The 123,798-nt window shown below is 42.8% G+C and overlaps 9 protein-coding genes across 11 annotated transcripts; all 9 read right to left on the bottom strand.

Moving 5' to 3' along the window:
* Positions 1 to 32,078: 32,078 nt before the first annotated feature.
* On the bottom strand, positions 32,079 to 36,779 carry hoxc1a (homeobox C1a). The gene is made up of 2 exons (XM_040151597.1): positions 36,200 to 36,779; positions 32,079 to 32,503 (listed from the first exon to the last, which is right to left on the bottom strand). The coding sequence occupies exons 1-2, from the start codon at positions 36,777 to 36,779 to the stop codon at positions 32,079 to 32,081; spliced, it is 1,005 nt and encodes a 334-aa protein (XP_040007531.1).
* A 9,594-nt stretch (positions 36,780 to 46,373) lies between these two features.
* LOC120803274 (homeobox protein Hox-A3-like) lies at positions 46,374 to 47,738 on the bottom strand. The gene is made up of 2 exons (XM_040151595.1): positions 47,694 to 47,738; positions 46,374 to 47,607 (listed from the first exon to the last, which is right to left on the bottom strand). The coding sequence occupies exons 1-2, from the start codon at positions 47,736 to 47,738 to the stop codon at positions 46,990 to 46,992; spliced, it is 663 nt and encodes a 220-aa protein (XP_040007529.1). The 3' UTR covers positions 46,374 to 46,989.
* Positions 47,739 to 48,922: 1,184 nt separating this feature from the next.
* On the bottom strand, positions 48,923 to 68,463 carry hoxc4a (homeobox C4a). 2 transcript variants are annotated; one of them, XM_040152044.1, is made up of 5 exons: positions 68,117 to 68,463; positions 64,931 to 64,972; positions 58,822 to 59,176; positions 49,383 to 49,530; positions 48,923 to 49,036 (listed from the first exon to the last, which is right to left on the bottom strand). In XM_040152044.1, exons 1-5 carry the CDS (start codon positions 68,364 to 68,366, stop codon positions 49,016 to 49,018), a joined length of 816 nt encoding a protein of 271 aa, XP_040007978.1. In that variant the 5' UTR covers positions 68,367 to 68,463; the 3' UTR covers positions 48,923 to 49,015. The 2 variants fall into 2 exon arrangements, with proteins under 2 accessions (XP_040007978.1, XP_040007977.1); XM_040152043.1 differs by lacking the exons at positions 64,931 to 64,972; positions 68,117 to 68,463 and adding an exon at positions 59,697 to 61,615.
* A 774-nt stretch (positions 68,464 to 69,237) lies between these two features.
* Positions 69,238 to 72,113, bottom strand: hoxc5a (homeobox C5a). The gene is made up of 2 exons (XM_040152049.1): positions 71,503 to 72,113; positions 69,238 to 70,271 (listed from the first exon to the last, which is right to left on the bottom strand). Exons 1-2 carry the CDS (start codon positions 71,978 to 71,980, stop codon positions 70,063 to 70,065), a joined length of 687 nt encoding a protein of 228 aa, XP_040007983.1. The 5' UTR covers positions 71,981 to 72,113; the 3' UTR covers positions 69,238 to 70,062.
* Positions 72,114 to 73,043: 930 nt separating this feature from the next.
* LOC120803529 (homeobox protein Hox-C6a) lies at positions 73,044 to 75,450 on the bottom strand. Of its 2 annotated transcripts, none has more exons than XM_040152046.1 (2): positions 74,548 to 75,450; positions 73,044 to 74,081 (listed from the first exon to the last, which is right to left on the bottom strand). In XM_040152046.1, exons 1-2 carry the CDS (start codon positions 74,942 to 74,944, stop codon positions 73,771 to 73,773), a joined length of 708 nt encoding a protein of 235 aa, XP_040007980.1. In that variant the 5' UTR covers positions 74,945 to 75,450; the 3' UTR covers positions 73,044 to 73,770. The 2 variants fall into 2 exon arrangements, with proteins under 2 accessions (XP_040007980.1, XP_040007981.1); XM_040152047.1 differs by having other exon boundaries at positions 73,045 to 74,078; positions 74,548 to 75,448.
* A 9,985-nt stretch (positions 75,451 to 85,435) lies between these two features.
* On the bottom strand, positions 85,436 to 88,115 carry hoxc8a (homeobox C8a). The gene is made up of 2 exons (XM_040152045.1): positions 87,553 to 88,115; positions 85,436 to 86,039 (listed from the first exon to the last, which is right to left on the bottom strand). The coding sequence occupies exons 1-2, from the start codon at positions 87,986 to 87,988 to the stop codon at positions 85,723 to 85,725; spliced, it is 753 nt and encodes a 250-aa protein (XP_040007979.1). The 5' UTR covers positions 87,989 to 88,115; the 3' UTR covers positions 85,436 to 85,722.
* Positions 88,116 to 91,998: 3,883 nt separating this feature from the next.
* hoxc9a (homeobox C9a) lies at positions 91,999 to 94,344 on the bottom strand. Its single transcript, XM_040152976.1, has 2 exons — positions 93,795 to 94,344; positions 91,999 to 92,708 (listed from the first exon to the last, which is right to left on the bottom strand). The coding sequence occupies exons 1-2, from the start codon at positions 94,336 to 94,338 to the stop codon at positions 92,464 to 92,466; spliced, it is 789 nt and encodes a 262-aa protein (XP_040008910.1). The 5' UTR covers positions 94,339 to 94,344; the 3' UTR covers positions 91,999 to 92,463.
* Positions 94,345 to 102,940: 8,596 nt separating this feature from the next.
* On the bottom strand, positions 102,941 to 106,118 carry hoxc10a (homeobox C10a). The gene is made up of 2 exons (XM_040152175.1): positions 105,434 to 106,118; positions 102,941 to 103,218 (listed from the first exon to the last, which is right to left on the bottom strand). Exons 1-2 carry the CDS (start codon positions 106,116 to 106,118, stop codon positions 102,941 to 102,943), a joined length of 963 nt encoding a protein of 320 aa, XP_040008109.1.
* Positions 106,119 to 114,917: 8,799 nt separating this feature from the next.
* hoxc11a (homeobox C11a) lies at positions 114,918 to 117,325 on the bottom strand. Its single transcript, XM_040152174.1, has 2 exons — positions 116,587 to 117,325; positions 114,918 to 115,150 (listed from the first exon to the last, which is right to left on the bottom strand). Exons 1-2 carry the CDS (start codon positions 117,323 to 117,325, stop codon positions 114,918 to 114,920), a joined length of 972 nt encoding a protein of 323 aa, XP_040008108.1.
* Positions 117,326 to 123,798: the final 6,473 nt, after the last annotated feature.

The raw sequence follows: 123,798 nt of genomic DNA, 5'->3' as shown, positions 1-123,798 counted from the left end.
AGCCCTGACAGTCTTTGACCCACCGCTGACCACAACATTCTCCGGCCTCTGCTCCCAGCCATAGCCAGCATCGACATGATACAGTGCCATAAACTATCTTATGTTACACTGTGTATGAATGTGAAGTATTATACGCTTGAGGTCCAGTATGCAAGGCTTATAACCGAGTGAGAAAAGTCCAGCTGTGACAGCCTCCTTTTGGCAGAGAAGGGAAAGATCACATCTGTCTACCGTAGAACTCTACACATCTTACATTTTAATCGTAGGATGTTAAATGAACATAAAGTTTCAGTCTTTTCTATTTCCATCAAGGATTAGAGTTCAGAGAGGCCATGAAATCGCTAGGATTTTCTGTCATGGTATTTATTTCAGCGGGAGATGTTGAAGTTCATATTAACTGATCCACAAGGAATAGTTCTGGCAGACCTTAAAATGCTGAGAGGCTTGCCCAGGCCTCAGAATGGAGAGCTTTCAACAACATGGGCTGCGTTGCTGCTGGAGGTGGCTCCTGGACTGATTATAATTTTAGTGGCTTATAAAGCCTTGATAAATACTTTACGAAACCATGTTGCGTAACAAATCTAACACATAAAAGAAGGCATAGATGTTACTCCACACTGGATAAAGGGGCTCTTGACAGGTTCTTGAATAGGTTTTATAATTCAATATTACAACCACCATCCTTGTAAGGGCCCCGTCATCTCCCGAGGCCCACAGGATATATACGTTAAATACACATTCAAGTGCTCACAGTCTAGTCCATTACACTGATTAGCAGTAAACAGATTTGTAATAAAACTTAGTGAAATAGAGGAGGATGGTCTGCACGCTGATTCATGGTCGAATCTTGGTGAAATATAATGTGTCTTAGGTGTCATACTTCTGAGGGCTCAGAAGTAATACAGCGCTTTACTGAAAGGATCTGTAACACATACGAGTCAGTTTATCCAAACAGCACATGTCTAAACACTGAGTTCTTCATCTCAACTGTTGGCCAGAAATAAACCCAGGCAAAGCAGTGTGGCAGGGGTCCAGTAAACGTGAGAGAATCTGGGAAACAAAGCAGTCCAAACAGATGTCTTTCCACCACATAGACACCTCCCACTTCCCTCCCTATACCTCTGCTGTCTATCCCCCACGTTACCTGACTGTCCATTTTTCTGATTCTCTCTCGCTCTCTTTCTCTCCGTCAGTCAATGGAAGGCATCAGCATACCTGTGCTTTCATTTATAAGTGCAAGCTACCACGATATTTACCATCCTTAGCTGAGTTTAGCGCCACCAATCATGACACCAGATCAAAGGAATTATTTACTTTAAAAGATCCACATACCAAGTCTGAACTGGTTTGAAGACTGGTTTCCGGTACTATGCACTTTGGAATGAACCACAGCACAGCTTGAAGTTGCTGTAGAGGCCTTAATTCCTCTGAGAGACTTTAAAGCTCTCCCAGCCTATATTTATAATAATATTTGTGTTTGTTTTAATTAATGTAGCAATGTGTGTGTGTGTGTGTGTGTGTGTGTGTGTGTGTGTGTGTGTGTGTGTGTGTGTTTGAGAAAAAGAGAGAGAAAGAGAGATGGTTGTTTTGCGTGAATTAAATGTCTTGTTGTGATGTTGTGTTTATGTAATGTGTTCTCAGGTCTCTCTTGCAAAGAGACTAACTAACATTCTCCCCTTTAATTTCACTGCACTTGTGTTGCCCTGGTTTGAAATCTGTTCTCCATGAACCGAGCTACACATTACATAAGCATTACTAGACGGTTTAATGGGCCATTTTAGCGCAGCGCATTTTTTTTTTTTTTAGGCAGCAGTTATTAGAGGAAGAAGAGCAGGAGGAAGAAGAAGAAAGAGTGGATCATGTGTTTCCACTTTTGACCTCTCCACTGTGGCATGTACACACCTGGTTCAGTTTAGAATGCTGTTTCTGTGGAATAGCTGACGGCAAGCCGGCTAGTGGTTTCATCTGGGGAGAGGAGGTCTTTACACCACAGACTCTCTCTCAAAGGATATTCTGTGTGTGTTCTTAAATTTGTTGTCATGTCTGAGATGTGGGCTTAAAATCAGAGTCACTGCCAATGGTAAGCCAGGTTACCATTGCTTAAGTATCCAAGTTGAAACCTGAAGAGAATGCTTCCACCTTTAGGCAACATCAGCAATCTGAAAGCTTCATGGAGATGTTAACAGGCCAAGAAAATAACCTTTGATAATTTTTTGTTAGCAAGGCTGCATTGCAACATCATTAAAAGGCATTTTTAGCCCCGACTACGTGAAAATGTGTGTCAGATGTGTTGCCTTGATGATGGGAAGGGCAAAGCACGGCCACCTCAGACTCGGATCTACTCATCTGTTTCCTATTGGAGGAAGTGATTCTGGCAGGAAGGCAGGCTGGGATAGAAGAACGGTAAAAAGAGAGTAAAAGGGTAGAGTAACAGGAAATGACAGTGTGACCCACTGGGCCCACTTACTACTTTGCCAGAACCCCCAGGCCACAGCCAACCTACTGGGCCAGCAGTTTCCATCACCTGCTGCTTCTGGTTCCTCCACATAAATCCAGGTGCTCCTGAATAAAGCTCTCTTTCTCCAGGAGCCACGGGGAGCCGGAGGGGAGGCTGCACGCTGGAGGGGCTGTACTGCTACAGCAGTGAAAGTCTGCCTCCTTGTGAGAACATGTCTTGGAAAGTACTACTCCATATAAAGCCAAGCTAAAAGCGGCAGAGAGCTGGGGGAATTCCATCCACCCCCTCTTAGTTCGAGGCTCTGTTCCTTCATTTTATTAATTCTCCCTTCTAATTAAAAGAAGCTCGACCATTCAATATAAAGTTCCTACATCTTTTTTATCACTGTGTCCTACCTGCCTGACGTTAACATAAACCTAGTCCACTGGGAGGGAGAATCTCAGCCCTTCCCAGCTCCTCACCGCCCCCTGGCATGCCGAAAGGGCGCTGCAGCCTCTGAGCTGATAAACCCAAGAAATCATTCCCGACTCCAGCCAGAGCTCTTTACAGTACCTTCAGCGCTCCCTGGTGATGGATTAATGCACTGTTGTTGTCATTTTATTGCCATTTTATTGCCCTAGTGCAATTTACCAGGCTTTATGTGCCTCCGCTGTCCGGTGGAAAAACGCGCAAGCGCATGAGGCCAACATTCCTAGACAAAGGCCACCGTTCCCCCGATCACTGCGCATGTGCACCACATGGGCTCCACTCAGCAAGGCAAACACACACACACACCCACACACACACACTCTTTCTCTCTCTCTCTCTTTCGCTCTCTCTCTCACAAACACAGTCTAAATCAAAAACACGATTCATTCAAACACAAATGGGGTACTATACAAGTGAGCAGATGAAAGCATCAGTAGTGAATCTTTCAGCTGGATGGACTTCACATTCACCGCTGCTGTTTTACACTCTCACCACCTGAGGGCAACATCACTCAGCTGGCCCGCAGCCGCAGACTGATGCAACAGCACCAGGTCTTCAAATAATACTGTGTTAGAATATTTATTTACTGTGTTCTGTGCTTGGGGATTACAACATTTGAACTGGTGAGAGTTTACTCTCTTTGCATTTGCATGCAAATATAAGGGTTACTGCAATTGCCTTACTTTGCCATAAATCCTAGTTAAAGCATTTTTGCAGAAGCCTCAGATCTGAGCAAGGTCTGCTTTGTTTTCATGACAGAATAGTATATTTTATATTAAGGATTTTGACATTTTGAATATTCTGTGAGGATATTAAAGCTATAAATCTTTTTAAAAATCCTCATTTTAACACAAACATAGCAAAACGCATTTCACGTGTTATTGTTACACAGTTTTAAAGTAAACACACCCACTCACTCACACCCACACACACACACCCACACACTCACACACACACACACAAACACACCGCAGCTGCTGATCTCAGGACGTTGTTGCAACATGTGGAGTTTTGTAACATCTCTTGCCAAACTATTATCTTTCTAGTGCTGTGGGAAAATCAGCCTTATACCCACAGCTAAAACCTTTGGCTAAATTAAAAAAAAAAACAACTCTTTATTTGCATTCTGTTTGCCTGTCTTTATAGCGATAAAATGCCTGTGATCTATAATCTTCATTCTATATAAATTACAATACAAACAAATGAAAGCTTTCTCAGGTTACTTTTAATGCGATGTAACATGTATGACTGACACAGAAAGTGGCGTCTTTGTAAATTTGAGAGTATTATTGTTTAAGACCTTATGAACACAGTCACTGTGCAGTATGTCGAACTCTCGAGTCCAAGTATCCAGTGATCATGGCAGGAAGCAGCCACCAGAGGGAGCACAGATGCTGTCAAATCCAAGGGAAGTACCTGACAATTAAAAACCATTAGGCTGCAACTAAAAAGATAAAAGAGATACACCATTATTCTTACACATTCTAGAAATAAGGAGCATTGCAGATGCATATCTACTGTTATGGAATTATTTCAACATCAAACAAGCTCCAATTTTTCCCCCCCCTTTTTGTCTATCCCTGCCTTGAAATTTATTTTATCTGATGTTGTCTGTTTGGTGTGGGGGCGTTTGTGGATGTATGCCTGTGTATATGTTTCTTCAACATTCGCAGTGTAAAGTACAATCTTTGCAAGGACCTGTAACCTCAGAGTCTGTTACGCCCTGAGAGCTGCTGATCCATCACTCTTAATGGAAGAGGATAAGTTTCAGCCGGTGAAAGAGAGAACAGACAAAGGCAGGACGATTTATGGCTGACGTAGAAGTGGAACTCCTGGCTGTGGGCCTTGATCTGAGCTGAGCTGTGGCTAGGCTAAGCTACGCCCCAGGCCAGGGTCATTCACATGCACTCTCCCACACACACAAAACACACACACACACACATACATTACTCCAGGCCCAGAGAGCTTCAATCCCCACAGCACATCCTAAAATCCAAACCTCACTATTAAGCTTTTGAAGTTCCCCTGCCCCCTTCTTCTGGACTAACTTTTGCTCGTCTATCTTTTCCAGCGAATGGTGAGCTATGGGTGGTGAAATATGGAGTGGAGCCCTGTTACATGTTAGCTTTCGAGATAGCCAAAGTGTAAATTATGAGCGAGTCTCTGGCCAGCCTTATTTATGAGAGGCCTGTCAGGTGTTTAGGTGTTGGAGTGAGATGTGCGACTCAAACCGTTTACTTCATTGTAAATCAGGTCATGCAGGCCACGTCTGTTTGGAAGGTGTATGTTTACGTGTGTGTGCCTGTGTTTGAGGCCTTGTTTTTGCTGGTAGACTATGTGAGGCCAGGTTGTGATACTGTCAAGGCATAGGTGTTGATGATTTGCTGTGAATGTGAGTGCGCATGCATGTATTTGTAGGTTTAGTCTGGAGGCCATCACGGCTGGTACAGATGGGTTGAAACACTAGCTGTAGTTATAGTTATGTGCTGTCTGACTGACGAAGATGATTTTTATAGATCCCCTCAAAACCCACACCTGCCGTCACCATTCTACATTATGAGTAAACAAGACTTTTCTCATTTTTTTCGTTTCTTTTGTGATGACCCTGTCTTTCTTTATCCCAGACATATCATGTAGATGTGGATGGCTTTGAATGTAGCACATCTGAGGACATCAGGTATCACCCAGCAGGTAGTTAGATCTGTCACTGGATGATGGATACTGGCTCTCAGACAGAGGATCTGCAGCAAACAGGTTCCATAGACCCTGTATTTGTTACCATTATGCCTCCACAAGGTGCCGCCTTTAGTGCAAGCTGTTTCTCCCTTTCTGTCTGCCCTATTGTCCGTCCTCTGGCTCGTCCTTGTCTCGGCACAACAATGGCATGGGACTCGTCTGGAGCATTTTGTTCCCCCTAAGTGGGAGAGCGTCGGTCCTTAAAGTGAGACCAAAGGGAAAAAGGGAGTGCAGAGTGGAGGGGAGAGGAGCTGAGTTAAGGTTGAAAGGGGTTAAGAACATGAGACAGAAAACTCTGGAGAAAGATCGAGAGGATAAAATGATGGGTCAGAGAGGAGGAGAATGAGGGGAGAAGAAGAGGGACAGAGGATGATGTGCTGGAGGCAGGTACATCTGCATTCTCTCCAAACACAGCACAGGCCTGTCTTTGGTGTCTCTATCCCAGCAGCACTCACTGGCAGATTTATGGCCTTTCTTTGTGCATGTGTGTCTATACATGTGTGTGTAGGAGAAGGAAGGATAAATTGAGGGAGAGACGCACAAGGTACGGGAGATAGAGTGTATGTGAACAGAGGCAAAGGGCAGCAAGCAAATAGCAGCCATGTTGCATTCCATTGATATCACAGCCGCCCTGCCAACTCCCAATCTCCGCCATATTTCATGCTTCCTCTTTCCTTTTATCCTTCCCTTCTTTCCTCTTCTCTCTGTCTCTGTCTCATCACCCAGCTCTTCACTTGGCGCTCTTGGCCCTTCCATTGCTCTGCTGGGTCCCAGGCTGTAAAGCCCTCTCAGGGGGAAGGGTGTAAATCTGTCTCCCTGTCTCAGGAGATTTCCTGGAGCTCAGCAGACTCAACAAAGCCTAGCCAGTGTGGAGAACCAAATGTTTCACAATCTCACACACACACACACACACACACACACACACACACACACACACACACACACACACACACACACACACACACACACACACACACAGAGAGAGAAAGATAGAACTTATACAGCACATTGTACATACAGAAAAAGCCAGCATGCGTTCATCACGCTTAGCCTTGTTTGGAAGCTCCTGTGACAACAAACAGGTATGCCTCTTCCTTGTCTAGCCGAGTGCCTGGGAAACCAGTGTTTGTGTTTGTGTGTGTGTCCACAGGAGACCCTACCCCCAAGCCTTTTGTCCAAAGGGGCTTGCCAGACGAGCTTGTTGTCTTTATTTTCTCTCTTCCCCCCTTCTTTATTCTCCACTTCCCTCTCTGTTTTATTGCACTTGATTCTAAGCGCGTCCATTCCTGAGATGGCTCAGATAGCAGCTGAAGCTAAATTGCCCGTCATAAAGCATCTGCAATAGCAATGGAGCTCTCAGGGTGGGACTGCTGCAAGGCGGTGCGAGGCGGTTAGGGCTCACTATGAAAATACAAGGTCCTCTTTTTAATCTTTAAATGTGGAATATGAACTCTGTTTCAACATCTAACAAATCATAAGGCCCTTCCTTAAACATTAAATGATTCTGTTGCATGATCGATTTCCTGAGTGCCTCCTAAATCAGTTTTATGCATATAATTTTCAGGAACATTTGGCTATTTGAGTGTGTGGGTTTTGGAGGAAAGTGACTGAAAATCAAAAGTAAAATGATCTAATGGTATTTTGGGACATTGAAATGGTCCTGCATGATACTACTAATTACTCACACAAGACAGGCTAGTTAGAGTGAGATGCTGTGATTTATGGGGGAGTCGTATATTTGGCTGTGCTATGTTCCTGTCAAATGGCTGACAGATAGATGACTGCTGGGCTGTAATTGGCCTTCCTGTTTGTATCCTTTCTCATGTAACAACAAAGGCACTTCCCGGCCTTGACTGTAGAGGGTGCACATGTGAAAATGCAGCCTTGTGCCAGTGTGACTACAACAGATTCTTTACAGGAAGAAGGAACAAAGGAGAGGGGAAGGATGAGGAAGTAATGGCTAGGTGGGAAAGACACGAGAAAGGTTATTGGAGTGCAAGATGGGTGAGGCAAACTTGCAGGGAGAGAGAGAGAAAGCAGGTCAGATCACTTATGTTCCTGCAGGGCTCTGTATTGACTCATCGCTGAAACAGAGCATCTGTGTGTGGCATTTGTAGCAAGAGATGTCTCATCATCCAGCCACAATAATCCCCCGAGCTACTAAATTAATCTCAACAAAGATTTGGTGCAGTCAATACAGCACTGTGGCCAAAAGATAGAGAGATAGAGACACAAAGCTTTAGTGTATACTAGTGGGAAAATCCCTCTCTGCTTCATACTGTCTACAGTGTGTTTTATCAAAGCTGTAATATTATTACTCTGGAACTGACTGTGAAGTAGAGGAATTCCAAGGGACCACAGGAGCAAGACAGGGCCAGCAGCAGGCTTGGCAGGAGCACCAGTGTGATCATCATCTATGGGAGGAATGACGCCTCTCACTCTTGCCTCCTCCTGCCTCCCAGCTAGCTTTGCCCTGTGAAAGATGAGCCCAATGACAGCAGGACGCAACAACCTGCAATTGAACATTCCCCTGCGATCTGTCAATGCCCGTGGTGTTGTTTCACTCTCAGGAAAACACATGCACCTTCACAAACACCCTCACATTAAGTCATTCCCCAAATATTAGAAGAATCACGGCCCGATACACCTTCTCATACTTTTGAAATACCTCAGATACCTGTTGCAGGTGTCTTTTTAGGTTTGTGGGTTGGGGTGTGTGCCTTGCTCTTGTTCTGCATAGGTCTCATTCTCTCAGTTCAAAATTGCTGATAATTGCAGGCTGGTTGTAGGTCGCATCATAGAGTACTGCATGTCAGCTGGTCCTCCTTTTGTGCTTGTTTAATTTCAGCTGGTGTTCTCTGCTTTGACCACAAGGTGTCAGCTTGTTCACAAAGAGCACATGGTTTCAAACCTGATAGGGGCTTTATTTTCCGCTTTGGTGGCAGTGCTGTGGTGTATCACGACAAAATGAAATAGGAAAAATGAAAATAGGGCATAAATGTGTTTGCTGCATACAGGGCTTAATGAAGTCAGCCTTGCCAGTACATTAGGAACAAAGGCAGCAGAGAGAAAGGCATTGAAGGACAACTCACAAACAGTTCCAAAATAAAAAAGGGAGATAAAGTATGAATGGTGAGCTTTCTCAATGAAAAGCAGTTCACCGGTTGTCAACGTGGAGATTTATTTTCCAAGCAACTGGCTTTTTATGGTCAAGCTCCTCCACACTGGCGAACAGCAGTGCTTTGTAATATGGCATGTAAAGAATGGGATTCAATAGAAGCAGTCCTCCATTTGTCATATTTAAGGGGATAGAATAATGACCATTGGCTGTCTTGTACTTGAATCACTCAAGTTGGCTTATTTTTGTGTGCAAAATGGTGGATGAAGATGAATGGACTCCATACATGACTTTGCACAGTCCAAGCTATCATATCTTGTCATATAACTTAAACCAATAGTTGGTAGCATATCATTATCATAAGCCTGGAGCAGTAGCTAGTCCTTTGCTATGTTTCAGTGGAAATTATAAAACAATCCAGCTGTCTTCGCTTGCTTGTTGCAAACTAATGATTGCTTGGCTTCTCTGCCATAAAGCATGGTGCAAAATTAATTGTTTCAATCAATCAATTGGTCAATTTCATAGCCATCAAGCTATACCCAAGATCATGTGCATTCTCTATCCTTCTCCTTCAGGATGGGCTTGGAGAATGCCAGATGATTTATGGCCCCTGTGTGTGCTGCATACATATACAAATACTATACACACATTCTGACAAGCATACACACTTAGTAGGCAGTCACACACACACACACACACATACACACACATACTATATATGCACATAGACATGCATGTTAGCACATATATGCACACATTCCAAGTGGATGACACACAGCAGGGGGCGGATCACGTGAGGAAGTAGAATGAGCACAGAGGGAACTCTTCAGTATATGCTAAGCATGCTGGTGACACATGCAGCTAAACATAGCACATGAAACACAAGCAGCAGTGATAGACTGTATTAGAGCACTCTGTTCAACTCAACATTATTTTATGTGGCTCACATGTGGGAAGGGACATACTAACAAACACACTGGTACACCACCACCTCCTCTGTCTACAAACATGCATTAAGTTTGTACATGTATGTACATTTTTGCATGTATACAAACACATGCTTATGCACATACACATGCATGCTCATGCATACATGCATGCATATATATATATATATATATATATATATATATATATATATATATATATATATATATATATATATATATATGTATATATGTATATATGTATATATGTATGTAGATACGTGTGTACATACACACACACACATACACACACACATATATAATTATATATATATTTTATAGCATCATATCATTATATATATGTATGTATACTGAGAGCCAAGTGCAGAGGCTTGTTGTTAGCGTGTTGTTCCTGTGCTGTGGCTTGTGGGCCTGTCTGCATGGCTGATCGATGGTCTTTTACTGCTTCCCCAGGATTATCGGTCGAGTTCACCGGGAGGGGAAGGCAATTCATCAGAGCACAGCGTAGAGAGAGAGAGGAGAAGGGACAGAGAGAAAGGGAGAGAGGGATGGAGGGAGAGAGAGGTGTGGGGGGCATCAGTATGAAAATGGAAGGAAAGATAGGAGAAGGCAGAGGTAAAGGTGGGAGGAAAGACAGTGGGAGAGGAGAGAGGGAGACTAAGAGAATAAGGAGAGCAAGATGAAGACAGAGGGGGGAAGGAGGAGATGTACCGATGTGCGTGTGATACCACATCACCTGGAAATGTATGGAAAAGATAGAAGAGCGGACATAGATGAATATCACAAGATAAAACAATGGATAAAACCTCAGCTTGAACCCTGCTAATACTGTAAATTCAACATCAAACACATATATGATTGTACACTGTCTGTAGCTCTAAGAAGCAATAACACATGTAGAAATGGTAGGAGCAGTTCTGTATTTGTTGCAGTCAGATATGGTGTTTTTGTATTTTGATTTATTTATTTGACAACTGAAGAAAAACATGTCTTTCATTTGAAACCACACCCTTACAGATGACACAGAAGCATGTCAAGAATGATTGTTCTCATGATGCTTGGTATTAAAGACTTGTGGAAAACGTTAATAGTAAATAATCATGTATAATATCATACCTTTGATTAAGTCATCAACACATAAGAAACATGGTCAAAGTTGTAATAAATAGCTCACATGAAAAACACAGTTGGAACCACAAGGCAAATATCACACAGATCAGCTCATCATTCTGTGCAGAATCTGGCTTTGCTTGATTAACATGGTCTTCAACAGGGAATAATCTCGCCAGGCTGGAACACCCGCAGCTAAAAATGCGTAGGGCGAAGTGTTAGCTCAGCTCCCAGAGGTTTCGACAGTCTGTGCCCACATTATAACACATTTTACAGGGGCCATAACACACGTGTTCCAGCTCATTCAGTTCACAGAATGGAAGGAGGAAAAGTGTGGTTGTGAATGTGTGTGTGTCTGTGTGTGTGTGTGTGTGTGTGTGTGTGTGTGTGTGTGTGTGTGTGTGTGTGTGTGTGTGTGTGTGTGTGTGTATGGGGGGCTTCAGCATCAGCAGCTAAACCTTCACTGGAGAGACACACGATGGGGGACAGAGACGCACAGATGAAGTCTGTAGCTGTCTTTCACTTTTTAGAGAAGAGTGTGCACACCTTTTGTTGGCAACAAACATCTGCCAGCCAGTCCACATCTCCATAGAACTACATTATCACTAATCACAGTACTGACCAATGACAGTGATAAGGAACATGTATCCAAACATCTTTAGCATTGCATAGATTGCTACTTACTCCCATATGAACTTGATCATAAGCTTTGGCAGTGTGCACACACATGTTGTGTAAGAAAGCATCTTAATATGTTTCTGTTTATGTATGTCTTTTAATCATTTTTCTTTGGTGTGTGAGGTTTATGCTTGTAAATTGCACTCCATCCCATTTTTTCTCCTTCTTCTTCTCTATCTCACTTCTCACAGATAGACTACCATTTCTCTCTCTGTCTCTCGCTCTCCCTCTCCCCATTGATGGATGGACAGATCATGTATATCCAATCTAGCTGTGCTCCTGATGCGGTTAGGGGCTGTGACAAGTCTCCGGGCGGGGGGAACCGAGCGGAGCGGAGCAAAGGAACGGGGTGACGAAGAGGACACGACATCTGGAGAACACGCAGAAGAAAAAGAATGCAGCGGAGAGAGGGACTGCGTAAAGTGTCTGCACAGCACCCTGAGTATGTATCTGTGTGTTTGTGTGAGGAAACCAAACATACACCCTCTGCTCTGCCCTCTGGGCTACTGTGTGGCTTTCGGGTTGACAATGCTAACTTGCTGGCTCCTGCACTCCACACCAGCCAATGATGATAATTAAAATGTTTTCGTTTGTCTGATAGTGCTGACATATTTTCGTGTATCAGACGGAATAGGCAGATTGTTAGAGCCTCTCTTCTATAGCTTCTGTATGGACCACAGAGTGTCACGGATGGAGATTGATCGTATGGGTGGCTGTTGACATTCACTCGTACATGAGCTTCAGGGTACAGTTGCAAACATTAGCCACTTGGGGGTAATGTTATCCTCACAGTATTCAAAGGAGCCACAGTGCCCTCCAAAGAAACTGTGGTGCTCATCCCAGGCAGTAGTGGGTGATTTCCTGCACCATATTGGCAGCAGGGTTGATGATAATGTATTATCACAGGTTGTAACATTGCAGGCGGTGGTGGTTGTATCTGTGGGGGAGGTGGGCATCTCCTCTACCCTTCCTTCCTGGCTCCACAATCCCTATAGATCCTTTCTCTTTGTGATCACTCACATTTTACCAACCTGTTTGTGTATGCACGCTGAATTTCAATAATATTTGAAAATAATTCTTCCAGATGTACATTCAGGTAAACTCAATTAAATTAAAGCTACATTTCATTGTTAGATGTCAGCAAATCTTTGCTTTGGGAAATTGCGACTGACAGACACTAATGAACAGCTGCATATTTTTTAAGGGCCCTAGGTATGAAAGCACACAAATCTTCAAGGTGAGCAAGTCGTGGTCAGACCTAACCTAAGCTTGTCTGACCTCTCAGAGGCAGAGAGGTCAGGGTTCAACTCACTTGACCCCTTTGACTACATACTAAACACACAACTTCACACATACCTTTACTCTCCCCAGACGGGTTGTACACAATCAAGTAGAAAAACACTTTCTCTTCTGCCTCATGCAACACACACACAGGCACAGAATCAATAAACAAAAAAGTGGAAGTGATTGACAATACTCCAGCCCTCCCCACTCCCCCCATCTCAAACAGCCTGTTTCTTTTCCTTGTCCCTTGCCCCTTAAATCCCCTCAGCTCAGCATATACGTATACACACAAATGAGAAAAGACACAATAAACAAACACTAAAAATATAGAAGAAAAGAAGTCAACAGAATCTGCATTCCACCTCCATTTTAAAGTCACCGGGCAAAACAGCAGCCATTTTCTAAAATGCGGAATTGCCACCCTCACCCCCACCTCTTGATAGTAATCAAATTTGGTCTCATCTTTTCATTTTCTCATCTCTCCTCCCCATCTGTGTGGTGTAACTCCTCTCTTTCTCATTCTCTCCCTCATCATCCCTCACTGTCACTCGTCAGCTCTGAGCCATTGACCTCCGACCCCCAGGCTGGTTCACCAGCGGGTCAGGGGCCTGGCGGGGGGGGCAGGGAGAGAGGAGGGGTGGGAGGTCTGTTATTGGGGGATGCCAGCTTCCTCCTTTGGCCATGGATACAGCCTTCACTACTGCTGCCATAGCAACTGGACGAGACGACAGAGAGAGCAGACTGCAGAGAGCTGCCGGGATGCAGCTCTCTCGCCTCTGTGATCTGGCTGTAACCTCCATGTGCACTCGCACATGTTCACGCATACACACGCACACGGTCACAATCACATGCACAGATAATGACAAATTGGCACACACACACACACACACACAGACACACACGCACACACACACTCACACAATCCCATAGCCTATGTGCCTGCAAAATCTAATCAAATTTCTTATTTGTACTGCCAGGCTGTGCTGGAAAAGACTTTTCAAGTTACAAGATTGATGGGCATTCCTTGTTGGCTGCAATTAATTGCTGCATAATTAGACTTACAAGTTATTTATTGAAGCAATTTGGAGAATACAAGAGCCTGGGGATATATAAAAACCATTTGATCATGAGCCGCGTAAACTTTAAAGATGTCCTCTTACAAGCATTATTTGGGTAAAAATTAGCAATACACCCCCCCCCCCAATGTTTCCCATGTTAATAAAATGATACATGATAATAAATCTGCACTGAAGTGAGTGATGTGCTGAAAGTCTTATGAGGTCAAACAAAGGTGAGAGTCAGGGAGCGAGAGCTTTCTGTGCACGTTTTTTTTTTTTTTTTTAAAAACAAAAAACTTTTTATGGTGCATGCAGGTGTGTGAAGCTCTGAACCAGCATGCTTTGCTTGGAGAGCCTCAGGGGTTAGGGCTCAGTCCAGGTGGCGTCCCACTACGAACAGAGGCGTTGAAAAACTGTTGCCGCTTGCTAATAATTGTCTCTCATTTGGCACTATACCTTTATATGTTCTCATCCTTTCCATATCTTTCTTCTGTTTTTTTTTGTCTTTTCTGTCTATCTCTCTGCTGTACCATGTATTCCACTCTGTTTAATTGCTCTAATTTCGCTCCTATAAACTTTAGTTTCCTTTACTTTTCCTGACTTTTACTCTCTGCGCTCTCTTTGGTCTCTTCCTCTCTCTGTCTCGCCTTGCCTCACTCTGTCTCTCATTGCTCAAACAAATATGATAAATGAGGCTATTGGTGTCTCGCTCAAGAATGAGCTGTGATCAGAGACCCTTTGATGTTTGACAGCTTCAATGATGTATCTTGATGAATCGATGTACAGTAATTTTCACTTCATGTGACACACCGTCTTGCCAATGAGCACATTCTTGTTCAGCGCTGTGAATGTAACTGCTATTGAAGTGCGTGTACGTTTGTGTGTGTGTGTATGTGTGTGTGTGTGTGTGTGTGTGTTTGTATGTGTGTGTTTTGCCGATTTCTTTTGACCTGCATTCCTACACTTTGCATGTTTGGTGACAATGTCAATGCACTTAAGTCAGCGATCTTATCTCAAGTGTTTCAAGAGGCTCTTATCAGTTCTCTTTGTAATAACGGGATTAACTACTTTTAGTGGCACGTGCACACTTGCTAACACACAAGCTGGTTGCAGACACACACACACACACACACACACACACACACACACACACACACACACACACACACACACACACACACACACACACACACACACACACACACATTTGCTCACCCACACACCCATATCTGCATGCAAATCATTGTATGTGCATGTGTACATGCTCTCTCTCTCTCTCTCTCTCTCTCTCTCTCTCTCTCACACACACACACACACACAAACACACATTTAGATGTATCTAAAGAAGCATGAGAAAGAAGAAATATCAAGACATAGAAAAAAATATATCTAGTTTGATAATGCAGCACATGAAAAAAAAGAAATGCATTTAAATAATTTACACATTTATTATGTAGCCTTGCTCCTGCAGAGATGATCCTGTATCATTAATTGGTTTAGGTGTGCGGTTCAGCCGTGGCTTGGCTCGTTAAATATTCTTGGATTTGGCCCAGTGGCTTAATTCCAAACACAATGTGAGTCAGGGACCTCGGGTTTATTCTGCTCGATGTGCTGTTCCCTGGCTTCACCAATAGGTGGAGCTATGTACATGAAACAGGCGGTGAGGTTGCTGTGGTCAAATGCCCCCCGAGCAGCGGGAAGACCTAATCAAATTGCCAGTGTGTCTGTGTCAATTACAGGGGGGTCAACTTCATAAGAGGGATAGGCCCAAATCATATTTGCACCTGTATTCTCCCAGCAGTTCCTGAACCAGGAGCAGAATAGATACAGAGACACCAGAGAGGCCTCGTAGCATGGCAGGCAGATATTCAGGTTGATAATGATATGGAAATAATGGTTTTCATAAGCACACATTCTTATGAGATATTAGCCCGTTTTTAAATTCCATAGATAAAGGCTCAGTGCAGCTGCCTTGAGTGATGAGCTTTGCCATTTGTAGATCTTGGTGAGATGAATAGGAGAGTAAGGCTGATACTCATACAGTGCAGAGCTACTATCTTATCACCTCCTTTTAATCGGAATGATAAAGTAAATGACTTTGGTATAGCTGTGCAACTCTTCAAATTCATTATGAGCCTGTTCAGACTGGCGACTATCGACATGGCTGGGAGTGTGTGATGAATGCAGGGCTGTTTGCTGAAATGTGTGTGTGTAGTCCATGGTCATGACACACCCCAATGGGAGACTGATAGGAGATAGAGATGTTTTTGGAGGTGTGAAGTGGAATAGAGACTGGTGGCTAGAGGATCCTTGAGCCTTCTCAGATCGATTGAAAATGCAGATTTTAGAGGCTTCTTTAGGTCAATATAATGCTCAGGAAAGCTGAGATCGTTTTTAATCAAGGAACTTGGAGGGAAACGGGCATAAATGAGCAACAGGACTTATTTGTGTAGCATCTCATGAGGGAGATGCTGCACACTTGTATTTTAAAGTTAGAGGAAGACAAGATTGATTGCAGTCTTTCTAATTCTGTACCGGCTGTTAGCAGTGCCCATTAGGGGGTTTTACCAGTTCCAAGGGATTGGGAACTGTGGTCACTTTTTCGCACAAAAACGCACACACCAAAACACTGATGCCCCCCTCACACACACTCACCTCAGCACTGTGTTCAAAGGTAGTTAGATCAGCAAAACAAATGAGTCAATGAAGGAGGTTTGGAATTGTCCCAGGAGGAGCATCCATCTTTGTGGTGAGTGGCAGCACGGTCAATGAGCGCCAGGGCAGTAATGCACTGGTATTTGGAGGGCAGACAGTGTGTGTAAGTGTGTGTGCGCAATGTCCGGTATCCAGACATTTGGCTCTCTGAACGGAGGGATGCTGTTATGGAGGATGCTGTTAAGTATAGCTGAGTGGGACTGTGTTGCACCCCAATCAGAACTCTGTCTCCTGTATTAACATTATATGGAGCCTGGTCGCAATCCTCTTTCCTGCCCCTCCACTTTGCCTGCTCTGCATCTGGTAGAGAAGGTATCTCTGTCTCTGTCTCCTCTTTTATCATAACGGTCCATAATCCCTACCCAGCCGACCTGGTGGTATTGCGGAATTTACAGTAATAATGAGGACTAATAGAGGCAATATCCATCCATTTGACCATTAAATCAGAAATTTAGCTGAATTAGGTGATGGATGTAGTGTTCCCTCCCAATTTTCTGAATCATAAATGGTGGAATAAGTCTCTTAGATCCAGATTAAGCTCTGCTGTGAGCTCAAAATGCATGTCCACGTGGAATCCCTTTTGAAATACAGTCTTGAGTCATTAAGTTTGCCTCACAGTTTTGGCATTTTGCTAATGCTGCCAAGTACTGCAACTTTTAAGCACTTAGAGCAGAATAAGCCAATATCCTGCTCCCTGTTGTCACTGACATTAAAGAAGGATCAATGATAATAAAAATATGTAAATTTTTAAGTCATATCTTAAATTTGTCATTTCACAGGCAGGGCAGAGCACACTGTCACATTGTAGCATCCCTAGAGATTATTTTCTCAGTAAATCAATTAATTGTTTGGTCTATAAAATGTTGGAAAAGGGTAAAAAAAAAGATGTCCATCACAATTTCCTAAAGTCTAAGGTGATGTCTTCAAATTGCTTGTTTTGTTGAACCAAAAATCCAAAACCTAAAGATATTACATTCTCAATTACTGGCATATAAACCAGAGAAAAGAAGAAAATGCTCACAACTGAGAAGCTGGAACAAGGAAATGCTTGGCAGTTTGGCTTGAAGAAGTAAACAATTAATTGATTATCAAAATAGCTGCCAATTATTCTTCTGACGACGTACATCATTTCGGCTCTGCTCTTCTTGCACAATTTTGAGGTCTTTATACTTTGCTAACCTTTTTATGCTACTTTAAATTGTATTGCACTACATTTATCTGACAGCTGTGAGTACTTGTAACTTTGCAGATTCAGACTTTGCATAAAAACCTATGAAAGTATTGTAAAATATGATACCATATTATAGAATAAACTCCCCCTAATTATATGAAACTATTAATATTAGATCCTCCGTGAACTACAACATCTAAATTCTACTTATATGTTCATCCATCATGAGTAATAATTCAGTAATAAAATACACAGAAATATAAAGAAATATAGCCCTATAAGGACACGTGTGTACTTTTACTTGGAGAATTTTGAATGCAGGTAATTCACTTCTACTAGAACATTTCTTACATTTGGGTATGTATGTGTACTTGTACATACCACTGCTTTGCTCTTGGTACTCATTATGCCATCTCGCTGCCCAAGATAACTACCAACAAGTCCTGATTTAGACAAAACCTGTTCTTGGAAGAACATCCCATAATGGATGAATGGGAGACTTTTGTAAAACTCTGCAGGAAAGTCTCTCTTGCTGATTATTGTCTTGGCCAGCACTCAGACAGCAGAAGCCCCATGCCTGCAGCAGAATGTGCCCTGCAGAGTGGAAGTCCTAGCCAGCCTCCTGCATTAGTGATGCCCCTCTGCCCTGTGGCTCCACTCAGGAAGAGGAAGGAGACATACATGGCCGTAGCTTCTGCTAGGCTGTCTGCAGGCCGCAGCCACATGGTCGCACTGTAGACGCTGATGCTTCCCAATGAGTGAGTGAGCAGGAGACATTAGTGTACAGGCAGACACATAAATGGCACCGAGATGACATCAATTAGACTGGGAGGAAGGTCGTTAGGCCCCTGTATGGCCAGTGGTGAAAGTGCGATGCTTGTACACTGTGTCCTGTCAGCTGTCAGTGTGAGTGCTTGTGTGTCTGTCTCTGTGTCTTTTTGTCCATGTGCTAAAATTAATGTTAATGTGGCTCTATGAGTGTGTGCACATTTGAACACCGCTGAGGTACAGTCAAGCAGCATTTCCTGAGGTGAGTGTAAGCTCGGCAGGGTCAAACCTGCTACAATACCTTGGTGTTTTTGAGTCCCCGGGGCTGCAATGCGGGGTGGTGAGTAATCGTGCTGTGTCTGTGCATGCGTTGCCATTGATTTTGTCTCGGCTCCTAGCTCCCCCAATTACCTCCTACTCCAGGCTGCCAGTCCCTTTGCTGTCAGGGGGGAAGCTGGAGACTGGGGCCTCAGCGAGCTGTTTGTTTACACTGCTAATTGCTCCTGTTGTTTCCTTTCATTAGCCCAGACTGAGCTATTGGGCTGCCTCACACAACTAAGTGCTCTTAGCCTTCTGGTCCCCTAGCCTATAGTAAATATTGGCGATTTATACAGCGCCTGCTAACATATGGCTGCAGACTGGAAATGATAGGTTCTGCTGGTGCAGAAGAGTGTTTTATACAGAGCACCGTGGAGCACTGTGCCGCTCTGGTTGTGTCTGAGTTACAGTGTGGTCTAACTGGAGTAACACACAGAGCTGTCCTTACTGAAACAAAGAGGAAGGGAAATCCTGCTCAGCTGCATATGTGCATGTGTGTCTGGTTGTATAATGGTGTGCTTTCAAGTTTGCTTGGCCTCTTTGAATTATGAATCCAAGGGTTGCATGCCAGAGTGAGTCCCTGTGTCTGCAGTGCCCCCTCCCTACACCTTCCCACCCCTCTATCCGCTCAACACTTCACACACACACACACACACACACACACACACACACACACACACACACACACACACACACACAGGAACACACGCACACACACGCAAACTCCCATGCAGAAGCCCACAGCATCTCAGTACACACAGCCGTGGCTCCTTAATGACTGCCATCCCTCTCTGTGCCACATTATTAATTAGCTCAATGATCCTTGCTGATGGGACCTGCACTGCAGATTAGAGCCCTCAGCACCCACACCTCTGGCTGCTGCTGCCTGGCCAGGAGAGGTGAAACAAGGCGGATGTGGGGGTGGGGAGGTGTGTGTAAATATGTGTGTGTTTGAGGGCACAGTATGTGTTTCACAGTCAATATGAAATGCTTTTGCTTACTTCTTCGTTATCTTCATGTGTGCCCCACAGGGCCTCTTGCTTGTCCCTCTGTTATGCTTGAGTGTCTGTGTTTGTGAGTAGAAGGGGTCAGGAAAGGGAATGTACAAGAGCCCCGGGATAAATCATGTGACCATGGAGGAGGAAGAAAGGCGGGTGCCACCTGGCCCAACGCAGTATGCAGCATGTTCAACTCCCCAGTGTACCACAACTCCCAGCACCACCATACTCAGCAGCATCACAAGATTCATGGATTAGTGCAGGTTCCCAGTGTCACTGATCTTGGCTATGTTCTCAGTTACCACTCACACTGTAATCTATCTAAAAACAGTAGACTCCATTGCACTCCTCAGTCTTCTTGCCATGTATAATTACAGAGGTGTTTTTCCTCTCTGTGTTCCCAAAAATCCCACTGTTCATCAAGGGCTTAGTCACTGTGGCATGCAAATCTGCATTAATATTATTGTCATGAGAGAAAAAAATGAAAGAGGTGAGGAGGGAGAAAAAAAATGGGAAACAGCCTCTCCAGATGCCTCACAATTGCACAGAGCAAATGAACATAAATGTCACTGTCAAGCTGAAATGAAGAAAAAATGTGTTACAGCAGCAAACTGTGCTGGAGTCAGAGGACAGCAGGACATGTTTTGCATATGAAGAGGTGAGTGCCCAAGGAGAGAGAGGGAGAGGCTGTACCTGTAACAAATGACTGTAACCCCCCCCCCCCATGCCTTCCCCTTCAAAACACAAGTGGTGAGAGCAAAGTGGAACTATGATGTTGTGTATGACAGACTTACTCTTACTGAGTTTAAATAATGCATACTTTGGGGGTCATGTGGTAAATCTTTTTGACATTGCGGAACTGGAATAATCCAACTCAGTTTAATGGACCAGTGTCCTCTGAGTCCACATTCACATATTTGGATCACCAGTGGGGTAACATCAACACTTCCTCTGCTCTGCATGTTCCTGCGGTGCTTCTCTAACTCTGCCCATAGCGTCTGAGACCGTAACAAATGTGCACGGTGCTGGGTACTAAACAGTAAAGTCAATGAGGAGCTTGGGCATGCGTTAGGATAGATATGCAGGGCATGCAGTCGCTCCAAGGTGACAGTGAGGTGTGTTGTGATTATTGACTGTGTGACCTCGCACTGACCCCAGCTGTGAGCGAGTAAAGGGCAGGGAGTTAGTGTGTGCCGCACCGCCTGTCATGCCCGTCAATACACTGATGAATGGAGCTGCCGGTTATTAAAGCAGAATTAGAGCGGGGAGGGGGGGAGCGGGATAAATGATGGCGCAAATGGTTGTGCAGTGGAGACTGTGGAGCCGGATGGCACAGCATCAGTGTCATCAGTCTTTATTACCCTCCAGGGAACAGAGGGGGAGAGACAGGGAGCGGTCAGCGCCACGTACCCCTCCACCCACAGCCTCCAACAACACCTAGGTTGCATCTCCACATCCCCCTGCTGGCCAGACATCCAACTAATCCTGACACATTATTACTGGATACAGTCTGTGCATGCCCTGAGTCGGCACACACAGACTGTAGTTTATCTTCATTCCTACCAACATGAACACATTGTACATGAGCATACTCTATTGTATGCATACCAACAGATGGAGACACATACATGCACATACACAAATACTCCCTCTATTTCATTTTACCCATCATAGGCTCTCTCTCCAGGCTTCTGTGCTTTTCCCATTCCCCTCTCTCCCTCTCTCCTGTTTTCCCTCCTCCATTTTCTCTCTCACAGAGGGAGTGGAGGACCCACACCACAATCAATCATGGTGAAGTCACAGAGCACAGCGGCACACTCAGGGCACTGTGCAGATAAGGTAGTTGGAGAAGAGAAGAGAAGAGAAGAGAAGAGAAGAGAAGGTGGAGAAACTGGCGGCTGCACTTGGAGGGAGGCTTGGAGGGAGGGGGAGAATGTGCTGGGTTGCACAGTCAAAGAGTGGGAACACTCTCCACCAGGGCGGGTTGGGAATGGATCGGTGAGCCAGTGCCATTGGTGAAGCCCCCATGAGGCCCAGCCCCTCACCAGAGAGCTGAGCCTGCATACAGATGTGAGCCTGCCATTGATATTCTCCCCCTGTGCTGCTGCCCCTGCTCTGCTCCGCTTCTTTTTTCCTAATTAGAGGTTTATTTATTGATACCCCAGTTAATGTCTCTCCTAATTTTGCATTAGGTCTGTCTCCATTACCCAAGAGATTCATTTGCTGCAGTGTGCAGAGCAGTGCCTCCACCAGTTTGTGGGAACCTCCTCGCTCAGCTCCCTCCTAAATCTGGCCCCTGCGCCACCTCACACTTGGATCCACCTCCTATGTCAGTAAAGCACCTGCCAGGGATGAAATCTGTGGGCTGAGGTTGTGAGGAAATCGTAATTGCAAGGAGCACAAGTCATTAGGTTGCAGCTTACTCTGCAGTGTTTTTTAAACCCAATCTTTTAAATCTAAATTTGAAAATTTGAGGTAAAATAGTAGTATAGATATTTGAATGTGTAGTTTGAATTCTGCTTTGCCTTCTTGCACCTGAAAGGTTTCTGTGGCTTTAGTCAGAGTTTGCATGTCCAAACATGTCCTCAGGGAGCTCGAAATTAAATCACTACTTACTCAATCACTCAAATCAGAACCTTTATTTAGCAATACACTGCACAAATTGTACAGAATCCACAAATCACAAGAAACTTAAGCAGTAGTGACGCTTGCACAACGTTGCACAAACACATTCAGTGTTTTGGTATAGCTTTTCATAATCTTCCAGTGCACAGAAGCAAATATTGATAAATGAAGTCCAGTATGAGCAGTAGATGACAGTGATGCTTTTGTAGACAAGCTGGGAATAATGTGTTTAAGTACACCAAACATTTTATAAAATAATTTATTGTATTACTTACCCAGTGTCAGACAAACTCATCTTTAATAATCCTGTCTCTTTGCATTCTGTTGAAAAATAGCTGTTGCACTGCTGCTAACTCTCTAGCATATTAAGAAGGTAGCTACGCTAAGAGCAACTAGCATCTCTATAGGGAGCAAATAGTTCTTCCAGCAACTTCAAGGTTGGGTAGTCAGTCATTAATTTGTATTACATGGCCTTACATGTTATGAATAAATTATGAATTCATTATTTTTTCCTGCATAGTGATTCCTAGAGTGTACTGCGGTCTTGTTGTTTTTGTTGTCTGGCTTTGTTGTGTATTTGGTTATGAAGGACAGCTTTCCAATGAATTAAAGATATCTTTCAGCATATGTTAATTTCTAAAATAAAATATGCAGTGTGATATCTTTTCGTCTTGTTCTCATAAGAAACTTGTAAGAGTTCATATGTTAACACCGTATATTGACCTGCATCATCTGCCACACCCTTGCTTAAAAATGACAGTCCTACTATCTGACTCTTCTTTGTTGTGCTTTGGAATTGATCTCAGAGGCTTTTATGGCCCACATGCTTTGTTTTGTGGTAAACTTTCTCACAAATGTGGGAGAAATGCTCACTTGCCAACATCATGTTCTGTGAATACAGTTCTGTCTCTTTTTCTGCAAACATCAGAACAATGTTAAAGTGTGGCAGTAAGAGTGAAAGTGAAATGTCTCAGGAGAGTCACTTTAAATGTATTCTGTTTATTTTTTAGTCTAGACTTCTTTGTAGTTGACACGTGCCTTGCATGACATCTTTGAATTTAGCTGAATGTTAATGTGCCTCGAAGTCACAGTTGAGCTGAGAGCAAACATCAGTCATAGTGGTTTTGGCAAGTTTAGCCATAATAAAGTCAAACAAAGGTCACTTTCAATGGCTTCATTATGTTTATTTGGTGATAATGAAAGCTCAAGCCAAAGAGGAAAAATATCCCCTAGTTGATCCCAAAACTATTCCACATTCAGTTGACTTCAGGATTTCACAATTTGAAAAAACAAATAATTTAGCGGGGTTTTCTGTGCTGTTTCGTGAATTGCCCAATCTTGCGGCTGAGCCTGTTCTGACTAAATGTTTGTAGAGTAAACGTTCATTTAACAACCAAACCACCAACTGCACCCTACCAAGTATGTCAATATGAGCTGATTGGATCATCCCTCTTATTATGAACCCACTCTGTGTCACCCTGCCCCTCGCTCCCAGCTGCTACTCCCAGCCCAGGTGCTGCTGCACTGACGAACTCATGGATCACAATCAGCCCCCTCGTTCAACCCGGCAACATCCCTGTCAGTCTCTTCTGTCTCCCCAGGGCTCAGTCTGATCCCATTCCAGCCATCACACTGACTACAGCTGCCCCTGGCGCCACACTGAAATTGGATGGTCTGATGACAAGTGCGAATGGTCGATAACTGTCCCGGCAATGTGCCCAAAACAATAAAACTTACATCCCTGGATATAATTCTGTGGCAGCAGTGTATGGTTGTTCTTGCATATGTGTAGATAGATTAAGAAAAGATGCTTATCAAGAACAACTTATAAAAGCAGTTCATTGGGGAGTCTCTTTATCATAATGCTCTAATGCCCTTCAAATAGGGAGGATGAGCTTTTGTGTACCAGGCATCGACACCAATGGGTTAACTAATGATGGCATTAGTGTGTGTGTGTGGGTGTGTGAATGAGTGTGACTACGTGCTTATGTACCTTTGTGCGTTAGTGTCTGTGCGCTATCATTTGTGTGTATATGTGTGTGTTTGCCTTTCACAGGTGATCAGTCAAGGCTATCCACTCAGCCCTTCTCTTGCAGCCCCCTCATTACAGCCCACTATCTCCTCTAAACACCTGCAGCCCCACAGCCTACCTTCAGCTCCTGAGCCCACATGCTGCCTTTTTTTGTCCCAGTGTAGAAACAGCCTGCCCATCACATCAATCTACTGCACTGTTTATATTTATGTACAGGAGAGAGGCTAAAAAAGGCCCCTCTTACTGTGGGCTTTATTGACTAAGCATTAAGCGGACATTATCAGGCGATAGCCTAGTTATTTATGAGCCGGTGATAAAGGCTCCAGGACTGAGTTATGTGAGAACTAGGAGCAGGATGAAAGCTGCTCATACAGCAGCACTGATACCCGACACTGGCCTCTCTCTGTCTGGGTAGAGAGGCACGGCAAATGTGCCAAACGGAGCTGAAACACTCAAGGATTTATGGGCAGTAAATTTATGCTCTCCATAGGTCAAATGAGGGGCTGTTTATCTGGGTTTCATTGTCACTGTCCTCGTGGCACTGCGCCGCAGGTACTGAAATTTTCATATTTGCCTTAGGGATGTAGCCAAAGAAGGAGGGGGAGGGGGGATCTCTTCCATTGACCTTCTGAACTTAGTTTTGAATTTTCAGAGCAACACAGTGCAGAGTGGCTTTTGAAATGTTGACATAAATTATGCACAACAGAACTAACCCCTCCATAACTGTGCATGCTGAATACTTGCGTATTTTCAGTGGTATGAAGCAATCTTGCACAAGAAGACTGTGGCTTTCTCTGACCTTATGTGGGAGGGTTGCATGTCTCGCTTCCCGACTGACATCTTGTAGCCGCATACCCTGTCTACATATCTACTTTCATTTGGTTTTAAGATATGCATACGCAATATACTATAATTTGATGTACCTTTCTCTCTTGTGTCACTTGTATATGCACACAAAGCTAACACACAGAACTTCTCACTCACATTTTTGTGGCTTACACTGATCTCAAACACACACTGTCACCCAAATTTTTAACATACATACATCCTCACCTCTGTATATTGTACATAGCACCATCTTCCCCAGCCAAAGCCATCTTTCTCCTCAATAAACCAGGTCAACAAACAAAAAGCAATTATGTTGGGCAGCTGCCGCCTGGGAGTGGGTAATTACAGTGCGGTGTGGACAGCTTCATTCTAAACAGGTACTAAAAGCGTCATTAATCATCCTCCGTCAGATGCCTCACCCTGGTCATGTGACACAGGCTGCTGATGAGCTGGGGAGGGGGGATCCGCCTTAGGGGGGAAGGAGCAAGACCTGATTGGCTTCTTCCGGATGTCCTTTTAGAGGTCAACCAGTCAGCAGAGATGACCTGCCAATGACCTTGTATCACTTGACCCCTGAGGGCCTGCCGGGTCACTCTCTCATATCAGTTGGAGAGCAGGCAGCGGAGAGGCAGGAGGGAAGACAAATGACGTGGAGAGAGGGAAGAGGAGGAGAAGAATGGTGTGAAGGTAGAGGGAAAGCACACAGAAGGTTTGTGCGGAGAAGCACTGGGAGGGGTGAAGATGAAAAATAAAACAGTAGGCGTGAGGTTTGATTGAGCACCTGGGCTTCCCCTTTTGCATAAAATGGCTGATGAAAAAATGTGTTTTTATAGCAGCAAGGCCAGTCTTGGTCGCTGATTCATCCCTCACCCCCCTCCTCTCGCTCTCTCACCCATTCCCTCTCTCCCTTTCTCCCTGTCCATTGTCAAGCTGTCCTCAGGTTGGCTGAAAGGTTGATTACATCATCTGAATCTAATTAGTGAGGAGCAAAAACATCTGTATGCTTGTTTTTCTCATTTTGATTGGTCATTAGTGTAAACAGCTAAATGGCCTGAGATTGCAAAATATGAACGCAGCTTTCCAAATGAATTTACATTTCCACTGAATTATTTGCCGATGGTGCCTCTGCACATACCATGTTTTGTGGGCTGTGAAGCCAGCAGGAGAATCAATCCTTTCCCTCATGAAATACAGCCAAGATGGCACCTGACAGAGACTTGATTGAGAAAAGTTCATGAACTGTTCCCTCACTGAGCAGAGACTGACACGGATGGCTGATTGACAGATGAAACACAAAGACAAATTTGAAAGACAGAGCGCCAACGTCCTCAAACCTCTACCCATCCCCTTTTCCTTTGCCCCCCCCCCCCCCCCCCCTGCAGCCCCACCCCTTCATCCAGCTCCCCTTCTCCTTTCCCTCCATATGGCTATGAATCTGTCACTATGGCAACCTCACCCCAAGGGGAGAGGAGGAGGGGGCAACCTTCGTTCAGACAAATAAGCATCGGAGGGCTCATTTATGATGGTTTGTTTGGGAAATATAAAACACCGATGAGAGGTCAAAATGCACGTTCTTGCACAAATTTTTGGACATAAAAGTGTATGTGTACGTTTTAGCCTATTTACAAAAGACTGTGCAGCATCTTGCCAACCGTATGAGGTAAAGCTGCACTGCAAACATTTTGGAAGGGAGAAAGGACCAAAAACATGTATTTATTTATGTCTTTAGAATATTAAAAATAATAATAATAATATGAATTATTATTAATTTCATGAGATGTCTTGTCAGCTAGACAAGGACATTGCCATTGATAATTTTATTAAAGGTAATATTACAGTTTTTCTTTATGATGCAGAGAGCATTGGCAGCATACCATTACAGGACCAGTGTCATTAAACCAGTAGATTATATCAATGGCATCATTAGCATAGCTGGTCCTAGGTTATAGCTGATGTCTCAGATGCAGTAACTCTGTAAAGGCTCATTGGATTGTTTTCTCTTTTTTCCCCTTCACTTGTGCTTGTCTGCAACTTTATAAAGGGCAATCCAAACTAGTGAGTAGACAGAACTGTACAGAAAAGGTCATGGAGAATCAGATATGATGTGGGGCCACCTTGGGTGATTTTACTGATGCTGCATGATGCCACAGGGTGATACTGTATATCGTAGCGGTTCTGCACTGCTCTGGCACACAACACCTGATGTCTCAGTAAAAGGGAGGATTTTCCTAAGCAACAGCCTCACAACCTTGACACAGTTTCACCTCTGAGTGCACCCCTTCTGAATCTTTTTCACTCTCTTCCCATCCTCATGACACCTTGTATTGACTCAAAGCCCCCCCCCCCCCCAGAGCAAATTTCCCTTTGCAGCCAGAAGTGCTGAGTGCTGCTGTTTGCTTTGTACACACAAATTTGCTGAGGCTGTAAGCTGTCCCCAAACATCTGCTCCCTGGAGTGGAGCAGGAGAGGAAAGGCAAGGACTGGATCGGTGTGCATGTTTTTCAGTGTAGCTCTGTCAGAATGTGTAATGTATGGATCTGTGTGTGTGTGTGTGTGTGTGTGTGTGTGTGTGTGTGTGTGTGTGTGTGTGTGTGTGTGTGTGGGTGTGCATGTGTGTGTGTGTGTGTGTGTGTGTGTGTGTGTGTGTGCATGCGTGCATGCGTGAGTGAGTGAACAATTATTCAAATAGGTGCTTTGTATCTATTTGAGTGCTTGATTAGTAGCACCTCGGAAACAAAACACATATTTGTGTAATTGTACACAGACCATCCAAATATGCATCGGCACACTCACTCACACACAAACAGGTGCACTTCATTTCAACTTTCTTGATGTAAAAATTGTTTGGTAGTCAAAAGCGTGAATGACACCAATCAAAAGGACTAACAGTGCATGAAAGTCCTCACAAAATAAGAAAAACAGTAAAATCAGACAAGCAGAAAAACTAAAAGGGAGGAGAACATTCAAATGATTAGTAATTACAACAACAACTGAGCTATCTATAAGAGCTTCACATGGAGTTAGAAAGAGCTTAACTTGATCAATTGATTTCATTCCCCTGAGCACTGGTGAGGATATTACATGCATATTATGCATTAAGTTAATTTTAGGTCAACTTAGCATTAATTACAATGAGCTCAGAAGGAACCCACTTATATCTGTTAATTTAAAATGTAATGCAAGATATTCTGTAAGCTGCATATGATATCTCATTGCTCATGCCAATCAGCGCTCCTCTGGAGAATTGTAGCAGCTGCAAACATCAGTTAACTCGCAATAAAAGACAATACAGAAGAAAATAGAGACTGTCAATAGCCTTATTCAGTGTGAGCTAATACATCAGTGGTTTCACTTTAACATCTCAATTGGGGTGTTTTATCAAAAAAATGCAGCAAGTAAATTCTCTTTTACAAATAATGTTAGAGCTATTGTACTTCATTATAAAGATGTTTATTATTGATTTAAATTAAATTAAACTAGATCTGGAATCAATTTCATCACAATAAATTATTGCTTTAGAGGAGAAAAATAGAGGCGAAGAAAACTCTAATTTCTTCAGTGTCAACATTGCTACTACCTGTGGCAGTAATACATTTTTGAGCTGAGTTATTTTGGTCTTATTTTCCTCACATTCACCAAACACATGGTGAATGTGAGGAAAATAAGACCAAAATAACTCAGCTCAAAAATGTACATGCGCTCCACAGCTGTCAGTCTTGGGAACCAACCGTACATCTTCAGGAAGGGATTACAGAAGAGCACAGATTCATCAGAGTAGAGTCACACTCAAATGCTTTCAAACTAAATGTCAGATCTGAACAAACAATGAGGTTTGCCTTTCATCAATTGAGAGGCAAATGCTGAAGCTGCCACGGAACGAAATTAAAGTGATAGTTCACCCAAAATAAATCCCTTCTTCTTTTCACCTTCACCTCACCCTTATAATTCACATTAAGTTTTTCTCAACATACATTTTCTTGTTGCTATTTTTAAATTGTTGCGTATTTCTAAGCAAATGTATTATTCAGAAGAAACTGTGATGACGTAAATTTAGATTAAAAAGAAAAATAAGTCTGGTTGCACGCCTGCTGCAAGGATCATCTGTGCACATTACAACCTGTAGCTTGAAGCCCTTTGGCAAGGGAATATATTTGCACAGGATGATAAGATGTTTCTAATGAGGTCAACCTAACACACTTCACAGCAGGAACACTGGACATGAGAGAACATGTTTGGTTTTATCATCACATTGTTTAGGCATCATCATCCTCATAACCTTCACAAGAGCACACTTACTGTATCTGCATTAAAAAAAGATGGACGCATTTGATAGTTTCTTTAAACATTCCACTTTTTGTCATTTCTTATAGAAAAGGTGACATTAATGGTGTGTATTTTATTTAAATGTAAATTTAAAATAAATTTGGTTCGACACTTGCATGTAAAATCATTCTTATCAATTACAAATTAAATTTTTAAATGTTTGTGCTGTCAGAAGCTGGCAGCGGACAGTTTGAGCTTGTATTCCTCTCTGGTTTTTAGTTAATATTAATGAGATGAACATTATAAAATATATTGTTTGGAAAGGATTCATGTCTGAATTTTAAAAAAAAAATTATTTCAGCAGATATGCATGGAATATGTAAGCAGCAAGCATTTAATGAATAGGTGTTCTAAATTTTGTTTATACTGGTTCTGAGATTGAATCATATTAAATGTGAAGTATGCTCGAGTAATTTTAATTTTCCAACTTTGCTGTTAAAAATAGGTCTGTAGTTTATATCCCAAAACCTATTGGGCAAAAAAGACGCTCTCATCCAGTTTATGAAGTGAGCCAGTAGCATACTTTTTAGCTTATTAAAATAAGAGATAGGGCAAAAATTAGGTCAGCTCTAGGTGTAGGGGGAAAAAAAGCATTATCTGGCCTGGAATTGAATTATAATATGAACAATTATCATATGGCCTGGTCGCCCTTCTATTCAGCTCGATGAAATATTATTGTGTGGACACAGAGACCCACCACCAGAACAAAAGCGCTCTGAGTTGCTTGTTGGGGAAAAAAAAAAAAAAAAAAAAAAAAGAAGAAGAAGAAGAAAACGAGAGAAAGAGAAAAAGCTCAGACTTCGAGGTCACCTAAATTAATGGTCTATCTTTCTCTCTCGGAGCCGCTGACCGGGTCATCGTTGTCCCGAGGCAAGACAAAGGTCAAGAGGTGAGAGGTGAACTCTGGTGTAACTGCATATATTAGCTTGGCCTTGCAGCCTTCACGTCCACTGCTGCGCCCTGCAGAAGTGCAGCTGTCGACTAACTATGATTATTGTTAGTTGTATTTTATTTAGACACCTGTTGAAAAATTTCACTGACCTAATTGGTCCATTTTGATTCAATCTTTTTTATTTATTTATTTCGGACTAACAACAGCCCAGCTGCTTTAAGTTGAATGCCTTGTTATCATTTATATGAGGTAACCTTCGTATCCAGTGCAAACACCGCTAATTAAAAGCTAAACAAAAATATCCCCTAACATAAAATTAAAGTGGCTGATGAATCATAACTTGATATTAAAAATGACATTAACATGATAGCAACGCATCGTGGCGGTGGGAATATTTAAGGGCCGGGTTTATAATCATTTACTTTCCGTGAGATGGGATGCGAATCTGGAAGGAATATTTAGCTGCTCGAACTGCTGGGGCCAGACAATTTATCGGCCGATCTGCAAAACAGCACACCGAGCGTTTTACTCTCTGCTCTCCCGCATGAGTGTTCAGGCTAAATGATCATTTTTCCGACGCATGTATAAGGGCAATAAAAGGCGCAACAACTCCCGATCGTGATATTTTTCTACATTCCATTAACATGCAGCTACAGATTTATGCAAACGCTCCCGGATTTGTGCCTCAAATAGATGGATCAGCACGGATCAATACTGTCAATTCGATCGGTCAATAAATCCATCAGTCAATTATGGCAATTTAATCTTTCCGCGGACTGAGGATAATGGGAACCTCAGAACCGGACAAAACATAGGCTACAGCATTAAAGCAGCGTTAAAGCTCTGCTAAATTAGCCTGAGAATCATCTGCTTACACATCATGTCAAAGGCGAGCTTCGTCTACAACAGGTGCATCTGAGCTCTCCCTCAATTGCAGGGTGTAGGCGACAAAGTGCTTTTTTAAAAAAAAAAAAAAAACAAGAAAAGAAACGTGCACAGTGCTGAGCTGGAACTGAGTGCGAAAACAGCAGTGGCATTTGGTGGAATAATTTGTAACAACTTGCCAAAAATGTGTTGTCTTTCTGTGTCGGTAAATTAAATTTTGTCATAAAGGGAGCTTGAATAAATAGAAACAATTCGTTTGTGTCATTTTAAACAAAACACGGAAGCGCGTGTCCCGTTGAGTAAATATATCCAAATAAAGTCTGTTCCCGAATAAATTGTACAAAATAAATACACAAATACTCTGCCGCCATTTCTATAGACGATTAGTACAACTTTGTATCTACGTTGACATTGTGTAGAAAGGAGCGCAACGGAATGACTTGAATTTTAATATTCAAATCAGAGCGCCAGTCTGAAGCCGGGGAGGGTGAAAAATTGCTTTGACCCGCTCTTGCATGAAGAAACTTGCCATTGCGCTTCTCGCAATAAGCATCCATCGTGGTAAGCAAATACAGGTGCAGCCTGATTGAACCCGATGCAAACGCGAATCAAAACATCTGCAGGCTGGCGCCCTCGCTGTGGAACGCACGACGCGGCTCCCGCGGCTCAGGACTTCATGGGCAGGTGTTTTGGCGAGGTCGGTCCAGCAGAGGGGCAGGTGTCCCAAGTGTCGGCGAGTGAGTGCGGAGCCGCGGGCCCCGGGTCGGAGAGCAGCCAGTCTCTCTGTAATTTCTTCTGCTTCATGCGTCTGTTCTGAAACCAAACTTTCACCTGCGTCTCGCTGAGCTGCAGGGCGCTGGCGACCTCCACCCGCCTGGCCCGCGTCAGGTACTTGTTGAAGTGGAACTCCTTCTCCAGCTCGGTCAGCTGCTTGGTGCTGAAGCTGGTCCTCGGGGCCCCGTTCGCCGTGGGATGGCCATCCGCGCAGATGCTCCTGCTGCTGCTGCTGCTGCTGCTGCTGCTGCTTCCAGCCTCCACAGCACCGATTCCCGAGCCAACGATACCGAACCCACAGGTCGTGTGCATCCTGGCTGGGAACAGAGGACATGAAAACAGTCGTCAGCAAGCTCAGCGAGGCTACTCACAAAAGAGGCACAAAACCCTTCTGAATGTTAGTTAGTTAGTTATCCACGCCCATATCCAGGAAATAAGATGAAAAATTATGATTGAGTCGAAACAGGAACAATTCTTATAGAATATACTTTGATCACCATTTAAAGGTAGTTATGACTTTTGTATGAATCCTCAGAAATGAAACAAAATATTTATTACAGATGTATATGATACTGATTTTGAGGAATATAAAGTGAATGAATAAACACAGGTTTGTTTGGTACTAAGGGAAATGAGTTAATCAAATATTCAAGTATTTAATAGACCTAAAATTATTTTTAAGAAACTTAAAATGATTTGTAGGACTTGGTCCCGAGCCAGTTTGTTGATTAAAAGTCTTCACCCTGGAGCCATTTTTCTGTCTGTATAACAAAGATTTTTAACTGAGGCATCGACTATGGCCGTAGCCTATTGGCACACTGCAAAATCTTTTGGTGCTGTTAAACAGGTGGACGGGGAATTGTGTGTTATCCAAAGGCGTGGACATAATAACAGAAACACCTTTGCAATATCATGCAATCCAAAGCAACGACATCCCAAAACTACAGCCTGAAAAATGGCCGGAGATTTGATTCAAAACCATCTGACTCTGGGGGATCTGAACATTTCGTATTTACTGCAGGGCTGTTGTACTGGATTGGACTACACTCTTAAGGTTTGTGTGTGGCCTGGAGCAGCTGACCAAATCACAGGAAAAGAAAAACAAAGAGATGTTGCTGTATATTATAGATATGTATGAAAGTATTCAAGGAAATGTTTGGCGATTCAAAACAATTTTGTAGTGTTTACAGTCCATTAACTGTATTCACCAGAATCATTAATAATTTGCCTTTAGGCCTTTCTGTGTCAATGACAGTTTAACAGTTTACAAATCCTTTCAAACACCGCATTAATGACAAATGTCTCCGTTTTTTTTCCTCTGAGGTTTCTGGGTTACACATTAAAGTATCGTCTGTGCTACTTATGTGCAATGAATGACAGGATCTCGGTTATATCTTGATTTTTCATTGCCGACATTGCGGGTAGTTGTCAGTGTATCTTTGCCTCTGAGAAAATGTGCTGCTGCTACTGCATAATGGAGTCATTGTGCCAGGTGTACTCCAAAGTCTCCCACCACAATTCATAGAGAGGAAGGTTAACAGGCCTCTAGCCAGTTGGAAAAGCATAGCAGATGAAAAGGTCAGTGATGGGATAAATGTCGACATTTGTGTTTTAAGAAAATGAATGTCAAGGTAACCGAACCTCAGAATTAGAGGACAGAGAACATAAAGAACCAATACGGAGGAACTGTATGTAATTAAGAACTTCAGCTTTCAGGAGTGCAAATCCCATGCACATTCTGATTAATGGCTCCAAAGATAATAGAATTGATGCCAGCCAGAAGGTATAAAAGAATCAAACTAAATATTTGAGGAATGACTTGCACGTTTAAAAATAGCCAGCCAGCGAAAGGGAATGGAAGGGCCTTCCAAGCCAAGGAGAGGGGAAGAAGAAAAGGGATAGATCGATACACATTGCCTCAGTCATCTGGGCATTCAGCCCACAGTAATTCAGGTGCTGTCAAAGCATAATTGAAGAATGACGCACTGGGAGTATATACACTGAGCCAGGAGATCAAGTTACAGCAGGTCTGTGGAGGCCTTTCAACATGGAAGAAAATGCAAGACTTTGTTTTCTGCCAAAACCAATACAACCTCCTGAGGAAAGCATACTTTCACTAATGACTCTTTTACAAGTTACACAGTAGAGATAATGAGTTACTCCTACTGATGATCCCCTTCAGAGAGATACAGAACGAGGTCACAAAGATTCTAGCAGTAGTGCGAGGAGATGTCTTTGTGTGCGTGGGCGGCTGTGAGCAAATGGCTTTCCCAAGTACACGGATTTGGACCAGATGAGTAGCTAATGTGTTTTATGAATAAAATGACTATGCGTCCAGTCAGAGGTCGTTGTTGTCACCCTTTGCCTCCCTCACAGTGCCATCATCAGAGAAATGTTTACCCACTAATCTGCATTTTGAACGTGCGAGTAGGTAATCACCAGCTGGAAATCGTTGGTTTCTTTTCGTCGCATCTCGCAACATTGCAATATTTATACAAAATCAAAGGTACTGATGTCGCCTTTTGCTTCTCTCACAGTGGCATCATCAGCAAAGTGTTTATCAGGGAGTGTGAATGCACATCATCACCCACTAATCTGAATTTTGAAGGTTTTTTGTTTTGTTTGTAATGTTTTACAGTCTGTCAAATGCACATCACGCAAGTTAGGTAATCCAAAGCCATAGACTGTAGTTTTGTGTTTGTTGAATCACACATATCCTCACCACTGCGGTCAAATTAAAGGTGCTGATGTGACCTTTCATGCACACTGACTCCATAGCCATACTGCAACGTCACCAGAAATAATGTGCCCACATTACTTTCCCCACTGAACTGAATTTTGGAGCGGCTTTGTGTTTGTTGCATCCTTTGCAGAGGAACTCAGGCCTTTTATCACAAACAAACAGTCTGTGGTAGTGACCAACCTGCATCTTTGGTCACTGAACATTTGGGCCAGCAGCACACTTACAGCAAACAGAGGTTGTTCTGGGGAGAAAAAAAAAAAAATAAACAAACAAAAGACTGGACCAGTGTTGTTGTAAATCGCCCCTCCGTGTAAAATGTATGAAACTTAACCCAAGTATAGGGCCAGAAAGTCAACTGACATTATTGATCAAATGAAGGATCTATATAAGATACTCTAAGTCATATAAAATTGAAGATTGATAGGCATTTCTCACATTAGTAGACTATTGGTATTTCTTTTAAGCCTGGGATATGTATTCTTCTGTGGGCTCTCTGCCCAGGACTCATCAGTCAGGGAAATGATGATCTGTGACAGCAATTATGTTAAAAAGGTGGACACATGTAAAGGTGCTGCAAACTGAAATCAATACACCAGGGCTTTCATCACAAACAGACAACTAATCAATACTCAGGGAGCACGCTAGCTTACAACAGTAAGTTTTACTCAACTTCCTGAGAGTCTCGACAGGCAGTGGTCTGTTGCATTATTCAAGGGCTACTGGTAAGTAAGGGCAAGGGTAAATAATTGATCGTTCTCGGGGTTGCATATACACTGAGGCTGAGCAGGCCTTTCACTGTACTTCACCCTCCTTTTGTGTACAGTCTAGATCCTGCTTGTAACAGGAGGTGGAGCAAAACATGTTAACTAGCCTGACAGATTTACATTAACATGGAACCGTTAAGGAAATGGTAACCGAGTCCCCGTGTGCATATTCAGATTTGGCGTCGAGTGAACAGTCGGATTTGCCTTTCTCACGTCTCGGTCTGCTTGAAAAAGTGGGGAATTTTTTTTTTTTTTTTTTTTTTAATTCAGCTTTCGTGCACCGTGACGCACAAAACACGTCAGCTTTTTTTTTCCTCTCTCTCTCTCTCTCTCTTTTTTTCCAGCTCATGGAGAAAACTTCGACCAAACTTTGCCGGCAATGAATGAAAGTTATCCCGGGCTAAAAATCAAACAAACTCACTGAGCCTGGATAAATGTAGGCTATGTCTCAAGGTTACTTTATCCCTCCTCTCGTGCTCAGTCTCCCTTGACAAAAAAAAACTTACCCGCCCTGTGCTGACTCCTCTTCACTCTCATCCACTCAAAAGTTTTACTCCTTTCATCCATATCCGCCGCGGTACAGTCCGAGCCGGCTGAACGTCCCACGGCGACGTGAATCTCGGGGCCATTGCGAGGGTAGATTTGGTGTTGCTCTGTAAGTGACCCAGAATCGGAGAGTAGCGTCTCGCTGCTATTTGACGCACGGTATCCGCGTCCTGGAGAGCCCTGCCCCTGCGCCCTGCACCGCCAGGGGACACGGGACGAGTGGGGGCAGGCCGGTGTCGAGAAGCCCTCGAGAGTCTCACACGGTGGAGGAGGAGGAGGAGGAGGAGGAGGAGGATGAGGAGGAGGGCTGTCCGAAGAGGTGCACAGAGTCAAACTGTTGGAGAGAGTGAAGTACCGGGGAAGCGGAGAATGAAATCCTGGGGCAACTTCCACCTCCAGTTTTCCCTCCTCATCACGACTGCCGAGTTCAGGATGAGTCCTGCCGCCCAGGTCCCGGTTTATGACCTCTTTTACTCGGCAGCAGCCCGTGAACAGAGGGCTACTCTCCCCTTCGGCCGTTAACTCTTGATAGGAAGTCATTATCACCTCTCCCCTGCATAATCATTGGACGGGCTTGCACTTCATGCCCGGCCTCTCATGCGTCCAGTAACGCGTGGTCAGGCGGCTGGACGGCCGAGGGGACATTCCTCGGTGGAGAAGCGGCGGTCCCTGATTGATGGAGATGACGTGCCCTCCTGGTCTCGGCCAATGGCTGGACATCTCTGTCATCAGGGAGGACAACACTGATTAAGCCCAGCAAGCAAAGTGTGACACCGGCTTCAGGTCAACATTGTAATGGTGTCCGAGCGCAACGAGCAGCGCCATGCAGGCCACAAGTAAACAAATAAATAATAATTTTCATTTAAAAAAAAATCTACCAACAACTTTAAAAGCAGCAAGGAAGTTCGTCAACATCATGCCAGACTCTGGGGGCCTTCACGGGCCTCTCACCTATTCAGACAGGTAGGCTACGACGCCAGACGTGTTTTATTTTTTATTTTTTATCCCACACAGAGAAGGTATGTTTTGGGTCCGATTCTTGTATAATGGTTATTTTTCAAGACAACAATGGAACCCCCCCCCCCCCAAAGCGAAATTAGCATAATATAGGCCTACATTGACGCAGCTAATGGATCATGCAAATTCGTGAAGGCTTCTTGAAAAACGCGAGGCCCTCTTTAGCAAAGGGCTTAGGTCATGTGAAAGGCACACGTAATGGGTTCAGAGGTCGTGACAGCTGGTATTTAGAAGTTCAGTGGCAGCAGATTTGTAATTAGCCTCGAACAAATACAAAAACAAAAAAAAAATTAGAAAATAGCTCCGAGCGGAGATCAAGAAAGTTGTAACCGATGGAAGAGACATGTCCATCCCAGGTGAAACCAGCTCCTCGGCCGGATTAGCCTGAGCGTGTCCATGTATCCTCTTTTCAAACACAGCCCCAAAGTCTCTTTTTGGGGCTGGGCTCTTTTTCCAAACATCTGTGTTTACTCTGCAGTGAATCGCCGCGCCATACTTTTCATACGCGTGCAAATGACGCTAAACGCCGCTGTCTGAACTCTGAGGAGCTACAAAAACAAAGCAAAGAAAAAAAAAAAATCCCTCCCGATATACGTGCACGGGTGAGCTGGACATGCCACCTACACTGCCCCATGAAAAGCATTCAAACAGCTCAATTTGCATGTGTTTTGGCTCCGCAGCAGATCTGCAGGAACAGAGCGAGTGAAAATGTCATGCGGCTCCACAGTGCGAGCAGAAGTTTGGCGACCTACTTTCACATACGCGCGTCACTGTGTCGCTCATTTTAAAGAATGGGAATTAGTAGAGCTCAGAATATCCCGATGGGCCAGTGCTAATGTCTAATCTCCAAACCGTTTGATGGTTTTAGCTTTGATCAGAAATTGTGGAATACCAAAGAAACACGAAATTTAAACAGGGCTTTGTTTTGTTTTTGTTTTTTTACACTATGGGTTTGAGTCATGTTTCGTGTGAATTGGTTTAGATGGTAATAATCTGTCACCGAAAACCAACAATGATATTACCACATTTGATTTTTTTTTTTTTAAATATTGACATTATATTGTTATTATGTTTTCCCTGTCCCTCTGTGCTTCGAGAAATCAGTGAAAAAGAATGAATGTAATACAATTAATATAATTAATGAATATAATAATTAATAAATCAAATATATTATTCAAAGGTTATTATTATTATTATTATTGATAATAATAACAATGATAATAATGATGATATTATTATTATTATTATTATTATTATTATTATTATTATTATTATTATGCCTCAGATAACAGTACGAAACAACAGCCACCCATAGCATTTCATTAAAAAACTTAATTTTAAATTGGTGTGTTTCTGCTCTAAGCGTTTTATTTTACCAACGTTTCCTATGTCTTTTAAGTCCGCAGTAATTACAATATAATTCAGCCTAATGAACAACTTCTAACTGCGTTCTTACAGCATAGAAATATGGTCCCAGCTGTGGGAGTTAATGGGATTCTACAGGCAGCGATGTGCTGAATGACTGAGTGCAATATATCCCTTCTCTCCATGCATTTGCATGGTGCACTGATCCATCTTCATGTCAGCTCGGAGGTTACTCAGGGTTCACGCGCTAGCTTGTTTCTCTCCTCCACACTCAATAAATAAATCTCTGCAGCTTTCTGTTTACCGCCTGAATATAAATTTGTTTGCAGTCGATCGAAGACCTGTGCGGAGGTATTAGAAATTGTATTTCTGTAATGGCTTTCAGCAGAGAGAGAGAGAGAGAGAGAGAGAGAGAGAGAAGGGGGGGGGGGGTAGAAAAAAACAGGTGTGAGCAATCTCTTGCTTTCTCGTATGCAAACGAATTAAAAAAAAAATGAAGCAGCCTCAGCCTATTGCAGCTCTCGGACGTATTCAAATTACGTTTTAAAACCCAGTAACCTTTTTTATCTCGTAGGACGAGGACAACAATAAGGTGTTTGTTTCTAGAAGTGCCATATGTTTGATTAGCACGTTTGAAGTGTTGTTCCACATCGCTGCCCGGCACCTTTATGTAGCAGAAGTTATATGATCACATTTAGCTCAAAAAACAGGGGATCTTTAGCTGAGGCTCCTTCCTCTGGGCAGCTGGTATTCCCTAAACCACGAATTGTCCTTGAGGTGGCTTCAGAAATAAGAAAGAGAATACTCTCAGAATTTAGGCGAAATGGATGCCACAAATATAATTCTGAATTTTATATCCCTCAAACCAAATTCCGCACCCCATTTACACACCGACCAGAAATTTGAGTATCTGCCTCCAAAGCCCAAAAAAAGATCCTCTTGAAACCCTGTGCAGGTTATTTCCATCACGCTCACTATTGTCTCTGTTGTTTTGACTGGAGGGGAGGTAAACATGGCAGCACTTGGGTGGCTATGTCAGGAGGCAGGAAGAGGGAGATAATATTGACTGATGCTAATTTGTTTTGTGCCCACGCTCTGATGTGTGTCAATAGGCACTCGAGGCCCCGGGATCAGCTCGGCCGTGCTCGGATTACCTCCGTGGTTTGAACTGAACCCTCATCCTGCTGCTGCTGACATGATGCTAGGGCCGCTGTTGACACCAGACCCTTGTCTAGCCCTCCAACACTGTCAAGCCTCATTATATGTCAGCCCCTGACCCTCACAAGACTGGGAATTAACCAGCGCTGACAGACGACTGTCACCACCAGCCAGAGAGGTCACTGCCTTTAATGCAGTTCCAGGAGGGGAAGATGACAACCATCTAGGCCATGTTTATGGAGCTCAGGCTCATCGACGCAGCATCACGATAGAGCTGTAATATGGCCGAGGGACAAAGACCAGTAAAGCAAGAGAAAAATAGCGAAATAAAGAGGAAGGGTCAGAGCCAAGCTGAAGAAGAAGCAGAAACACATATTCAAGTGTGGCACATTGACCTGTTGAAAGATGGCTATCTATATGATTGATAGAGCATGTCAGTGTTTTTCAAATATTGGCATTTTTGAAAAATAGTGATGTCAGAAGTAAGATTTAGCTCAGCCTATACCCAGCCCACACACAATCCAGGGAATACCACATGAAAACAGAAAAATCCATCCACTCACAGTGTGAAATTCTGATAATTGTCCTTGCTTTATTGTTGAATGGTATGAAATATGTCACAGTACATGAACCGTAATAATAAATCCGATGCAACTACTGTGCAAATGGCCAGGGACATTACAGATAACCGCATTCTGCACAGGCTCAACAGTGTGACAATGAAGCAATACCTTGCTAATACGAGGACTTCTCAACAATAGCCTGTAGTATGTACTGCAGCGCTTCACAGCTTCGGTGAGCCAAGAGGCTTCGCGTCGGCAGAATCCCAAACATCATGACAACAAGCCATCAGTCATCTTCCCCCCAAGCTGCTGTGCACACTTGTGTGTTTCCGGAGTTCTTACTGTGGGAAATGAGCAGGGTTAAACATGAAACAGGAGGAAATGTTCATCATTGCAGCACACTCTGTAATACTCTCCCTCATACAGCATTGTTTTCGCTGCAGGGAAAGAGAGGGTGTGGTTTTTTCCTTTTTTTTTTTTCTTTTTTCGCTTAAACACTCCATGCTTGTTCACAATGCAGATCAGTAATCTACTGTGCATGCTAATCATGGTTAATGGCAAATTGCTGATAGAAAAACGGCACTGTATTAATAAAGCACTAATCTTCCTTTGAGGTTCAGGGAGGTTTATTCTTGCAGTTAAAAAAGGTAAACTGAAAATGAAAGGTGAAAGTTTTACAGTATCCGATACCTTATCACTGTCTGCATTGATGCTATATGATGAGTGAAATATTCAAACCCACGATTTTTGTAGCTGCACATTTCATCAAAAGAAAATATGCAAGATGCCTCTGTGCGTTGTTTATACAAATCTCCTCAAAAATCCGAAACTCTAGACTGTCCAGCAGAATTTAAAATAAAGTTATCTGCCTTAGAAAAAGGTTTGGCTTCACAGAATGAGTTTGTAATGAGTGAACCACTGCTGAATACCAACAGAAGAATGACACTGGCGTAATATTCCTTTTTCAGAAATACTTAGTTTTAGCAACTGAGGTTCAACAAGGATTAAAAGTAATAAACGAAAGGGGTCAGTCTGGTTTCGAGCCATTGGTTATGTTGAAATTTTCTTTACTTCCTCATCATTTGGGGTCCCACTGCTGCACATGTAAAAATAATAACAATATTTGAAAAACTAATCTTTTTCTTTCTTTTTCAAGACTGGGTTTATTTTCATGTTTTTTGTGCATTACAATTTATGCTTGAACAAAAATACAGTCAGTTGCCAGTTTATTAGGTACACCTAGATAAAAATGATGCAGTCTAACACAACAGTCCTGCAATAAATCCTCCCTTCATGAAGGAGATACTGTTCAGTTTTTGTTGAAAGTGTTTCAAAGAGGTGTTGATTCAACTTCATGGTTATTTTGGAGGCCGTAGCTTGTGATGCTGTTGAACTGTAATGTAAAGGTGTTTCTAATTCTTAGTCCATCCGCTTTGATAGAAATGGGATGGAAAATGAATCCGCATTTCTATAAAGCAGACAACAAATACTCAGTATTATAACCGTCATGATTTCTTGCAGGACTGTCATCTTAGACCTTATTAATCTAGGTGTACCTAATGAACTGGCAACTTAGTGTATATCTATTCCTTTTGTTTGCCAAAAGGTCTTTCTCAGACAAAGACATATGCTGTGTGTTATTCTACATAGTGACAAATCTTATGTTCGGGGTCTAACTCTCCGTTAGATGTCTTATATGCTGGTAAAGCTGCAAAAACAGAAATTCAAATACACTCATTTGGGAGGGTTATTGCATCATAAGAAGTATTGTCAACACCAATGATAGAGACAGAGTATGTGAAAATCAATTGCATTTAACCATCTTTTACAACTGTGGTCTCTGAGAACCTAAACAGAATTCATTTCTGTCGTGGACGTCTGAAACATGTCATGTTTATAAGCAGTAAAGTAATAAAGTATCAAGGAGATAAAACAATGTTAGGTATATTTGCTGGGTTGTTAAAGAGGGCCCAAGGTCTCAAGGGACCCCAAACAGAGCAATAGGGTTTGAAGTTTACACACACTGAATGCTTGCTATATGCAAACATCAGTATTCTGATATATATATGCAAAATATTAACATGTTGCCTGTCTCATTATCTTTTGGTTCTTTGTTGTCATACAGTTTTTTTTCCACACAGATTCTTATGCCAGAACAGCCAAAAGAAAGTGCGCATTGATGAGATCCTGTGTGATGAAGCCATTGGGTGTTAAATAATTCTTGAGTGATCGATAATGGCCAACACGTGGCATTTAGCAGGGTGACTGTTGTGATTACAAGTTCATTCATTTAACCGGTGCTCTTCAGAGGGAAACGTGAGCTCCAGCAGGTGACTCCCTCGCTGTGCACAGTGCCGCTCACCACAGCTGAGACACTTTCATCACCAACCTACCTTTTTTATTGTCACCGATCATCCTTAACTGGGAAGCATTTAAAATGTCATTGATCTTGATAATGCCGTGCCGTAATATGACAGTAACAGTTGTATGAGATTCAGGAAGTCAAATTTCCAAGACTGATGAGTCGTAGCAGTTGAGTTATAATCCATCTACCTGAGTGATGCTCAGGCTCTGTTCCACATGGAGGAGCAGACAAATAAATAAAACCCATAAAGGTGACACAGGAAATTGATACTTAACAATCATCTTGAGCAACAAGCACCTGGAGAGACTGGTGGGCAGCAGTTACTACTGTGGAGGGAAAAGGCTGAGAAGGTTAATAGGTCATAAAAAGAACAAAACCTCCTCAAGGCCGGGCATAAAAGTTCAGGGTTTTACTCAACAATGGACCAGAGTATTGCTTGTACCAGTCACTTCTGGGAAGGTTTTACCTCTATGGTTTCCACCACCGAATCAGTCATTCTCAACCATAATAATTTAAGAGTAAAATTGAAAATTAGCCCCAGGTCGGTCATAATCTGTAATATTACGTTTATATATTATATTCACCATACATTTCCAGCTAACTTTATATTGACACCAATTGTCATGTGGTTTTTTTAATCACCATGCACTAAAAATATGAAACATTACCACCATATTTTTAAAGTACTTTTTTTTTTCAAACAAAATATTATATTTTCTCTAAGGGGATACAGGAATGTACAAGATAAATATAAATGACTATAAATACAAAACCTACAATATTACCAAAAGCCACTGCAAATATTCTTTGGCAAATACAATCTTTCATTTTAACCCATAAATTCTCTAGAATTTGCTAATTTGCTCCTTTGTATTGAAAAGTGGAGAGTCAAGCTTTTAACCCCTTTTAACCCTGGAGAAGGGTTGTGTGATCTTTTTTGACTTTGATCAATGTCATGCAAAACCTCTGGATTGTGTTTCTATGCTGTGTGTACATTTTGTATTTTGTCTATGTACATACATCAGTGTATTCTGTCAAATGCATCTCTTTACATTCCGTATCATTTTTGCATGTATGTTATGTCTATGCTGTTTGGTGACAGAATAAAATCAAATGTAACCTGGACCGTGACGATGTTGTGAAGTTTGCATCCAGAATCTCGCAAACAGTTTTGCCTCATTTGTTTTTTTCTTTCGACGGGCTCCTCCAAGTTCAAACTGTGATCTCAGTTTATAAGTGAACTTGACTCCATAAGATGCTATGTTATAGTCTCAGAGTGGGATTTGATGTCGTGATGGAAACTTTTTCCTTTAATGTCTCTTGTGTAGAATTGTTACCTCTCTCGTAATGACTACAAAATGAGAAGGACACCACTCTTCTCGATGTTTTTGTGCACCCAGTTTATAAAAGTTTTGCAGCCCATCAGTCATTGCCATTAATTAGTGGTATAAATGAGTGCATCTATGGATTGTGGTGTAGATGAAGACCAAAGCCAAACAAAACCCCCACATTAATATATCATCCGTGATTGATCTCAGAGGATTTGTGGCAACCCTGATTATTTATTTCCTCTGATAGTGATCCCCATATAACGAAAGGAATTACCACTACACAACAGAAGACTCCAGGAGACACTAGCAGCTTACTGTGATGGTAATATGATGAGCTTCAGGCTTTATGTTTGTTGAATTCAGTAAATGCTTAGGAAGATACTTAAAGCAGCGCGTCTTTGTTGGGCACGCAGCACTTTTGTTTTCAAGGAAGCTTAAGAAAAGTCTTGATGCACAGAGCATTTTTCAAATCTAACCCCAAGATCTGTAACACAACAGCTGCATATGGGATGGTGGAACATCAGTCACTGTAAAGGACATAAGGCAAAAATTTAGAAATTAATGATGGACCGTAACCAAAGCTGGTTTCATGGCACCATGGCTGGCATCATCTATCACTTCAAAGACCCACTTAATGCTTCACTCAGGTCTGATCAAAGCCCAGAATTTTAAAAAACGAAAAAAAAAAAAAACGTAATAAATATTTGGCTTTGCAGACTCCCCCTCCGAAGAACAGCTGTCATCAAGTGAGTAAGAGGGAAATTACTTTAGTTGCTAACTAGGAGCGACCCAGTGTGAGAACAACTGACTAACTTAATGTTGAAATGGAGGTAGACAGTTCCCCCTTGCAGTGGGGCCCTTGGGGGGCTTTCCTTGACCCCTGGGGATCCCCCCTTGACCCCATCCACAGAATTACTGCACTCCAGTGTGTGGATCCTCCTGGCTTTTAGTGTCTGGAAGGAGAATGTGGTGAGGAACCAGAGGTAAATGTCCTATTGAGCCTCGGCACCATTAACACCATAAATCACTCGGCATATGCAAGAATCTCAGGAATCCAACACTGTCTGCTTCTTTTTCCTCACAATCCCCCCTCTTCTGGTTTCTTTGTGAGCAAACATGTTTGTAGGAAAGAACTTTTTCTAGCTTCGTCTCATTCTCTCTCTTGCCCTTTATTACTTTTCTCTTAAATTACTCAGCTGTCACCACCTCTCTGATACAGACGTGGTGTAGACCGTACTTTATTTTATTTAACATTTCCACAGACTTACAGCAGCTATACAGCTCCCCTAACACTTATTGAGACCTGCTACAAATGGTGTCAAATATTTACCAATTGACAGCTGATCCAGAGACTGATTAGGTAATGAATTAGGAGCAGGAAGTCATTCTATCCAGGACCACTAGGGGATCAGCTTCCTCCTGTACCGCCCTCATTTCGAAGCTGTCAGTAGTCTTCTGTGACAACTCATTTACAGTAAGGCCACTGATATAAAACTGTCAGCATGCCCAAAACGTTGTTTGGAATATCGATACCGTGGCTCACATTATCAAGTGTAAGACGTTTTCTCCTTCATCACGAAAGCTGCTGTCTATCTTTAAATGCAAAACCGAAGAGACCCATGAGAATCTGTGACCCACTTCTGTCAGATAAATGCATAATGTCCCGTGTGTGTAATTTAGCTCAGTGAGGCGAAATTTTGAAATCAAAAACAGGAAAAGGGAAATAATAACATTTCCATGACACCGGTTACATTTGAAAATCAACAAGTCACAATGGCACAGAGTATGCCGGTAAAAAAAACACAAAGTCTCCTCGTTGTTCTTTAAGATAATATGTTGTCATTAGTGACTGAACCTCATTGGTCTGTTGTGGCCTATGGGCTGCTGAAAGGGCCTCCAAGCTACACAAGTAACATGCCCCCTGAGAGTGAGGCCGGCTCCAACTTGCAGCACTACAATTTGGCTATTGAAAAGGCAAGGGTTGGGAAGGAGGAGGCAAGAGATCTTGTCATGGTGCCCAGTGGGTTCAGAGCTTGTGGTTGGAGTGCTGGAAAGACTGCCTTGTCTCAGTGATTAATGGTGGGGAACTCGGAGGCAGCAGCGAAGGAGAGGCTTATGTGGCAAGACTGTGCAACTTGAATGGACAATACTGGAGAGTTTTCAATGAATCTATAGCATGCCTTAATTTGATGACAGAGTCTAATTTTTTCCTTTAGGTATCTAATCCAGGAATTTCTTAATCATGAAATACCGCTGGAAAAAATAAATTAATTCTAATTGGCGATGAATAGGGTAAACACTGCACAAGAGCTACAGTTTCCCCAAATGCATTTATTAAGCATGTACAGTATGACATCTAAATTAATCCAGAACAGTATGAAAGACTTGCCGTATCCTTTAATGGCTTTAACAAAAATATAACATCATTCAGTATGAATATTATTCTGCCCATTTCACAGTTAAAACCTTTTACACAAATGACCTGCTTTTTACTGTACATAATGAAAAAGAGGCCTGATGTGACACTTACAAAATATGACAACCACTTAGCTATTATGTGCCCACAGAGGGAAATAGAAAACTCACTCACTGTATGATTCCCGCATGCATTAAACATGCAACAGCAATACAAATGTAACAGTCACAAAGTAACAGCACAAAAGATATAATTATTAATTGCTCAAAGGTCTTGTGCATGCCATGTACGTACAATATGAGCAGCAAGTCGTCCCCATGCCTGAGAAACAAAAATGATATCACTGTAGCTCTCCTTTAATTAAGATATGTTCATATACTTTAATTAAAATGCTTCATGACCGGTGAAAGGGTGTGTTATGCGGATGTCAGCCCTGGGAGGCCAATCAGACATCCTGCAGTCTTTCATAAGTAAGTGAGAGTGGATGTATCATTGAGATTTTGATGAGCACAGGAGGGATGGCCATTATGGGGCCCTAGGGCCAGTTTGAAATGCCAGCATGGTGATGAGTATCTATGCCCATACAGGGGGGCGGTGGACCATTTCCAACAGATGGAAGGATGCAACTCAGATGTGGCGGGTCTGCAGGGTGTATACGCTGACCACTGCTGCCATCACTGTGAGAGCCAAAGAGAGAGGAGGACGCGGGAGCATAATCCATGAAGTGCAGGTCTGAGGAGGAGGAAGTTCTAGCAACGCACGCACCCGGGAACCTAAGGTGGTCTGCACACGTGTTTGAGCTGGAGGAGGGGTTGCGGGGAGACCACTGGGACACACCTACCACCTTTCCATACTTGCGCCCCCTCTTGTACCTCGTCCTGCGGTTCAGGAACCAGATCTTGACCTGGCGATCGGTGAACTGAAGCCCGGTGGCCATCTCCAGCCTCCGGGGACGACGCACGTAAGGGCGGAAGTGGAGCTCCTTCTCCAGCTCCAGCAGCTGGCTGCTGGTGAAGGCCGTTCTCTCCCTCCTCACACCAGGCTTTCCTCTGCCTGGTAGACAAGCCGCCAGACCAGCCGCCAGACCACAGCTGATTAATGCGGGAGGAAGCACATAAAGAAGAGAGGGTGATAAATGCAAATGCCACGTATGCTAGCAAGTCTATCCTGAAATGTACAACCTCCGCATGGAGGACTTCAAGTGCCAGTAAGGCACATGTAAATCCTCAGCAAATCAACCTGGGACCAAGCAGGGCCCTCAGCTCTTCCTGTGCATTCAGTCATGCTTGAGACACTACACAAGACTGGCTGTCTACTGTGTCACGTGTTCAGGAGAAGTTACCTCCCAAAGAAACAGTCTGGGGGAAACATCTGACGCCACTACGGCTGCTTAACAGGCCACATTAATCACAGCTACACACGGAAGCAGACCTGTCAAATCCCCATCTCAGTCACTTAAAAGGTACCCTGGGACTACCACTGAAAATAACCACCATTAGAGATTCCATTTGACATGTATATCAGCGATACCAGGGCCCTGTTGATAACAATATAACATACAGGGGTTAATGGATACTTAATAAGGCCTACAGTGACCTTAGAGAGTAAACTGCGCTCCTTAACAATACTCCACCAGACTGGGAGAATCTGGCTTCCTTGTTACAGGCTTGTTTGTAGCATCTAAACAGTGATGTTTTTATATTACAGTGAAAAATAGAAAGAATCATTAGTGAACATGAAAAAATGCATTTTTGTTTTATGTATTTCATTATTATTTCCCATTTATGCATTTTTCTTCTTTCTTTTTTTGTAAAGTTTAATTTGACACTATGTGATTATACCCTCAAAATAAACTTAACTTAGGAGACACAATGTAATCGATTGATTGATTGAAATTTATGTAATGACTGTGTTCAGAAACAACAGAAGCTAGTGTGATGATATTTTCTGATTAAGATATATTCACTCAGTTGCAAAAGTGCAGTGTACGAGAAGTTTTGGTGCAGCCTGCTCACTGAACCGTTTCGCTTTCGAATATTACTTTGCCTGCAGGAGTGGAAAAGCAAACAGCTATGAGCATGACATGGACATTTGTTTAACTCTGTTGCAACATTAACACTCATCCATGCACTTAACAGAGGAGAAAGAGCCTTCACATCGGATGATTGTACTTTAGTGCGTTAAAAATGATGCAGGTGACACATTAAACATATTATTAACCAGTTAGACTTTTGGTCTGTTTGTAAATGTTGTTATTAAGTATGAAACATTTTTTTATTGTGTGTCTTTTTTGTAACGAAAGTTATTTAATTTCTATATATACTTAAGGTCAGATATCAGTGTTAGAGTTACTCAGTTATAGCTTTATAAAGTAAAAGATTAGTCTGTAATAAATAAAACCAGAGTTACCAGTTTGTTCAGGGTCACTTTTCTGTGGATTCATCCGGAGGAAACTTAGTCCAGAGTGGCAGATGGTGACTAGACTGCAGCTCCTGCTCTTGATGTCCACCTTGCCCTTGGCATGGCAGTGAACCAGAGGCTCCAGTGGGCTCTGAAACTGTTCAGCTGGGTTCAGCCTGGAACTGACATGAGCAGAAGAGGTCGTGTTTGGCTGATTAAATTCTGCTTCTTGGCCTCCTCCACCTCCTCCACCTCCTCCCTCATTGTATCCCCCGCTTAGTTTTGGCACTTGTCCAGAATTCATAGTCAAACTGTTGCCATGCAGCTGCAGCTGGGGGGGGGGCAGACTGTTGGGGGTCCATGGTCCCAGCTCATCAAACTGTCTCAGATAAAACCAGGAATCCCTCAACAGTAGTAAAGTCTGGGACTCCTGTCTTTCTAATATCCGATCACAATTAACCGGACTGTATAAAGGCATGTAGTGATGAGCAGCTGGAGTAACCATGTGAATATTTGAATAATATTTACCAGAAGGGTGCCGTAGTCACGTGCGGCCGTCCTCCAATGACCGAGCTCTGGAGTTGCCGAGAGATCCACCTGCAACTTGGGGCGCCCGAAGCAGCTTCTGCGATATTTCCTCAGACAACATTTCGATGAGCAGCCTGCGTTTCTTGACCTAGGGATTTAAAGAGAAATGTCATATAACGGAACATGAATAGACGCTAACGACTGTGTAATCGGTGTGGGAGAAAAGAGGGAGATGTTTTTAAGGGGGGGGGGGGGGATTACAGAGATTACATGTGTGGTGAGGAACGTCTCATTTGAAATTGAGGTTATTTCTTGTAAAATTGTAAATCTCTTGACAGGACGCGTTCTTTAGAGGCTTGCGGCTGCACGTCCAGTCCTTCCTGGTGGTAGGTTCTTATCAAATGCAACGCGACGAGGTGGTCCTACAATAAAATGCGCCTCTGAGCTGGAACAATGTTCTGGACAAAAACGGATTATCGACCACAAATCCTTATTTATGCTGAAGCTTTCGCGATCTAAAATGCCAACAAATAAATAAATACATAAATGAAGAAGTTTCCTTCCTGGGTATGTTTACCCAATTTAACACAGTTGTAAATAACAGTAGTTATTGCCGTATTCCTGCTGCTAGCTATCTATTGACATTCTGCTGTAAGGCTGCTTTTTGCCTGTAAAAGAAAAAAAAAATACGATTGTCATAACTTTGTTTGCAACTAATTTAAGTGTCCGTTATAAATCGGCGGGTTTTCCTTTAAATAACAGCGTACGCTCCTAACTGTCGGAGTGGAAGTGCAGCTTTGGCTCAATAGGATTCAGAGGGAGTGGTCAAACAAAGGCTTGACAGTCATTGCCACACACAGACAAAGGAGGCAATCATTAGAGATTTGTTTTTTCGTTTTTTTTTCTATAGGAAGATTCACCGCATTTGCATTCATCAGGCATCACTGTACAGTATCAAGTGTCCCCCGTCTGTGCCTCCGTGGACATTTTTGAGGGTAAACATCCCGCTTGCTGCTCGGCTTAATGGCCAAAGCAGGGGGAGATGTTCAGCTCGTATGTGCGCCTGTGGGCATTTACAACGTAGAGCACACACGACACCAGGAACTTGGAACTATAGCAGTGAAGGTGCAAAGTATTTTAATAAAATATACATTTTCAGACTTCATTTAAAACCCCCATAATATTTTTGGGGCATCAAAGTGTGGCCCCATTCAATTACACTTTGGGGGGAAAAAATCTCATTAAACACGACTACTTAAATTCAACAAAACACAAATGACTGCAAAGTGGATAAATAACTAGAACAACGAATCTATCACAACATTTTAACCAGGGCAGCCAAAAACATCTTCCAAAATGACAAGGTTCTGCGGGCTGTAATGTAAGCATATTCGGTGGCAGTATCAATCATAGTTGAACCAGGCTTATAAGTTCCTTCTGGTGTTTCACTACAACAAAGCTGTCGAGAAAACCCTCTTTAAATGTCTCTCAGAGGTGATGGATTATGCACTCAGGGTTGCATAGCTTTTGAAGAAGAGGAGCCTTCCCTCTTTTCCGTTTCACCCCTGCTACTGCCAACATCACTGAGGTTTACCTGAGCCTCCCGAGAGGAGTCAGGTCCTATGATTTAAAAAAAAAAAAAAAAAAAAAAAATTATATATATATATGTGTGTGTGTGTGTGTGTTTGTGTGTATGTATGTGTATACACATACACACAAATATATATAAACACATACCTATAGCTATAACTATATATCTACATCTATATATACACATATATGTATATATACATATATGTGTGTGTATATACATACATATATTTATATATATATATATACATACATATATATACACACATATATATACATATATATATATATATACATACATACATATATATACACACACATATATATACATATATATACACACACATTATATATATAAATATATATATAATATATAATGTGTGTATATATATATATGTGTGTGTGTGTTTGTGTGTGTATGTATATGTATATATATGTACATACATACATATACATTAATTATTTTAGTTTTGAACAGTTCCTGGATTAGAACTGGACATAATACAATTACAATCAGAGTATGTGTTCTTGGTAAAACCACAATCAGCATTAAAATGTCCTGATTTTATTGTAATTATTGATTAAAATTTAATTTTGATCGGAGAGTGAAAACGAGGTAATGACTGTGGCCACGTTTAATCCTTTCACCTTGTCCATTAAAAATGATAGTTGAGTGCTAAATATCTCTACAGTCAGTCTCAGTATATGGAGACAGTACACAGAGCAAAAATAAGTAGGAATTGAAAGATAGTGACATCTGCTTGTACAGCAAAATCTATCAATTATTATTATTGCTGTTGGTATTATTACTATAAACAGGTGAATTGGTCAGTACACATCAGGGCAGGACTGAAATGGGGCAAAGTAATTAAATTCGTTTTGTTTTCCCTACCTCACACCCTTGAACACACTCTCTGGATTGGAGATAGAATCTATGATATACTAGCTCAGCAAGACCATAATTTAGCTCCTCTGCGCCTCCACCACAATTCTCCGTGAACTCTGTTTGAACCGCCTCGGTGGCAATAAATCATTTTTCTCTCTCACACAAAAGCGCGCCGGTCGCTCTGGGTGTCAACCCTTTTACAATTCCTCCTTACCTTCTGCGCTCTCTCGCCTGCTGACACAAACAGCCAAGGAAATTGTCGATAAACTTTTATTTTTCATACCATAAACGTACAGGGAAAGCGGTACTGGGGAGTGGGAAATAGCCGCAACTGCGCACTGGCGGGCAAAGCTGGAGAAGGCAGCACAATTCTTACATTTTTCTTTTTCGTTTTCTATGAATTATATATTCCTTTCGCTTAAAAAACATAATTGGTTTTCAGGGCTCAACAAAAGCACGGATCAGTTAATGTATTTCCAGGGGACAGAGCTGAGCAGATAAGAGGAGACTGAGAGAGAGCTGGGGAGAAGACGTTAATGGGCAGAGGATGCTGTCGGTTAAAACGGTGCATACAAATGGCGCTGTCTTGGCAGAGCAGGGGGAAGATTTATGGGCCCGGTGCCCTATATTGCTGTAAACAATGCAGAGTGAAATGAAAGGACTAGACTTTGCAGACTGCACTTCATAAGTGAGGAAAAGACACACATTGTCAATTCCCCAAACAAGCCCTGACTTTTGCATAAGCATGTGCATTAACATAGTGTATTAATTTGGGCCGGCTGTGTGCCACAGCCCACTGTAAATCCTGGCCTGTCTGTGGAGAGCGCATGCAAGCCTGCATCCCACAGCTCTGGGCCAAGGACGCAACATCTCAAAGTCTAAAACTTGAGCATACGTTTTGTTTTTTCTACACAGGAGAAATATGTTTTTCGGGATGTCTGCAGACTTAGAACAAAATAATGCTGCAGCAGAAAACCAGATACATTTTTTTTCTTTTCCACTGCGAAATCTGCTCTACAGGGTGTAGAATAAGTGTTGACAGCTTGTATGCATGCTAACTATTTAAAAACCAATTCTGTTTGTTTCTCAGATAACACGAATGAAAATACAGACCTGTTTTACTACAAACATTCCTGATGTAAACAAACCTGCAACAGAGTCAGAAAATATTAACGTCTTAGCTTCATGGCTGTAAATATTCAATTTGGGGGAGACAGCAGGTTTCAGTTCAGTGTTTTATATTTTGGAAGTGGGGTGAGCCTTTCGTTTTTACATTTTGATGATATGTGACATTCAATCAGCTTTTGAACCTTCTCTAACACTATGCAAGGACGTGTCTACACGTAACTCCCGGCGCTGCAGCAGCTGCTCTCACAGTGCGCAAAGTCCACGGTGACTGCGCTGCAAATGCAACTGGTGGCCACACACATACACCGGAGAATCGTTTTCAGAGAACAAATCAAGTGAAAGGCGCGTTTCACTTAACCTATACATAATTGTGGATCTATAGTCTCAGCATCCCGTATTCGGATCATTTCTGCCGATGAAGAGTGAATAACATAATCATAACTCAATCCAGTGACTGTCTGGGCCCCCGGTGACACCTTGAACGGAGGAAAATGACTGTAATTTCGAAGGTCCTCAACGATGCAGCAAATAGGCTAATGAAATATTCCTCACCGAGGCGTTATGATGACATAAAGTATTACTGGCAAGTTTACCCAGGCCATCATTTCCTGTGCGCTGGGATGCTGAAGTCTACAGTGGGGTATCAGAGTGTTGCTCCGAGCCGCTTTGTCGGGCCCTGCTTGAAATGTTTGCCAGCTCCGACAGTAAATCATTTTATCATGTCTGATGGAGTTTTAAAATCTAGTTTTATGTAAATTCGTTTAGCTCTCCCTTTACCACACACACACACACACACACACACACACAGAGAGAGAGAGAGAAAGAAAAGACATGGTGCATCTGCTCCCCAGAGTGAACGGATGGGAGAGAGATTTACGGATTTATGACACACCCACTGCTGGTCAATGCGAGAGAGCCTCTCTGTCCCTGGAAAATAGCAGCGTGACCCCTGTTTCAACTCTCAGCCTTTATGCAGCTGCCATGGCTGCCGGTTAAACACACTACACCGTAACAATACACTGGCCCCGGACCTTTCGTTACAAAACCAGAGTGGGTGAAGAAGACACTCACCTGAGACGAGTGGAAAAAAAACCAAACAAAACAAAACATGTGCAGGTACTTTAACCCAGTGTAGACCATAACAGCAGGTAATAAACCAGGCCACAGTCAGAACAGCTGATCATTTCTGTTTCGTATTTGTTCAAACATTTCGATGGCTGTTTGTGTAAAGTCTTTCTACCTTCCAAGAGAGAGAGAGGGAGAGAGAGGGCCCTTCGCCCGAGGTGCTCGTAAATCACAGGGAGCCCGCAGCGGTGCGGCGTGAGCTGAAAATCATGTGTGATTCAACAGTGTCAAGTCAGAGAAGAAACCAGTTAGAGCTGAGTAAGTGCTGAGGAATTTAAACACTGAACTGCAAACACATAAAATACACGGTATTCCTGCAAGGTTGCGGGGTTAACAATAACTACCGCCGTGCTACAGGTTCAGCTGGAAGCAAAAGGCCCGCATAAAGCTACACGGCTGCACGACAATTTAAATAAAAAGAGTTTATTTTACACTTTTCGAATTGTACTCATTCATAAAAAAGACAAAAATAGTCACGGATATTATTTTTTTTTTTTTCATCCATGTTGATCTTCTGACAGGTAAGATTACGGAACTTTGAAGTTTATACATTTAATGAATTATTTGCTTGCTTAGATCGGACGAGAACAGAAAAGTAAACGTATAAAGTATACAATGTGCGCTTCCATCCTTAAATGTTATGATGATAAATATCTCTTTAAATATTTACAAAAGTTTCCGCTGTGTAGAGAAGGAGTCTGCGCGCATTGGAGCAAAGTTTAATAACACAAGGCGAGATTAGACTGATTTATGGCTGACAAACGACGTGAGCTTTTGTTTAAATGATATTTTTAAACCACACATTTTGTTTATTCCCACAATAAATCCAACAAGGCCTTATATGGGCCCATCAGTTCAACCCTTGGCAAAGTGAAGGCGACGAAAACACCGAGAAATGAAAATCTACTTCACGTACTCGATTTCTACTTTACACAAATCGTCCATTACACGAGATCAAACAAAAGGGGCATTCTAGGGTGTAACGTGAGCTACACCTGTAACCTGGGACACACGCGGAGGAGGAGGAGGAGGAGATCATCGCATACACACGACAGACACTGGGATTAGCTGTTTGGCTCTCAGTGCCAACTGTTTACCTTGGAGGACCGGCTGTCTAATATTTTTTTTTCCATCAGTGCTGAATATTTGCTCCTGGCCACACACGAGAGACCAACCCTGTGGCTAAGCGCATCGAAATAAGAGTATTATAATAAATTCAAGGCTGCTGGCGACGAGAACACTGAGTAATTTTTTTCCAAATGAACAGAAAAACAATCACAAGCTAGGCAACATCTCGTTTTTTTTTTTGTCAACATCGCTCACATTCTGTGTTTTTGTTATAATCATGAAGTTCTTGGAGCATTTTGCAGTAAATATTCATTTCTCAGCAGAAAAGCTACTTAGGTTACATCTGTGTCCTCTGAGGGGAAATTTGCACCTGGATGGAAACAAACGTTTCAGGAAGGAGTGGAGTCTCTGTGGAAGGTCTGCGAGGTTTTCGTGACTACAAACCTGAAGGTTTCTGTCCATAAACTGATGCCAGTGACCAGCTGTCCCAGTCCTGTCAGAAACACCTAGCTATAATTGGCAGCTTACTTTTGAATGGAAGTGCCAACCTGAGACCAGTCATTCTCTGAAGTCCCACAGAAGTCATGTGACCGCACAGACTCTCTGGGGAACGCAACTGGTGCCTGGTAACCCCCCCCCCCCACCACCACCACCACCACCACCAACCCCCCCAGACAGGTTCGGAAAAGCTTAAAACACGCAGAACCAGATTCACGCACGCCTGGCATAACCATTGGGAATACTGTAACCATGTCAACTTTCAGCTGTCGGTGCTTGAATTCCGGTAAAAGTTCCCACGAATCTTGGACAGCTCGGTTTGGAAACGCAAGATGCTCCGGTTAAAGAGGGCGCATGTTTGGAAGTCCTGCGGTTCTGCTCGATGCAAAGACGAGGACTGCCCGAGAGTTCAGCACTGTCCCGGGTCACTCTGGTAACAAAGGGAGCAACACATTCGGTGATGTCCCACGAAAAAAAAAAAAAAAATCCACAAAGAAAGCTATGGAGGGTAAGGCCGGGCGGGGTGGGGGGTGGCGAGAGGGCGCACACAGAGAGTACACGTATAGAGCGTGAGTCGGGTCACAGGGTTGGGGAGGTCGGCCATCCAGACTGAAATGAGCCTAATGGGACAGAAAATGTGTCCCCGAGGTGAACTCGGCCTTCTCCCACTTCGCCCCCAAACTTCAATAAAGTACCCTTTCAGCCTCGCGACATGGAGGCGACAGGGCCTCGAAAGGGACCAGAGGGATGCTGCGACTCTGGCGAGCACATTAATTTCTCTAATCTGTCCAGCAACATAAAGGCCTCTGGATTCATTTTTCAGCGCCCTCTCACCGCTATTCTAGTGCCTTTCCAAAGCCACGTCCAAAAAGCAGGTTTTAACCGCTTTGGTCCAGTTAAAATGGCTCATTTTAAAGTCCGGTTTAACTATCACTGTTAAGAATGATGGTGGAGGCTACGGCCTGGTACATAATATTTGGTCGGATCAAAACTGGCTGTTGTCGGAGTTGTTTTGCAGAACATAACACAAAGCTCCGTATCGAAAGATTGATGATGGAGAATACCTCTTCCCTTTGTGCTCCTTCGCCCCCCACTACGCAGGGAATTTTATAAGGCCTATTCATGTCACAATTTCAATAATCTATCAAATTCTTGCGCGTCTTTGGGTTTGAGGTTTGATGTTTAAACTGAAATCCTTCTGCAAAGATCTGTCAAAAAAAAAAAAAGAAAAAGAAAAAGAGGAAAAAAAAACCTTAAAAATGAATGGGTCTGCGTGAGAGAAAAAAAAAAAATCTTAAGGCACTTCAGCTGAGGGGAGCTGTTTGGATAATGTTTTGTCGAACTGTTGTATCAGTCCAGCTGGTCTACAGTCGTAAACAGTCCTGTAGTGTGCTGGTCCTGCTGCCAGATGAAGGGCGCACGATGACGTCGCCGAGAGATGCGTTTAGCGCCGTTTTTTGAAACTGTAGGTTTTTTTTTTTGCATTTCTCGCCAGCTGCTGCACACTCCGGCGGCAGACTGCCCACCGGGGACACGGCATGTAAATGTGGCAAAAGTGTGTATACGAGCAGAAAGTGGGAGAGTGAACACAGAAGAAAAACACCAGCATTGCTCCCCATATGGTCAGGGCACCGCTACAGAGCCTGATAACAAAGGTCAACTCCGCCATCCTGACTGCGATATTTAACGAAGACCACACGACTCATTATATTGAATCTACCTGCAACTCACGACGTTATTTTATTTTCTTTATTTTCATTTTTTACATTTGAAAACTCAGTCGCATGGCGCAGTGTATTATAGAAAAAGCAGGGCAACTACTCATAGGTTACAAAATGAATAAGAATATTTTCACAACAATCTATAACCTCTAACACATTGCAAATGTCCTCTAAATTAATGGCATGCAGCTTTGTGTTCAAGTCAGGACGAAGGAAGCGGAGGGCTTCCACTCGTGGCTCGGGAAGAGGCAGTGCAGTGTGGCGTGGAGGGGAGAGGAGAGGAGGAGAGGAGAGGAGAGGAGAGGAGGAGAGGAGAGGAGACGAGGGCCTCGGTGGCTTGTCCTCAGCCTTAGCTCGACGCCCTACAGGCTGACGAGGTTGCACGTAATGCAGAGCGCAAACGATTTCCTTTTCAGATTTTTAGAAATAACTTCAGTCCATAATGAGTGAGGCCTTAACACACACAGACAGACAGACAGACACACACACACGCACACGCACACGCACACACACACACACACACACACACACACACACACACACACACACACATACGTACATACGTGCGCGCACACAGGCAAACAGTACACACTGTCTGTACACGTCGCTAATTCAAAGACGCAAAAATGAGCTGCAGGCTTGATAAACACAGTTTGAGAACACAGTGACTCTTGTTTCCCCCGTGACAATGTTAAAATATTCACAGAACTGTACAATTTTAAGGAGACTCCTCCAAACGGCCAAATCCAGAGATAAAGACCTCATCTCGCCTAATATGACGTTCGACCAAACGTATATAAAACTAGTAGACACTCACTGTTTTATTGACCAATATGATTAGCACAAGAACACTAAACTCCGTTTATTGCATTTCACAATAATCTGCTTTTTAACGGTCTAAACACAACATCAACACCACAAAACTAAATTGTAAATCAAAATCCTGTTTCTGAAATACACGAGGTAATTCACACATTGCTATTATCCTAAACATACAAGTTCAAGATCAATGGTGTGTTCCAGCTTTTTTTATACCAAAAATAACTATTATTATATTGATTTCCTTCCAGTGTTGCTTGAAATAAATAGATTGTGCATTTCACCTTGGGCAGCAGGGCAAAAGAACGGCCCACAATAACATTTTGATAAAATGTATATTTTTTTTCTACTTTTTTTTTCCTTCATTCAAAACATTTTTAATAAAAAACATCATTTTAATTGAGCTTCAAATAAATTAAACCCTGTGTCACGTAAAAATAATTCATCGGTATTCGCAGTAATCCATGCTATATAACATGCATTTTATATAACTTTGGACTTAAAGGAAACCGCACAAGATAGCTACGAAAACAAAATATATAATTGTTCTATAAATAACCAGTTCTTTTTCTACCCACAATCCCACGATTCGTGGTTTTATAACCTGGTAATATCCTCGCCATGCTGTGCTCCGGTGAGTTCGTCGGGGGCCCCAGTGTTAGTGGCTGAGGCAGCGGCAACAGCGCCGGCTGCTGAGCTTGTGCTGGACCCGGAGGAGGAGGAGGAGGACCTCACTTTGGTGTTCGGGAGCCTGTGATCCTTTTTCCATTTCATCCTGCGATTCTGAAACCAGATTTTAATCTGTCGCTCGGAGAGAACCAGGGTGTGGGCGATCTCGATGCGCCTCCGCCGAGTTAAATATCGGTTATAGTGGAATTCCTTCTCCAATTCTAAGACCTGCTGCCGGGTGTATGCTGTCCTAGACCGCTTGGGCTCCGTCCCATTGTAACCCGAGTTCACTGGAAAAAGGAGAAGTGGGGAGAAAAGGGAGACAGAGAAGGGAGGAAAGGAGGGGTAAACAAGAATGGCCTCAACTGAGATATGGCTAGAAAGATTTATTGGGTAGGAATGTTTGGCTGTTTGAGAAATTTAAATGGGAAGTTAAGAACTTCTCATCGTAATGAGAGGACACTCACATCCAGCTATGAGCTAAATTATTAATGCAAGATTACAAAGCTCAATTTTTTTTTTTTTTTTTCCTTATTCATTTCTCCCCCTCTCTCAATCGCGCAATACATAACAGCAGAAGCCACATGGTGATACGGCTGCCCTGAGTATACCTCGGCTATAAAATTTATGGTGGGTGTAATTACCAATGCCGAGTCGTAAATCCGCCTCAATTGTGCCATTTCAAAGGCTTCCCTGCTATCGGAGCAGGGGCTGGCAACGAGATGGGAGTCAGAGGGACTGATAAAGGGAGGGAAAGGGAGAGAGGAGCTCGAGGAGTTCAGGGGAACCATAAACACACAAGTTGCCTACCAGTGCTGACGTGAATTTTCTTCATCCATGGGTACACCACGGGCTGCTTGGAGGAGGCTGTGCTGTTTGGATGCTCCGGGGTAGCTTGGTTGCAGGCGGAGGTAGCGGCCGGTGGGGTGGCGGGGGACATGGATAACTGTGGGGTTTCACATGAAGCAGGTTGCCCTTTCCCTGTCAGCAGGTGCGCGGAATGGGGTATTCCATGTCCCCGTGGCGTGTCAGGTTCGGGGATGCTTGCACAGTTATACTGGCGCTCTTGGTAGCTCGCCCGCGGAGGATATAACTCCTGGTGGTGATGCTGGTAGCCAGTGTCCCTTGCGCGGCTGTAATACTCTGGACTGTGCTCGGGGATGTAGTTATTTTGCGAATATTCCTCGCATGGAGGAAATTTCGGATCAATGTAGTTAGACTCCATCAAATACGAGCTCATGATCATTAATTTCTGGAGTGGAAAATAATTTTTCTAGCTTTGTCGTTTTTCTGCTCCATAAAGCCCTCCTACTTGCGAGCAGCCCTGTAAAGTTACTTTTACCACGTGACCCACTGGCCCAATAGCAGAGTAAGAGGTAGTTCCCGGATAAGGAACCAGAGGTATTTAGCATACCTACAGTCGCCATTGTGGGCACAAATCGCTCCCTCTCTCTCTCTCTCTATCTCTATCTCATTCTCTCTCCCTCCCTCTCTCTCGCTCTCTGGTCGTGTTACTAAGGCAATTGATCTTGGGGACAAAACTAGTAGCTAGTTGCTGATGAAGGAAAAAAATAAAACAGGCAAAATCCACTGGTCTCAATTATTCAAGGGGACAATAGGTGGTTTGCCAAGGATGAGGCACAACAATAGCAAACCAATCATTTTCTTAGCCTGCACCACTTACATAAAGGTTATCTGCTAATTAATGAAGGCACAGTCTTTACTAACAGCGCTTCAGATGTGAAGCAGGTTATCGTCCATCAATTCACTTGAGAGAATTAGAGCTGCATCACTTCTGTGAGGTGATATTCCTGAAACCATCTCAGCACTAATATTTAAAAAGGTTCACCGTGACTCTAAATGTCAGGGAGGTGAGAGGTGGTGAGGTGCTCTGGAGGTCTGTTTGATTTCAGAAAACAGGCCTGGCAATTTATGAAGGTGGAGAAAGGGTGGACAGGAAGAGTCAGACTGCCTAAACAAAAGCCTTCATTCAATTACGAGACATTTGACTGGTTGTTCCAGTCTGTTCTTTAAACACCTGGGCCTTCACATTTTAATTGACTATTGATAACTGTAAGAAAAAGAATGGGACTAATTTAGGTAGGAATTCTTAATCTGACAAGCATATGCTTTTTGAAGCCGTCTTGAATGTCACAGCAAGAACAACAACAACAAGAGCAGAATAAGATGATAAGAATTAAAAAAAATCATGATGGTCTTAGTCTATGGTCCAAAACTGTGTAGCCTGTGAAGAGTGTGACACATGCCTTAAACCTTAAACAATAACTTCTAATTCCAAAAGAAACAGCAGTTAGAAAACAGAGGCCTTCTATGTATATGATTCAATGTCATTATGACCATTTTGATGTCACCAGCAAAACAGTGGAGAATAAGGTGAGAAAATGTCATAGATACAACACCGAGTGGTGAAACACCAAAACCGATGTCACAGACTAAACAACGGAGGAGGGGGGGGCCCGGCCAACAGACCAGACTAACAACATGCTACCAATGTGACATCAAATGACAGCCAACGCTGAACAGTGCCACTGTGGTGCCACTTATCTGACGACTGCGCAGAGCAGCACCATCATGGTGTTACAGACCAGAGAGAAGCGGAAAAATTATGATCTGCTGACTTAACTGCAGTGGACTAGTACTGTGTCACAATCAAGTTAAGTTCAGTCTGGTTGCAGACCAGAGAGTGGCATTTCGGAGCAGCAGTACACTCTCACATCTTAGTAACTGAACAGTTTTCCTACAAGCAGCGCAGGGATGCCTTGCTTGTAGATACCAAAAAAAAAAAAAGAAGATAATTTAATAAAGGCAACTGAAAACAAATCAGCGTTTAAGTTCTGCTCCTGGCTGCATTCTTTCCGTCTCCTCCTCGCTCTCTGTCTCTACAACACTCGAAAGTCCTTATCTTTTACTTGCAAGACATGTTGTGAGCTTTGTAACAGCCCAAATAAAAGCACACAAAGAATAAGCAAATGAAATCTTAAGAAAGAAAATGCTGAGAGGAAGAGTCTGAAGAATCCGACGTATATGTACAGAAATAAATGCAGCTGATTTGTATACAGTCATGTTTGCAGTATCCTGTACATCTATGTTTTAAACTACAGTCCGACTTATTTAAAAAAAGGAAAAAAGAAGAAAAAAAACAGTAATATTTCAGTCCAGCAGCCATTTGGAAATCCAGCTTCCAAGTGTTACATGCTAATCCAAGCTGAGGCACTGACCATCGGCCCCATTACTGGGGGTATGTTGTTATATTGTAAACTGATACTGCCTGGTTGTATAAACTTGTCATGTGCTGCAGGCTCCTCATTCTTATCTCAGAGTCAGCTGTGGTCAAAGAGAGGGAGAGGTTAACTCCCTATGTAACAGCTCAGCAGCCTCCAAAAACACCCAGATGGATTTTTTTTCGCTTTTTCCTTCGTCTTCAGTCGTGCACAGAACAGAAGCAAGGCCTAGTGCACAAGTCGACCTATTGGCCAACAGCATCACACATTGGAAGTTAACGAATGTAGCTATTTCCACAGCCATAATTACATAATGTGGTTAAAAAACGACGTGAAATAGCAGATTTCTGGCCGCCCTGTTTGTACAGAATGCGCATGACATTTCTATTACCTCTAGCGAGGATGTTAGGGCGTTTTATAGAGCAATAAAAACCGTAAATCAGTCACTTTTAAACAACCCCTGGTTCCTAACGTGTTTTACAGGATCTGACACAGTAGTAGCCGCGGACTGCACACATGGGTTTACTCTCTGATGGCCTGCCGATTCAATCTATGGCTGTCTGGACTATGAATACATTTTGGGGCGATGTTATTGCGCTGCCATAGGGTCTGGGTGTAGGTTCTATGTGCGGCAGGAAAAGCCAGAGAGACGCGCAGAGGAGCAGGAGCAGAAGAATCCATTTGCTGGCGTGGTATTTCAGTTGCCCATGTATTCCTGTAGAGACGTATTTGCGATTGGTTGTACTTCACACAAATTCGGTTCTACAGGGTACATATAGACAACTAATGTGTTTCAGGTTACAGACTGCAGGGGCGATCTCTCAGGCGAGCCTCTGTGCAAGCAGGCCCTCATGTCTGTAACTGGACTGGCATGCATTTGAGAGTGGTGTCATAACAAATATCCAGGCTGCAATAGAGGAGAAATACTGCACAAAACGTGCGCCAAAGCGGATGCTGTTTGTCAGGGTTACTCAAACACAAATCAACTCTGCTCTGCTCTTAATACATTCACAAATGACAGAAACTACTACTTTGGCATCTTTCCCCCTAAAAAAAAAACAACAAAAAAAAAAACATCCGTGCGTACACAAAGAGTCTGTGCACACACACGTACACACGTCGTGTGCAGAGGACACGAGGGTCTCTTCTCTCAACATTCAACCTCCGCCTTTGAGGTGGCTCCTATATGAATATTCGGGCGCAAACACGGCGGATACAAAGGGACGGCGTGACAGCACAGATGAAAAATAAGTTTCTATTGTTCCCAACCATTTCTTCTGCTTGCTATTACCATACTGACCGCTCGGTAACCTTTCATCCTGCCACTCTGGAAGCTAATGAGAAAAGCCTCGGATGAAAAATGCAACATCAGACATGTGACCTGTTTTTTTTGGGGGGGGGGGGTTATTAAAAACAGCAAACATGCTCAGATTGTGAATCAATGGAATTGATTACAGTGGAAATGCACAGGGGGACTTCAAACACTGTCGAACCACATCTCAATCCAGGTTACGTATTTACCCACGTGCACTCCGTGTGTCAGTTTAATAGATTGTTTATTTATTTATTTTAGAACAAAAACATCCTAAGCAAACAAACAGTGAACGGACGAGGAAAAAAAAAATCTAGCTCTTGTTCATCTGGCTTTGTGCTTCATGTGTTCATCTAAACACATGCTGTTCGTTGCGCACCCAACCAATGCGAAAGAGCCGCACGCACACCACACACTCCCTCTCGCCCCATGCGCACCGGCGGACGCATTTTAATATTAGTTAGACAGCCTGACCCGCGTTTCACCCCTCGCGTTTGACTGGTTCCAATAGTTCACTGCCAAGGATTATTGATGGAGAGACAGCAATGAATTCTTTCTCCCTACAAATGGCTTTCAGATCGTGCACCTAGTTCAATAACTAGTTATAATGTAGAAGTACAAAAAATGAGGCCCGCAGGCGCACTAATTTGATGTTTCATTTGTTCATATGAGAAATTGGTAAGCTCTCCCCTTTCCCTGCAAAATAACAGCAGTACAAGCGTGTACACACATGTACATATGTAAACAAAATAAATCTGTGCGAAACTATTTGGAGGTGGTTTGTTCTGTCCACGTGTGGCTGTTTTTAATTTGGTGGCCCAGCAGCATCTGACCTGGATGCAGACGGTGCAGCAATATTCCGCTCCCTGATGAAAATGGTTATGATTGCGCTTTTAATCAAACCCTTAACCTAATAGCCTCTACACGTTTTACTCTCCCCAGGTGTAATAACGTTAGGCTAGATCGTCCAGTTAAGATTAAAAAAAAAAGTTTTAATGAAGTGCAGACAGACTGGAGACTAGTTGGGTATGAATACCCTCTAAAAAGCAGCAGCCAGGGGAGCAGAGGTGGGTTTAGATACTAGGTGCCCCACAGAAACCATTGGTTGGTTTGCAGTTCATTACAGCAATGTTGGGGTTCATTAGAGCCATACCGCAGTGTTAAAATCCACTTCACCTGAGCAACAAGAGTGCGACTGACTGTTAACGAGACCCAAATAGATTGTAGAAAGACAGTAATGGGAGCTGGACCTGTAGTTTTCGTTAAAGCATCTCATGTCTGAAATGGAACAACAACTTTATTCAACACCGCGATAGTTAAACCGCGGTCCTTCCCGATATAAACACCAGAATCCCTAAACACATTCGTTAAGAGTGCAGGCATCAGTATCGGTGATGTCAGTGGGGCCAGCTGTTTGCCTAAAGCCAAATAACAAACTCCACCATGACTAAAGCCAGGTGGAGAGGCGTGGGGCGATGGATAACACTTACTGATCAATCCACGGTCCCACTCATTGTGACCCGACGCACTGTCTGAAAAAATAGAGAGAAGAAACGAAAATTAGATAAAGAAAGGTCCAAAAATAGTCCTCCTTTTTTTTTTAGATTGTATTTATTTATTTATTTTGCACTGGGAACTGGAAAATTGAAATTCTTGAAAAAGATGGTACAATTTGCTGAGTTATTTTCTTTAGGATTATCCACATAATTAACTGAGCAAGTACTTGTACAGTCACATATATCAGGCGAATCACGCTGAAATTATTTTTAACCATTGTGTGTAACATATTTCGTTTTTGTGCCATTAAAATATTGCTACCATACCATAAAAGCGATACTAATAAATAGAAAGAATCAAATGAAAAAACATTAGCAACAAATGATATAAATAATGATCGAACTGGAATTCATATTTGTTATACTCAGAATTATTTTTGTCAAGTTTACTGCAGTTAACCTCAGGGCTTTCACGCTCGCAATACGAACAGTTTTGATGTGTTGCGTTATTATTTCACCGTAATGATCCCTCAGCCTGTCCCTTTGCCTCTGATCTCCTCTGCTGTCTAGTCTCATTGAGGGGAGGCTGCCCTAGAAAAGCTCCGACACATGTGAGCTCCTGCAGAACTGGGCCCGGGGACTGGCGTGTAGGACGGGTCATTTCCAGGCAGTAAAACTAAATTTAAAAGCATTTTGGTTTTTCCTCGGGCAAGAGTTCTATGAATAGAAATCCCTGGACTTCAACGCGGCTGAATTATGGCGAACAGTCAATAAAATTAAATATATATATATATATATCTTTTTAAATCACGACTTTCTCCTCACATTGTAAATAAATTCGGGCTGCGTTGGAAAACGATGTCATGGCACTTTATGGTTCGTATTCGGGCTCAGACAAAGGGAAGTCTGTGCTCACCCGGAAATGACCTCTGCGGGTTGAATGATGGCAGTGTCAGCTCCACAGGTCAAAGAAAGGGACACAAGAGCACAGAACATGGCAGTGAAAGCGGATGTTTAGACTGTTTCACTTTTGCTGCCGTAACATTGGATCGTTTTGAGCAGGAGTGTCTTCATTTAAGTGTGATTAAACAGCGTCTTTGATTCAAGGCGCAGGTGACTGAGAATGAGAAAGTCGTGAGAATAAAATAATTTCGATTACAATAAGGGTTCTGCTACCTGTATGGAGATGTAATATCACACATCAAGTCTGTGTATAGTTTATCTGGAAAGAGAAAATATTTTATATCTTTTTTTTGGCGGGGGGGGGGGGTCTCTCCGTTTTGGATTCTTTTATTTTTATTTGGGAGTTTATGATGATGATTTTCTGCACCTGGCAACAGTAAACGCGAAAAAACTGGGGAAAATAACATAAAATCTGGGGAAGAAAAGAGCACTAATCGATGCCATGGCTTGGACACATTGCCGCCACTGTGTTGTCGCCCGCACAGGAGCATGTTACACAGTGCCCCCTATTGGAAGTGTATAATTGATCATCCTGCACACCTGAGAGCAAACCTGTACAGGCCGAAAGTGTAATTCCTGTCAAAATGTTACAAATACGCACAGGCTATTACAACAGAGTGTGTGGCTTCACACGGTGAGACAGACGTGAAGGTGAAGTAACTGAGTTGCTGTTCAGCCCCCAGTGCCTTTGTACACTGAACCTGAAGCCTGGAAAGTCATAATTAAAAATAAGAGTTGAACTCGAAACCTGTTTCAATTTCTGTCACGTTTAATGCTTACACGAGGATCTGATACTGCATCTCCGGTGCACCTTCCTCTGTCAGCTGAGCTAAACTCAGCCGAACAACACTTAATATTAAAATTAGCCATTTGCAATTCCACACATTGACCAAGAAGAGAATTTTATTTCGCGGCTGAACTGCTTTCTAAGACATATGGGCAATTACACGTTGTGCCCTATAGAGCGACAGAATATTATCAAGCCTATAAGATCACATTGCCTCATCAGTCTCCAAACTGATCAATTCACTAATATCTGCCTCTGCAAAGTAAGAAAGGGGCATGAAGGGGGGTTGTTGACTCAGTGCACAAAAATAAACAAACTAAAAACACAGCAAATATTATTGTATTGTAGAAGTAAAATATGCATTTTCTGCAGCAGCCCTGTCCCCAGACCCTGTTCATCAGAGGGTTTGAGTTTGGACGATGCCACAATCACATTGGAAAGTACCCTTGAATCAAACCTGCCCCTTGGCCCAGATATGACCCCAAAACAACAGGAACTCATGGACGCAAACACCAACCTCATGTTGAGGTGAAACAATGAGCTGAAGCCTTTTAATCAGGAGGTTTTGATATTTTGAAGCCCTTTTGATGGATGCACACGTTATTTTAACCCATAAGACACCATTTGCAGGTTATAAGTCACCTTCTTTCTCCAACAAATTTTTTCAGTTACACACTCTCTTAAACCAAAGCCACTGTACCAAACTATAAGACTTGACTGAGAATAACAATACTTATTACTATTATCGGTTTTTTTTGTTTGTTTTTTTTTTACATACAGGTAGGTGTGCAAGAGAGAGAGAGAGAGAGAGTTAGTTCGTGTGTGTTTCCGAGAGACAGGGAGAGAGAGGGTGGGGTGAATGGTGAAGCTGGACGCCAGATGATTTTTGATTGCCCTCACTGACTTTATTTTCCTCGCCTGCCTTTTCTTTCATATATTTTTCTTCTTCTTCTTTTCTCCTACTGACAGGATGCATAGCAAACTCTTGGCTGCCACTGCGTCTCCAAATCTGTTGCGAGGCACCACTAAGAGCATTCCGTTTTTTGATTTTATTTCTTAAGATTAAAATCTGGTACAAACACGAGGGTGTTGATGCGCAAAAATAAAAGCCTCATGACAACCCAATAATCATGATCGGGTATTAGCACGTATTATCCCGTTTCTGCGGACTAAATATGCAACACCGAATGTCTTATAGAATATCCCGAAATGAACATTTTATTCTAAAAACATATTTTTTCTATGGTTAAATAAAAAAAATAAAATAAAAAAAATGCACAGTCCCTATCAATTACTAGGCTTAAATTTGAAGTGAATCAGTTTAACAACCATGCAGTCAAAGTCCCACTAACATAAATTGAAACAATATATTTTCACGGCGAAATAACTGCACAGTGGCAGGCCCGTAGGCGAAGTTAAAAGCAACTTACTGCAGCAGCTCTCGATCCTCCGCACCACCCGACTACGCAGTCCGGAGAAAGGTACTGCATCCTCACTGCCACAAAGCCCTTTCTTCCTCAGATAAGGGGAAGCCGGCAGCTGCGATTCCGGACAGTTAAGATTATATATGATGTGTATATATCGAAGGTTTGTCAGCTCTTCCAGGCCATAAAACCCACTTAAATGACACCACGTGCTTCCCATGCACCATTCACAGGCCCTGCTCGGGGCAATTGGCATATGTAACCTTGTAAACTTTAAAATACCCTAAAAGAAAGACATACAAAAAGGGATTCAATACATTGTCCACGTATAGGTTAGGCCTAACAGAGCGCAGAGAAAGTGGACGCTGCACTGACCGGTTCTCATAACCGTCAAGGAAGTTGAATAGGAAGCTATAAGTTTGAGAGGTGAGTTGATTTTTATTTTCTTTAAGCAGAGCTAGGTAGAAATTAGCTCCTAACCTTGGGCTATACTGCGTCATGCTCTTCCTTTCTACCAAAGCTGTTGCTGAGCACAGGCACCCAGCAACCGGTATCATTTCGTGTCCTCGGTGCTGCCAGATAGTGTTGTTTCAACCACAGTGTAACGATGCCGGGGTTAAAGAGCGAGGCGGTATCAGAAAGTGGCCATATGGCCTCGACCGTGAGGGCGCGTAAGTCCGCGGCCACAGGAAACCGAAGTTTTGCATCCATGTTGTGCTGTGGGCGAGTGTTGTCACAGGCTAGCGTGTCTCTTCCTTCCCTGACAAAACAGGAAACGGAGTCTGCCTGTGGTTGGGTGGTGGAAAAGGGGCAATAAAGTTTTATGGGGGCCTTAAACTTCAGAGCGCGGTTGTCGGTGAATGAAATTCTGTGGATTCTGAGTCAGACTAAACAAACGTGACCAGCAGGACAAAACGAAAGAAAATGTAATCTTTAAAAAAAAAAAATCTAACAATTTTTCAAATAGCACAAGTCAGTGGACTTGCAGCACAAAAGTATTTAAATACACGCCAGCTGTGAATTCTGCCATGAAACTCGAACATCAGGATTCAAAAATAAAAAATAAAAGATAGAACGGTGCATATTGACAATAGGAAATGTTCTCACTTTTAATAATGAGACTTTATTGGTTACAGTCAACAAATGAGCCATCTATCAGTTATTCTAGGCCTCGTGTAAACCAGGCACCCTAAGTTTACAAAGAAGAAGTGGCTTCGTTTCACATCACGATATTATCACACACAGTCGCTGAGTTATACATAATGATTTAGATTCACAAGGATATGACAGACAACATGGATGGTGCCCTCGTGGAAATCCACCCACTAACAGACATAACACATCCAACCACTTCCTAACTTTGCACTGCAACATATTAGAGAGTACATTTAAAGGAAAGGGGGAAGAGGTGGAAAAGTAGCTTTACCGGTGGGGAAGTTTTTAACTGTTGCTTGAGGCACAACTCGTGATCCTTATGATTTTCCAAAGCAGTCCGAATTATTGTGGCCTTTATCTGATTCCTTGACCTTAAAGTTTTCTCACAGGACGAAATGATGCGTGCTGTCACCCAGCCTCCACTACTCTTATCCTAATTAAAAACATAGATTATTAGTAGCGTTGTGCAGCCTCTCAGTGCACCGCAGGCCAAAGCCTCGCAGCGTGAAGGACCCTGCTCCCCTCAACCTCTTGTCCCCTTCGTGCAGTAAAGTGAGGTTATCATCGCATGGGCAGCAAATTAATTTAGAAATGTAAACCGATTGATCAAAGTGAGTGATATTCAATACATTAGGTCCCAAACTGCAGCAAGTGACACATAATTGGTGATGAAGCACACAGAGCGGTGTCATGATGTCATTGCTCCTAGCAGTTCATCCGGAGGTCAGGCGGCACTCCAGCACTGTGCAGTGTGGGGCTGAAAACGTGCTGCTTGCACCCCGGTCACCGGAGCACTTTTACTCCTTCACTTTGATCTTTGAGTCCTTCTTCCACTTCATTCGCCTGTTCTGGAACCAGATTTTGATCTGCCTCTCGTTTAGACACAGGGTGTGGGCGATCTCTATGCGCCTGCGGCGGCTCAGGTACCGGTTGAAGTGAAACTCTTTCTCCAGCTCCAGAGTCTGGTAGCGGGTGTAACTGGTCCTGGACCGCTTACCCTCCGATTCTGAAGTGGTATTAAAATACGTTAGCTTTCAGCAGCATTAAAGTTGTAAATAAATAGAATAATAGAATAATAATAGTAGAACTACGTTGGGGGGAGGAAAAAAGCTTGGTTATCCATAAAAATAAGCATTACAAGCAAAAATCTGTAAATTGATGTCCTCTTCCACCTTCTTTTAGTAGATGACATATCTTTATATAACCTAATTTAACCTGATATTACTTACTGTGGATTCGTGCAATAAAAATTTATGTCAGGCTGATAAGGATGGTTAACTAGATCCAATAAATATTTAAAGGAGGGCCCCTTTACATCCTTTCACAATAAAACATAAAAAAAAATACACTAGGCTGTTACTTAAGGAATCGTATCTCATTGTAATATGTAAAATGAGATATCTAATAGTGTGTTGGCCTCCTCGTAAACACTGGCCTCGGCCTTATACCGCTGCACAGGAGTATCATAACGTGGGAGGAAAAACAGATGTGTAAAATCAGAAGAAGTGGGATTAGAAAATGGAAACTGATGTTTTCCAGATATATTTTCCTATTTATAGACTTGCTCGCGAACAGGCGTGCCAAGTAAAGCAAAGGGCCTGCGCTATTGCACTTAAATATATTTTTAACATCCCTGCTGTATGCTCCAGGATGTTTGCACAAGGACACAAAAACACCAAACAGAAGTAGCTTCTTTTTGCAGCAACTGTGCTCACTGTCCATCTGCAGCCTAACTAGTCGACCAGTGGTTTCGAGGCATGGGGAAGGAGCACCCCTATTCAGATCTTTTAGAGGTGAAAAGTTCACGATTGGGTCAGTGCATTGGTGTTTCCCAGAGTTCAATTTAAGGCTAAAGCTGCTCACACACACACAGAGAGAGAGTCTGATAATGTCACACAAGTAGTTTAACTAAGACCATAAACAAAGCAAGGCAGAAAACTAATACTTTGAGCTGAATTTGCAATATTATTTGATAGTTCTATGATAGTTTTGTTCTCTTATCCAATTATACCACCATAAATCAACCCACAGATCACCTCTTCACCGTAACAGAGCAGGTTTACGAGCAATGGATGCCTTTGTCATAAAATTTATGACCGCGAGTTTTTATTATTTCCTGCGTTTGGCCTATAAAACTCAAAGAGGGAAACTGGAACGGGCGAAAAGAAGTGTAGCAGCGTAAAGAGTGAATAGGGGAAAGCATCTTAGTCGCACTTTAGAAAATAGGCAAACTTTACCGTGGCTCATGTGCAGTTTTGTCATCCATGGATAAATCTGTGGCCGCTGCTCACTGTCCTGCCGCTGGATCACGTTTGTGTTTCGTTTCACCGACTGCGTGTTCTCCGCGTTCCTGTCGCTCTCCTGGCTCTTGTTGCCGCCGGATTTCGCGCTCCTCTCGGGGTCTCTGTCTGCCCCTCGTCCCAGCAGCGTGCCGCTGCCGTAGCCGAGCCCGCTCGTGTCCACGGACGAGCTACTGGAGACCATGGTTATCTGTGGTCCTGACGGGAGAGGAGTATCCGTGTTGCCACGCAGGCTAGTTTTCATCTCCTCCCGCTCAACAGAGGTCGTGGGGACGGGACAAGTGAATATCCCGTTCACATTAACATCCTGATAGATGCTGGACCTGCGCCCAGATAGATCGAAACTAAACATAGTGTTAGGAGAAGTTGTCTCGCTTGTTTGCCTCAGATTGGAGCTGTCAACATAAGAGCTCATTTTTTAACTATCACCGTTACTTTCTTTTTAAACTAGAGAGGGCTGCGGGATGTGTGCTGCGGTTGTTTCCTTGTTTTTGTTGATCATTGCGTTTCTTTGTAGCCGCTTTTGGAAAATTCAGAGCTGTCTGCCCTAAAAAAATAATCCAGGATTTATAGGTGGAGTAGGCTTTGGTATCTTTTTTTTTAATTCTTGATCCGACGCGCGCTGCCCAAATATGGGGTATTTGTATGGGATCACGTGCACATGTTGGCCAGTCATAAATTGGCTTTGATACTCAATGGGGATATTGATGAATAGGAGAAACGTGTCCGGTAAACTTTGAGCTGTTGGTTGTCGAGGACCAGGCAGGGATCTTTAGCGCAAAAAAGGGCAGGACAGTAAGACAAGAGCGTCATCTGGTGTCTGGTATGGGGCAGGACGGTCAGGACCGGCCAGAGCTCTCTGCCCCTGAAACACTGCGGGTCCACCATCAGTCCCTGAGACTACTACTACTGCTAATAATAATAATAGTAGTTAGAAGAAGAAGAAGAAGAAGAAGAAGAAGAACGTCATGTGCTCAGATGCTTAAAATATATTTACGCATGTGGACGTGAAACGTGAATGTCGCTGAAAGTTAAGTTATGTGATAGTAACTCAGCGACGGGAATGTCATAGTGTTTAACTGGAAATTAAACAATCGCTCATTCCCGCGTCCGGTATTTAATATTTATTTGCTTTTTAAAAAAAAAAACAAAATCACTTCGTCGTGTTATTTTGTTCCCCGCTTGCCCCGTGATGGAATTAAAATGTGACATCAAGCCTCCGCAATCACGGACGGAGTTCGGCGCCTGTTCTGAAGCGGCCCCTCTTAATGCCGTCAACTGACTCATGTTAGGAAGTGCAGTCCTTTCAAAAAACACATAAACGATGATGAAAGTTTTACAAATATTTTATTCCATGATACACAATTATGACAAAACATGAATTTGTAACTCCCAAACAAAAGTGAAGAATTACTAGTGTACAAATCTATCTCACGAGGGAATCCTATTGAGTCAAATGATCAAAAAAAAAAAAAAAAGGGGGACTAAGCGCAATTTTATGTTATGCGGCGTCTATCAAAGCAGCTAAATGCACATAAGTCCTCACAGGATTTACATAATATACTGTTACTTGGATTATATACAAGCATTTCAGTTGTGTGTGTGTGTGTGTGTGTGTGTGGGTGTGTGTGTGTGGATTGTTGACTGTCCGTGCAACTTTCAGGTTTAGCCAGGACCCTTTTTTTGCGGAGGATTCAAGTACTAGATTATACTGTGATGAAATCGAGTGTCCGCCCCGTCCTTTCCCTTCGTGGAATGTGCATGTACAATACTGAGTTATGTCTGTGACCAACACTGTATTTATTTTGCGAGGTGATCAAAGAGTTCACAGTGATGGATGGGGCGTTGGGGATAGATACACGGATTTTTACTGGCATGGGTAATCACACAGAAATTAATACTTCTTTTTATTTTTCACAATACAAGTGTGACATTGAAATAAAAAATAAAATAAAATAAAAAAAACCCCAAAAAACCCCTCAGCGCTCCAAATGTCACAGGGGCCATACTGTGGCTGAAATGATTTGGATTTCTAAGGCTCAACAGTCTCCTGTGGTCAACATGAAATGGAAGAGGGAGAGCTGCGGGTTGCCATCATGCAGTGAGGTCGCTTTCAAGTCCATATAGATTTTTTTTAGGTAGTTATGTTGGGTTTTGAATGGTCGTCAGCGTCAGGTGTTTATTTTTCCCCCACTTCTTTTTCAACTATTCTTTTTTCTTGTCCTCCTCCTTCCCTTCTTCCATTGCGCCACTGCGTTCCTCCTCCTGAGAGGCTCCTGTCTGTTCACTTCCAGTCACCGTGGAGGTCAGGTTGCTCTCCTTCTTCCATTTCATGCGTCGGTTCTGAAACCAGATTTTGATCTGCCGCTCTGTCAAACAAAGCGCGTTTGCGATCTCGATGCGTCTGCGCCTGGTCAGGTAGCGGTTGAAATGAAACTCCTTCTCCAGCTCGAGTGTTTGGTAACGAGAGTATATCTGACGTCCTCTGCGCCTGTCTGTCCCGTAGCCCACTCCTGCTGGGATACAAAGTCAAGTCAATCATTTAATCTCTCACCTTTGCACATTAAAAAAAAAAAAAAAGCAAAAAAAAAAAAAACATGCCTCTGTCTGTGGTCTGGTAACACTTGAGCCATTGGGCACAAGTTTTGGCTCATTGTTGGAATCGTACGTCTACTTTAAATCCACAAAGAGAAACAGGCGCATTTTAACTGTGAGGCAAACCCTATCTCAAAGGGTATCGTCGCCTTATTATCTAAAATAAAGAAAGCTTCCTAATGTATTCTCCCCGTCTCACGCTACTGATTATGGCTACTATATCTTCCTTAAAATGAGAGCTGTTTGTTTGCACATGTAGAGGCCCATCTACAAGTCGAGGGGATACAGTAATGTTTTATGGGGTCATAAAAAGTAACTTACTCTCTTGGTAAGACATATCGTAAAACTGGCCCATTTCCTTAATTTATTTGTCGTAGTAAAACTCACCGCTGTGTGAGTTCATTCGCTGCATCCACGGGTAGATCGGGATGTTGCTTTTCTGCTCCTGCGCTCCTGCTCTTCCTTGATCCAAACTGTACTCTTGAGCAATGTGGCTTTGTGTATTGAGTCCCATGTTTGTTTGCCTGCAGCTGGGGAGCACGTCCTTGTCCTGAAGAAACACGTTTGATCCGTACTCATACTGTGCCCTGCCAGACCCAAAAACGACATTATCTTGAGGAGAGTAGAAAGGTGAATATATCCGATTCTGGGTCACGGCAGCACCGTACGACGAAAAATGTCTGACTGTGTCATAGGTGGTGGAGTTTAGGGGCACGTTAGGCAAAACATCTTGACCACCGGATAAATGGCAGGAGAGCGACGGGTTTGCGAAATAAGAATTCATGCCTTGCTTGTAACCTCTCTCTCCAACTCTCCCCACTTCTTTATCGGTCTCTTTTCAATCTCCTTCTCAGTAAATCTCCCTCCCGTCTGTGTCAACCAACCACACCTTTCTCCAGGGTCTTCTTTTTTTTTCCTCGACTTTCTGCCTCTCTAACTGGACGTGGGCTACTTTGAGGATTCAATATTATTAATTTCCAATCTCCGGTTAAGACGCACAAACCCGAGTGTTATAGCCGAGGCTTGGCTCGGAGAGAGACAATATGACAACGTCAGCTGACCGTTCTCCACCAATTGAGAGGCAGGAGTTGAGGAGAAACTGTAGCTTTTAGCTCAGAGCATGAACATTAGCGCTAAACGCCGATAAACACAACGTAGAGTTGGAGTGGCACACCACACAGCTTGGCGGTCCGAGAAATCTCGGACTGGAAGTCCGAGACGTGTGGCGCTTAAGGAGGAAGTCTGGTGCAAACTCTGGCCAATGTCATTCAGTGTAGCGATCATATTCAAAGGAAGGTGAACGATTTACATAGAAATAGGCACGAGCTCGCGGCCAAAGGTGTCTTAAAGGCAACTTGGGTATTAAATCCATTCACTAAGATATAACGCGGAACCGTCGTCTGTGATACTGAGTTATTGTATTTTTGCGTGAGTGACTGTGTGTGTGTGTGTGTGTGTGTGTGTGTGTGTGTGTGTGTGTGTGTGTGTGTGTGTGCTGTGAGTGTGTGTGTGTGTGTGTGTGTGTGTGTGTGTGTGTGTGTGTGTGTGTGTGTGTGTGTGTGTGTGTGTGTGCGTGCGTGCGTGTGTCCCCAAAACTCACTCACTTTTAATTTCACAACACCACTGCAGAGATAGCCTGCAACAGCTACCCTGCACATACACTCGTCCCGCCTTTTGCACGGGGACGAAAATGAACATTGGCATTCACTGTTTGTCTCAGTCCTATCGACGAGTTTCCCACATACTGTTAATGTTTCCATTGTGTATGAATTATCTGGCATGCGAGCAATTTCCATGCTTTTGCAGTGAACCGGGGGAGGGTGTAGGTGGTAAGAATGCGTTTATGGTCTCTCTTCTGTGAGGGCAATAAAACAAGTGACGCTCCCCAGCTCACCAACAACTATCTCTGCAGCAAAGCCCGGCAACACGGGCAGCAGTCTCCCAAGCTCAGGGAATCAGAGCCCCGCGTAATGCAAAGGGAAAGGAGCGTGTGTGGGTCCAGTGGACTGGCAAAAGAGCTACGTCTGAGAGGATCATTCCTGCCACTGTCTTGAAAAATCGTGTAAGTTATGCGACTGTCCAGCGCACGTCAGACAAAGTCCTCAAAGGGGTCAACTGTGCCCGGTGTCCACTATGGGCTGAGAGCTCTCAGGTACAGTCTCTTTAACTCATAACAATAAAGCGCATACTTGAAATTTTACGCGCAGAAGTTAGAGTAGAATTACAGTAAAAATGCTTAAATGCTTATGCAGATGTTCCAGTCTTTTTGTTTTTCTTTTTTCTGTTCTGATCATACTTCGACATTCCTCTGACACACACGGAGGGAAGAGGAACCGATAATTATCTCAGCAGCAAATGATGGGTTTGGAAATGACTTTAGAGGTGTTTTACAAAAATCTAGCAAAACCTAAGAAGCTTGTCTGGGCGAAATGTGCTGCTTCTAGAAGCGCAAAAATCCCCAATGATGACACCAGAGAAGACAGCGTCTCTCCCTCTCCGTTTACTGTCATTAACAGAATTAAATTACTTTTTTACAGTTGACGAGAGCGCTTTTTTTTTTTTTTTTTTTTACACCACTGGGATTTTATTTTGAAAAGTAAGACGTCTTTCATCTAAATGAAAAATAAACTCCCTACATCCATTTGAAACTGTAAAATTCCCATTATCATGGCTTTTCGCAACAGGCCATAATAGATACCAATGAAATAATCAATACAGTTATTGAAAATGTCTGTTCTAACGCAGTCGCTCTGGCAACAGCAGCCTATTGGTCCACCCCATTGATTTCTTCAATAGGGTGGATACTTGCAGCCTAAACGTGAAACACTGTTTGGTCTGTTGTTTGGGATCCCGAATCGCCCATAAAAGAGACTAGAACAAAGAGACGGAAGTAGCCGGTGCAATAAAATTTTCCCTTCCCCGTAGTCGTGGCCATTTGTGACATCCGCGTCGCACAAATTTGAGGCAAAAAAAGTTCAAAAGTTGGAGGCTGTAGTGTCCCTCTACTGCTGTCCTGGGATTATTTTTTTTTATCCTATTCACTGCGATATTACGTAGACTACGGGATTAGTTGATGACAGGGTAAAATAAACATATGCAGCAGGTTGAAAATACTGCGAGCCCCAATTTATTATTATCCATTTATTTTCCACCCGCAGTGGGGATAAACTGAGGATCAAGTGTCGAAAACACTGAGAAAAAAAAAAAAAAGTGAATTCGCCACTTTACCTGCAGCATGAAATTAAAATTTAAATTCAAACAATGCAAATGAAGCACAAAATGCGGAGAATGTAGTGCTGGGTCGCCAGGGGTTACTTTCGGAAACAACATGTGTACAAGCTTTGTGAAAGTCTTCGTTCCATTATAACGATTTCTGTTGTCATCACCGGGCCACTGAGTGCCTCCTTTCAACTAAAACCATATTAAAATAGTTTGGGTTTCAAAACCCAGATTTTCCTTAATTGTTATTCACAATCCCCCGGAAAAGAGAAAACCAAAAAACAAAACACAAAACACAAAACACACTGGTCCATAAAGTTCAGGTTGTAAATAAAGGCTGAACAGTAGAGCCAATGTGTGGACTGGAGAGGCTGGAATGCAGCAGAGGTTGTGCCAGTGTGCAGACTTAGAAAGGTCATTCTTTCCCTCGTGTTTTAGTGTTTTATGGCGGCCCGTGAGGCAAGTCACATGCGCGGCTTTTGACGCAGGGGAGAAAGAAGCCGTTTGGTCCAGGTCTCCACGGTTCTCTCAGAGGGGTATCACGACCAGCGACGAACGAATGAACCAAGACAGTCTGAGACGAAAATAATAAATTAACAACAATCGCCCAGTACTAAGTACCAGCCAGTAAAATTCATTATCAGCATTAATAATTCATTTATGAATAGTACATGCTCTTAATTTGTAGTTATCTACGTGAATTCGCAATGAAGCCTAAGGAAATAGATCATGCCTAACAAAATATTATTATTATTGTTGTTGTTATTATTATTATGATTGTTATTATTATTATCATTGTTGTAGATGTAATTGTGATTCTATTTATTGGTGTTATAGTGTCATTTACCGACTTGCTGGATCATATTTAAATTCACGCTTTAATTCGCTTCTCTGCTGAAGGCCGAACCTTCCCTCCCTGCTCCCCAGCAGCAAACACAGGGCCCATCCACGTCCATCAACCCAAATCGCTTTTCTCTTGCACGTCCAGTATCCAACGTCCCAACACTACTCCGCATTAGTTATGTGGGACGTGTAAAAATTCTACATTATCAGCCATGATTAGAAACACAGCGAGGGAGGCAAAGTCTGTGGTGCCCCTGATGCTTTTTCCTCTCCCCCGCTTCTAGCCTTACTAATAAGGAGTAATTCACATACTAACAATGTAAAGCCCTCTATAAGCACTTTACCATCGCTGGCCAGCCCAATTAATGTCCGGAAGTGTTCGACTTTATGCTCGTTAAGCACTCAGGAAGCTGTTGCCCAATGAGCGCATGTTGATCCACACATCATAAATTATGACCATTACTAGGCAAAATTTTTTGCCCTGTCGGGATTTGTAAGTGAGGTTCTAAATGTGGTGATGCGGACAGATTCATGACTTCATGGAGTTTTATGCGAACCTATCTGGGTTTTAAAAACGCTGCAGGGCAAAACAAAAGACTGTGGTTTTCCCCCCTTATTTTAAACCAAGATGTAAGTAACAACCCAAATGGCATGCATTAAATTGACTCTCTCCTTCTCTCCCTCCCTTTCTCTCTCCTCCCCTCTCTCTCTCTCTCTACAGGCGTAGATATTGGGCAGCGGACACGATCCATTGCAACAACAATGTTTCATAAGGGAAAAGCAAACAACTTGTGTAACAGTAGGTTGTAAGACTTGAAAAGGCTTCCAAGACGCGGCTTTGCCAATAATTGCGTTTTACAAGATTGAAGCGCAGGACCGCTGAGCTTCAGCTGGGGGACAGCAACACGTGAAACCACTTTACAACACAAACAATATTTTGTCTCTGCACAGACAATAAAAAAACACAGAGGGAGTGTTTCACCAAGCTGGGCCTTGATAAAACAACCGCTTTCAACTTCAAATGCACTCCCACGCGGTGGTATTTAAGATCCATTTGCAATAGATACGCTACTTTGTTTTGGGATGTAATGCAGGCCAAATCTGTATCCCCTATCCTTAATAATATTTTCCCTTTACACTTTCTTGGCCTCTCTCCGCCCCACACACACACACACACACACACACACACACACACACAGCCTTATCTGTTTGCCGTTTCACATGCTCGGGATATTTTGAAATTGATCTGGCTTTTTTTTTTTTTTTTTTATGTCTTTTTGTTTTTTTTGCCAAGTGTTGGAAATATATCCCAGAAGTGAAGTGTATTTGACCACAACTTGGCATCTTTCATGTATGATTTACAACACGCAGTTCACTCGGGCTGGCTCAGTTATAACGTCCTGTTCAATTATGTTAAATGACAGTGGTTATTGCTGGTGGTTTTGATGATAATGAGGATATCTGTGATGGTTTTTGCTCATGGTGTAAATAAAATCACATGCCAACTCCTCACAGTGTCGTCAGTGATTATGTCACGGAGCGGTATCTCATGCAGATGACTGCATCTCATTATATCAGAACAAAAACAAGGGGGCAGACAAGTCTCTCCTTCTCCAAAGCGACAACAACAGCAAATCAGACACCAAGGGACACTCCTTAGTGTCAGCCCGTGCAGTTTCTTCGCCGGCAGCGGTGTATCCACCGGGCCAGCTGACATCCGCAGTGAACAGCCGCCGAGAACCAGCAGCCGTAAACAACAAGCCTCAACGCCCATTTCCACATGCAGCGCTTCTGATCGCTAGGGGGCGCTGTCGAGAGCTATCTGTGTGTGCTAATGTGTACATACTGTAGCATACGTGTGTGTTTGTTTGTGTGTGTGTGTGTGTGTGTGTGTGTGTGTGTGTTGGGGGGGGGGGGGCTGTTATCCAGGGTCTTGGCACAGACTGGATATAATAAGTGACACCTATGGAAACAAGAAGTAATTACAGCACATCAGTCAGCTCTGGGGGTAATTTGTCAGTGGCTGGCCAGAAGGGCCTGTGAGTGATGAGAAAGTTTACTATCAGTAAGCAATTTATCACAACACACTGGCACAGCATCTGTAAAATGCTCGGCTAATATGGGCTACGGCGGTAAATACACAAAAACGCAGGTGCTGCTGCACCAGCCAGTAAGATACCACGACAGCCGCTCTGGGCACCGGCAGCCTCCCGGGCTACAGGTCAGGTCACAACTACACAGAAAAGACGCCTCCACCTTCTCGTGATCTCACACACTCCCTCCTCTGCACCATTCATCATTTTTCGGCACAGAAATCGCCGGCCGGTGGCCAAGCACAACGCGGAAACATTGGGAAAAAGGCGAAAGAGAAATGTGTAATCTTACCCCAGCAGGCTCTCCCTAGTTTGTAGCTCCTCTGTGGTCCAACACAGCAGCTGAGGGGTCACGATGGCGTGTGGGAAATATCAACACACAGCACACATCTCCCGTGTACTGTCCGTCTTCACATCCCGGCGATAAGGAGCTTAAGGAGGCAGGGGATGTCTGTTTTCCTGGCAAAAGTCTTCTCCTAGCAGGCTTGCTCGTTCCTTCTCCCTAGCCAGTCGCAGCCGTATGCCTCCGGGGGGGGGGGGAGATGAACGCAGGCAACGGCTGGTAGAGGCGGCGACTGTCCCGAAGATCGCTCTGTCAGGAAGTCGGAGATCGGGTGAATATCACGCGAACGAGCGCCAAAATGACAGTGCAGTGTTTTGATATTCGAGTGAAGGGGGGGAAAAGACGTTTCTACGCCCCAGCTTAGTCTGCTGCTGATACAAGGGAAGGACCGGAGAATAGACAACAGCATAAAGTTCATGTTCATAGAGCGCTTGCCACGTGGCTCGCTGCAGCCAATCGCGGAAAGGATTCAGTCGTAAACTTTTATTACTCAGCTGTAAATTTCTCCCTTTAACAACCAGGAATGTTTGCACCAATCTTTCTCTTCCCTTTTTTTTTTTTTTTTCTCTTTTCTCTATTTCACAAAACCAAAAATGGCCACATGATATTGAGACAGATGCTGGCATTTCCCATTTGTCACAAATTAAACGTTCCTCAAAAACATGACAGTTCCCTCTTCGGGCAAGCTGTATGCCATCATGTGTCCAAGCCTACGGGAAATGGAAAATAAAAGTGCGTGAGTGAGAAAGGGGGGGGGCTGGCGGCGGCGGAAAGAGACAGGGAGAGAGAGAAGGAGACATCTAATTAAACTTCAATTAGGCTACACTATACTTTTATATTAGAGCCTCTCTCTCACTGACTGGCTCCCGGGATGGATTACATGAGAGTAATCTGATGTCTGGTTTAACTGCTCCACACATCCTGCATCAACTACATGCTCCAAGTACCAGCATATTATCAAAATTATGACAGATGTAACTATTTGGCTACAAGGTATCCTATGTTTTTTTTTTGTTTTTTTTAACTTGAAAAGCAGGTAAGGTGGAGTTTGAGCCTGCAGAGAACAGCCACACCACATCAGCGATCACACCTTATGACATGGAATCCACATACACTGTAAATCTGGTTCAGACTTTCCGCAAGATCTTAAGTTTTGCACACAGAGACTGGGGGGGGGGGGGGGGTATGCCTTTGGAAAACCAGCGCATAAATTTGACATCTTAGAAATATGGATAGCATGAGGCGACCACTGGCTTTAGGAGAGATTTTCTGCATCGAAATACATCTAAAAAAAATTACGAGATTAAAAGGATTCAAGATGAAGAGAACAATAGAGGAGAAGTCATTTAATTTGAGGCCAACCCATAGGTTTTATCTGCTATATACACAGAGCGAGGTCCTTCGCTTTCGTTTAAAGAAAAGGGAGAAAAAATGGCATGTAGTCTAAGTAACGAATAAAATCAATCATCAAAGAAATTTGGGTCACATACTTGGATGAGCGGTGCATCTTGTCCTTGCAGGCCGTGATCTCCACGCTGAGCGTCGGCAAGCACAGACAAAATAACCAGCCCCATCCGAGCCGCGCCTTTACACCGCCAATAAAGTTTACAGCAGGTACACTAAACTTTATTGGCAACGTCAACCCAGTGGTAAAAGTACACACACACACAGACACACACAAAGAGCCCTTCCGTGGTGCGGAATAGGTGTGACTTGTGGACACATCCGGAATTTTCTAAAGACGCAAGTAGAGACAGTTGCGCTTTGACACAACTGTTTCATTCAGGAAGAAAGATGCAACTGGGGGGGGGGGGGTTACGACCCACGACCTAAACTGAAGATCTACAAGACTTGATCCTATTTTCTTTGGTGGTATTAGCCTGGAGAAATACTGAACTCAAAACGGAGTTTGCCTGTAACACAGTAGACACAGATGAATTCAATGGAAAAGGCTGTGACACCGTACTTTCGATCCGATTTCATTCGTTAGACTACACGACGCAGCTTTACCAGACAAACACAATAAATGTTGCTCTGTTGTCTTTATCTATCGGAGTTACTTTTTCTGGGAAAAATATAAATAGAACTATTGACTGGAAGAAAATGTTGCAGCTCCTTTCTGTTTTTTCCTCTGTCTCTAAAACAAATGCATGATTCCACTTAGGTCTTAATTTTCCACAATCTACCTTTAAATAAATACAAATAAGTAAACACTTTGAATTAGATTCACAGATAAGCCTGGGAACTAAACAGCATTCCTAGGAATAAGAGTCTCCTAACGCTCACACCTGATACTAGTTTCCACGCTAAAGATTTGCATCCACAGTGTCTCATATGTACATGGAATAAGCTGCAGTGGATCACTGCAGCTTATTCAAAGCAATATAACTGACCGGGTAAAAAGCAGACAGGCTAGACGCACCAGGAGCTTTGAATAATTTAGATACGGGACAATGGAACAACTACACGGAGAGACCACACTGTTAATTGGTTGAAAAGTGCTTCTACGATTACATTTCAATTAAAAAAGAAAAAGAAGAAAATAAACAATGGGTGCAGGAAAAGCTGTCTGTGTTGGCTTTCAAATGAAAAACACAGCACGTATTTCAATGAAATGCAAGCGACTATTGTGTTTTAAATAGTCGGTGGAACAGGAACAGTTCAAATTACATCTTTGGAAAAAGACAGATCAGATTTCTATGAAAATAATCGAGCAAGTGCTGGTATTTTACCACATGTAGCAACACTCCAAGTGACTTACATTGATGTGTTTGAGGCATATTGTGCTATTTGGCATAGCCTACATAAATGTTAGTCAGATTTTATGGTGACTGCTCATATGAGTTCAGTCTAAACGGCCACCATAAACCCTGCAGCAGCAGCAGCAGCAGCAGCAGCAGCAGCTGGAGAAGATGAGACACAAGGTGTTACCTGCACTTGGCCTCTCCTTCGCTTTGATTTCAAGGCTCAGGTTCTTTCCGGAGGTTTGTCTGGAAACAAAGCCTCAAACAACACCTTGCACGACAGATAAAGCCTCCCCCATGATTTGCCATTATTTAGTCTGATTATTAACATAACGCGTCAGATGTTTGTTAATCTCTTCTCAAACAGCCATTATTCATCCAAAGACTCATTAAGAAAGGCTTCGTGTCCTCCCCGAAGAGAGGAAGTTTCTTATTAAGAGGATGAATCAAATACGACTCAGGCTTTGGAGAGTGCTCATGCTGTGAATGGGATTCGCAACCTTTCCTTAAAAGGTAAAGGGAGAACATCTGCAAACGCAAAGCTGGCGTTTTTTTTTTTTTTTTTTTCATCGAATAAATTGAAACGTTTAAATTAGACAAACTTTAGCCAAGATGTGATTCAGTATGCTAGAGCCTTCACTTCCTTCCCGCCGCCGCCTGTAAATGTTCTTGGGCTGAAAATCAAAGCATCGTCTAAACATCAACATAGTTGCATGTTTAGCCATTTCCTCGTTGAATTGCTCTGATTATTTGTACCAAATCACTTCACTGGAAGTGTTCCGATTTGAAAAACCCGAGGGTTGTGCGGAGCTCCGAGCGCTTCCGCAGCCACTGGAAGTTTCGAAGTTGCTAAAAAGAAAAGCAGCGAAGTGGGAAAACGATTAAACAAATTTACAGAATGCGCCTCGCGTTTTATGAATGTGTGGATGGAAGAAGGGCTACTGTAGGTAACCGAGGCGGTAATATCAATTCTAAAAAATAAAAAAAAATAAGAAAAAAAAATCAGAAATGATTGTGAGCCATCTTGTTTATTTGTGATTTTACATCAACAATGGCGGGGACACACAATTCCGTCTTTCACAGGAGAAACACCAGGGAACGAGCATATTGTTAACATCAATATATAACAAGACGTACATAAAGATTATATTCAGTGCAAAAACAACTACGCTATATCACCAGCACATTGAAATAAAAATTCCCTTACTTTAAAATCGTTGTAATTGTAGCAGGTATTATTATACACAGTAAATGTGCGTTATAGGCAGTTTTAGTTGTTGGGGAAATAGCTTGCAATCAAATCAGAGCGATGCCATAAGTGTGGAATATAAATTCTGCAAAGGCAAGGCTCTGAGTTTAGGTAGTGCCGTGGTACAATCTCAAAATTGTTTGCTTGGCTTTGAGCTAATCGTCTTCCCAAGACTCACAAATTGTCTTCAACAAGTGTATATTGTATATTGGGTAAATGCTACATATATAACTTAATAATATAAGGTCGATATAGAACACTTTGAAATTAAAACCATATGAAATCTCTATATTCAGAAATCTCTATTGCAATTTCCCCAGGTTTAGGTAGCATCAAAGGATTTCAAACGATTGCATTTCCCTGGTAATCCTAGAAAAAGATGTCTGAGGAGCTAATGGCGATCTTTGTCTAGGCCATTCACATGAAAACAAGTAAAACAGTAACAGTAACAATTAGAATAATAAAACTTGTGGTTGATACATCGGCTGATAGCCAATGTACCTGCTGCGATGATGTCTGGACACTTACTACTAAGTTATAGGCCTACATTTCACGTACGTTTTCGCAAAGGTTACTCTGAAATGATCTTCTTTTTAAATGTAGGCTATAATCTATTTACAACACAGGTCAGCGTTGGTCATGTTTGGCTATGCTTTTGATACAGTTATTATTAAATGCGAATTTGTAAAAAATAGCTAAGCCGTTTTCCATCTAACATGCGTTTTATCCCCCCCTCCTCCTCCTCCCTTTTTTTTTTCTTTTTTTTTTTTGTTTTGTTTTGTTTTTGCAGGGGCGACAGTTTTCTACCAAAGACAATTTGCTACAAGCGTGTGTAGCTTCTACAGAAAAATCCAAACGGCAACACGAATCATGTTAGGATAATTGTGAGAGCAGGGAAGAATTTTGTCTATTTATGACAGCAATATTGTTGGGATTCCTTCTCCCTCTTGACAAAATGAAAGGGTGGTCATAAAGTTGACGCTCTCTGCCTCCTTGTGACTCTTCGTCTGTTTATGGGACCTCTCTTTTTTCTCTTTTTTCAGCCATATAACCATAAAAAGGACCATAAAATCACTCCTTGGTCTCTTCTTTCTCTTCCGCTTCCTTCTCTTCTCCCTCTTCGCCTTCACCGTCCTCGTTGCCCTCTTCCTCGGCCTCGGCTTCAGCCTCTCCTCTCTGACCCGGAAACTTGTCTTTGTTGTTCTCTTTTTTCCACTTCATCCTCCTGTTCTGAAACCAGATCTTCACCTGTCGCTCGGTGAGGCTCAGGGCGTGGGACACCTCGATCCTTCTCTTGCGGGTCAGGTAAGGGTTGAAGAGAAACTCCTTCTCCAGTTCAAGAGTCTGGTAGCGACTGTAGGTTTGCCTCCCATTCCGTCTTCCTGGGGCTTGAATGAAATAAAGCCAGAGGTTAGCTGGACTGACCACGGTCCCCCATAAAAAAAAAAAAATTAAAAAAAAAAAACTAACAAAAAAAACCCCCAAAACATTCAGATGACTTATAATTAATTCTGCATTTGACTTTTTTCCCCCTCTGCATGAACAGCAATCGCTCGGTTCCCTGAACAGCGTTCACCACTAGCAGTTTACACTCACTCACACACAGCGGGGAAAGTCTTTATTTAAAGTGTAAGTTGTGTACATTAGATTTTCCATTAACAGCATTATCTGTTAGGCTGCACACATCCCAAGCACAAAGCAACAGAGCTCATATTACGTGTGAAATTTCAAAATAATAGTCTTCTCAGTAATAATAATTTTCACTCATGTTTGTGCCATTTGCTGTGCTGTTTGCAGGAGTGATCAGCTCTCTGATTCAACTTTTCCACCCACTTCACCGGAGAGCTACTGGGTGAGCATAAGAAGACATCTTTTTGGTCATTTCTGAATTCATATCTCTATGAATTTTAATTCCCATCCGTTGATTAATGCCAGACTCCCACAAACCAAACTCATATATTCTATCGTATTTTGGGTTTAAACTACATATAGCCTGTTCACAGAAATTGGGATGGTTTTCCCTCACTAGCAAACAGGGCCTATAAAAGCCTGATTGAGATTTTCAGAGACGCACACACACACACACACACACACACACACACACACACACACACACACACAGAGAGAGAGAGTGACACACAGAGGAGCAAAAATATTGAGAAAAAGGAAAGTAGGGAAAAGAGAGATGAGAAAAAGCTTCACTGTAACAACAGATGGGGACAGGCTAATGATAAATAGCTCTGTGAGCAAATAGAAATTTAGGCTTCACCTGTGTGGAGTTAATCTAGCCTGATAGCCGGAACAGGATGATCCATGAATGGAAGGGGTAATATCTACAAAGCCCTTATGATTATGGCTCAATGAGCCTGAGCCACATTGGGCCTGTGGGTCAAATTACCCCCAAGGACCCCTTAAAACCCGGATTCTGGATAATCGGGGCATGTTGTGTTTCAGTTAACCCTCCTGTCACTCTGCGTGCTCACTGGCGTGTGTGGTACCTATCATATTTTAAATTACGACTTATTCATCTTTCCCCCAAGTGCGTTCAGAGTTTGCGGAAGATCTTACGTGAACGAGATCTGACTTCAAAAAAGCTGGTGTCAGGAGCTGTGATCAGCGTTTCGGCGTTTTAAAGGCACTTCTGAAAGCAGCACTCCAGCCCTGTGTGGACATGTGCTGCAGAGTAACAGCAGCCTGCAGTACAGGTTGTATGTGCCCCATCATGTTCCCTGACTTATTTCGCTTTATAGTTTAGAGACACACACTCATATGTTCTCAGGCATATTTAGCACACATGCACACAAGCACACAGGCAGACACACGCCGACGCGCGCACGCACGCACACGCGCGCGCTCACCGAGTAACACAGAAAGAATAGGAAATAACTGTACGATTCTGACCGTGGGGTCTCATCCAGGGAAACATAAGACTGGGAGAGGAGTTTTGATTTAAGTGGCCTTGTCCTTCTCCGGGGTTAGAGCTGCTCGACGATTTACAGTCTGCGTATTGCGCTAGGCTTGCGTCTTGCTGGGTACCATAAAGCGTTTGCCTCGGAAGGGCTTCATATCCATAAAATTTCGTTGCGTCTCCGTGGCAAGCCAAAGCGCAGGGGTTTTGCTGGTATCCGGGGTTGGAGATCCCCGTGGTCCCGTGGTGGAAAAAGTCCTGCACATGATGGGACGGGTGCTGAAAGCCCGGTGCGGCTGCTCCGGGTCCGTAAACCAGCGTGTGGCTGCGGGCAACGCTTTGAGGAAACCTGCAGTCGTAGTAAGTTGGCTCCAGTGACTCACCGCCTTTGTACTTGGAAAAAAGAGGGTTAACAAAATAGGAGCTCATGTTTAGTTAGCATCAAGCAGACGGGCTCCCTCGCAGCGGAATATCTCCTTTAGGATGATGGCAGCCTTTTGTTTAGGGTCCCAACTCGCACAGCGCACACAGGCAGACAAACCGGAACTAGGAGAAACGCTGCCCCTTTGGACAATCTACGGCAGCTCACTCTCTCTGAGCCGTTCCTCTCATCGGATTTCTCTCGCAGCCGTGAGCGGTTTTTTTTTTTGTCAGGTTTAGCGGGCTCCGACCCGGCTCACGGCATGTGCTTTGGATGTGCTTTAGCTAAGGTTAAAGCTGGCTTGCTCGACCGGCACAGTCACAAACGCTGCTCTTTTCGTTCTTTTTCCTTTTTTTTTTTTTTAAGCTTCCCACCCAACCACCCCCACCACAAGCGCCCCCCACCACCTCCACCCCCCCCCCCCCTCACCCCCCCACCCCTTCATCTTTCTGCGACCGGTCAGACGTGGGCCCTACGTATATCCACCTTGAGAGGAGCTGCACTAATCATAACCAACAACCCAAGAGGCTTTAAATGTGATCAATGTTATATTTATCTCAGAAAGCTTTGCTGTGAGCTGATCCATGGGTTTGTGAGACAATTAAAATATAAAAGACTGTGAAGCATGATGCATTTCCACTACAGTCTGAGTTTGTAGTCTAGGTTGTTGTCTTTGTGAGGAGGTTATGAGGTGTGTAAAGCAGGAAAGGTTTCCTCTTTATAAACCGATAACGCCGTAATGAGTTGGTGTTTGCCCTCTCAGGCCCTATTGAAGGTTATACACCAATTTCTAGAGAATGGGGCGACCTTTTATGGGCTCCGATAGGTCAACATTGTATTTGGGAGTTCGCGAAGACCAAAATGTGGCATAAAAAAATAAAAAAACCACTAAAAATCCTAAAAGCGAGAAAAAAAAACTGAAGCTATGACATACAGGCCCCAGAAGTGAAATAATGTGCGAGTTTAAGACAAAACTACCTCCTCGGTGTCATCGAGTAAAGACCAGAGCGACACACTTGCACGGTGCGCTGTAAAACACTGACACACGCAAATATAAACACGACCTATGAATACTAGGTGCCACTTACTGACCCCGTAAAACCGACTAGGATAAGCCGTAAATCTCCCGCACGGAGGAGTTCATAAAATTTTACATTGGATGTTTAGCTACTATCAGCGGGCGCACGATTCCCAGCTCAATAGTTGCACTGGCTCTCTCTCCAAATATGCCAGGGTGGTTTTTGTGGGGTTACTGACGTTTTATACACATCATCGTAAAATATGAAAGGCGCACTGGGCAAGTTTATAGACCTTTCACACTCAATAAATATGCAGATTTCCAATCATTGTTGCACACGTCTTGGGGACTTTGAACTGCTGGTACAGACGTTCTTGGCTCTTTTTTTCAAACTGTATTATTATATGTATATGTATATGTATATGTATATGTATATGTATGTATTATTATTAATATTATTGTTGTTGTTGCTGTTGTTGTTGTACGATGGAAGTATTATTTAAGTCTATAATGCTGCTGTTATTTCTGGTGTTGCTACTGTTGTATTGATGTGATGTTACTGATGCAATTGTTTGCGAGCTGCCTGTTATTAAAGTGTATATTTAAATATGGTTCCTGATTCAGTTTTTCCAGCAACGCAGTTTAATTGGGATATTCTTTGGATTTTACATCATGAAAAATAAAACCAACAAATAGAAAAAAATCCAGACACAAATGTAGATATTGTTGTCCTTTGTTAAGACTACAACTTGTCTGGGCCCAATTATCTGATTTTTAATGACCACACAATGGATGGCAATTAAAAAAAAACAAACAAAAAAAAACACAACAGCCCCATTAACTCATAAATCCACGGACATTTGAGAAGTTTTTTTAAACCAAAAAAGTGACAAAAACTGAAATAATAATGCACCTCACAAGACAGAAGGAATCAGAAAATGAAAATAGAATTAAAAATAAAAAATGAAGAAAAACAAAATCCTGTTTATGCACACACACACTGTGCCCAACACAACAACAAGCTCGCTGCATTCCGGAGCGTTGCTCTGCGGCCTATTACACAAAATGCGGTGGGTGACCATATCTGTCATTTTGTCATCGATAGGTTACTCTTCATTCTTCAGCCAAGCCACAGAGCTGTAAAAAAAAAAGAGTGGAAAAAAAAAAAAAAAAAGCCCTTCAACACACAGACCCGGTTCAAAACATGGACCAACAGCGTCATCTAGTGTTGAGACGTGTCCCTGAACCCGAATGAATTCACCAATCACAAGCAACTGATATGGACAGAAAGGGTCTCCCCGTTTGTCCAGGACTTTGTATTATTGTTGTCTTTTCCGTAGGTAAAGCGGCTGTTCGCCACCAGACCCGCAACCACACGCCCTCTGCCTCTCCCGTTTTACAGCAGGCCTGAAACAGCCAGCGTGCTGTATCGTTTCCCGTCGCGGCCGCTGCCTACTCTGCAGCACTCATATTTATGAATAATAACTATTGACTTTCCTCCGCATCTAATTGCAGGCTAACAGACCACTCGTTGGATGAGGTGCGGAGGGGCTACGGCTGGCCCACCAGGCGAAAGTCCCCTGAACGGTGCGCGCATGACTCTCCTTTGAACGAGTCCACCGCCACCGTCCATTAAAACCATAAAGTAATTTAGCCCAGACGTCTAGCCAGTTAGTCGAGTTTGCTTTGTTCGTCTGCATTTGAGACAAACAGCCGAGCTTCAACAGGGGGCTGTAAAACTGGCATTTTTGTCCGAGCCGGGCGGAAAAGCGCTGGATTGGCCTTTGAAATTACTGCATCCTGTCCGTATTGTTTGCCGCCACAAAAAGGCAATTTAGGCCTAACCCAGGAAACAAATGCGATACACACGGGAAATTGTCTCTCGCCTAAAACTCAGCTGCTCAAATTCAGTCTCCGATTTTTCCGATCGGCTGTGGACCTGGCAGTCGCATAAAACTAGCAATCTGTGAGCTCATTTCGAGGGCAGTTCGCTCGGAAAAAAAAAAAAAAAAAAAAAAAATGGCTCGTAGCAGTGGGTCATATTTGCAAAGGAATATGTTCTCGGAAATGTGGCATTTGCACAAATATTTTTGGGGCACTTTCAACGTATACAGGGCAGGGGCCTGTTAAATGAATAGCGCATTCGCCCTGTGTTAGATTTTGCCCTTGAATAATGCTTTGTGTACAGTTTAAAATGGATCTACGCCGCTGTAGCTCCCCCATATTAGTACAAGTGTAAACACAAAAGCAGAAAGTATTATCTGCCGCGAAACCGGCGCTTATTGTTTCCGGGGAAACGTACCCCCCCCCCCAACACCACCACCCCCAAACCCAATTGGCCAAACGGGGCTATTTGTGTGTTTATTTGATGTTAACGCGCGTATGCCGCACTGTAAATGCGCGTCGTTGAGACTGAAAAGGAGGCTGAATCAAAATCTCACTCTAAAGGCACCGCGAAGCCACATCGACCCCATCCCGGTCTCGCCGAGGTCTTAACCGGGCTGACACACGCGTTGTCGACCTCGCCATTTCTTGCAGTGGCAGGGCTCATTTGGGCCTCCGCTGTACTTGGAGGCATGCTCGTCGGCCAAAACATGTCAGTCGAAGAACCGCTGAGGCACAATACAGGCTTATTTAGAAACCATCCACCTGTCTGCAATATGTAGCCTCGCTAGCACAATTATGATTTGGTAACTCCACTTTCCTGCGATTTTTTTTTTTTTTAAATCAACAAAATACTTGAGTCGATATTCTGTGCAGCTGTGCACTGATTACCAAATGCGTTCGGTCGCAAACATAATATCCACGTTGAGTCACAATAAATACAGAATACAAGCACTTAGTGATTATGTTTATATTTGCGGAGCTCTATATCTACGCTCTATAATTAAACTCGTGGACTACAGTCCAAAAAAAAAAAAATAATAAGAAAAGAAAAAAAAAAAGAGAGATGCACAAATACAGCAACGACTCTCACAAAAAATACAAGACAGAGAAGTCCGATCGCAGATGTTCTGTTTCTGTACAAAATACTACACCTGCACAACAACGTACAAAGGAAATAAACATGAGAGAAAACATTCACAGCATAAATTATGGGGTTTTGTGAAATTCAAAAGAATTCAAGTATGCTCTTTCTTCGGACAGTTTTAACGTATCCAAACTGCGCTTCTATAATTTCTCTTACAAAAAAACATAAAGGTATTTCGAAGTAGAAGCAGAATGTAATTATCTCCTTTTAAGTTTTTTCCTCCTTTCTTTCTGTTTCTTTTTTTTCTTGAACGCTCGACACATGGAAAATAACATAATCGGCATCAAACAGTCTCGAAGTTAAGGTTAATACAAAATCCAACAAAATGATAAATATGAAGGGGAAGGGGGGGGGTGTCATCGTGTGTTTTGGTACATCTGTGCTGTCCATGTGTCTAGTGGTTATTATGGTTGCTTTCTGACTGCAGTCCACGTTTATTGTTCTTTGCTGTCGGTCTTTTCTTTGTTCATTTTCTTCATCTTCATTCGCCGGTTCTGAAACCAGATTTTGACCTGCCTCTCGGTCAGACTCAGGACCCTCGCGACCTCGTATCGGCGGTCTCTAGTGAGGTACATATTGAACAAAAACTCCTTTTCCAGTTCGAGAGTCTGGTACTTTGTGTAAGGGCATCGCTTCTTCCTTGTGGAGCGGGCATGTATCCAATTTGCCACGGGGTTATCTGCAAATAAAAACCATAATAATGATAAAGACACAATAGCGAAAAGTGGCCACACAGTGACATTATCAAAACCGAGACAATGACAAATGCCTGCCACCTACGCGTTAAACCTCCAGATAATGTGCCTCGGGATTTGCAGAGGTTCTGCGGGCTCGTGAGATCACGCTACGATTAAAAACAATGTCAATTCATAAACAGGTTTGATGTTTACCACTAAAGCTAAACTTTAAGCAAACATTTTTGAGTAAAGTCTCTGTGCCCCAGACTGTCCAAGCCTACACTGATTTGGTTCCCTTGTTCCTTTAACTTGTGAGTAACACCGTCGTAAAATACTCAATGCGCTTATTCACTTTATTGGCCCATAAAATCGCCCGTAGTCCGAGCCCTTATAGGTCCTCGGTGAAAGTCCTCGAGTATGTCCCCGCATTCCTCAAGTTGGCTGCTAGAGTCATGTGAATTAGTTTTGGACCCAGAGAGGAGGGAAAATGCTCAAATTCATATACATAGCTACACGCATACCATCTTCTGATTAATATTATGGGTGAATAATGTACTTTACCGCCGGGGATCAAATAGAGCCACAATGTGGCTTTTCCTCACACGGCGGGCCCACATTAAACAAAAAAAAAGAAAGCAGGGCTGAAAGTCGGCTTATGGGGCTTGATGTGCCGTGTGTGATGGCACGGGGTCAAAAATATGCTCGTAAAAACGCACCATCAGGCATTTACCGATGAATCTTTATTCACGTTTCGGTTTAGGTTGTTCGCTTACTAAAGAACACCTTGCATATCTCCCATAACATGCAACGGGCTTTCAAATTCAACGTCTTCCTTTAGTTTTGATTCCATGTTTACAACCGCGTCTGGTTTTATAGCCCCAATATTAGCCCAGCGTTTGTCTTTTATAGTTCCTAGAGCTTTCCCCCAAGCAGAGGCGATTCAGAGCTGAAAAGACAAGGGGGGGGAAACACCTTATAATTTCATTTTATGCGGGACGTTAAAAATGCTTCCAAGCAAAAGCAGTTCTACACCACCCAAACCCAAAACTCCCACCCGGTTGTAAAAGACCGTAGGAGCTTCAACTTACTCGGATCTAGCTCCGGCTTCTCGTCTTTATGTTTCCCCGAAGCCAGGAGCTCCGACTCGGGAGAGGGGGTATTCTGCTGCGTCTTGTCTCGCATGTCAGTGGAGGAGCAGTACAGATAATCCGTGTAGGTCCGTCCGCTGGAGCCGAGACACTCGCCGGCTCTGTGCTCCTGAAATGCGTCGGGCTTCAGCCCATAGTGCCTGCCGTTCCCCGGATAGCCGTGGAAAGGCACGGCGCCGGATATCGGCTCCAGCCATGACCGCATATACCTCGAGTCTGTGCCTAAGTGAGGTTGGTGACTGTATGGATGGTAAACCACTGATGACTGGGAGTGGACGGGGGCCCAGGAGGTGGAGAAGACGGGTGGCTTGGGTGCGAAGCTGCAGGAAGGATAGTCAGCACACTCCGGTACTAGGGACGTCGGACGAGGGCCGGCTGGGTGCGAACCGGGCGCCGAAAACCGAGTTGCAGCAAGGACATCCTCGTTTTCATGGCTGATCAAGGAGTCCACATAATAATTACTTATGGGACCCGTGGTCGACATGTCGAAGCTCCCTCCACTCTTTTACATGCATCCGATTATTATATGGAGTGTATGTGTACTTTTTTATCTAGCCATAGAACAATCAAGGCAGGTAATTATTTCTCAACGCTCCCCCGCCTGCGATTGGCTGCCTCGCTAACACGTGATTATATTTACCCCCGCAAAAATTGTACAGTGGATCAATGCGCCACTTATCCTGGGATACCAATGCACATAAATCGGACTAAAGAATGTGCTCTTTCCCCCTTTTTTCTCGGACGCATTAGAGGTAACTTCCACTACCATGTCTCTTTTCTGAAGAAAATGTGCCGTTTGCAGCGCTGAGAGCGGATCTTTCCCTGCTCGCGAGACAGACCTGCGCACACTACGTCTAAAACCGAGCAAGGCACTATTTGATGGTGTAATCAATCTCTGTCCGGCAAAACCCACCGTAGCCGCGTGTTATTGCAATGAATGGTATTACGGCATTAAAGTGTTTACTGAATCGCTGACGAGTTTCATCTTTATCAAAACAGCGGCACGTTTTAATGAAGTGAGGGCTTTATAACTTCCTGCGGAATGCTGCTCATTTCTTAAGAGAGAGAGAGAGAGAGAGAGAGAGTAGCCCTTCACAGTAGCCACAAAGGCCTATATATAGACGCAGAGAGGAAATCAAAGTATGGGATGCAGGATGCTACAACAATAAAGCTTGCACTGTCTTAACGAGGTCGCAACAGACCAAACGTTTTCCTAAATGGGATCTACCGAGATAGGAGAGGAGGGGATTCAGATTCTTGACAAGCAGCCCACTAGAGCGGGCTATGTTCGGCTAGTGGCCGTTCGTGTTTTTATGCCCAACAATAAATTTTAACGAGGACCATTTGATTGTTCATAAACGTGTCGTTAATAAGACTGCATCCGAGTTCCTCGCTCGACATAAAACAACCACCACTGTATGCATGTGAAACAATTCGTATCAGACAAGAAAGGCCGGGGACTGGGAAGAGGAGACTGCGGAGCAGTGGAGGTAAAAAGGTTCGTTAAAGGGCTAAGTGGATGGAAGCTCTCATAACAGGGATAATGTTACTGCTGTCTCTAATGGCAGGAGTTTTGAATTGCAATATACTGGTGTAGCTTGGCAGTTAGTGGGCTGTGAAACAACCCGGGACCCTTCTGTGGGGCTGCAGCGACACAGCAAATAACACGATACTAATGCACGGTGGAATGGGAGCAACAGAAGAAGACGCCAGTGTCTCAGGGAACACAATCAGACTAATAGTAACATAAATACTGAAAGTTTCATGCGTATGAGCGGACTAGATGAGGTAGACAAGAGCACAGTCGATGCATTAGTAAATCCTACTCAAAGCAGGACGCGTAATGTTTCTGTGAGATGACTTTGGAGCAGGAGTACGTTTGGGCATTTTGAAAAACGGTGATGCTGACGAGTCTTATCGTGTGGAGTTTAATCTTATGTCTATGCATTTTTTTTCTTTTTTTTTTCGATATGTTGTAAGTTTTTTATTTTTTGGGTTATATGTATGATGGTGTGCGTAATTGCTGTTTTGATGTTTGACATACCTTTTTTTTTTCCTTTTACTGTGAACGAGTGGTTGGTAAAAAAAAAAAAGAACGAAAAGGGGCTAATTGAACTTTAAGGCGAGGGAGCTAAATATAAGGATGTGCAGACCTGACAGTCGTCATGTGCAAAAGTGAAATTATAGCACTGCAGCCGAACAGACCACACTTCACTGTGCTGAAAGTAACTCAGGCCGGGCGCAGTGTGTTCCAGAAACTGCCAAACACGGAATGAAAGTTTAACCAGAAAAGACGAAGTTCAAAAATAAATCCCAGTTTACAAGTGAACTACGCCAGTTACGCGTCTAGTGCATCTGTAGGCGAAATAAAGCCGTGAAGTGTTGGGATTTTAAAAACTAATCTCGCCTCCAGTCTCGCCAGTCAACAAGGACCCATTGACGTCACTAAGTTGTCTCGACTAAATTGCACTTTAGTGGAAACCATTTTCAAGCTATAGAATCAGCTGATATGACATCCAATGTCTGGTCGTCATGGCGTAGAGGCAGTAGTGGCACGCGCATTTGGCGATGCGTTGTTTGTCATGGCTGCTGAGTTCAGATTCAACCGTGACATCTAAAAGGCCAGACGCCAGACCTTAACCCGGATAACCCAAACGGTGTCCCGGAGTGAGCCGGTGAATGCGCATGTCTGTGGCGACTCAAATATTCCCCCACATGTTTACAGAAACACAGCCGTTTGCTGCATTTGCCGCATCTCACATCAGCCTGTATTCGAGTTGCGTGTTTTCTGCAGGTTGAAGGGCTGAGTCCGTTAATTCCACTGCTGAATGAAAAATTGCTCAGTGACCATTTATTACAATAACATATGGTCATATAAAAAACCCACATTATATGGTCTATGTCTATGTTCAGAGTGATTCAGGGAAATCCTCCATATTGTTCTGGATGTCTAAGCATGTGTGTGTGTGTGTGTGTGTGTGTGTGTGTGTGTGTGTGTGTGTGTGTGTGTGTGTGTGTGTGTGTGTGTGTGTGTGTGCTTGTGTGCTTGTGTGCCTGTATGTGTGTGTCCATTAATGAGAAGTTAGGATACTTTTGGTTTTTTTTACAATGTATCTATACCACTTGTTTATCAATGTTTAATGTGCTACAATTAAATTTTTTTACATCATTAAATATTCCTTTATTGTTGTTGTTTATTTTATTCTCGCAGTTTCTGTCTTTTACCTCTGTCTAACAAAACTGGAATTGCAACTGGACCATTTAAAATTGTACTGCCAAAGAAATGCTTCTTTGTTGCATTGTTAGACCTTTTCGTATCTCATACTTTCACTTCTTCTTTAACATTTCAACTAGAGACACAGCCTGCTACGGTAAACAAAACAACAAAGAGTGGTTTGTCAATTTCGTTTATTTTCATAGAAATCACCAATGTATGAAAATAAAGACTAGAAGATGATAAATACAGCAACAGTACATGCTTAGAAGTTTAAAAGGAGACAAATGATACGATGTGGGTTTAGTCCATGGTCGTCTTTAGCCAAGTTAAGTCCTTCCTTTTTGTTTAAATATTGACCAAAATCACAATTTTGCCTCTGAAGGCTTTACAGTCTGTACAACATCCGACACAATTTATCCTCAGACTAAGATTACACGGAAGCTATTCTGTGATTTCATCTTAGTACAAGTCAGGGATACACTGGATATGTCCTATACCTCAAATGCAAATGCATCCTTACGCTTATAAGGACTTAATCAGTAATGATAACAGCAATGCTTGAAACTGATGCTACCATTTCGCCACAGTATAAACCTGTCTCTGACAGTTCTCTATTGCACGATTAAGTTTTCCATTTATAGAAACTGAACAAATACCCATTAGACAGCTATACTTGTGCAACATGACGCAGAAGATAGGCCTATCGGCTAATTGTTCCATCTGCGATGAAGTGGACAGTGTTGTTTTTGTTTCAGATACAGGCCACTTATTTTCAGCCTTGTGCCGTTATATTTCATGTCGACGCTAACGGACAAAAACCTGACAGTGAGTCACAGTTCGGGTGTATCGGCGCCACCGCAGTGCGCTGACTGACGCCTCACGCCAATTTGAAATTATCTGCAGAGACGACTGTTCGAGGACCAACGCCTTTAATCCAATACCCCCAGACTGCAGCTCTAAAGCTAGGAAATGCGAAGAAAAAGCAACTATTGACCAAGCAGCCTCAATTACAAAGATGGCTTAGCCCGCATGTAAATAAAAGACGAAATCGTCAGACTGGCCAAAGGCAGAGCCTAAATGTACGGGCTGCAGATTAAACTCTAATTGGATCCTTATAATAATTAAGCGGATAGAAAAACAGAGCTCGACCGACTGATTATCAAGCTCAGATTATATCCTGTGCACGCAAAGATAAGATGATTCATCTTCATTGCCAAGTCAGTCTGAGCTCTGTTTGTAAATACTTCCATCAGCACAACCAGTTTGTGTCACTGCGAGGAGAATGAATACAAAACGAACGATCTAAGATATGCGGCGCGACATGACTTTCTTTTATTAGACACGCACGGTCACATTTGCAGGCTTCTGTGTAACCACAGGGCGAAGGAACGTCATCTATTCTCCTCATATTAAATGCAGACGCGTGATATCAAATGTCATTTTCTCCCAGATATAGTCGCAACATATAAGCGCAGTAAATGCGCCCACCAACCTCCGGGACGATTAAACTCTGCATGTTGGAAATTTCCAAGTGGATATCAGAGGTTATTTATAACGCCCCATGTGCCGAACAGAAAACACTGCAAACCCAAGAGTCACTGTGTGATCAGCTGAAAGACCACAAAATGATCTGTATTGCCCTAACTGTAGTAAGCCCTACCCTAGATGAACGCTGCATATTAAACTTTCAGAGAATCCAGACTCGCATCTCAGTGATGCGAGGCCCCCTACCAGACTGTTTCAAAAAGCAGCCTTTTAGTCAGAACGCTCAATCCGATCCCTCTGTTCCCCGTCCTAACAAATTGTGATCAATATGGATATTCTCATGGCGAGTAGGCCTCCCGCAATTGTTTATATATTTGCATTCCCGTCCCGCAGAACAGTTGTTCGTGAATAAAATGGCGAAGAAATTTCCGTGGGATAATAATCACGATGCCTTAAATTAAAAATAAATATATAAAAAAGGCTCTTGGTGGCATTTTGAGCCTGAATGTTGTTACCGCGTTATACAGCTTTGATTGCTAATTCCAAACCATTCAACATGGACAGAAATAATTGCTAATTATTGCCATTCAACATTTTTTTTTTTTTTTTTTGGAAAAAAAGCCACATTTTGAGTTCCGTTTTGCCAACAATGCTCGAAATAATATTACAAATCCGAACATTTGACAGTGAAGGAAAGTTACTGTCGCTAGTCTTCTGAATTTAATCGTCTGCTAACTTTATCTGTTATAGAGACTTTCCAAATAAAGTCCGAGGTGCTTGTTTTTATTGTATCTCACAAGGAAAAAAGAACAAATTTATGTCAAAAAAGAAGAAGAAGAAAAAAAGAGAAAAAGAAAAGTCGTTAGCATATTTTGTTCATGTCTGATCATGCCGGTGGCAGTTACACATCTCGAGCTGTCCTAGGGAAGAGGCTGTCTAAAGGCTCCAGTTCCTGTGCGCCCCTACGGAGTGAAATAAATTGCTTTATGTGTATATGGTTTTAGGGTGAATCTGTGCAGCTCTCGGGGGTGTTTCGCTGTAAAGTCTTTGTCAGTGATGCATTCCAAGGGAGACACTCATTCACTGAGCTGAATGAAAGTGACTTTGGATTCCAGACTGTCTCTCCCAGTTGTACTACCGCCAAAAAAAAAAAAAAAAAGGGGGGGGGGGGTTGCTGAGAAAACAAGGGGAAACACTGACCAGTTTATACACTGGACTATCTTGAAGAAAAGATGCCGACTGCGCTACGGACTATTCATTCAATAATTGTTGTTTTATTTTAGAAGGGCTTTGCTGAGGATTTCCGTTTTCCTTTATTACCTTACCTTAATCTTACCTCTGCTTAAACATTATTATTTATCAATATTGTCAGTAATCAAATGGATCACTGATTAATGCAGAACATAAATTAAGTTGGGCCTGGACTTGTGATGGTCAGTGCGTGCGTGCGTGCGTGCGTGCGCGCGCTATAGTTTTCCAGTATAAATAAATGTGGTCATATGTGCTATAAATGTGTCAAATATTTCAGGGCTATTTGACTACAATATAATTTAATACTGAAGCTACTGTAGGCTAAATCCAAAGAACATAGAAAATAGAATTATTTTCATCTGCAAACTCAATTATCATTGTATCAATTAACTGTATTAATTGATCAAATGAAGGGGCTCTGTGCAAACGCAAGTGTCTTCATCTTGTTAACGGGCCGAGAAAAAGAAACAAAATTGAAGTCTGTCTTCAAACTTTGCAATAAAACAAGATAAAGAACAATTAAAGTATGGCATAAACAAGTTAAGCAATTTAATCCACGAAATAATATTTGCAGAAATTGCACTGAAAAAATTCCATGTGATTTATAACTGAATGGTTGTGTATATAAAAGAAGTATACAAAAGTATAAATGTTCTTATTTGTGCCGAAGCTTGTGGAAAAGATTTATTTTCAAAGTAAACATTATTTTAGATCATGTATTGTCATATAGATTAGGGTTCTTCTCCGTATAAAACTTTCCAGAAAATTGGAAATTGGAACATAAAACATTTCAGACATCCGTGCATCAGCGAAGACTGCGAAGAACGAAAACCGCCCATGTGAGGTCAATACGTATCAATTTTCTGTTATACACCCAGCTTCGTTTGTAAGATCAATTAATGAGAGTCAAATATGTGACATCCATCTATCTATTCAGATCATCATAAAGCAGCTAAACCCACTAAACCCAAGCAGACGGCCAACGATGACAGATGCAATACAACGCAGTCTAAAACTTTACCCCATGTTGTTTACAACCTATTCTCCTTCTAAGAGCCTCAGAAGGTTTTACAACCCCCCACAAAACAACAGCAAAGAAAGAAAATGTCTCTGCCCAAGGTATTGCAGCTCAGTTCATTTACAATGCCATTTGCGGGGACCTGGGTGACCATAGGGGGTAATTCAGCGGAAATGGTGCCCTTGATGAAGACGAACTGACGTAATCAAGGCAGTTTCTTGTTGCCGAGCCAGGAAGCCAACCCCAACAACATGAAACTACCTAAACCACGCTCCAGCTTCGCGCAAAAACGGCGTTAAAATCCATGGAAAAGGACAATTCCAAAGCATGCAAAAGCCAAGTGAGGATTAACACTATCCAGCACAAAGAGAAAAGGCGAGTACCATCACAATAAAACACACTAAGGTCTGCTAGGCTGCAGCCAAGCTACTCTCTGAACACTGCTTGTAGTAGCTTAGATAGAAACGCATGTCTTGACTAGTTTACTCATAAAGTGTGGCAGCCTTAATAAGCTATTGTTCAAATGTCTTACATAGTATGTTGCAGCACAGCACAGCATGTACTCAGCTGTTCCAAATAAGCCATCTTTAAAAAAAAAAATCAGTCATAGTACGTTATCCAGAAACATAATGCCAAAAATAATCAACAACCAACATTTTAATTCCAGTGAGGGGAAAAAAAAAAAAAAAAAAATCAGCAGCACGCTGATCATACAATATGGACAGATAATATCAACAACTTCATATGAGTTATCGACGTGAGCAGGCATGCACCATTAGTACCACAGGAGCTGTCAAGCAAGCTTCCCTGACAGATGTGGCACACTTTCCAAAACAGGACCTAAAAATGTTACGTAAATTCGAGTCCTACCTTCACTTGCATCCTGCAGACGCCTTCCCGGCATGTTTAGTTATCCACGTGTTTGCCGCGGTGCTTGTTGTTATTATTGTTCCTGCAGCCGTCGCGGTCCCTTTATCCACCATCTTTCTTATCTCCTGCTCCCATGAAGCTCCATTATCCAGGGTGGAGGCGCCTGCCCCTTACAGCCCGGCGACTCGGCTGGATCCTGCACATTGCAGTCTCTACTGTGTGGATTAGCCCTCCTCCACACACACCTTTAAACGCATCTTTACTGCTGCAGCACATTATATTTGCAGATCATAAAATCCACCCCCAACGCTTTCCAGGGCGAACCTGACATTAGAATTTTATGACCTTGACTTACTGTGGTCACCTGGATAATATTTAAATCAACGTTATGGTCTCCCACTTCTATTAAAACTGCCATGATCTTCTCTTCTCATCCGCAGTGTCTCTCCCTCCCTCTCATTTTCACCACTATGCCAGGGGAAGGACAAAGTTAGTAATACCTTTCCGTTTCCCCTTCTTTTTAATTGTTTTGGAATCGTTTGCCATGACATAGCTTAATATCATCTTGTGCATGCACATTACACAGCACGGATATGCCACAGCAACAGACATCAGAGAAAAGGCTGCACAAGTGGCAAAACATTCATAATAGCTCAGCAAAGTGAATGCTACATGCCACGAGTTATTTATAGACTGCTTGAGATTGCCTCCTCCTTTCGTTTGGCTCATCTTGTAGTATAATTATCATGCCAGGTAACAGCATCTCACTGTGCCAGTGCTGCTGCAAGTGTTCACCTGGAACTCAGGTCTGGTCTGCAGGTTGCAGCGTTTTAGGTTGATATGGGAAGGCACGCCGTGTGTGTGTGTGCCCGTGTGTGTGTAAGTGTGAGTGTGTGTGTGTGTGTGTGTGTGTGTGTGTGTGTGTGTGTGTGTGTGTGTAGCGTAGTGTGTGTGTGTAGCGTAGTGTCTCTTTGTGTAATCTGCACATAAGGAAAAAAATTATAAATGATGACTGAATCCATTATAAGATAACACATGCATGTCTGTCTGTATTTGTGCCTGTCATGTCTATGCAAATGCATGTGTTCAGTGTGTGTATGACTGTATGTGTGAATGTGTGTGTGTGTGTGTGTGTGTGTGTGTGTGTGTGTGTGTGTGTGTGTGTGTGTGTGTGTGTGTGTGTGTGTGTGTGTGTGTGTGTGTGTGTGTGTGTGTGTGTGTGTGTGTGCTTGAGGAAAAATCTCCTCAGGAGTAGTTGTAGACTGCACTCTGCTCCCTCTCGCGGCTCTCCCTGTTGAGCTTCTTGAGCTTCATGCGTCTGTTTTGGAACCAGATCTTGACCTGTCTGTCGGTCAGGTTGATACTCCGGCTGATCTCCAGGCGGCGCTCCCGAGACAGATACATGTTGAACAAGAACTCCTTCTCCAGCTCCAGCGTCTGGTGCTTTGTGTAGGGACACCGCTTCTTCCTTCCACTTTTGGCTTTTAACCAGCTTCCCGTTGTCTTTTCCGCAGATAAATCATCTACCAGAGCAAGAGAAATAAAACAGAGATCAGCCGTTGCCAGATCCGGGCATTCATTTTGTGCAGAGATCATAAGCAGCTTTATAACCTCCGTCAAAACACTGGGTGCTATATGCACGCCCATTTCTCAAATTCACATTGAATACCGTTCAACTGGAACAACAGGAGTAGTTTATAAGAACAGATTTACCTGGACGTGGATGTGGACTCTCCGTGACTCTCACTTGAACAAAAGAACAGCGTCAAACATCCCTCCTTTTGCTACAGCTTCCTACCGCTTGCAAAATTGCTCTTGTATGATGTAAAGCTATAATTAGATCCAATCAAACTAGCGCGTATAAGCAATTCTTTTGTCTATGTTGGACCTCAGACTCCCATAAAATTTTATTACCTTTAGACACCAGAGCCAAATGACATTTTTTGGAGCTTCATCCCAAAACAAAAGGGAAGTCTCTGTAGCGAAATACCCGATTTAGAAAAGTACATAAAGACAAAGAAACAAGGCATGTCGGTGATAGCGGGGAAAAGACACACTGCTGCTCATTCAGTTAATTCCTTAATTAGGTTGTGGACTCTGGGGAATAACGCCTCTGTTATTACAAACACAAAGACACACACACACACACACACGCACACACACACACACACACACACACACACACACACACACACACACACACACACACACACACACACACACACACACCACGCAGGTTACAGTAATAATTACCTTAATGTGAACAATCAGTGTGTGGCCCACATTTAATCATTAGCAAAACATTTAATTCAGTAATATGGAATTAAAAGGACAGACACGCACAAATACACACCTACACACACGCACATAAAGACGGTCCTATTGCCTCGTTATATCATCCAATTAAATTAAAATAAAATAAAAGGAGCCTGTTGGTCGTCACGTATGAAGCTGTCAGCTAAACCCATAAATAACACAACAAGCTGAGAACTATTTTAAATAAAAGCTAAAGAAAAATGGCAGAGGGATGTGCAATAACATAACTGTAGCTTGTATCAATTTATTAGGGGCATATTATTATTATGATGATGATGATTATTATTATGATTATTATTATCATCATTATTACTATTTTGGTGTTAAAAATGCGTGTTTAAAATCAAACGATTGTGAATGTTTAAATCTATTAAATCTATTTAAACAGTTAATTTAGTCGTCTTAAACATTTTTGGTTTTGTCAAACGGAAAAAAACGGTTAATTTTTGTCATCCTGCCACTTCTGCAAAAAGTGCAAAAAAAAAAAAAGAAAAAAAAAAAAAGAACAAATGTTTTCAGACTTGGACTTTCACTTTGAATAATGGGCTGGAATTATCCCGAATTACCGTTGCGTCGATGCAGAAAAGTGTAAATGTATTTATGATAATGGTCTTTCAAATGTAACACTGAGAAATGTTCCCTGAGGTTTTTAAGGAGCCAGGGCATCGTGACAAAAGGTTTTCAAATGTGGAGCAAAACCGTACAATTTTATACTGGCTGAGTACCAGAATTTTGAGGCGTAAAGTGGTGCTGTTGAAAATGGTTATGTCTCAGAATGTAAATGACCCATGAGAGAGAGAGAGAGAGAGAGAGAGTGTGTGTGTGTGTGTGTGTGTGTGTGTGTGTGTGTGTGTGTGTGTGTGTGTGTGTGTGTGTGTGAAAGTGTGTGTGTGCGTGCGTGCGTGTGTGTGCGCGAGCGTGTTTATTTCAATGATAACTGCCCATCTTACATTCTCACATTAATTGAAAGGTGTTAAATGCCACGGGCAGCATTACCCCTGCTAGGCGAGGCTGTCAAATGCCCATACAGCCCATATGACTGCGATCAACCGCGAGTCTGCATTATTGGACCGTGACACGACGCAACGTGCAAACGCAACACCGATAGAATTGATGCACGTGCGGAATATTTTAGTTGAACTGTCCACAAATTATTTGTGTGTATATATGTATGTTTGTCTGCATGTATGCGTACGTGGGTGGGTGTGTTTGTGTGTGTGTGTGTGTGTGTGTGTGTGTGTGTGTGTGTGTGTGTGTGTGTGTGTGTCTGTGTGCGCCTGTGTGCGCGCGCGTGCGTTAGGGAGGTGGGGGTGGGGGTTTTTTTGGGGGGGGGGGGTCGGCGGGTTGTTGGGGAGTGGGGGGGGTGAGAGGTGTTGGTTAGTAGTAGTCTACCTTTTAATTCCCCGTCCGAGTTATCTGAACAGCTGTCACTCTTGGCCTTCTCTTCCTTCCTGCTCTGACTCTCATCTGTCTTTGAAAGCTCTCTCGCTGTCTCTTGCGCCGATTTGCTGCAACTTATGGTCGATTCTGCGGCGGATTCAACAGATGTGGCCAAGTGGGTCAGAGAGAAGCCGGGGGGGAACTGCTGGTCATCCTGCTGCGGCCTCTCTCCGCTGTACACCTGGAAACGGCCACTGGACGAGGCGGCAGTTTGCTCAGGACGGCAGCTATTGTCCCCAAGCCGGATGTAAGTGGCCGTCTCTGCTGCCTGTTTCACCTTATTGCTGTCATCCTGATAGAGGCAACAAAACGCCTCCTCTTTGACGTTGCCCGATGGAAACGAGCAGGGCTGTAAACACTGGGCAACAGGTTGCTCGTCCCTACTGGTTTTGGAGCCTGGGGTCCATGTGGCCAGCTGTGTTGACAGGTAGTGCGCATCCTGGAAGCCGCTGAGCTGCAGAGCGCCCGGAGGAACCTCGTCTCTTTTGGAGAGTGAAGATGGTCCAACCTTCCCAATGTTTCTCATCACTGAATATCCGTACTCTGCAGCTGTGTGAATATACATTCCAGGGTTGCTGGAATAACCCTCACCCCTGAATGAAGATGATCCTCCCATTAAGGAATCCATCAGGAAGTTACCGGGCGCTATGTTATTCGGACATGACATTTTTGCATTTGGCAACACTCAGTACTCGTTTGATGTGTTCCACTGGTCTGAACTACGGGATTTCGCCAGGAGAACAAGGACAGTAGGATGCTGACATCTTTTGGAGAGGGGCGCAAAAATATAAGTAACATAATTATGGATGCTGGGAGACAGGTCATGTGATTTTCAGACCAATAGCGGCGTGGAAGTGGCCTTGATGCTTCAGACCGAGGTGACGTCAGCGCGGTCAAGTTGGGAAACCTGGAGGCTTTTTGGTGGAGCAAGAGCGCCACCTAGCGCCCGTGCGCCGGTCAGGACAGCAGGCCCACACCAGGAGGAACAAAGGAAAGCTGCTGCAAGCAGGGATTTTGAAGGCACTTACTACGCGGCTTTTGAGAATCTAATTCTGTTTAAGTTCAGAACTTTTGAACTGGAAAGAAATTTAACTAAGACCACGCGTGGCGTCCTTTTTCGTCCGCGGCGCCGGCGTTTCGGGGATGAATCCGGCGAGGATCTGTCAGTAGACAATGTGCATTTTGAGTCACTTCTTTTTGTTTGCTCTCATCGATTTGCTTTGTTGTCGCCACCGATTTAGCAAGGTAAGTTGTCCGCAGGTGTGTGACTCGACGGGAAACCAGGGCAGACGCGTGAACTTCTTTGTGAAATTTTAGACTGAAAAAAACGCGTCCAAGTGTAGACTCGGCTTTAGCCACCGACGTCGTGGAGTCATTTACAAATCGAAAGTTCGCTTTTGCATTTGACCTGCTAAATGTAACACTGTGATATCTCGCGAAATGCGTCTTACTGACACCCTTTTTATAGTATTACAGCAACAGAATTCCTGCAGTAATTGTGAATACCGTGTACCTCAGCCTTCTTTTTTTTATTTTTTATTCTGACCCTCAGATTATTTATTTGCTTTTCTCCTAATATTACTTTACTACTCCAACACATCTGCGACAGAATTCGTTAAAAAGCAAACATACTGGATCTTATTAGACCATTGAGTTAACTTCAACTGCAGTGGGCTAACTCATGTAGCCGCACTAAGCTGTTTCACTGGTGCTCTTCTTAATATGGGGCTACAAAATGTTAACTAGACGGTGGAATTAGCTCGTTAATTGATGGTGCGCCCGTAAGGATATTTATTTTTGTGGTGTAACAAGAAACTAAAACAATACAGGATTACGTCAAGAAAAAAAAATTTGTTTATTTCTTTCTCTCTTTTTACTGTTGACACGCAACATCTTTCAGCCCCATGAGCAATTCTTTCCATACATGAGCTATTGTTGTACGAAATCTTGTATGATTTTCAGGATATTTCTTGTTGGCTCACATTTGATTTCAATAGGTTATAGATGTGGAATTAACAGTGTTAGTGGCGTTTTTGTTTTTCCTAATGCTTTTATTCTCAGCGTGGGCCAGAGGAGCTGATATACGTGAATTAAGTACGGCTCTCTCATAAAAAAAAAATCAATGCGGGTTTTGAGCGTATTCATGCACTTTTTTTTTTTTTTTTTTTTAAACAAAACGGCTTATTTGTCTCAGTTCTCCATTTGTCCTAAAAACTATTCGGATGTTGCCAACATTAGCGTAAAGGGTTTAAATTTGTGCTTGAAAACTTGAAAAGTCCCATTTCTTTAGTGTAAGTTAGTAACAACTACGTGAAGAAATTTCTGTGCTGCAGCCGAAACCAGCCCGTGATAATAACATTTATAAGTTGCTCTTGCAAAACATGAATGCAGTGAATATGACGAAATGTGCAGGCTACATTAGTCCTAGCTAGTCTAACTGATCAATACACGCAACTCTAAAATATCAAAATTTAAAAAAAAACATAAGATTACTAACGTTATTGTGATATCTCACTGGACAGAGACAAACTGTTCAAAAATGTTGTTGGAATTGAACAGCCCAGTGTAAGCTGCTCATCTGTTTTTGTGAGTTTTGCACGTCAATACAATGAAGTTAGCTTCGTATCCACATGATGAATTTATTTTATCGCTCAATATGTTGTTTTCAGTTAAAAAAAAAAAAAAAAAAAGGGTTGCCATTGTTTCGTGTGTTGTGTTATGCCTGCCTTATCTGTGCTGCAGTCAGTAGCTACGCTTCAGGACATCCATCCAGTCCAAACTAAAACCCGCAGTTACAAGAAAGCATCCAAACACCGACACCCTGCTGCTGAGACTTCACGAAATCCTGATTCTCGATGAGACTATAGTTTTCAAACAAAGCTGTGTGTGAAGGTTTTTTGACGCAAAATAAATTGCATAAAGTCAAACACTGAGGGGTTTAATTTTTTTTTTTTCACGTAAAAAACATACAGCTTACAGAACTAAAATTAATATATTTAAGATGTGTAATTGATACAATTTCCCATTTAAAATAGCCACTTTATCTATATGTATATATGTATATATCTTTCAGTTGCAGTAATGCAACATGCTAAATAGTGCCTTAGGGTTGCCACAAAACAACGCCGCATCAGCATTTGTCTTGAGCAGCAAATAAATTAGGCCTGTTATTAGCTCTGCAATTTACCAAAAGAGCAAACTTTAAGCTACTAATGCATGCGTTTAACCTGTTTCAAAGGTTTGCTGGAATCCTTGACCACGGCTATGTGGGCGTGCTCGTGTCCGCTAGTTTGGTTTCTGCATGGGGTGCACGCGCGCCTGTCTGTCTTTTTGTTCAGTTCAGAATCACTTTCAAAGGCAAGGCCGGCATGTTCTATCAGTGCATACTGTATCTTTCAATATTTCGCCGCGTTTGCATATGAAAACTTGTTTCAGGACTCATCCAAAACATCTGCTCGTCTGTCATACACTCAATGTGAGTGAAATAAATATTCACAATAACTGACAACCGGTGTCTTTGTGGTCATTCTCCATTCCCAACATTCCCCACAATTATGAAGAAAATGTAGCCTAACATAGCTGCGGATCGTTAATGTTGGTTGAAAAACGTGCCTCTTCTGTTTGAGGGTTTTTTGTATTATCTGAATATAACACTGAAGGGCAACGTGGTCTTATGAGTGTGGAAGACATCTGAGAAAGCTCATAATATAAACTACAAAAATGACATGGGCCACTGAGTTGCAAGTTCTGTGTAGTTCCTGAAAACTATATAGTTTGAACAATGTTTTTCTTCTTCTTCAAAGAACATGAAAATGCTGGAATAAATGATTATTAACCATATTATTCTCCACACGCAGTCTGCCTCGTGTAAGGATATATTATTAACCACGCCTAATGTATAGCACAGCTCACACCGATGACACACACGAAAAAAAAAAAAAATCTGCTTTATGACACATTCAAACCTAGCCCCGCAGGCTACCTCCAACTCAGCCCAGCACAAAAAAGTCAGGGCGCTTAAAAAGAAATTACAATGTACAACTGAGCTCTAAATAATGATCACATTTTACAGGAGATGCAGAGAACATTGTGATGCCTCGGACCTGGCTTTATGACATTACGATCTCATAGATCCCGCAGTACAGGACAATATGTACTGAGATGTCACAGACCTGATATGCCCGGGGGCTGGGGGTGTGTGTGTGTGTGAGTGTGTGTGTGTGTGTGTGGGGGGGGGGGGTCACACCTGATAGAATAACAGAAAGTGATGTCACAGTAAAATGTGTATTTGAGTGTTACAGGTGTGACAGTCAGTAATGTTGTTCACAGACTGAACAATGTGGAAAAATGTTTTTGTTTTTTTATGATGCCACAGATTTCACTGGGTAACAATAGTTTGTTTGTTTTTATCTTTTATTTTTTTATTTTTTTATTTCTTTACCACTTCTGCCGGAATTGATATTATCATTGCCAAATACAAGAGAAGATCTGAGTCTGTAACACTCGCAATCAGATGAAATTGTATAGTACACACAATATTATGGCACAAAAACGAAAGTAGCAAAGGAGTGCATCTACTCTATACTCTATATATAATATAGAGTATATTGGTTTTATTAGCCCTACATTTGTATTAAAAACAAAAAGACTATTCAAAAATGCAAAGCTTTCACTGAGCATGTATAGCTTTCTGCTTTTATAACAAATGCGCTCTCTGTTGCTGTTTACTGTTTATCCAGGTCTATTTTTTCTCATGGAAACACATGTTTCAACGTTGTTTCCCGATACGACATTCCTGCAAATCTGATGATTTACTTTCTGCAGATGCTTGTAGCCTACTTTTGTCGTTAAGTCGAAGAATTTTCAAGGAAGACCCTTTTTTTTTTTATTTGTGTGTACATGCTGTATTTTTGTGTGCATAAAACCTTCAAGGATTTCTTCACGACCATACACTGCTCGCCCACGTGTAACCGACCCTGGTCTACACACACACACACACACACACACACACACACACACACACACACACACACACACACAGGAGTTGACTGCGACTGTATTTTACCACGGTCTTTACACTTGTCTAAACTGCAGCCCACACTTTCGCCTCTAAATTGGTTTTCGGTTGATTCCAAACCTGGAGGCTGATATTATATGGCAAACAGGTATGGCAGTTGATGGCTGCCGGACAAAAGGCATGGTAGCAGGTTTCCTTATTGTACCAATCAGGAGGCACTGGGGCGACATAACTAATTTGCTCCTGGCAGCCACTTTGAAATATCTTTCGAGTTGGATGTGAGGAGGTTCTGCTTTGTGTCCTCTTTCATGCTGCTGTCCACTCCGCGCGCAACTGCAAATTAATGGTGCCCGAATCATGTAAGTTCTTAATTAAAAAGCAAAGTGGCAAGTGCCATCAAAGTACAGCAGTATTACATAGACAACCGCCGAGGACCACACCAAGCACACACGCATCTGCCACCGTATCTGACTGGAAACTTTATTTAAATTACAGTAAGAGTAATCTTGATTGCAACAATGGATAAATAGCATCCTACAAACGCACTAATGTAAAAGCGTTTTGAGAGTTATTTGGTTGCAGCAATAGCAGGAGCTCGTTTTACAGCGTCGAGCTGTTTTATGGCCCTGTAGAACAGGATAGGTGCTGAGATTTGAGTAGAACACTGTAGTATAAAACCCTTCAATAGCCTATAACCCCTTGATTAGTATTTGCAGAGGGGTAAAAACTGGAATGCCCCTACATTTACTTCACAATTAAAGGTAAAACACAATGACAATTAATGAATGGTAACTGATGAATAATGCGCAACAGATTATTTGAAAATGTTACAAAATAGAATCGAGCAAAATCCTCATTGATGACAGCACTTAAACCTTTAGGGACTTTTTTCTATACATACACTTAATTTTTGTATTTTTTTCCAAGCTGTTAATTTTATTGCGAAGAAAAATGTCTTGCGTTTTTATATTATTCAGTAGGCATAAGTACACTATCATTCCTTATGTTTTCATACTATTTTAGTTAGGTTTATGGGCCTAAGAGAATAGTCCCAAAACTTCCAGTAAAAATACAAACTCTTCCCTGGACCCCAGGAAAAAAAATATATTATTTGTTTATAGCCTAGGTACTTTCCAAAATAAAAGTAAAGCAAGTCTTATTGATTGTTTGCTGTAGCATCAGATCAAAAACGGAGATTCCTCCGATTTTTTTTATAAAGCTGAATGAATGAATTTTCCATTTACATTCTAATGCTACACGGCTATAAGACGACCCCCCCCCCCCCCCCAGTTCCCCACAGCTACATAAAACACACCGCCATTTTCCCTCACCACAACACCCAAGTGCACAAGTCTGACTGAGGCATGACAGGAGCTGCTGCATTCCAGCAGATTGGACTGTCTTCTGTCACACAAGACACCAGAGGGTGTCTCTGCGACTAATAATACTACTCTGATGTGACCGGGGACATCCGTCTCAGGAAATGTTGTCAAGATCCCGTGGAGGAAACAAAACAGTGCCGAGGCCGGGAGGCTCTTGGCCCCCGTGTGGTTGACAGACAACACTTGCAGGAGGCTCTGCGGCGCTCCTCTGTTACTGACGTTCTGTGTCGGAGAAAACCAACAAACTACCCACGTCACCGTCCCAGGGCCAAGGTTGGTGGGTGTGGCAAGAGAGGGGCTCCTATAGCCTTGATCTCGGCGAGTGTGCGTCGCCTTTCTTTTGTCGGAAGGGCCCCCCCGTCCTTCCTGATAATACACTGACATATGCAAATCGAGCCTTATCTCAGATACCACTGGATCGAGTCGCGCCCCCCCTTTTTTTTCTTTTCTCTACATGAAAACAATTTAAACCCGGACCAAAACTTCTACCTTTATCCCGAATGACCCCGACCTTAACTAAACACGCAGAAGTACGTACGTAACCTTGCAGAACTGCATTGTAAAACCTCCGTGAGCCACACACACAGCAGCCGGAGCAGGAGACACATCTAAAGTCAGGAATCAAACGACGAACTGTCTCATGCTGACTCACACACCCACGCACAAGCCGTCATGTTTGCTCTTACAGAACCACACATTACGACAAGCACAGTGCGACAGCCACACACCGACATGGTTTTTTTTTTTCTTCTTCTTTACAGAATACAAATATAGGGCTACAGTTAATACCAACATGTTTTAAAACGTATCATGCGTGAAAACGTATACATTTTACAAGGACAATAAAGTGTATTTACTGGGCGTGCTAAAGCTGGCAAAGTTACCTGCTGTAGTTTAATGCGAGGGGTCAAAGTTGGTCCCTGTACACATTCCATTTTCTGTTCCCGCTCACTCTCATTGGCCCACTCCGCCGCTGCGCACATTTCCGGGCTAAAGGGGCTCCTTGATTCCACTTTATTGCAGCGGGTTAAAGGTGAAGGCCTTGACATTATTGAAGTTCAAAGACTACATTTAATTATAAATTGTGGTTAATGCACACGTGCAATCGTCATGCACATATGTTGAGTTGAGTGCATATACTGAATACACATGCGCTCACATAAGGTAAACACACACACACACACACACACACACACACACACACACACACACACACACACACACACACTTGGAAAAAAAAGAGCATGCCAATTATGATTCCCTTTCCCCTAGATATCTCTCGCTATAACTCCTAACACATGACCCATCAGTCAGAAATTATTTATTCATAACTAATGGGTTGAAATAGGCTGAGGATCGGGGTCAGCTCAAACAATTAGAACATTATTTTAAATATCTGGCTGTAACTCGGCAGCAAAAAAAAAAATTGAATTTCACGAGATCTTTCATAGGCCAAATGGTTGAAAATATATGTATGTATAAAAATTAAACTTACTTGAGGTAAAAATTCCTACTGTGGAAAAGACTGGATTTACTGCGGTTTTCCCATTTTCAGATTAGAAGAATGGTAGACATGGCAGTTGCGTGCAGAGGGGTAGGGGTTTGGATTTGACGTTGTAGACTACACGGACCGAGTTCATGTCGAAACCTCTTGGCAACTGTTTTTCCCCCTTCGGACATCCAGTCTTGCTTGTTTACTGTTTACTGCGGAAGTGAACGCCATTCCCCCCCGAACAGACGGTGCAATTAAAAGGAAAAAAAAAAAAAAAAATTGCCATTTAGTGCCTCTGTCTTTATAGCAGTGTCTAGACTACAAGAGTGGCGATTCCATTTAGTGGGCACTAAAAGAGGTTATCATTCCACTCTCTTTGCCTACATTTCTAAGATCTGGGCTCTATCTCCCTTTAACAGCTTGCTAAAATTCAAACACGATCTTTCAGTGGTGATGGTGTAACCTGAATTTATCCTAAATTCTGACAAGTGCAGGCCCGCCGACACCAGCCACTCCTCAGTTTCACAACCAGCCACCAAATCTACCACGGCAAATGTGTGTATCCTCACGCACTGGCCATTAACACGATTTCAGAGTGTGCGCGTGCAATGTATGCAGGGCCAGCAGTTTTGGGTTTTACACACATTTAAGAGGAGTTGCTATTTCCAAAGGGCTCGGAGTCACGATAAAGCGCGGGCAGTAAACACTGCGCCTGACCAAGAATAAACACATATCATCACCGGTAAGGATAATGGTGATAATCACAGCACAAAAAGCACAAAGCCGTCGTGTTTTGCCTATACGTTTCTGTTTATTTCATAGGTATTATATTAACGATACACAGGTCGACAATCTGTACCTCCTCTCTGGAATCCAAAGCACCAATGTTTTAAGCAAATAATTTAACGAGTGTTGGCGTTAAAGCTGTTCAAGTTGTGGGGGCACTGTAATGAAAAATAGCAGCAGGGATGGAGGAAAGGAAATTTAACATACGCCTATTTACAGTCACGAATGCACATTGCATAGGCTACTCTGTACAAGGGGTATACTTTCACAGATTGGACGTCACAGTTCTCGCTGGCGAAAAAAAAAAAAAAAAAAAAAAAAAAAAATGCAGCCTGGAGATTTGCCATAACTTGTTCATACTCTGGCCGAGAAATAATTAGATAATGATATGCTATATACATAGACCAGAGGGAAGGGAGAGAGCTAAAGGTTGTCTGCGCAATAAGGATTCCAACTGTTTGTTACATTTGATATTATTAACAAATATGTCTATATGAACAATAGAATAAACACAATGGAGAACCGTGATAAATAGAGTGACATATTCAAGAACAGCATATAAATGATGATTCTAACCATGATCAGCTAGAAGTTCAACGCCGCCCGTAGGGCAATACGAAATGGCGACTTTATCCCATGCAGGCTTGTTACTCCAACTGTCCACTTTAACATTGCACTGTTGGTGATATGGGCTCCTTTAGAAAATGGTTATGCCCACGCTTACAATTCAATGAGATAAGAGTAGGCCTTAATGTCACTGACCAAGACTGTGACACTTTCTGCTCCTGCTCACAATAGGGGGTTTCCAGAGAAGTACTGCAGGCGATCCCTGCTCAGCTTCTTCTCTTTCATTCTTCTATTCTGAAACCAGATTTTGACCTGGCGGTCGGTGAGGTTCAACATTCGGGATAGCTGGAGCCTCTTCTCTTTGTTGATGTAAACGTTGAAGAAGAACTCCCGCTCCAGCTCCCGAATCTGAAACTTGGAATATGGACACCTCTTCTTCCTTGTGCGAGGAGTGCCTGGGGACAAAATAAAAGGCAAGAGCAAAGTCAGAGTGTCACTGGAAAGAGAGATCACGTCAGATGAATTCACAACAACAATATATTCAAAAATGGACAAAGAGAGGCTTTAGTGCCGAGGTGGCGACTGACTCGCCAGAGACTGACTGCTAAGAACTGTTTCATTGAGTCAGTTAGCAATGAAAACATTTCAGTCAACATTCATCAAGCAGAGTAACTAAGGCTATCAGATAAACCCGGCCATAAAGAGTGTTAAATATCCGATTCGCTTCGAGTAAATAATATCAACTTACCGCTTCTAACTACGTGTTTATCTGCTATAAATATACAACAACAAAAGTATTTCATTGCATTATGTGCGTCACATTCCTCTGGAGCTAAACTAACAGTTTACACAATCTTTTGGCAGAGACTTCAAATGCATTGCCTATGTTTGCAATGGCCAACGAAGACCTCTGTGGCCCTAAAACTTATTACCAAACAGCTGAGCAGGGAAATAGACTTTTTTTTAATTGTTTTTTTGTGTGTGTGTGTGTGTGTGTGTGTGTGTGTGTGTGTGCGGAAGGGGCGCGAGCATCAGCCCCAGTTAGCTTCTATCTACAGCCTGCCTGGGCTAATACAGTGTGTGCACGAGGCTAAACATAAATAGGACATATGGGCTGCAAAAATAACCACTCCAGCACCTAAAAATCCAGCAGAATTGTACTCCATGCTGGTCACTCGAGTTAACATTATGTCCGCTTGCATGCAAATAATTAGTGGACAGGTGAAATGTAAAAGGAACCCTACATCGATAAGGATTTAGGCTTTTTTTTTTTTTCCAGCGGCTACTGAGGAAACAGCACGATTTGCAGACCCATGCACTCTCCTCATATATGGACGAAGCAAGACACTCGATTCTCTGCCCCTAATTCGTTTAGTGTCTGCTTGTTAATGGAGGAAACGGTTCTAATCTATAGATAGATAGATAGATAGATAGATAGATAGATAGATAGATAGATAGATGGGAACGCATCTAACCGTAAAGTGTGTAATACTCTATGCAGCATGCCTTTTTGCGGGCTAACCCAGCGCTAAAAGAAAATTCACAAGACGCCAAAAGCAATGTTCTGCCCAATTGATTTTTACTCTCGGCAGCCCAACGACAAAATCCCTTAAAATGCCCAACGCAAGTTCACGATCAAAGTTAACATTTGTCACAATAGCTCTCTCTTAAAAATTTCACAGACTCTCACCATAGAGGCGTCTGTGTATAACATCCCCCTTTTTTCAAAGCGCTTTCCCATCGTAAAAATTCTTCTCGTTGCAAGAAAGAGCTTTGTAGGGTTATAATAAAATCCTTTGAATGCTTATAAAACTCCACATAAAATCTGACCGACAAAACACCGGGCTAGTCCCCTTAACCTTCCCCCATTTTACAGCTTCGGTATACCTACTCGAGTGGCTGCTCTTGCTGGCGTTGCCGTCCTTGGTTGTTGCGGAGGAAGACGTACACGAGCCTGAATTTGTATGTTCCTCCTCATCTTCTGGATCTTTTTCCTGCTCCGGGGCTCCGGGTACAGAGGCTGTGGGCTGCTGCTGCTGTTGCTGCTGCTGCTGCTGCTGCTGCTGGGAGTCGCTTTCCAGCTTTCCCCCCTCGCCCTTTTGTAAACAATTGTCTGACTGATTGTCCGTGCTGCTGCAGTACGCGGTCTCGAAAAAGCGATCGAAACCTTGCGGGAGGACGTTGTTTTTCCCCACGCCGGAGTAAAAACCTGTGGAGGGGTGATTGGAGCCCGGGTGGGTGTGATGGTGATGGTGGTGGCTGTACACACTCTCGTTCTTCATGAGCATTTCTGTCATGGTGGATGGTGGAAGACAGTCCCTATGCACCAGATCCTCTCCCGAGTAGCACGATGCATAATTGCCTCTGTGGTGCCATTTACTAGCAGGGTCTAAGCCGTAGGAAACTTCCCGTACCGGCTGTACTTGAGACAGATTTGTGGAATAAGGGTAGCTGATTTGCCGGGACGGGGCCTGTGGAAGAAACGAGGAGACGGCAGAAAACTCGGGGACGTAGTAGGTGCAGCTGGGGAGGTAGATGTTGGACGCGCAGCCCGTCCTGTCCCCAAACTCGGATGTCCGGTCTTTGCGCGTCTGGGAGCAGAAGTTGCCCAGATTCACCGAGTTAAACATCTTTCTCTCTCTCGTACTCCGTACTATAGATAGATGTTTTGGATACGAGCTGCAGCAGAAGGGGAAAATTTGGGAAGGCGAGATGACGCGCAATCCGTCTAAGTCGCCCCGCAGACACGTGATCGAAAGTAGATATTGTCATATATCAATTTGGAAGAGTTGGATGTGTAGGAGTGGTTGGCTTTAGGTGAGATCGAGGAGGTTCAAACGAATAATTTTCAAACACCACGGGCGCAATAAGAAACCCAGTTACTGATACTTATTTGCTGGCTTATGACAATTAGAGAGATATGTGCTGTGCGTGTTTATGTTTATGGGGCTGGTGGTAGGCTAGCTAAACAGCTCCAGATCCTTAAACAGGCATAGCACAAACTGCAGAGTGCACCCGGTGGCATGCATTTCATAGTGTTATGGAGTGTTACAGGTAAGATTATCCTTATTAATATTGTTACTGTTACTACTAACGTTATTCATATGAATAGGATTCATATTATTGATATTATTATTATTAAGAATACTAGTGGACTACTGCTAATGTTCATATCTTAATCACAGAATGAGGACTTACTATCGCTGACACTGCTGCATACAGTGCAAAATCTGCATTAAGAAAGTAAATTATGCCCAATAAGATATAAATCAGTTTAAAAAGCAATCCCATGAGCTCGGGCACCGTTTCGCCATTTATAAAAAGTGTAAGAGTGAATGACTCGTGCTCTACAAGTCTCTGAGACTCCCCAAGACATTTTGCACTGTGATCTTTGAATATGCAGGAGATCTTTTCATGAGGGTTATATTGGTTCTCTTGGTCTCCTTTACATAAATCTGCTGCACACATGATTATTAAACAGAGGTGTGGATGAGCCGGGCTCATCTATTTAAAATTATGCAACATATTAATTCGTCATCCATTTCATTTAGTTTTTTTTTTTTTTTTTTCCTCTTTCCCCAGATGAAAAAACCTCGCTACACTGGAGCAGTGGTGGACGACTATAATTATGCTGTAAAGCGAAGTTGAACCAGCGGTGAGGCAATGTAGAATAGCCTACACAGCACACGTTAACTGAGCAAGCTGAAGCATTCGGGCCACTCTCATTATTACCTTTGACTTTGGATCATGACAGAGTCCATGCAGGACGACTGCGCAATTCAAGACCCAAAGTCCTGGAGTTCCTGCAGGACTTACTACCAGTGAAGCTCTGGGACTGTGCATCTCCCCCAGTGGGAAAATGTGCCCTGAATACGAACACACAAACTGAGAAAAACGTAATAATTCCCCTCAAATTGATGGGGTCAGCATTATTCCAGTTTGCAGTGGTGGTTGGCAACACCTATCCCAGCAGTGTGTGAGACCTCTTTGTAAAACACTCAAACTGATATGTTGGGATATAATGTCTCCTTGGACTCACTAGTCGATGAAATAAAATGTTTCGGGTTGCAACAGTTTTTCTATAACCTCCAAAGCGGAGCAACAATTAGTCATCTTGTAAACGGCTACTTATAGGCCACTCAGACCGGGCCTATTGACCAGGCGGTATGAATGTATCCGACTTTTAGCTCGGAAATTAAATAAGTCCCAGCTGATTTTCCAAGCAGCTGTGATCATTTTATTTTCAACCAGAATGTCGACATTTATCTGTGGGTGACGGTTAAAGAAGAGAGACACGTCGCCAGACACCTCTCTCTTTTTTTTTTTTAATTATTATTATTATTTTTAATAAAATGTAATAAAATGAATGGTTTGGAGAAAAGATGCGCCTGCGTGTTCTTTCCTGCGTCATTGTAAACTTTTAATTGTTCTGTTGAGGGCCATCTTCGGCTCTTTATAGACTAACTGATACTATCACAAGGTGAAATTAATATGATGGGCCATTGTTTATGATTATAGGCTACTTCCTAAATGTTGCAATGCACTCTTGAATTATTATCCAATATTCCAATAACACTATCGTTCTATTACAGTCACTTAACACAACACCTGTGTTGTTTAAAAATAATGGAAAACAAAGTTAGTGTTTTTGGTGCTCCTCAACAGCAGGGGGGGGGGAGCAACATAAGCAGAACTCAGCATTGGAAATGAGAGTGCAGTGCAGGCCTGTTTGTGAGGAAGGTGGCATTGGCATTAGCTTGTTTATTACCGCGCCAGACAAAAGGCTGTCTCACATGATGCATCCTGCATCCAAGTACAAAGAAAGCAGACAGCTGTCCAGACACAGCACTTGAATTTGACCACTAAAATCCTCTCTACGTCCACCATAAAACCCCGAATGGCTGTAGTAACGCTAAATCCCTTTGTTCTATAGAAAACCATAAACGTTGAGAATGAGAGGAATTTGGATTTCAGCAACTATATTCTGCAACTTAAAAAAAAAACACCCAAAAACCCACCAGTGGCCGAATGTTTACACCGAACAACACAACGCATTTTCTGCACCTTGGGTTCAGCCGTCCACGTATGAGAAGACCACTAATAATGGAGGTAAAAACCTCGAACACTGCCTTTTGTGTTTTTTGCAAGGCCAAACATTTTCAATCAAATTAACAACAACAACAACAGAGATTGAGGAACGGCACGAAAAAACAAGAATGTGTACGTTTAATTGTGCCTCATCAGTTATTGATGGAATTCTTGGCAGATGAACAACCGCATCTATGGAGATATTTGTGTAAACATATTGGCCTGTGGCCTGTACGGACACATGCTCGACACATGCTGCAGCCTTAGTGTTGTGCAGTTGTATAACAACAATAATAATTTGCACATCAAAATGTCACTGACTGTTTTAGCAGTATGAAATAAACAGTGCAGTGTAATTAAAAGATAAAACTCCGGACTTGAATTTGAATTTGAATTTCAAAAAACGGAAAAGCCCCCTTAATTGGTTTATAATAAGTGTATTGAATTACGAGATTACAAATGTGTCCGTATGTCAGCATCGCTCTGATCATAATATCATCTGTAGTGGCAATAAATAAAAAAACTGCAAATTTCTCTTTCAGCAGGCAATAATAGAAGCAGGGCAGAGAGTCCAAAACAATACTATCAAATAATTTCCTCATCATTATCATTTCGAGGATGCCTATTAGCGCGGTATAAAAGAAGTAATGTGAGGGTATGAATAAGCGATGCGCTGGTGAAATCCAAAAGGTGAGGCTGCTTATCAAGACAAATGAAAACGAAAATTACACTGTACACAAGTGGAATTGAGGCGTTTAAAGGAATGGGAAATGGTACTCCTGGCTGGGTTTAAATCGCAGTATTTGTCATAATGTGGCGCAATATGACCGGTTAACGTCCATCACTTGGCAATATCCGCCTCAACACGGGATATTCTCGCATTGGTGCACCCAGACCATCAGTCAAAGAAGAAGGTTTACCATGTGTTTATTTCCCTGGATAGACGACTCACAGCAGCTGATATTCCGCTAGCAGTAGGACCCAGGAAAAGTTTGATTTGGTTGCACCAATTGAGTAGACCAAGAATATGCAGAGTTTGCACACAAAAGAGTCTGTATCTAAGTTATCAGCCCATGCGATTGAGTATTATAAGAACTCATGCAATGATAAACAACAGGCCTATTGTAAATGCAGGTGCTAATACTCTATTTAATAGTCAAAATGTTCTGTTGGGTCCTGCAGAGCGAAGGTGTTGTAGCCATTTTTTGGCTTAAATATCACTTTTGGAGCACTAACTCTACAACTGCGTCTGAGGAATTTAAGCTATGTATCGCTACCTAGCACCATAATTACAATGGTTGACCTAGGTGTCACTCTCTTGTTAAGAAGAAACTCAGTTCAAAAATGGCGTGGCTAAATATCACAGAGTGTTTTGGCTCTTTGTGGATGAACCCTGTGCCAAATGAAACAACACTAACCACACACACACACACACACACACACACACACACACACACACACACACACACACACACACACGGAGACACACATACAATGGGTTCAGTTCACCGAGACCCTTCTGCATAGTTAGCTAGAGTCAAGGCTAAATGTGGGAAGCCCGTGTAATCATATTACTGTCCCCCCATGGCCTAGATAAGTTTAATTGGATGTAAGTCGGGCAGTTAAACTTGGCTGTATGAGCTGCGAACAGTTTCAAGCAACACCACTAAAGGGCCCCTTTTTTTTCCCTTTCTTTTTTCTTTTTTTAAACTGAGATCTCAGTGAATGCACCTAGCGTTTGTGGTGACAACAATAACCTACAAGATAAGGATGTGTGTGCCGTTACATTTAGAGCAATCTCCAGAGTGTATTTCTCTTTCAACCACTGGGACATAAAGCTTTCACAACAACGTGTTAACTTTTTTATTAGAAGTATTAAATGATTTCACATCGCAAGAAATCGCCCAATAGTTACTGCTACTTCCAGCTCCTATGTGTTATTTAGATATCCTGGAAAAACCTGCAAGTCCTTTGAGGAGAGGAATAGGCAGCACTGGAGTGTATCTATGTTTGAACGAATTCTTAATGAGCTAAAATTAAGATAGTGAGAGATATTTTGCCAGAGGGGCCCTTGGCTTCACGGTTACAAAAGTCAAAATAAAAAGAGCATTTATGTGTAGTGTACAGGCTATGACCTGTCACATGCCGATATATTTAAAAAGATATTTTTCGGTGCGGCCTGTATTAGACCTCTAGTAGCAGCACAGTTTATCTTCTAAAATATCTGAATCACTTTCTGTGTTTGAACACAATTCAGCGTTGACTAGCTCTCATAAACAAACTGTTTACGCACAAGCCGACACAAAATCAGGCAGGACATGCGAAGCATTACTCAGTAGTCATCATGGAATTTGATGATTAACAAATAATGTACTTAGTTTGGCGACAAAAACAAAATAATAAAAAACTGACTTTGATCATGAATTGACACAACTGGCTCATGTGCAGTAATTATACAGAAAATTATTTTGTCAACGTTAGAAAACAAGCGTTTCATTTGATGGTATTTTTTTCATTATTTTTGTAAAATCTTGTCAGTTATGACCAAAGTCTTGTCATTATGGTTAATGATGGAAGAATAATTTCTGTCTCTTTTTCTTCAATCGTTATAATAATCATTATAATGGCCTAACACTTCTTTGGCACATGGCCCAAAAAGCTCTGGGCTATGTGCATGCAGGGGGACGATCAGGTGACAAAATGAAATCCTCCCCTAAGGGCCTAAAAACTGCATAAAATCGATTTGTTACTGTAACTGGAATCAGTGCTAATTCAGCACATATTTTGAATATTTACGTCAATTGAAACGGAGCGCGCACTGGTTGGTTCTTTTTCGCACCGGGAGTCAAAAAGCGTTATCTTAGTTTGCCTTGGCCTTGAACAGAAGTGGCTCAGTATGTGGACCCGAAATAGTGGCTCCGAGCTTTAGGCTACAGACTCAGATATCTTTGAAATGCCTGTTCAAACACTTAGTGTTAATGTTTGCTTTGACGTCTGAGCTGCAGATTTCCCAAGCTTTTTCTTCTGAGCCCAGAGCTTTAAACACACAGAGAAACTGCAAATGAAATATTGACATTCATAGAGGAAAACAACGTACGGTCCACGCTACACGGCGTGTACATTGAACCGATACTGGGCGAACTTAAACAGGTGACCGAATTGTCCATCTAAAACTGTAAGAGCTTCGAGCACGCACCGTCGGATGTGCAGCTCTGTGCTGCATACTTGACCTTCAGTGAGTGCGTTAGGGCCCAAGCGTCGGTCTGGAGAGGAAAGCCCAACATTTAAGAAAAACGCACTACATATTATATGTATTCTAAAAGAGAGAAACGACCCCTGATAAATGCGATTGGAAAACGGAGATTAAACAATACCGAGTAAATATCACTGGCCGAAATATCACCAAAGGCGCTGGCACAAGCCGTGCGCATTCTTTACTTCGTTACTAGGCTGCCTCGCGATTTCAAAATCACAAAATGACACATGGCAACGATGCTGTAACGGCCTCAACAAGAACAACAAAAGGAAAACGATTGGCTACCGATTTGCGATCGCCACATCGATCCATTTTGAAATTCTAAGATGTTTTTCTTCCTTTCCGTCAGGGACAACCGGTCTAAGAGGAATTCGGCTTATTTCAAGGCAGCAATGAAACCGTCACGCTCCGTATTAAGGCCTGTTGGACGTGCCATTATATTGAAAAACAAATTGATAAGATGGTACATTTCAGAAAAATAGAGCTCAGAGAGAACTCATTCCAAATCATGTCAAAATCAATATAGAACAGTTGTGAAAGGACTGAAACGATATGGATCTTTCATGTTAAGCATTCTGCCTATCCTCTCTTTCTCTATCATATTAACACTCCCCTTCGTGGCACACACTAGACCCGCACTCTCACTCACACATTCACGCACGTCCACACACTCCACACACACTTTAGTGGGAATAACATTGCTTTCTATTTCTCTGGCCAGCTTCGTACCATAAACGGCAGAGGGGTGTCGGGGGACCT

The sequence above is a fragment of the Xiphias gladius genome, chromosome 18, assembly GCF_016859285.1.
Source record: "Xiphias gladius isolate SHS-SW01 ecotype Sanya breed wild chromosome 18, ASM1685928v1, whole genome shotgun sequence".
Lineage (NCBI taxonomy): Eukaryota > Metazoa > Chordata > Actinopteri > Istiophoriformes > Xiphiidae > Xiphias > Xiphias gladius.
This window is presented reverse-complemented; position numbering and strand designations above follow the sequence as displayed.

Excerpts from the sequence above, each read along its gene's own strand:
- hoxc1a (XM_040151597.1), bottom strand. The coding sequence starts at position 36,779 with ATGACTTCCTATCAAGAGTTAACGGCCGAAGGGGAGAGTAGCCCTCTG. Across the intron at positions 32,504-36,199 it reads GAGGAGTCAGCACAGGGCGG|CCAGGATGCACACGACCTGT; the intron begins GTAAGTTTTTTT and ends CTCTGTTCCCAG.
- LOC120803274 (XM_040151595.1), bottom strand. The coding sequence starts at position 47,738 with ATGACTGAATGCACAGGAAGAGCTGAGGGCCCTGCTTGGTCCCAG. Across the intron at positions 47,608-47,693 it reads AGGGCCCTGCTTGGTCCCAG|CATACGTGGCATTTGCATTT; the intron begins GTTGATTTGCTG and ends TAGACTTGCTAG.
- hoxc4a (XM_040152043.1), bottom strand. The coding sequence starts at position 60,132 with ATGATCATGAGCTCGTATTTGATGGAGTCTAACTACATTGATCCGAAA. Across the intron at positions 49,531-58,821 it reads CATGGCGAGGATATTACCAG|GTCAAGAAACGCAGGCTGCT; the intron begins GTTATAAAACCA and ends TTAAATCCCTAG. Across the intron at positions 49,037-49,382 it reads GTGACTACGGCACCCTTCTG|TTCCAGGCTGAACCCAGCTG; the intron begins GTAAATATTATT and ends TGCTCATGTCAG.
- hoxc5a (XM_040152049.1), bottom strand. The coding sequence starts at position 71,980 with ATGAGCTCTTATGTTGACAGCTCCAATCTGAGGCAAACAAGCGAGACA. Across the intron at positions 70,272-71,502 it reads AAAACTGCACATGAGCCACG|AATCGGAGGGTAAGCGGTCC; the intron begins GTAAAGTTTGCC and ends ATACCACTTCAG.
- LOC120803529 (XM_040152046.1), bottom strand. The coding sequence starts at position 74,944 with ATGAATTCTTATTTCGCAAACCCGTCGCTCTCCTGCCATTTATCCGGT. Across the intron at positions 74,082-74,547 it reads GCGAATGAACTCACACAGCG|CAGGAGTGGGCTACGGGACA; the intron begins GTGAGTTTTACT and ends TTTGTATCCCAG.
- hoxc8a (XM_040152045.1), bottom strand. The coding sequence starts at position 87,988 with ATGAGCTCCTATTTTGTTAACCCTCTTTTTTCCAAGTACAAAGGCGGT. Across the intron at positions 86,040-87,552 it reads TCCCTGGATGAGACCCCACG|CCCCAGGAAGACGGAATGGG; the intron begins GTCAGAATCGTA and ends ATTTCATTCAAG.
- hoxc9a (XM_040152976.1), bottom strand. The coding sequence starts at position 94,338 with ATGTCGACCACGGGTCCCATAAGTAATTATTATGTGGACTCCTTGATC. Across the intron at positions 92,709-93,794 it reads GAAGCCGGAGCTAGATCCGA|ATAACCCCGTGGCAAATTGG; the intron begins GTAAGTTGAAGC and ends TTTTATTTGCAG.
- hoxc10a (XM_040152175.1), bottom strand. The coding sequence starts at position 106,118 with ATGTCATGTCCGAATAACATAGCGCCCGGTAACTTCCTGATGGATTCC. Across the intron at positions 103,219-105,433 it reads GAAGGCCAAGAGTGACAGCT|ATGATTTATCTGCGGAAAAG; the intron begins GTTCAGATAACT and ends TTGCTCTGGTAG.
- hoxc11a (XM_040152174.1), bottom strand. The coding sequence starts at position 117,325 with ATGTTTAACTCGGTGAATCTGGGCAACTTCTGCTCCCAGACGCGCAAA. Across the intron at positions 115,151-116,586 it reads CAGCAAGAGCAGCCACTCGA|GCACTCCTCGCACAAGGAAG; the intron begins GTAGGTATACCG and ends TTTTGTCCCCAG.